At 52.4% G+C, this 139,649-nt stretch overlaps 3 protein-coding genes across 6 annotated transcripts in view; 2 read left to right on the forward strand and 1 right to left on the reverse strand.

The window, feature by feature from the left end:
- The first annotated feature begins 769 nt into the window (after nucleotides 1–769).
- On the forward strand, nucleotides 770–18,364 carry TTF1 (transcription termination factor 1). The gene is made up of 10 exons (XM_016196594.2): nucleotides 770–1,983; nucleotides 2,681–2,895; nucleotides 4,405–4,590; nucleotides 5,476–5,554; nucleotides 7,715–7,845; nucleotides 8,813–9,047; nucleotides 10,950–11,039; nucleotides 12,112–12,177; nucleotides 15,558–15,643; nucleotides 16,318–18,364. Exons 1-10 carry the CDS (start codon nucleotides 1,025–1,027, stop codon nucleotides 16,500–16,502), a joined length of 2,232 nt encoding a protein of 743 aa, XP_016052080.2. The 5' UTR covers nucleotides 770–1,024; the 3' UTR covers nucleotides 16,503–18,364.
- A 6,956-nt stretch (nucleotides 18,365–25,320) lies between these two features.
- Nucleotides 25,321–79,248, forward strand: SETX (senataxin). The gene is made up of 26 exons (XM_087822992.1): nucleotides 25,321–25,576; nucleotides 31,118–31,301; nucleotides 32,962–33,172; nucleotides 35,037–35,146; nucleotides 36,482–36,701; nucleotides 37,732–37,851; nucleotides 39,908–40,079; nucleotides 40,201–40,288; nucleotides 40,860–44,675; nucleotides 44,790–45,002; nucleotides 47,262–47,361; nucleotides 54,681–54,854; nucleotides 56,805–57,037; nucleotides 57,919–58,086; nucleotides 58,571–58,721; nucleotides 62,669–62,770; nucleotides 62,967–63,082; nucleotides 64,607–64,678; nucleotides 68,841–68,990; nucleotides 69,845–69,952; nucleotides 70,581–70,768; nucleotides 71,353–71,445; nucleotides 71,718–71,882; nucleotides 72,918–73,016; nucleotides 73,982–74,069; nucleotides 76,225–79,248. The coding sequence occupies exons 2-26, from the start codon at nucleotides 31,125–31,127 to the stop codon at nucleotides 76,957–76,959; spliced, it is 7,869 nt and encodes a 2,622-aa protein (XP_087679118.1). The 5' UTR covers nucleotides 25,321–25,576; nucleotides 31,118–31,124; the 3' UTR covers nucleotides 76,960–79,248.
- Nucleotides 79,249–87,026: 7,778 nt separating this feature from the next.
- Nucleotides 87,027–139,649, reverse strand: part of NTNG2 (netrin G2) — a 53,629-nt gene continuing 1,006 nt past the window's right edge. The window contains exons 2-11 of one of the 4 annotated variants that reach the window (XM_087823009.1): nucleotides 135,991–137,044; nucleotides 113,501–114,144; nucleotides 98,817–98,989; nucleotides 96,848–96,874; nucleotides 95,819–95,947; nucleotides 92,633–92,707; nucleotides 91,162–91,263; nucleotides 89,517–89,684; nucleotides 87,982–88,116; nucleotides 87,027–87,259 (exon numbers count right to left, since the gene is read on the reverse strand). In XM_087823009.1, coding sequence (XP_087679135.1) covers nucleotides 87,027–87,259; nucleotides 87,982–88,116; nucleotides 89,517–89,684; nucleotides 91,162–91,263; nucleotides 92,633–92,707; nucleotides 95,819–95,947; nucleotides 96,848–96,874; nucleotides 98,817–98,989; nucleotides 113,501–114,144; nucleotides 135,991–136,203 — 1,899 coding nt within the window. In that variant the 5' untranslated portion in view covers nucleotides 136,204–137,044. The remainder of the gene's footprint in view (nucleotides 87,260–87,981; nucleotides 88,117–89,516; nucleotides 89,685–91,161; nucleotides 91,264–92,632; nucleotides 92,708–95,818; nucleotides 95,948–96,847; nucleotides 96,875–98,816; nucleotides 98,990–113,500; nucleotides 114,145–135,990; nucleotides 137,045–139,649) is intronic. The other 3 variants (XM_087823008.1, XM_087823007.1, XM_087823006.1) reach the window with 3 other exon arrangements.

Here is a 139,649-nt window from a genome sequence, read left to right on the forward strand (position 1 = left end):
ATCGCCGCCTTCTTGGAATTTCCTTTTCTAGCAGAGGAGACAGACATTAAATGACTAATTAAGTAACCTTCTTATTTTTTAAAGCTACAGTTGGGCAAAATGTTACAAAAATTAAGTACAGTTTGCTATGAAATCAGCGTAGCATTTGGGGAATGGGCCAAGCCCAAGGGGTCATGGGAATCTTTCTTTTTATTGCTTTTTTTGGGTAAATACTTAGATATTTATATCCTTGAATTGATTGTTTTTAAACACAAACAAAAGCAACCTATACCCTTGTTCTGCCCCTTGCTTTTTATTTTGGACATTTAAGTAATATAGATAAAAATGTAGCACCCCATCCTCATTACCCCAATTAAGAAAGAAAAAAATCACAGCTATAGGAGAAACTGGCTCTGTACTTGTCCCTAATCCCTGAATTTGCCAATTTAATCCCCATACCTATGTTCATAGTTTTACTCATATGTATCCATTGAGAAAAGATACATAAAATTGTTTGTGGATTTTAGACTTAATATACGTGGTGTCATCATGTGTACATCCTTTTGTCTAGGGAAAGCTTTCTTGAAGCAGTGATGTTCCAGCCAAGCGCTGAAGGATGGAAGGAGGCGAGGAGGAGGGGAGGCAGCAGAGAGTGCTCTGAGACACAGGGACTTGGGTGCTGTCAGACCTTGAGCCAAGGGAGGGAGTGTGGCATGTTTGGGGGACCAGAAAAGGGCACATGTGGCTGGAGCACAGAGTTGGAGGAGAGGTAAAAGGTGACGCTGTGGGGAGCAGGACCTGGCGGTGCAGGGACGGTGGTTCCCCTTAGCTATTTTTTCTCTGTCGTGAAGGCGGTGGGAGCAGGCGGAGTGGGCAGCAGCGACCTCCTGAGCGTATGCTCTGGCCTAAAACGTGTAATCATGACTCCAGCCTGCCATTGTCATGAAGTTCCATTTTCTGTGATTTTTTTTTTCCTCCCAAGGCTAGTGTTTAAAATGCTTTGCAAAAATAAGCCGTTGTTGTCAAGTTTCCCTCTAGGAATAAAATGGAAGGCGAGTCGAGCAGATGGGAGATCCGCACTCCAGTTTTTGACAAGAAAAAGAAGAAGTATTCTGTAGATAAGGAGAGACACAGGACGCATGCCCAGGAAGGTTTCAGAGACGTCCCCCCAGCAAGCGAACAGTCTCACAAAACGAAAAAAAAGAGAAAGGACCGCCAGCATTTGGCCTCGTCTGCTTGGAAAGCACCAGAGCTCCTTGAGGAGCCCGAAAAGGCCGCTTCTGCAGCCAGAAGGCGGAGGAGCAGCGCCCCGGGGTTACAGGACGAGGCGGGCGTGTGCGTCCTGGTGGACAAGGCGAACATCGAGAACACGTCGAAGAGCCGTAGGAGGAATGTTGACATCGTTTATGTTGACATGAGCAAGGAACAGGAGGCAGCCAGAGCGCCCGGAGCCGCTGAGCCGCGTGCAGTTTCTAAGCGACATGAAGATGAGTCGGAAGAATCACGCAGAAAAGTGAGGGAGGAAAGGAAGAAGCGTAGGCGGGAAGCTGCGCCCTGCGATGCGGGGCTGGGAGACCTGGGCTCCGGTGCCAGGGCCCTGTCCCAGCCCGAGTCCCTGCTCTCTGTGGGCCTCGAAGGCGCGGTCACACAGCTGCCAGGGGCTGCTCAGAAAAAGCCTAAGAAAAGAAAGAGAAAGATTTCACGTAGCCAGGAATCTGAGGGTCCCGAGCCTGGGACCTCGGAGGGCTCGCAAGTGGTCCCAGGTGCGGGGCCTGCAGAGGGCTGGGAAGAGCCCTGCAGGTTAAAGAAAAGGGCTAAGAAAAAGAGGCGGAGGTCTTCTGCTGAAAGCGCCCCAGCTTCCGGCGGTGGGCTCTCGGGGTGCCCCACGAGCTTCAGGGACCCGCTCCTCGACTCACTGGAAGGCACCGGCTCCTCGATTGAGGAGAGCATGACACCCCGGCCGCGAGAGGAGCCAACCCAGGAGTGTCCGCAAGAGGTGCAGAGGTAACGCGGCCTGTCGTGCCTCCTGAGGGCGTCTGTCTTCTGTCCAGGTTCTGCCTGGGGCCTCTGTTCAGCACATCCCTGTAAATGGCAGGAATCCCAGAGATAGGCCAGGAAACGTACAGCGCCCTCTGAAAACTGTGGACCCTTTTCTTAGACAAATACACACAATTTCTTTTCCAGCTTCCTGTCTGAGTAGTTAGTTGATACAGTCAAACTTACGAAGAGGAAATTTGAACATTTGGCAGACAGTTTGGGGATGAATTAGTGATTGATACATAGAAAACCATGCAAAGGGGAAATGTGGCTATTACCACAGTAAAAATAACTGTAACCATGGAAACCCTGGCATTGATTTAACTAATTAGTAACCATTATTATAAAACTTAACTCATTGGAAGGGTCGGGGAGAGGTGTCTATGGCGGTAGCAGAGGGCTTAGCTTATTAGGAAGTCCGCATCTAAAACAAAATTCATTGAGAAATAGTAATGTAAGACATAATCTCTGGTGGAAGCAGTGTAGGGCTACACGTCTACCTTGTGGGCAGCCTCTGAAGTATGGATCCGAGTTAGCAGTTACACCCGAGTTCAGACATCCCCAGCTGAACCACCTCTCGTCAAAGTGAGAGTCATTTCAGGAAAAAAATTTAAAAGCTACTAGGGCAACTGATGTCTTAACACTAATCCAATTCCCCCTTTAGGTTAGGACCTGCAGATGAAGAAAACAGCGTGGAATGGGCTAGAGATTCTGAAGCTCGGCATTTGTCTGAAGACTCGGAGGGTGCAGACGTGGACCTGGCCTCTGCCGTGCGGCAGCTCCGAGAGTTCATCCCCGGCATCGGGGAGAGGGCGGCCACCACGATTAAGCGCATGTACCGGGATGACTTGGGACGGTTCAAGGAGTTCAAAGCGCAGGGTGAGCTTGGGAACCTCGGTGCTGTTGAACTTCCCTCCAAGCACAGCTGGCCCCTTTCTTCTGTGAACATTCAGTTTTATAGATTCACAAGAACCGTTCTTCAGCTACTTTCAGTTTTATTTCCATCCAGGATTGTGTTTTTTTAAAATTGAATTTATTGAGGTTAGCTTGGTAAATAAGATTATATAGGTTTCAAGTGTACGCTTCTATAGCACATCCCTCCAGAATTATTATCCGAGCTGTAAAACGAGCCCAGTGAAGTGCACTGGTTTCCCCTTTGCCTGGCTCTGCTGGGGGTCAAGGAGGTTGGCTGGTTGTGGCCTGGGAAGGATACGGAAGTGAAATAAAATTAAGTACATTAACTCATCAACTTCGATGAGGTGTGATTTCTTTCCCTGAGACTAATTTGAGGGTGAGCTGGTGGAGTGGGCATGGTGTCAAACGAGACCCAGCCTGGTTCCTCCTGGATTGCATTGTGTTGCAAGCACCTCCCAGGAAGCTGATTGGATTTGAGGATAAACTGCGAGCGTGAGGCCACGTGCTAACTGAGCAGTTTGCCGAGTGCTGCTGTAAGGTCCAAAACCTCTGGCCATCAAGAAAGAAAAGGGGCAGTCGTGGGAAAGATGAGCTTTGAAAACTAGACAGATTTATAGAGCAGGGTCTATAGAACGATCCCAGCTTTGTATATTCTGTGCTGAAATTTTTAGAGTATTTTATAAAAGATATTTTAGAAATAAGTCAAAGAATAGAAATACACTGTATAACGCAGTCAGCATGTAATGAAACGTGAGTGCTTTGAGTTTCTAAGAGGAATAGACTGTCAGGTGCAGTGACATTGTCCCCCCATACATGTGCGTGGTGAGCATACGTGTGACGTCCATACCAGCCAGTCCACAGGCAGCCATGGGGGGCAGCGTGGCAGAGGAGAGTGAAGGCGGCTTTTCTCAACTTTTATTTCTATACTCTCAATTTTTAATGAATATACATTCACTTTTTTTTTTAATATCTTTATTGATTTCAGAGAGAGGAAAGGAGAAGGGGAGAGAGAGAGAGAAACATCAATGATGAGAGAGTCGTCATTGATCAGCTGTCTCCTGCACCGCCCCCCACTGGGGATCAAGTCTGAAACCTGGGCATGTGCCTTGACCAGGAATCAAGCTGCGATCTCCTGGATCCTAGGTCGATGCTCAACCACTGAGCCACGCCCGGCCGGGCACATTCACTTTTTAATATAAAAGAACTATTTTAATAGATTGATGAGTAAGGAAGGTCCCTTGGAATGGGATGACCTTGGGAGAGGAGTGTGGCTTGAGCTGAATCGGAAGGACAGCTGAGTTCCACAGCGGGGACCAGAGACTAAGCTGTAGCGCGCGAGCCAGGCTGCTCCCGGTAGGGATGGGCAGGGACAGGCTGGCGGGCCCCTGCATTGTCACCGCTGAGGAGCTAGTGCTGGGTTCGCTTTCATTCATTATTGACAACACATACTTTCTTTCCCTCCCCAAATCCTAGGTGTCGCCATTAAATTTGGCAAGTTTTCTGCAAAGGAAAATAAGCAGTTAGAAAAAAACGTGCAAGAATTTCTGTCCCTGACTGGAATTGAGAATGCGGACAAGCTGCTGTACACGGATAGGTACCCAGAGGAGAAGGCCGCCATCACCGACCTCAAGAGAAAATACGCATTTAGACTGCACATTGGTGAGTCCAGAGTTGTCACTTGACCACCCTCGACCTCTCACCTCATATGGCACCCATGGTGGGTGCTCAGCATAGTGCCAGGCCCTCGGCGCATGGGGACCAGTGTTCTCATTGGCAGCCTGTGTTTGGGGGATCAGGAGTGTGTTCATGCCTCCCAGGTATAGTGCTTTACAGATGTGAGCAAGAATGAGATGATCAACTTCTAGCTGTCCGGCTTGGTAATAACTTTGCTTTTGGTTTCCCTTTCTGTTCTTTGTGGCCTATGTTTTGCACTTACCACACAGAGCACATCCTATAGGCACCAGGGTCTCCTGAGTGTTCTAAGTGTGGCTGTGTATGTGCCCGGTAGCTGGAACCCTTCCTGGAGGTGATGTTTGGAAGTCAGGGTCATGAAACGATACAGCATTGGCCTGGAAAAACCTCTCAGTTATAAGGAGGTTAATTTCTGAGGTGGTCTCTGGAGAGCTCCCAGGAAAACGGAAGAGCGAGCCGTGTGGGGGGCTTGTTTCATCTGCAGGGAGCGAGGAAAGCTTAATCGTTTGGAAAGTTTCCTATGCAGAGCGGGTGGCACGTGTCCCCACTTTAGCCCCCCTTTCTCCAATTCAAATTATGTGAATGTTACTCTGCCTTATGAGGGTCTTTTCCATGAGTTTCAGGAGGCCGGAGCTGGAGCCGCTGCATACACAGCATCTAGTTTTCAGACGTCTCCAAGAAATTGGGTTGATTATGTACATCCGCTTTCCTCGACAGCTCCCTGCAGGACATGGTGACCCAGCCTTGCCACGGGTCTAGGGTAGTTAGTGCTATTGAAAGGGCTGTTCTGGGCCCCTTTATAGCTGTGACCACTTCATGCCACATGCCCACTGATCACCTCTCTGACTTTAGGTAAGGGCATCGCCCGGCCCTGGAAACTCGTGTACTACCGAGCCAAGAAGATGTTCGATGTCAATAATTACAAAGGCAGGTAAGAGCTACGTCTTAGCAGCTGGACACAGAGTGTCTCTCTGGTCTGTGCTGACACTAAATCAAAATGTCCACACGCCAGGTTAGAGGTAAAGGCACGAAGATCCGTGTGAAACCAGGTGTGTCTCGGTGTCAGGTGGTGTCTTCTTGGCTCATTTCCATTTCCACTCTAACCTCGTGTGGTCTCCCCTGAGTCCTCACTTTTTCCTTATACTTTCATTTCCACACTCACTGTGCTCTACCTCTTTCTGTCACTCAGGAAGTCTGTCTGCTAACTCGTGAGTGCCTTGTGAACCCGGCGTTCCTTCTGGGGGCGACATGCCCCTGAGCACTTAGCCTGGTTCTCAGGTTGTCAGTAGATATTTGAAGGTGGAGGTTGGCACCAGTACGAGGTCACATGAATGTGATTCAGAGATTAGATTCTACGCAAGTGCTTATGTGGCGATAGTCATTCTTTCCTCCCTTTTTCCTAAATAAAATATCCACTTACAGTTTGTTTCCAACATTCCAAGTAAAACCAGTGTAGGTGAAGTGTGGGCTGTGGGGAAGCCCTCTGCTCCAGGACGAGGGGACGGGTGTGAGAGCGTCAGCTCCTCCTCTGAAGGCTTGAACAGCGGCCAGCGGCTCCCCAGCTGGACGCCCTCTGTGAGGCAGAGTTAGTGCTTCCAGCAGGGCCAACTGGGTTCTACCGAGCTACATGATTTGAAACCAACACGTGTGTTATCTGAACTACAAATATTGATATGACCTTGGTTTCTTTTAAAAAATTTTTTTACCAATATAGGCCCAACTGCTGTGGCTCAGTGGTTGAGCATTGACCCAGGGACCAAGAGGTCACCAGTTCGATTCCCAGTCAGGGCACATGCCCAGGTTGCGGGCTTGACCCCCAGTAGGGGAGTGTGCAGGAGGCAGCCGATCAGTGACGACTCTCTCATCATTGATGTTTCTCTCTCTCTGTCTCTCTCTTTCCCTTCCTCTCTCTGAAATCAATAAAAACATTAAAAAAAATTTTTTTTTTACCAAAAGAAAAAATTAGCCTTATGTAGAGGAAAGGTCCCCCACACAGGCTGACATCCATCCTACCCTTGGAGCCAAGCCCCAGTTTTAGACAACTGAGGACAGAACTTTAAGGGAAGTCCTAAAGATGACATTTGAAATCAGACTTAGAAGAATTCTTTTGGGAAATGAATGGTGATAGGTGAGGGAACATTTTCCTACCTGTGATGTAAGTGTGGGAATGAAATTTTTAGAATAATGAAAGTCTGTCATTCTAATAATAAAGTTCACTCAGTTATTTGTACCATATTTTTTGCGTTGTGGTCACTGTTTACCTTTAGAACATTTTTCCAACTTAAGGAATTCTTAATTTAAAAAAGTGTAGAAAGTCAAAAATAAAGAATTTTAATGTTTCCTTTTTTTTGTACATGCAGTCTGGCATTCTCTTTTTTGCTGCTTCAAGGGTGCCCTTAAGTTTTTTTTAATCTCAGAAAGATCCCAATTGCCTTGAGAAGGAAACTACTAGAAGGCACAGTTCTTAATAGCGAAGGGCTCAAGTCTGTTTACCGTACTCTGAATGCGGCGAGCGTTGTAGGCACATTAAGAAATTTGTGCAGTATTGTGGGTGAAGTGTGGGGCCTCTAGGGCTTAGATGGGGATGTCCTGATCCCATTTGGCTCTGGCCACTGTACTGAGCCTGGCCTCTGGCCTGGACTGTGGGGACAGATTGATACGGTGACCACAGTGGAGATGCCTGGATAGAAAGTGACAGCAGCACTGGTCATCGGACAGCCTTCCCCTTGGTCATCGGACAGCCCGCCTCTCCAGCTTTCCCAGGACTACAGGGGACTGTGATGACAACGGTCTTTAATCTTGTAGTTAGTGCAGAGTTGTTGCAGCCTCTGGGTGGTAGGCAAGCCATGGCCAGGGTATCTTTTTCTCCTGCAACAAGTCATTATTAACTGGGAGCGATTGCTTCATGGGTGCACGGTGCCCTTTGGGGGTGATTAAAGCCTAAAAGCGAGATAGAGGTGATTAAGGCACAACATTGTGAACCTGCTAAATGTCACTGAATCGTACTCTTTAGAATCATTAGTGTTGTGAATTTCGCCTAATTACAAAGTAAATTTTAAAACAGAATTATAACGTGTTCCTTTTGTCGTAGGTACAGCAAAGGAGATATGGAGAAGTTAAAAATATACCACTCCCTCCATGGCAATGACTGGAAAAAGATTGGGGACTTGGTGGCTCGAAGCAGCCTCTCCGTTGCCCTGAAGTTCTCCCAGATCAGCAGTGGTGAGTTGTGGTCTCTGGTGCCCACCTGGGTGAATGAACGAGCCCCACCAGCTGTCGGCCACCATGACCCAATGCCCAGGAATCGTTGCACCTGTCTATAGAGCAAGCTTTTGCTTTTTAAACCATCTTCTAACACTGATTTATTTCACTTCCTCCTGTGACATTATGAAACCGTGACCTTTAGTCACAAGACTGATGGCTACCACACCTCAGTTCTGTCGCTTTCAGCGCAACTGTGACTGCTGCCCAGTGGACCGATTCCAAGGAGGCTGGGCGGAAGAGGCCCTCCCCCAGCTGGCAGGGAAACTTGGGGAAGGAGGGGTGCAGCTCAGGGACTTTCCCCCAAACCAGTGTTGCTGATCTCCTGTCTCTTTCTCTTTCATCAAAAGCTTCCTCACTTATATTCTTCACATGAAAAAATCCTGTTGCTTTAAGGGGACAGTCTTTAGTGGCTGTCACTGTTAGCACAGGGCTCCCATGTCCGCCATGTGGGCAGGCGCTGATTCTAAAAATGGATCCACCACCACTGTAGTAGCTTCATTTTAGTTTGTGTGTAACTATCTGATAATCTTACCTTCTTAATTGAGATGTTTCCCATTGTCTTCTGAAAGTGTCTGACTTACCTCTTTTTTTCAGACTTTACTTTTTTAGAGCAGTTTTGGGTTCACAGTAAAATTGAGAGGAAGGTACAGAGAATTTCCACATGCCGCCTGCCCCCAGTGCACAGCCTCCCCCACCATCAGCCTCCCCCATCAGAGGGGTACGTTTGTTAGAGTCCACGAACCTACACAGACACGTCCTAATCCCCTGGAGTCCAGAGTTGGCATCAGGGGTCATCTTGATGTTGTACATTCTATGGGTTTGGACAAATGTGTAAAGACATGTATCTGTCATTATCATTTCGTTTGTAATATTTTGTTTGAAAGAAATAGATTAGCCACTCTCAGACCATCCTTTGTATCTACAGAAAGAAACCATGGCGCTTGGAGTAAGACGGAAACCCAGAAACTAATCAAGGCTGTTGAAGAAGTGATTCTAAAGAAAATGTCTCCCCAGGATTTAAAAGAGGTAGATTCTAAACTCCAAGAAAATCCTGAGGGCCGCCTGTCAATTGTTCGGGAAAAACTCTACAAGGGCATATCTTGGGTAGAAGTCGAAGCCAAAGTAGAAACCAGAAACTGGATGCAGTGTAAAAGTAAGTGGTAAGTTTTAAGGCTTCTTTTGTAAATTTCAGCAAGTCTCTGTCTCCCTCTCTGCACAGTTTTTGCAGAGTGGGCAGATGGGTGGGGTTATAAGAGTATCTGTGTCCCCCATGTGGAAAGCCTTCCATGCCAAGAACCGCACCCCTCGTTTGCTGCTTCAGCTCCTGAGTGTCAGCATCTGATTTAAGTTAGCACTTGACCAGCCCTGACTCGCTGTACGGCTTCCTCATAGGAACTTGAACCTTTTTAATCCTGAACACAGACTTCTGATTTCTTCAGTCTGTCCCCTTTTAAGTCTTTGATAACAAGGTGGTTTTCTGTTTGTAGCATTAAAAATAAAAAATCTAACATTCAGGGGAGAAATCACAAGCACAGTGATCAGGGGTAGCTCTGCCTTTTAAATATTGCTGTCACACCCGCGTCCATCTGCCTTTGCCTAAAGTGGGGAGCCCTGCTCTTCATCTTAGAATGTCAGGTGCATCCGTTGCCCCAGGCACCTTCAGTCCTGAGCGTTCTGCACATTCTTGGCCTCGTGTAGCTTTTCCCACCTGGAGGTTCTCTGAGCTGGCCCTGGAAGCAGGGCTCCCAGGGCTCAGGACCCACCCCTGCACAAAGGAAGCTCGGGCATCCTGACTGTCAAACAAGAAGGCGGTTCTGAGCACGCATACTTTATGCTAAAAGCAAACTCCTAGATTATACTGTTTCTTGTTTGTGCACCTTACATTCCACTGTAGAGTTGTTTATTTTAATAGAAGACTAGGCTCGGAAATACACTCCAAAGAACAGATAACGTTTGGGGAAAAGTGTGTAAGAAGGAGGAACCAGAGCCCTCCCCACCCCTACATTTTAGCCTAAGAAAAGGGTGGGTTGTGAGCCTTAGTCGGAGGGTTGATGGTCAGTGTTAAAGAAAGTAGACCACCTTCAGAGTCAACGAATTTAAACAATGTGTGAGACTTGAGTCTCAATTTGAAGAAAAAAGCAGGACACTTGCAGCCTGAACATACATTTACTTCATGTATCATTGAAATGACCTCAAGTGACAGTTCAAAGCAGTGAATGAGGATGGCTGTTAATAAGAACATGGGTGCCATCGCCACGTGTGTGCCACGTCTCTCCCATCAGGAAGGTGAATTGCCCTGGCTCAGTGGTTGAGCATCAACCTGGGATCCAGGAGATCACAGTTCGATTCCTGTCAGGGCACATGCCGGGGTTGCGGGCTTGATCCCCAGTGGGGGGCGTGCAGGAGGCAGCCGATCAGTGACTCATCATTAATGTTTCTCTCTCTCCCCCTCTCCCTCTCTGAAATCAATAAAGATATTTTTTTTTAAAAAGTGAGTGTGGTAGCTAATGACCTGGCCATCAGATTGTGACATTTTTCTGTGCAAGACAAGGACCTTTTTAAATAAGTTGGATTGCTCCTCTCTTTAGGACCTTAGGTCATCTTCCCGATAGCCGTTAGCTTTGCACCTTAGAGGAATCCTCCGATCTTCCAGGACTTCACTAAATTGTCCCATGTTCCAGCAGCTGGAACGGGAGTCAGAGTGACATCCTTGTGTGTATAAATAAGACTAAACCGAGTTTACAAAGAGTCCCTTAGCACCTGCTGATGGCTTATTCTTTTCGCCTTTTAAACTTGTTTATTGTGGAAGTTACCACACAAACGTAGGGCTCCTTGTATTCATCATCCAGGTTCAGTAACCACTGCTGTCTATCATTTGGTGTGCCCTGTCCCACTTTTTTTGGAAAACAGGTATATTGTGGGTGGTGGCAGATGTGGGCAGGGATGAGTTGCAGATCTGGAAAGTGGTTCTGAGGCAGGAGCTTAGATGAGAAAAAGATAGGGAACCGGAACAGAAGCTGTACCCTTGAAAGTGAGCTGTGCTTTTCTTTCTTTTGATGCAGGACGGAGATTCTCACCAAGAGGATGACAAATGGCCGGGACGTGTACCGCGGAGTGAACGCCCTGCAGGCCAAAATCAACCTGATCGAGAGGTGCGTGTGGGAGCGGCGCCGGCTCGCTGCCGCTCTGCCAGGGCGGTGTTCAGCCGCAGGCCGCGCGGGGGTGCGCGGTGCAGGCCCCTTCCAGCCCCTGCCCGTGTACGACGGTGTTTCCCTTGCGTAGGTGGTTCGTCCTAAACGAGCATGATGGTGATAGTGCCTGCCCCCGAGTGCTCCTGGGAGGAGTGAAAGGTGCATGGAAAACCTACCACATACGCAACAAATACAGTTATCTTAGCCTCGGGAGGTTTTCCCTCCGATGTTAGTTATTTCCCCCCGGCCGCGCCCTGCTGCTCTCCATCACGTGCAAGTCGGTGCCGCTGGGGCTGGGCCTTTGAGTTCTGGGCCTCGCAGAGCCCCCTGTCCTGAAGGAAGGGGGTCACGGGTCTGTTTCCAGAAGCCTGTGAGATGGACTGGGCTCCAGTTGAGTAAGAAACAGTAAAGAGCAGACAGAAGGAGGCTCTGGATTCTGTGCCCCCCCCAAGTCCAGCCGTGTTCCCCCTGCTCATCCTGAACCCGCTGTAATGTTGCTGGCGTGCCTCCCCGTGTTCCCACCAGAGAGACCCCATAGATGAGCGGAGCCGAGGAGACATCCCATGTTGGGCTGCCCAGGTTCCGGTGTCGGTACCGCCTGGCAGTTGTGAAACCTTGACCCAGGGACTCAGGCTCTCAGCCCCATCTCTGCGGCTATAGAGTGGAGGTAGCCCCCCCGAGCTCCTCAGGGGCGCTGAGGGTCAGTGAACTAGTGAGCGTCATGTGGTGTGTGCTGAGCACACAGGTCCTGCTTCTGTGTCTGCACTGGGGTGAAAGTGCGTTTTTACCGTGACAAGCACCATGGTGTGGGAGGATACCAGATAATGGGGAGGTGCAGAGGGCTCGGGAGGAGGAAGGGTGGCTTTCCAGGCCGTAGCCCACTAACTTAGTCACCTTGGGCTCACCTTGGGCTAGTGGTCTTACCTCGCTGGGCCTGTGCAACAAGGGAGCCGGCACCAGTGAATGTGCATCCCCGAAGATGGCCGTTGTGCTGATGTTTGCTTGAAAACTTCAATTTTATGATTTCTCATAGGTTGTATGAAATAAATGTGGAGGATGCTAATGAAATAGACTGGGAAGATCTGGCTGGTACCATAGGGTAAGACTGTCTGTTCATATTCATGCTGCATGTGGGCTTATCTGGAAGTTGTGTTTATGTGCGTGTGTATTTTGAACCCCCACTCTGCCCCCACAGAAGGCACCTTGGAGGAGTGAATGGAGTGAGTCCAGAGCCTCAGAAGCTTCAGAGAGCTGGCGCGTTGTGAGACTAGTAGAGAGCCCCACGGGCCCTTTGCCCCCTTTGCCGGTAACCAGCAATTTGCAACATTTGCGTTACCCACCCCTACTCCCTTCTCCAGGGTAATTAAATGCTTCCCTTAACCATTTGAGCGCTGGTGGTGGGCGGCGTGTCCTAAGGGTGTCATTCTACAGCTGTCATGCTGAGGAAAGTTGACTTTGACAGTGCTGCTCTATAAACACTGTCCACATTCAGACGTCACCACTTGTCCCAGTCCTGTCCTTTCTCCCAATCTGAGATGCAGTCCAGGATCACAGGCTGCGTGTCCTGTCTCCTCGTGTCCGTCAGTCTGTAGAGTTGAAATGTGGGGGGAACCTCCCTCCGCTGGAGTGTCTGATGGTTCCTCCCGGTTACGTTAGGGCTTTGGATTTCAGTCAGGAACGTGCTGAGTGCAGTTCATCACTCACATTGGGAGGCCCTGGGTCTGGTTTGGGCCAGTTTGGCTCTGCTGGCACCTGTCACGTTTCGCCGCTGTAGTTTTTATGCAGTTGCTTTTGGTGGCGGTTTCCTCCTGGTGATGAGAAGGCTGCTGGGAGAGATTTTGAGACGGGAGAGCCTGTTGCTCTCTCGCTTCCCTCGTGGTCTCGGCGCGGTGCTCATTTGCACCCGAGGAGAGAGTGCCCCCGTGTGCATGAGCTGCCTGCCTTTCCTGGAGCCCGCGGTGCTCCTTTGCACCCCAGGAGAGAGTGCCCCGTGTTCGTGAGCTGCCTGCCTTCCCTGGAGCCCGCGGTGCTCCTTTGCACCCCAGGAGAGAGTGCCCCCGTGTGCATGAGCTGCCTGCCTTCCCTGGAGCCCGCGGTGCTCCTTTGCACCCCAGGAGAGAGTGCCCCCTGTGCATGAGCTGCCTGCCTTCCCTGGAGCCCGCGGTGCTCCTTTGCACCCCAGGAGAGAGTGCCCTGTGTTCGTGAGCTGCCTGCCTTCCCTGGAGCCCGCGGTGCTCCTTTGCACCCGAGGAGAGAGTGCCCCGTGTTCGTGAGCTGCCTGCCTTCCCTGGAGCCCGCGGTGCTCCTTTGCACCCGAGGAGAGTGTGCCCCGTGTGCATGAGCTGCCTGCCTTCCCTGGAGCCCGCGGTGCTCCTTTGCACCCGAGGAGAGAGTGCCCCGTGTTCGTGAGCTGCCTGCCTTCCCTGGAGCCCGCGGTGCTCCTTTGCACCCGAGGAGAGTGTGCCCCGTGTGCATGAGCTGCCTGCCTTCCCTGGAGCCCGCGGTGCTGCTGCCCTTGCACTTGCGCCAGGCCCGCTCCTGAGGAGAGGCCACTGTGCTCAGTGTCCGGGTGGCTTGCTCAGTGACCGAGGGAGAGCTAGCCTGCTAAGCACAGTCCTCTGTGCAGATTGCTGAGGGTCACGGGGCACAGGTGTTGGTGGGCTTTGGGAAGTGGGTGTTGAGGGATTGTTTGGCGTTTAGTTTGGAAGGCGGACAGGAGCATGGCTGCTGGTGCAAAGTTGTCATTGACCCATCAGAAATGGTTTAAACTGGTTCGGTGGTCAGTTTATTATACTTTGGGAAGTGGCCAAAGAGCAGTACCTCTTTTTAACTTGGAGAACTGGAATCTTTTAGTGACAGGCCCTGCCAGGAATTACGGGCACATGCTAACCTATCAGTTAGAACCCTTTCCTTCCCTAGCTCCCCTGTGGGGTGGGTCCCTGAGGGGTGACAGTGTCAGGTGCTTAGAAGGAGGGGGACCTTGCTTTGTACCCCACCAACTTGCGTTCTGGGGGCTATGTCCAGAGAGCCCACCCTTTGTACTGTCAGCCTACTTTTTAAAATCTGACTTTTCCAATAAATTTTTGTGTATTTTGTGACATTTCAGATCACATGTCTTAAATGGGTTTTTAATGATTTTAAGTAAAAATTAGATGTATATTTTATAATTTTTTAAAAATTGATTTTTGAAAGAGAGAGACCTCAATTTGTTGTTTCACTTATTTATGCGTCAGTGGTTGATTCCTGTTTGTGCCCTGACTGGGGATCAAACCCACAACCTTGGCGTTTGGGGACGACGCTATAGCCAACTGAGCTACCTGGCTCATGTATATTTTTAAAATGGATTATTCTACTTGAGATTTATAAGTCTCAATGCTGTAACATGGAGATTATGGCATCTAGTCAAATACTGTTTGAAATAGTACACCCTCAAAGTTTTACTAGTGAATTAAAACAGTGAAAAATAATTGAAAGTTCATTATCTCTAGGTTTTTTAAAGCGTCCCTTGTGAATCATTTAGGCAGGATTTAAAGACAGCATTTTCACCTAATGAGACATAACACCTACTGAGTTTGGCAATGTCTAGACCAAGTATCGTCTGAGCCTGAGCTGGGTCGCAGAACATCACGCCAGCACGTGGCCTTGTGGGAAGCGGGTGGCGTGGTGCCCTGGAGTCAGAATGACCTGGAACTTATTTAGCCGTCCTCAGGCAGGTGGTTCCGGCCTTGTCTCGGTTTGCTCACCTACACACTGGCTTAATAGGACCCAATGGGGCCCTGAGGAGGTGACGCAGGGCAGACTCAGCCTGGTGCCTGGTGCTCTGTGTTCAGCTAGTGGTCGCTGTGATGAAGAGGTTGAAGGAGCCCGCCCATCTTTTGCCTCTATGTCGTTAACAGATAAAATTGTCTGTGGTCATCATTCTAACTGATAGATTAGCTAATTATTGAAACAAATACGTCACACTTTCATTGTTTAAGAAAAAGTGTCCAGGAGTGAAGTTAGTGGTTTTCACTTTAGAAACTGTAAGATGTGGATGTTTTGGTTTTACTTACTATAAAGTGAAAATGTATGTGAGTCACAAAACAGCATCAGCATCTGCTTTTTTAAGCTTCACAAAATAAAAAACTGGGGCCCTCTGCATTTGAGTGGTGACAAGTGTGTATTGATCCTAAGTGTACTGATTAAGAGTGTAGAATTTGGAGTCAAATCACCCGTGTCCAAACTTGCCCTGTATTAGCTTGCACAGCTTCTCTGCCTCAGTTTCCCCATCTCTCAAATGAGGGCAGAGAGTCGTGGCCCCCTGATAGAGGGGTCGTGAGGCTTGTGGTTGATTGTGTTTGTGGCCATGACGATTTCACGCTGAGGGTGAGGAAAGCTCCCGAGGTCTACAGACCTCACCTCCGTGTCCCGTTAGCACACGTGCTGGAGTGATCGGCTTTGAACTCACACTAACCTCTTTTAAACTTTTCCTTCCTAAAGGGATGTTCCTCCGTCTTATGTTCAAACTAAATTTTATAAGCTGAAAGCGACCTGTGTTCCCTTCTGGCAGAAGAAGACTTTCCCAGGTCAGTATTTTCAGTATCTGAACGGCTAAGGCCACGGTGTGCAGTGCCATGCGACGGTAGTGCCTTGGGCACATGATGGTCACACCACACACACACACTTCCAGGAAGAACGTAAGAGACCCGCTTCCTTTGCGGCCACTTGTGGGTGGTTTAGATGTGATTCTCAGACCTGGGTTATCAGAGTCATGTGGGCAGCTTGTTAAAAATGTACACAGCGGGGCCTCATCCCTGACATACCAAATGCTGGTCTCCAGGCCAGTTCAGAGGCGGGATTTTCCCTAACAAGCTCACAGGAGCCTCAAGTGGTCTGCCTGGCACCAGAGTTTGGCGACCACTGGTCTGGTGCCCCTCTGCCCTGGGGTGTGTGATGAAACACCTCCTGCATTCTGCAGACGTCACTCCCTGGGTTTGAATCTTGGCCCCTCCCCGACTAAGCCCATGACTTTGGGCAAGTTGCATAACGTCTCAGTGCCTTGGCTTCCTCACTTGAGAAACGGTTCAACAGCAGCGCCTGCCTCATAGGATTTCGAGAGGATTGAGCGAGCGCGTATAAGCAAACCAGTGAGAACAGCCTGGCACAGAAGAACCACACGAGACATCAGCAATGCCCCTGTCCCTTCACCCTGGGGAAAGGTTTTGCACAAGTGACTTCAGAGGTAAACCTTTCTCTTTAGAGATTATCGACTACCTTCATGAGACGAGCCTGCCTCTGCTCAGAGAGAAGCTGGAGAAGAAGATGGAGAGAGGCCGTGCGAGGCTGCAGACGCCTGCGGCGCCCAGGCGCGCCTTCCTGTTCAGGGACATCTTCTACTGCGACAGAGACAGCGAGGACGACGACGACGGGAGTGGGCCGAGTTAGGGGCAAGGTGCTGCGTGTCCATTCTCTGGCTTGGTTGTATTTCTATACATGTGTCGGTAAAGCTGTTTTTAGTGTTGTTGGCTAGTAAAGAAGATGCGGTGGCCAAAGGGCGGGCACAAAAGTGACGGCCTGTGCTGTGGAGCTGAGTCTGTCTGCATGTGAAGAGCAGGAGCAGGGTGTGATTTAACACCTGTCACGTTGGAGACAGTCGCATCGGACGGCTTCTGTGCGACCGCAGAACCCCAGGCCCCCGTGCAGCAGAGGGTTCATGTCCCGTAAACATTTCACTGCGTGGATTCAGCTCTGCATGGATTCAACTCTTCGTGCATTCAGCCATGCGTGGATCCGACTGTTCGTGCACCGGCAGAACGAGGGCATCACTGGCTCACTGTGCACACGGTTTGCTTCCTGCCGCTCACTTGTTTATGTGTCTGTCTAAGGAGATGAGTGTCAGTGGGAAGTCGTGGGCGTGCCATTTCCTCATGCAGGTTTCAGTTCCCGTGCACCTGTCACAGGGTGCTCAGCCTGCCTTCCTGAGTGTGTCCCAGTGTTTAAAGATGTGTATTTTCCGGACATGATGCCCCCTCAGAGCCAGTTACTGGATTCACCTGGTGTCCAGCTGCAGGGAAAAGCTCAGTACTCTTCCATTGCTTCCAGAAACACTGGCTCCATTGGACACGGAAAGATGCCGCGTGGGTGTCAGGCACACTCAAGCCTGCTGGAATTTCAGGGGCTACTCCAGCAGTCGGGAAGCAAAAGCACCTCAGACATTTCAGATAGGATTTCATATTGGGATCTAGGCTGCAAACTTGTTAAGCAGGATGGAGGAGTACACGGGGAGATGGAATCACCCAGTGATGGGCACCTGAGGGGAAGCCACTGCGGCCTAGTGTGCCCCGGCTCCTCCACAGCTCTGCCCCTCCCTGCCACTCAGCCTTAGCAGGAACCTGTCTCCCTGGCGCACATGGCTCCTGCCACCTCCTGCCTTTCAGTTTCTCACAAGTGTCCCGATGGGTAGCCCTGGGCAGGACCCAGCTGGTGGAGGAAGTAAAGTCTCCCGCCTTCTGGCCACATCTGTACCAGCGGCTCCCAGGCAGGAGCATGTGGTAAACAGTGTCCCATCACGGTGGTGGCGCCGTCTGTGCCGAGTGCTCTCTCTGACGTCACCTGTTACGTCATGATGTGATGTGGCTCGTTCATCTGCAGAGCTAGATGCTTCCCAAACCTGCCGTCGCCAGAGAAGGAAGAATGCAACAAGCCAGTTCCAGGTCCTGGGTCACCCGCGTGTCCCCAGCACCCACATAGTGCTGTGCATACAGTACACACTCAGTAAACGTTCAGCAGACAAACGAATATTTTTTTTAGAAAGCATTCAGCCTCGGTCACCTCCTCCCTCAAACAGCTTCCATGCTGGTGGGGATGTAAATTGTATGCTCCTTGTGGAGGACGGTGGGTAAGACAGCTGGTCCGTAAGAATGTACGTGTTTTACGGCCCCACAGTCCCACGGCCCCACGGGGCCTGAAGCGATGGTGGAAGCAGTGCACTGGAACAGCACACATCATGTACATAGGGAAACACGAGTGCTCCTTAGTAGGAAACTCGGTAAGCAACTGTCCTTCCTATAGTGGACTATCATGCGGTGTTAAATGCTGGCAGATTCAGTTAACATAAGAGTTTACATATTTTCTCAATTTTGTAAAAGTAAAAAGAATAAAGGAGATTGTGTATATATAGATACATTAAAACGTGTGGAAAGAATTAAACCCAGCATGCGATGGTCCTCTGGGTGGTGGGACTGCGAGCACATGGGTTAGAACTCTCGATCCGCACGGGCCGGAAAACCAGCCTGAGATCCGTGGGGTCTGGCACTGAAGGCCGACCATCCAGGAGGCACGTTTTACTTCAGGGCCAGACCCGCGGCTCGGTCACCAGGATGTGGCTTCTCCAGAGTCCGCTCACCTTCAGTCCCCCGGGCACAGCACCTGGTGCCCGTTCTGGGGAGAAGGGGCCCCCTCCTGCTCTTGCTCAGGTCCTGGTGTTGTTCCCAATGCCCAGGCTGAAGCTTGTGCCGAACCCCGAGCTCCCGCTATAGCCGGGAAAACAAGGTTGCTTCTGGAACTGGGGTTTAGCACACCCCCTGAATGGCTGAGGGTCAGCTCCCCAGCAGAGGATCGGGGTCCCACGCGCAGAAGCGTGAACAGATTGAGGTGAACCACGAAAGTAGACAACAGCCAGTCGACATTTACCTGTGTCGTGAATGTGACCCAGTACACGTGTGTACTTTGTAAAAGTGATTTTTGTAAGTCACCGATGTCTCCCATGCGCCTCCGGCCATACAGATGTCACCTCTGCCAAGTACCCCGTTTACATGAGAGCCCAGGAAGGTGGGGGGATGGGCTGGGGCAGGGGCAGGAGGGCGGCGGGCGCGAGGGGAACCCGTGGCTTTGGGTGGGGTGTGCAGGGTCCCCGGCACCCCCGAGTCTGCCTGAAGAGGAGGGACAGAGAAGAAAAGCGGCTGGAGGCATGGACTTGTTGGCTCCATGACGCGGACAAGCCCGCTCGGAGCGAGGAGAGGGCACAGGAGGCACCGGCACAGCGGGCGGGTCGGCCCGACGTGAGCGAGGGGAGGAGGGGGCAGGCCCGTGCCCGCAGTGTACACGAGGGGAGGGGAGGCGGGGGCAGGCCCGTGCCCGCAGTGTACACGAGGGGAGGGGGAGGAGGGGGCAGGCCCGTGCCCGCAGTGTACACGAGGGGAGGGGGAGGAGGGGCAGGCCCGTGCCCGCAGTGTACACGAGGGGAGGGGAGGCGGGGGCAGGCCCGTGCCCGCAGTGTACACGAGGGGAGGGGAGGCGGGGGCAGGCCCGTGCTCGCAGTGTACACGAGGGGAGGAGGGGCAGGCGGGGGCAGGCCCGTGCCCGCAGTGTACACGAGGGGAGGAGGGGCAGGCGGGGGCAGGCCCGTGCCCGCAGTGTACACGAGGGGAGGAGGGGCAGGCGGGGGCAGGCCCGCAGTGTACACGAGGGGAGGGGAGGCGGGGGCAGGCCCGTGCCCACAGTGTACACGAGGGGAGGAGGGGCAGGCGGGGGCAGGCCCGTGCCCGCAGTGTACACGAGGGGAGGAGGGGCAGGCGGGGGCAGGCCCGTGCCCGCAGTGTACACGAGGGGAGGGGAGGCGGGGGCAGGCCCGTGCCCGCAGTGTACACGAGGGGAGGAGGGGAGGCGGGGGCAGGCCCCTGCCCGCAGTGTACACGAGGGGAGGGGGAGGCGGGGGCAGGCCCCTGCCCGCAGTGTACACGAGGGGAGGGGGAGGCGGGGGCAGGCCCCTGCCCGCAGTGTACACGAGGGGAAGAGGCGGGGGCAGGCCCCTGCCCGCAGTGTACACGAGGGGAGGGGAGGCGGGGGCAGGCCCCTGCCCGCAGTGTACACGAGGGGAGGGGAGGCGGGGGCAGGCCCCTGCCCGCAGTCTTCACGCTGAGCTCCGCGCGCCGCGCTGCGCGTTCATAAGCAGCGCGCGGCTGTCCGTCGCGGCCCAAGGCTTCGCTGCACAGCCAGGGCCCAGGGCGGCCGCGGAGGCGGCGACGGGGAGCAGGCGAGTCCCTCGGGAGCCCGGGCTGCGCCTCCCAACCGGGGGTCCCCAGGGGGGCAGCGGGCAAGGGGCGCTCATCCCGGGCAACCCCCCTGAACCTGTCCCCAAGGCCCCCCTTTCTCTGCTTTCCAGGGAGTGACAGCAGCCCCGCCGGGTGTCCTGCTGCTGCTTCTGCCTTAAGCGCTCGTTTCACCCTGAAAAACCAACCAGTTTCCCACTCAGACCCAGACACCGACTGTGCCCGGTGCCCCTTCCGCCACACGGGACGCGCCCGGCCCTGCCCCGGCCCGCCAGCCGCCCTCCTGCTCCGGCCGCCATCCCGGGCCAGCGAGCGCGGCGCCGCCAGCTGAGTGTGTGCCGAGCCCTCGGCGCCGTCCGCGCCCTTCCGGGGCTCCCGCAGCGCCGCGGGAGGGGGAAGGGGGGCGGGGGGGGCGGGGCAGCCCCGGGGCGCGACGCGCGCCCCGCACGCGAGCGGCGCAGGCGGGGAGCCAGCGGGCGAAGGTGCCGGAGACGCGCCAGCAGAGAGGTGGGTCCCCGTCCGCATCAGGGGCAAACAGAATCCAAAAAAGTTTTTAAGTCCTCGCCCGAGGTTGCGTTTTCCTTGATTTTTAGGGAGGAGAGGGGGAGGGAGACACCGGTGAGGGAAGCGTGGGGCGGCTGCCCCGCGCCCCAGGCAGGTGCCCGGGGCGCCCCCACCCCTGAGCCCCGGCTGGGGCCACAAGGAAACATTTTTACTAAATCGACGTTAAATGTCTGCGGGCGCGACAGATGCCCGCAAGTTCGGTGGTTTAGGCCGCACGCAGTGGTCGCCTGGCCGCCCCGAAGGTCAGGGGTCCTGTGGAGTCCTTAGAAAGTGGCCAAAGGGGCCGCGGCAGCTGGCGACCCGCTCGCAGCAGGCGCGACGCGTGGCGCCCGACGAGCTGAGGCGCCCGACGAGCTGAGGCGCCCAGAAGCTGAGGCGCCCGACGAGCTGGGGCGCCGACGATTTGAGGCGCCCGAGAAGCTGAGGCACCCGACGAGCTGGGGCGCCCGACGAGCTGAGGCGCCCAGAAGCTGAGGCGCCCGACGAGCTGAGGCGCCCGACGAGCTGGGGCGCCCGACGAGCTGAGGCGCCCAGAAGCTGAGGCGCCCGACGAGCTGAGGCGCCCGACGAGCTGGGGCGCCCGACGAGCTGAGGCGCCCAGAAGCTGAGGCGCCCGACGAGCTGAGGCGCCCGACGAGCTGGGGCGCCCGACGAGCTGGGGCGCCAACGATTTGAGGCGCCCGAGAAGCTGAGGCACCCGACGAGCTGGGGCGCCCGACGAGCTGGGGCGCCAACGAGCTGAGGCGCCCGACTTGCTGAGGCGCCCCGGGCAGGCCGCCGGCGGGTCGGGAAGGCTCCCGGCGCGAAGGTGCGCGAGGCCGTCGATAGGGGGCGCCCCCCGCGCCGCCAGTGGGGACTCGGGGCGGCCAGGCCGCCGGGGCGCGGCCGGGGCGTCCTCACGTCGGGCACGAGGCCGAGGCTCGGGGCGACGCGGCGGCAGCGCCGCTCCTTCCCCAGCACGTTTCCGCTGACCTCAGCCGGCGGGACGGAGAGGGCGAGGGAGGGGTCGCCGAGGGGCCGCCTCCCGCGCGCCCCAGGCTGGGGTCCGCCAGCGACCCCCGCACGGGCCCTGGCCCCGACCCGCGGCCTCCCGGCTCCGGGGCGCGCGCTCGGTCACTGAGCCCCCGCCGGCCGGGCACAGCGTCTCCATCGCAGGACACTTGGAACCGCCGCATCCGCCAGGCGCGCGGCCTAACCCGGGGGCCCACCTGAGGGCGCCCCAGCCCGCGCTCCAGACGCGCCGAGGCCGGGCCCGCGACCTGGGCTCCCCAACAGCGCGGCGGCCCTACGGGGTCGGCCCCTGCTGGGAGTCGGCCCCGCGGCGGTGGGGGGGGGGCGGGGTCAGGGCGCAGCGGCCTCGGGGCACTTTCCGGGGGAAGAAAATGCCTCCTGTCTGGGTGGGAGGCGGTTACGGGAATGTGCGGGGCCGTTGCAGCTCCTGGAGCCCCACGCTTCCGATCTGCGTGTCCTACTGGGTGTCGTCGAGTGTAAGTTACAGCCGACGGGCTGCCGGAGCGAGGGCGGACGGGGTGAAAGCCGTAGGAACTACGACCGGAGCCCCGGGCCGCGGAACAGAGACCCCTTTGAACGCTCGGGGGCTGCCCGTCGGTCCGTCCGAGCGCGCGCTGGGAGGGAGGGGTCAGGCCCGGAAAGGAACGGAAGCGCTGACGTCATGCGTCAACCGCGGACACGCGAAGCTCGCACTGCGCACGTCAAAGCGGCTACGTCGGTGACGGCCTGGTAACAAGGTGTCCTCAGTTGCAACTGTTGCAGTTCGGTCACAGCGCCGGAAGCCTTACGGGCTCCAGTGGGAAAAAGCTGGGAAGGATCCGTCTGAGATTCGGGGTGCTAAACATTTCCGCGGCGCGGCCACGCACATCTGCTGAAGGGTACGGGGCCAAAACGTGTAACTTTTGTAGAGCTGTTTTCGCAGCTTATCTATGGGGGTCCCTACCCCACCTCCCCCCGACGTTTTAATATGGGTGGGCTTTTTTTCCCCATTTAAAATAGTGATTCGTGCCGTTCAAAATAAACATGAATGTTAGCCCCAGGTTGGTATTCATGAATTTTATCACCGCGTTTTCAAGAACACTGCTCCCCAACTGGTTTAAGTTTTGGGCTCCGCAGCTCCGGACTGTACCCCCGGATCAGCTTCGGGGCGTAACCCTGCGTGTAAGACAGCAACTGGCAGAAAAATGCATTCAGAACAATGTCATAAAGTTGAAAAGCAGGCAGAACTTCCTCTATTGCTTACGGATTAAAAACAAATGCGGCAAAATGATAAGGCCCACAGGGGATTCGGAAGCAGGACCAAACCACGGCTTTCGTGGGACCCGGGCACTTCTTGTCTTCATGGGCGCGTTCCGCCTTAAAAGTATCACAAGTCATCTTTTGTGACCAGATTGTTATAAGCACAAGTATATTGTTAAATATTAAGAGATTTTTTCAACCTAAAATTTCGCTTCTTTCCTGACTTACAGGACGTTGAAACGTTTTCACGCGTCCGGAGCCCGAGCTAGCGTGTCTGGCGCGGGCGCGCTGTTGGGCGCTCAGGGCAACGCCGGGCCGCGCGGCGCGAGCCGCCTGGCGCTTCACACCGCTCCTCGCGCAGCGCAGGCTGCAAGGACGCTCAGTGACATGGTTATCTCGGGGGAACAGAAACTCAGGTGATTTTTTTTTTGTCACCTTATCTTTTAAAAAAAAGTTTATTTTTCGTAGTCATCCAGGTCTGTATTTTTAAAAGTCTTACATAAAAATATTATTTAAAGAGGGACGCATGTACAATTTAAAATGCAGTATCGTTTGAAACAGTTTTGTAACTCTCTTAGTTGGACACTTCAACTGACTAGGGCGAAACTACCTCGCGCGGTAGAAAAATCCAGAAGCCGGGAGAATAACGGTTTTCCGCCCTGTGTTCCGACGTCAACTGCCAGATTGGCAAATTAGCATAACGGTCGGCCGCGGGGAGGGGCTTCCCGTCAGCCACGCCCCTCGCCGGAACCTTCCCTCGCCAGAGCCCTCCCGCGTTCCTGGCTTGCCGCCCCTCATTCTTCGGTTGAGGTTCTCGGCGAGACCGTCGCCCGCGGACGTACTGGACCCGGCCGGCCTCAGCCTCCTCTTTGCTTTTCAGCGTTGGTCAGCAGCAGTAATTATCTGGTCTTTCTGCCTTCTCTACGGTACTAGAGTAAAAGCTAGTGGTAGTTGCTCAGCATCGAAGTCGGTAGTTAGGTGTTAAAAAGAAATGGGCAGGCCTTCCGGTGGTGTTTTCACTATGATACTCTGTATTGTTTTCCTTTACAATACTTTAACGTATCCTTTTTATGAAATACAAAGTATATCTACTCCCCCAACCGCAATACTTAATGTATCCCTTCCCTTTAGTACGAAGTGTATCCATGCCTCCAATTACATGTTGATTACGTATCAGGTCTTTAAAAGGAACTCTAAGAAGGAAACAGAATTCCTTCGCAGGCCGTTACACGCCCTCCTGGAACATCTGAGGCGTAGAAAACGGCAAAGAACAGAGGCAGAAGCAGAGAGGTAGGCGCCCGAGTCAGCGGGCGGGTTAGGGGGTCGGGCTGCGCCCCCACGGGGAGGAAGTCCTGAGCAGGGCCGCGTTCACTCGGCGGCGGCAAACTCCGCCCCCACCGCGCGGACGCCCCCGATTGGTGGGTTCGGCAGCTCGGAAGTGACGCCAGAGCCAGGTGTCCGGGTCGCCCGCGGAGCTCGGGCGCGCCTTCCCACGCCCCGCCCCTCTGCGCACCAAAACAAGCGGCGGCGGAGGCGGGGCCTGCGGGCGGCGGACCGCGCCCGGGGGCGGGGCCTTCGCTCGCGGCGCCCGCGGGATTGGCGGCGGGAGAGGACCCACACTTCCGCCCTCGGCCGGCTGCGGGGTGGCGGCATGGAGGCGGGCTGGCGGCCGCCGCGAGGCCGGGCCGGGTGAGGAGAGCGGCGGGCTCGAGGTGGCACAGGTGGGCGCGTGCGCGGCTGGTGCGCGCGGGGCCCCGAGGAGTAACAGTCGCGGCGGCGGCGGCGGCGGCGGCGGCGGGCGGGGGAGGGGCGGCTCGGGAGCACCCCCATGGTGCCTGGTGGGTCGCGCCCTGCTGCCTCTTGCACCCCGGGGTCCGGGCGCTGGGGGCCCTTCTCCTCCCTCCGCGGTGTCTATGGCGCGGAATCGTGGGAGCTGTTTTGGTCTGGGCATCGCGTAGTGTCCTCGGGTGGATGGGGGGTCTCGCTGCAGAAAGTATGGTCCCCTCGACGCCCCTGCCTTTCTCCTGCTCCGGAGTCTCTCCCTTTGGAGAGAGCGCTTTTCCCGACCGGCCGCCTGAGCCCCCCTGGCACCTGAAGGTGATGGAGCGCCGACAGCCGGCAGAGGCGCGCTGTGTGCCCACCCCGCCTTCCTGCCGGCGGGCACCGGGCGCCCGGCGGGCACCAGGCGCGGGGCTCGACGGGAAAGAGCCTTGAAGTTAGGAGGGGGCGTGACCTTTGAAGGGACCGAGGTGAGTCCGTGGCCGACGGTCCTAGGGCGAGCAGGCCTGCATTTTCTCATGGGGCACTTTTGACAAGTGCCTAGGTTCCTGAGTGGGCCCAGCCCCAGGGCCCTGAGTGCCCCCTGTGGAGTCCGAACCGCAGCTGCACCATTTCTTCATTATTTGGGTCCTACAGAGGCAAGTTGTCTATAGTCTCTGTGAGCGGGAGCTTTTTCATCAAATGAAACATCTGGCTCTGCTTAATTGGATTTGTGTGAAACTCAGAGTATAAGTACTGCTTTATCAGTTTTTGTTTCTTGTTTTTCCTTATTTCAGAAATGTTCTTTTGGGAGCAGAGTCAGGGTATGTATGAATGCAAGTCCTCACCCCAGAATCTCGACTGAGAGGATCACATCTCTGTAAGCCATTAGCCCAGGTACTTATTTATTAAGCAAACATTTAAGACATTTTTTCAGTCACCTGATATGTGCCACGCTGGAGTAAAAGTGATTGTACAGAACAGATCTTTACCCTACAGATTCAGAATTGCTGAGAATAGCAGCTCAGCCCACTTGGAAGTGCAGTGATAGAAACAGAGTCCTGAGGCAATGGATAAGAAGGTCCTAGGAGACCGAAGGGAAGGGAGAGGGTGGGTCAGAGGAGCCCCAGACATGATGACACTCAGGGATGGGTTGGTTGCACAAGGGTAGTTCTCACATCTGGCTTTTTATGAGTCACTGGTGGAATTCTTTTAAACAATTGAATCTGAATTTTATCAGTAGTATCTCGCCATCTGCCTTTATTTATGTATTTTAATTTTTAAGCTTCTTTGGTGAGTTTGATGCACTTACCAGGGTTAAGAACCAGGCAGAGGTATGAAGGATGGGTGCTCAAGGGAGATGGATGAGCTTCCGTAAAGGCAGAGACTGCCAAACAGCATGAAGCATCTTCAGGAGAGCAGGTGAGGGTTCCGAATGGCAAGAGCTGATGTTGATGCCAAATGAGGCAGGGCCTTGTGTGCTGAGCTCAAAATTTGAAGTTGATCCCAAGACTGTGGAGGAGTCACTTGTGCTTTTTCTTTGCCCTTTTGCAGCATTTTGGAGGAGGAATTGGTGGTGGGTCAAAACAAGAGGCAGAAGAATCCGTAGATTGTAGAAGAGGCGTGTTCTATAATCCAGACAAATAATGAGAATGTGTTAAACTAAGGCCGTGGCAGTCTCACTGAGAGTAAAGTGCAGGTGTAAGTGAGGAGGTGGGCTCTTTGGAACTCCGAGCAGTGGGGCTGAGGGGGAGAGTATAGGGTGACTGCCAGGCTCCTGGTTTGAAAACTGAGGGGATCGTAATGCCGTGAATACAGAGTACCGTAGTGAAGGGAAGGCCTTTGTTCTTCTCTGGGTCTTTTTACTTGGAGGTGCCTGTCAGGTGAGTAGAGGTTCCCTGTGTAGTTGGATGTTGACTGTATCTTCGTGGACTTCTGGGCTAGGCTGTCACTTACTGAGCGTCTGAAACACAGCTAAGCACTGCATCGAGAGTTTAACACACGCTCTGAGTCTTTGGGAAGCTTCAGAATAGGTAGTAGTAGAAGCAGTGGTTTGAATTAGGTCACCCAGAAAGAGGATATTGAGGTTAGAATCCTGAGTTCAGCCTTTGGAAACTTGAATATCTACAGCGGCGAAAGGAAGAGGTTTCGGAGAATGGAAGACGGGGTGGCGTCTTAGCTACGGAGCGCGTGGCCAGCATCTCCTTTCTTGTTTCACAGTTTAAGATGCAACCTGCATTAGTAGCATTTTATGCATCACTTTTTAAAAAAATTTTTAAAATTGAAGTTTAGCAGGGAAAGATAGAAGAACGTGGTTATTTGAAGTTTCTGGCTAGCTGATATCAAGAAGTGATATCCCCAGGGTGAGTCTATGGAAGGTTCCAGCTACACGTCTGGTTAGCTACACGCCTGTGTTATTGACACATCATTGTCCAAGGTAGACAGTATAAATTGGCTCTTTTTGATGCTTGGGGAGTGGTTCTTATTTCTGTCCTACAGCTTGAGGATTCCCTGGAAACCCCCATCTGTGGTTCAGTAATGGTTCCAAGCAGTTAAAAATCTGATGAAATTAACAAAACCGACCTCCAGAAGAACTGAGTTGGGCAAAAACTTAACAGGATTCATGGTCATCTACTAGTAACTTTCCCTTAAAAGGAAAATTACAATATGTTCTTTTCAGAATTTGCTGGGCTTAGCTATCAGGCCAGTGGTGGTTTAGATTTGGGGACGTAACCATGCATATTATGGCAACTTGAGCGGAATCACCGAAGCATGTTCTCGTGATGTGTCCTATAGCACCATTCTCTGTGTATGTAGATTCCATGGTGCTTAGCTGTTGGTTATATGGGAGTAACTCCCATCTACTTGGACAAAATTTATTCCTGCTTTTGAGTGTGGGAGTAGCCTAGCACTCTTGAGTGAGTGAAATAAAAAGCGGACACTGGAATTTTGTTAATGGAAGGTTTGTTTTGCTAACTGCTCTGTTAACATGTTATAACAATTAAAGTTATTGTTTTACTTCAGTCCCGTAATTTTTTCGGTTTCAATAGACTGCAAATCTATTTTTCCTGTCAAATCATGCTTGAAGTAATTGATGTTTGATGAATCTTCAAGTTTCACTTTCTATTGTTAAGTCTGAGTTCACTCCCCATATTGAATTAGATCACCAGAAAAAAATGTCTTCTGCACACTTTAACTTCCTGGTGGTGTGATTGGCTTTTCGGGTACAAGAAACTGTGCTTTGAATAAAGTAATTTTATATTTTGCAAAACCTAATGATATTCAATATGTTTGGTAGTCCCTAGTTTGCAGCACCCTTGTGCAAGGTAGGCATTGGTAAAATGAACTCAGTTAGCATCGGTATCAGGAAGGGCAGGACTCCCCAGGAGCTAGCATGCAGTGACGACTGCTCCTCACAGTACCCTTTTGCTCTGCTCTTCAGGGAGCTCCTAACTTAGGACTTAGTGAAATTAAATTTCTTTCAAATAAGTTTGGATTGCTCGCTCTTTTTAAGTCTCCTTTTTAAATGTCCTTTTGTATATGTAGTATTTAAATGTTGAAAGCTGCCCTAAATTCTTTTTAGGAGCATGAAGAAAGTACACAATATTTAATAAATAAAAATCAATTCATAAGACAAATATGTATTTGATTATACTTATGCATTTATGTGTTAGTCTTTAATCATCGGTATAAGAAGAAAGTAAGGAAGCTTTAAAAAAGTCAGTTTATTTTAAAGAACCGGCATTATGCCACAAAAGCCTCAGCAGTAAAATATGATTTCTGTCAAGCTGGTATCTGGCCCTGGCCGGTTTGGCTCTGTGGTTAGAGCGTCGGCCTGCAGACCAAAGGGCCTGGGTTGGATTCCCGGTCAAGGGCAAGTACCTGGGTTGCAGGTTCCATCCCCAGTCTGGTCAGGGCGAGTACAGTAGGCAACCAATTGATGTCTCTTTCTCTAATCGATGTTTCTCTCTCCCTCTCCCCCTCCCTTTCACTCTTTCTAAAAATCAATGGGAAAAAAATAATCCTCCAGTGAGGATTAACAACAAAAAGATGTTGTCTGAATTTTAGGGTGATACGCATTCAAAACCTGCACACTGCCAAGTTTCTGTGCCCAAGTATTCATTTCATGTTTCTTAACCATTTTTTTGTCCTTTCTTCCCCTTCCTGAAAGGAAACATTTTAGGCATTTCTTTCCTATGAATTTCCCATGAATTTTAAAACTAGTAATGTGGTATATATGTCTGTATAGTTTATACATGTATGTGCTGTGTACAGAAAAAGAGTAGGACTAACCAGTTTCATCTCTGAGGAGGATATCACCCCTGAGGAGAATGCATGGGTCAGGTCCATCCGTTTAGGAAGTGAACTTAGTTGAGTTTATAACTTTTCTTTCCCATTAGGTGATACTTTACATTCACTGTATACTTAAGGTCAAGTTTCTCAAGACAAGGTTTGTTGGATAATTTCCAGGCCCAGTTCCCAGTCAGTCATTAGTTTCATATAAAAGAACTCTCGCTTTGCTTCCCTTTGAGTGTGGTTTGCTTCTTGTTTCAGACGGGCTGATAGCTGTTGAGGTGTTACTTTGGGTGTGGCTGATGTTTCTTCGTGCATAGACTGGGGCTCACGGGTTTGGGGCAAGCAGACTGCAGCACTGAAGTTGCTTCCTCCTCACACTGCGTCAGGGGTTATAAACATGGTCACACTGGTGATGTTAACCTTGAGCATTTGGTTAAGGTTGTGTTTGCCAGGTGTCTCCACTGTAAATTACTGTTTTCCCCTTTCCATACTCTCTTCTTTGGAGGTAATTTACCAAGTCTGGCCTGCACTCAAAATGGGGTGGGATTAAGTGCCGCCTCTCGGAATGGTGAGTGTCAATATATTATTTGGAATTCTTTATAAGAAAGATTTTTGTCCCTTCTCCCACATTTGTTTATTCAACCATTTATTTATACCAGTATGGATTCATGTATATTTACTTTATACTGTGGATTATAATCAAATATTACATTTATTTTGTTCAAAATGTTTGAGCTTTGGCCATTGAGAGCTCTTTCAGGTTGGCTCCTATGTCCCTTTGCCATGCCCCCCCATCCTTTTGTATTTTGAGCACTTTCTGGCACTAGAAGGTGCTCCGGGTTCGCCTTGTATTTTCCCTGCCCCAACCCCTCCCTCCCTCATGCCCTCCCTCTCTCACTTATTTACTTGTTTGTTTATGTTAATGCCAACATCTGCATTTGATTTAGCCACAATACCCTGCTTACTGGCAATGAGCATCCTGTTTGCTTTTATATGCATTTAGTTAGGGATAAAAATAATAGATCTTAGCTTATTTTTATTGCACCTCATTAGACTTGGGGATCTCTCTGGGTTTTGGCTTTCCTCGTATTTGCTAATCTCAGTTTCATGCCATCTGCAGTTCTGATAAACCTGCCTCATAGGTCTTTTTTCAAATCTTTGACTCATTTGGTTATCGGGATGTCCTGGTATACTCTTGCTCCTTTGCTCTCCTTGGCACTGCTAGGCTTTAGAAAAGTATTTAATCTTAACCTTTTCTCTTGATCTTGGATGGTAGAGGCTGATGGTATTATCAAAACAAAAAGTTGGAGACAGTCAAAAACTTAAGTATCAGACTCAGTAGCAATAGATTAACATTTGTAGCTGGTACAGTGCATTGATGAGCAGTGCATTGATGAGGCAGCAATTCACTCGGGCAAATTCATGTGCATATATTCTTTGTAGACAAGAGGAAATGCTCTCCGTGAGTTTTTGTTGTTGGTATGGATGAGTAAAAGGCTTCCTGAGTGTGTGTTTGAATCCTCACCCAAGGACATCTTTCCCATTGCTTTTCGGGGGGGTGGGGAAAGCGAAACATCGATGTGAGAGAGAGACAGAGAGAGACATCAAGTGATTGCCTCCTGCACACACCCTGACCAGGGCCAGGAATTGAGTCAGCAACAGAGGTATATGCCTTTGGCCAGAATCGAACCCAGGACCCTGCAGTCCACAGGAGACTCTCTAACCACTGAGCAAATCGGCCAGGGCGGTTTCCTGAGCTTTTGACTCAGCTTCAGTATGTCAGCAAGACACCCAGCGTCTGTACGTGGAAACACTGGCAGTTCTCTGTCTGAATATATTTCCTATCAGTATTACATAGTTCTGAGCCTTTTCTGTAGCACAGCTGTATTGCCTTATGATGTTTATAACTAACGAAGTGCTTTCATTTTATTATATTTTTCATGTGTCAAAGACAAGGTTTGAGGAGTGGGCTCAGATTTGAGTTTAGTTCGTGCTGGCAGCTGGCCAGCAGGTGGTTCTGGATGTGGTGGAGGTAGGTTTCCAGTTGAGGGTGACGGTCGTTAGAGGAAATGCACCCATCCTTTGCACAGAACAGACCTGAAGTGTCTTGTTTGCTTTAGTCGTTGGTTTTTCTGGATACAGGTACAGAATGAGCACGTGCTGTTGGTGTACGCCAGGTGGCGTGTCCACCGTTGAGTTCCTGCAGCGCTATGCGTCCAGGACCTCGTCCAGTGAGTTCCAGACCGCAGACGAGGACCTCTGCTACTGCTTAGAGTGTGTGACCGAGTACCACAGGGCGAGGGACGAGCTGCCGTTCTTGCATGAGGTAAGTTACATCACCTGGGGAGTGTTTTTCATGCTTGATAACTAGGAAGAAAATAAATTTGACCTCTTTTGGGAGCATTCAGGGAACTGCTCATTTAAACTTGAAAGGCAATACGTACCTCGAGTACCTAATTCATTGCCTGCTGTGCAATAGGTGCTGAGTCAGTGGTCACCGACTGAGGGAATTGAATTGAAACATAAAGCAGAATTTTATGACCTCTCACTTTTAGTCATTTTGATATAAAACAACTTTATGAAGTGATGTATGGGCGTATTTGGTTTATGTGTTTATGTCAGTATATTTGACAGTGTTATAAATTCATGTGTCTGAATGGCTTGGGTGGTTTTTTCCCCTCTTTATTTTTAAATGGGTAAATGGTATAAACCTCTAAGGGCAAGCATGTTTTCTAGTCATAGTAAACCAAAGTAAAACATACAGTTTTAAATATGTAGCCATGAATACTTGGTTTATTACATTTATGTGGTGGAAAATACAAGGTAGAGAGCAGGAGGGGGATGAGTTATGACTCTGTTGGGAAAATGTTTGCAATTACGAAGTTTCCCAGTTATGACGCAAACAGTGCCTTTATGCTGAAGCTGATGTCTTAAGGAAGATACATATTTGAAGGTTGGAGCCTAGACAGGGACAGAGAAGGCTTAGCTCTTGCCTTTGACAAAGAAGCTCCAGCTCCTCATTTCCTGTTTAGTGGGCTGATTGCACGTCGAGACTCTGATAGTGAAACTCTGTACGAGCAGTGTTTAAACCTCTCGTGCTCTGCGTACAGTAAAACCTCAAGATATGGAACTGATTCAGGTGAGGGGGTGTTCGTTAAAGCCAAAAGTCTGTTATATAATAAAGTAGGTTTTCCAAATGTGCATGTTAAACAAATTGACCTTTTACTTAATGTAGACACGTTTGTATAATTAAGAATGTATGAAAAGTTTAATTTCACAGAAAAGTTTTCTATATGTATTACTATGATTTTAAAGTTATACTGAATGGGTCTAGTAAATGTGTGCATTCGCCAGTCACTGCCAGTAAACACATGCACATGGCTGGGGAGTGGCTTAGCGCACGTGGCAAAATCCACCTGCAGGAGTTAAAACTGCTGCAGAAAGTCACGACACCAGTCAACAGCACTAATTACCCTGTGCGGCAGTGTGATCCACGTGCAACATTGTTTATGAGTGGTGACTCTTGGATTTAAATATGTGGACTATAGTTGTACGTATGTAATTCAAAATTACTACAGTGTTTTTTCCAACATATGGCCTATTCGCTAACATTTGTTTAAAATAACTGAATTAATAACAAAAAAATAACTTGTTAATTTAATTGTAAGCAAATCTTGGTTAAAAGCATTTTAAAATTAACAGGGTGTTAATTTTCACATACAACATGCGGGCCAGAAATGTTATCTGTTAAATCTGAAGTCTGTTAAACCGAAGCCTGCAAAATCAAGGGTCTACTGCACTCATGTTCATGTATCATAATGCGGCCATAATTAGTGACCGTCTTCTTCCAACAAATCTAATATGTGATCTGTAGGACTTTAAGTTTCTGAATCCTATGCTTAGGAAAGACTTTCAGGCCCTCACATCTGGAATATTCTGCTGACAACCAGAAATAAAGCACGGTGCCCGTTGTTCTTTTCCTGTAGGCTTTATGGGAATTAGAAACCTTCCGTCTCATAAACCACTTTGAAAAGTCCATGAGGGCGGAAATCGAAGATGATGATGAGTTGTATATAGTTGACAACAATGGGGAGGCACAGCTGTTTGACTTCACTGGCCAGGACTTTGAAAATAAGCTTCGCGTTCCTCTTCTTGAAGTCCTGAAATATCCGTATCTGCTTTTACATGAGCATGTTAGTGAGTATCAAGTGTTCTGCAAGTTACATCAGTTTTATCATCTCAGGAATTGTAAGGATTTAGGTTTATCTGTATGAAAACCTGTTTGCTAAACATGTAATTAGGATATTTACTAGTATTTTCCCCAACATTTTGTTGTCAAAGTGTCCAAACATAAAGTAAATTGTGTTGTGAACCCCACATACACACCATGTAGAGTCCACCATTGCTAACGTCTTGCTGTATTTGCTTTATTATATATTTTATTCACCCATTCAGTACGTGTTCGTTCTTGTGCCTTTCTCAGCCTTGGCGCTATTGACATTTTAGACTGGATTAGTCTTTGTTGTGGGGACTGTTCTGTGCACTATTCTGTGTACCAGTGTCCTTGGCCTCTATCCACTAGATGTTATAGTACCCTACTCGCCCCCACCCCAGTTGTGAAAACCAAATAAAAAATGTCTCCAGAAAGTACCAGATGCCCCCTTGGAAGTTGGGCAGGGCTGGGGAGAGGCAGAGTCATCCCTGTCTGGGAACCACTGGGCTGCAGTGATTTTCATGAATCACTAGAGCATGTTATGGCTGCCTAGATTTAGGTCATTTATGTTTGCATATCTTAGTGTGAATCTCTTAGAAATAAAGACATTTTCTTGATCTGTCAAATCTAACAAAACAACACCTTTAAGGCATTTCATATCTAGTCCATATTTACATTGCCCCGTAGTCACAAATGTGTTTTGGCTGGTGTGTTAGAGTCCAGGCAGGGGTCATATGTGACATTTGGTTTCCCTTTCTTCATCTTCTTAACCCAGAAGTGTATTCGTGCATGCCCTGTGCACACACCTTTTTTGCTGGTGTGGTGGTGTTTTGGTGTTTTTCTTTTTGTTTTGTTTTCCTTAATTGACTTGTTGAGACCATATAGTTTCCCTGTAGAATAATGCACATTCTGGATTTTTCTCATTGTTTTTTGGTGATGTTATTTAATTTATGTGTCTATCCCTCTGTATTTTCAGTAAACTGGAAAGTTGATCTAAAGATTTGGTTAAGTACATTTAAAAATAGATTTTAAAATTCTAACAAGTTATTTTTTCAAATGTTTATTAAAGAATACTATGTGCAGAAAAATATATAAACTTGATATTTTTTCACAACTAAACACAACTTTTGTGGCCACCACACAGACACAGAAACGATGACATACCCCAGGAGCTCCCCTCATGCTTTTCAGGTTATTATTCCCTCCTCCCCAGGGCCAGCCACTGTCACTAACCATAGTCTTTGAAGCTTAACAAAGTAAAGTCAGTTCAGCTGATAGGGTGAATATATGAGTCTGTTGAGGACACTTTAGAGAGTGAAGAAGAAAGTTTCATAAAGCAGCAGGAGTTAGAGCAGTGCTTGCATGGTAGAGCAGTGTAGTGTTCAGACATAAAGCAGCCATGTTTGGGGAATTTAGTGTTTGATGATGGGAGCATTTCAAACCAGTGGGGAAAAGGGATTCTTCAGTAAATGAGAGCAGGACAAAATAGCCATTGTGGGGTGGGAGGTGGGGGGAAGCTGACTTTCTTTATTGCTCCATTACCAAATAAAGTCCGCACGAATCAAAATGTAAAATGCTGATGGAATTGGACCTATAACCATACTTCTAGGGAGACACCCTATGGAGATAATTATGCCAAGAAAAAGATGTATATACCAGTAAAGTCAGAATGACTCATAGGAACCACACTGGGATCAGTTAGTCTTTGGGATAGGTACATAGTGTTCCTACGTTTACAAGGGACATGTTTTCATTTCCTTACAAAACAACTGAAGGAGTGAGATTTAGGGACTCCGGATAAGTAGGTAAAATGTATATCAGATTTACTGCCTTATTTTTTCTGTTTAGATGAGTTATGTGTTGAAGCGCTTTGTCGGATGGAACAAGCGAATTGCTCCTTTCAGGTTTTTGAGAAACAGCCTGGGATCTATTTGTTTTTGGTTCATCCCAATGAAATGGTGAGTATGAGTGTTAGGCAACAGAAGGACATACGGTTATTTTTTTGCATATATAGCTGTATTAGAGGTTTGGATGTGCATTTTTAAAATGTCTGTCAGAGTATTCTGACAGCTGCTGCTTCAGCTCGGAAGACAGAGGGAACACTTGGGACTGCCAGTGCGCTGACCTGAGCCAGCGAGGGACGGTTCTCACGCGCCCCTTGTCTGCCTGTGCCCCTCCAAAAGTACCAGCTGCAATGTGTGGAAAAGTTATTTTACTCATAGATGAGATTTTTAAAAGTGTGGCTGGGTAGAGGGGAAGGGAAAGAAGGTCAGTTCCTAGATGTGAAGAGGAGTGTGAGAGGCGGCAGCGCAGCAGGGAGCAGCGCCTGGGTGTGGGGCGTGACGCTGCGCTCGCTGCGTGGGCTTTCTGTTGAGGCCCCCTGTGCATTTTCCTTCTCTTTTTAAAATGTTCTTTCATTGAAAATTACAAACATGTAAAAGTAGAATGGTATAGTGAACCCTGTATACTCATCACTGAGCTTCGTCAGTTATTAATATGTGGTCAATATTATACTCCCCTTTGGGATTCGTTAGAGCAAACCTGAGGCGCCAGAGCATTTCATCCATAGAACACTTCAGAAAGTCTCTAAAAGATAAGGACTTTTTATTTATGTATTTTTACAGTCTCCACATGGCTTCGTCTTTATATCCCTAGCTATAGGGACTTGTTCAACTAGTGTCCAGATGGTTCTCAAGGGTAGTAGTGCTACAATTTAGTTGTAATTTTGATGTGGTCATGGGAGGAGGCGAGCACGGCATTTATCTACTCTGACATCTTGACCAGAGTTTGATACTGGCTTTGGGGAAAAACAAAACAATACCATCCCCACACCTAAAATAATAATTTTTAATGCCATTTCTAGCTTTTAAATGAATGGAAGTGATGATCTCCTAAATGCTTTATTAGGGTTAGTTTATTCAAATCAGGATCAAATAAGGTTCACACATTGCATTAATTAGTACCTTGTGTCTTTTAAAAATTTCTTTTGGTCTTTGTCTTATATTTTTATAAATTGATTTTAGAGAGAGAGGAATGGGGGGGGAGAAAGAAACATCGATTTGTGCTCTGCTTATTTATGCATCACTGGTTGCTTCTTGTATGTGCCCTGACTGGGGATTGAACCCGAATCCTTGGTGCATCAGGATGACTCTCTAATCCACTGAGCTGCGTGGCCAGGACCTAGTATCTTGTGTCTTTTAAAATCTATAGGAAACCCTATATTCTTAACTAGGTTTTTGCTGAGTATAGACAGTTGTTTGTTGAATGAAGTAACGACTGTGTTATGCTTTTAGGTTCGGCGTTGGGCTATCCTGACTGCGAAAGGCTTGGGGAAAGTGGACAGAGATGATTATTATGACTTACAGGAGGTTTTGACTTGCCTTTTTAAAGTCATTGAGTTGGGCCTGTTAGAACATCCAGACATTTATACTACTTCTGTCCTTGAGAAGGGTAAACTGATCATCCTGCCCTCCCACATGTATGACACTTCCAACTACAAAAATTATTGGTTAGGTAAGTATTGTCACTGCACAAATGTTAGTATTTTCCTGTAGTTCTTATGAGTATCCTGCAAAAGGAAGTTGTCTCTTTTGGTAATCTTACCAAAATTGCTAAATACAGGATTTCTTAATTTCCAATCCTTTTGTCATTAAATTGACATAACCATTACACATCTTGTTCTTACACATTTATTCTAGAAACCATCTGTGTGAGAGGTGCATTTTCAAATATAGCAAATAGATCTTTTATTTGAAGCAATATTAGATGTAAAAAAATACTGGTAGAGCAGTTGACTTTAATAGTGTTTGATCTGCTTTAAAAACAGGCTTAATGCCTCTTTTTCCATCTGTAAAATATTCCCCCATAGAAAGAGATATTAGTTTTGGTTTTCAACAAGTTCTACACTGACTCAAAATAGTTCCACCCTACTTCATTGATTGGAAGTCTTACAGTCCTGGGTTGTATTTGGCAGTGGTTGGTACTTGAAATGTGGCGATCTTAAGATTGAGGCCATCTTAGATTTGATGAAATACAGATTGTGTGGTATTCATCTTAGAAACTGTTTTCTGACCAAGTTTGTGCCGTGTTCTCTTTATTCTCAAATCACTCTCAAGTCCTGTTACTCAGGAGCAGTTGTATATGAAAATATCAAGGGTTAAATATCTGAGGAACTGGATTCTGTTTTGCTTCATCTTTATGCCATGTTGTTGTTCTTGTTGTTGTTTTGTTAATCCTTAACAGAGGATATTTTTTCCATTGATTTTTAGAGAGAAGGGGGGTGGGGGGAGGGAGGGAGAAACATTGATTGGTTGCCTCCTGCACACCCCCCCCCAGTGGGGCTGGGGATTGAACCTGCAACCCAGGTACTTGCCTTGACTGGGAGAGAATCGAACCTGTGACCCTTTGGTTCATAGGCTGACGCTCTAACCACCAAGCAACACAGGCGAGGGCCTGCCTTGTTGGTTTTTTGCCAGCTAAACCAGAGGAGGTGTGAGGGTAGTAGTATTTAATCAGCCTGAGGAGACTGTAAATGATCTTGCAGGCATCTGCATGCTGCTGTCCATTCTGGAGGAGCAAGCCATGGATTCACTGCTGTTGGGCTCAGACAAGCAGAACGACTTCATGCAGGCAATACTTCACACCATGGAGAGGCAGTCAGAGGGTAACGCACTGTGTTTGCTAAATGCTTTTCCATACAGTAATGATATACTGGTGTCACTGCAAGAATTGGGTGAACGATGTGGAGAAAAGAAACTTTTGTGGTTTAGGTCACAGGTTCAGAATTCTAAATCGGAAGGGACCTTTAGAGTTTAATTCAACGCCTTTCTTTCATCAAAGAAGACATGGAAGTCCAAGTCAACTTAATTTTTCATGTTGAAACACCCAGTTAGTGGTAGAATTAAGACTAGAATGTATAGGAGATAAATTTTTAATGGCAATTTAGTTAAAATTGTGGAGAAATTCTTCCCTGTCCCACTGTTTCTTTTTCCTGGTTCTTCATTTCATTTTGGTTCTCTATTGTTTCACTGTCCAGCCTGGTGACTGCTAGTCAACTGTGGCTCTGCAAATTAAAATAAAAATAGAAGACTTGGTTTTTCAGGTCTACTAGTTTATTTCTGGTGCCTACTGTGTTGAACAGAACTGAAGTGGAACATTTGCATCACCACAGAAAACTCTGGGATGGCACCGCTCAGAGAGTCAAGAAAACAGGGTCTAAAACTTGTAGTCATGTTTCCTATTAGACCCAACCTTCTTTTGCTTGTGATTGTATCAGGCCGATTGGGGAGAATTTGTGCTTAAATAAGTGTCTCTACTCTTGTCTTCTTTATGAAGGAGTGAATCAATAGAGACCAAGCGTGTCAGATTCTATGAAAAGATAATAGATGTCATTTTCCCACTTTGAGCCCTCTTTAGGCAACTTGAGTGTGGCTATGAACTCGTTTGTGGGAGATTCTGAAATATGTAAATGTTATTCTTTTTGTTAATCCTCACCCCAGGATATTTCCCATTGCTTTTCAGAGAGAGTTGGGGGGCTGAGGAGAGAGAGAGAGAAACATTGATTTGAGAGAGACACATTGATTGGTTGCCTCCTGCACGAGCCCAGGGGCCGGGGATCAAACCCCCAACCAAGGTCCATGCCCTTGGCCAGAATCGAACCTGGGATCCTTCAGTCCAAGGCCAACGCTCTCACCACTGAGCAACCCAGCAGGGCCCTGTTGTTATGTTTTGATCACACATTTTCTTGCTCAAGTATTCCTGATTAAGACTCTTACTAATTTGTTTGCCAGCATTTACTACATAAGTTGCTCATGTCTCTGCATGCCTTGCACGTAGAAGTTTGTTCTCTCTGTCACTTCAGCTCCCTAACCTTCAGAATGTCACACCTCTCTGAAGCCTTTCTTAATTGTCTTCACCGAACTGTTGACACCCTTCCTTAATTTGACAGCTTACGACACGTAAGACAGTGTGTCGGCCGCAGTAGCGGATAAGAAAGTACATGACAAGGTCTGCATGACTGGCTGTATGATAAAAAGTGGAGCCTAAGGGCCCTGAAGGCGGTAAAACTGGAATTTCTAGGGAGACTGGAGAACAGGACGGCACAGCGAGTTAGAGCGCGTGCCTCGGAGGGAGGGCGCTTGCCATAGACGGCCGCCTGGCTGGGCACGGGTGCCGGGGAGGAAGCTTTGGAGCTGCACGGGGTCCGAGGGCTTTGAGAGGTGGTGGATGTGAAGGCTTTCTGCTTGTTTGGGGAGAGGCCAGCTACCTGTCTGTGCTGCAGGCAGGGAATGATTACGGGAGTGTGATAAAGCTAGGGAGAAACCATAGAGGACAGCCTTGTAAGTGCTTGACTGGGGACTTTGACTATTCTTAGCAGACATTAAGGAGCAACGGAGTTCTTGAAGGAAGGGAGTTCCGGGAGAAGTTGGGCTGAGTAGGAAAGACCGTTTCAGGTGTGGCAAACGGTGGGAAAGTTGTTTACCTAGACTATTTCAATTTGTTCCCCATTTAAAAATTTCTTTTGCTCGAAAAAAATGCAAAAACAATTAAAAAATTTGCCAGTTTTTTAAAACCTGTAATTGGCAGTACTTTACTTTTCGTTTCTTGCTGCTTTGTTTTTAGCTTTGTTGCTACCCAGATCAAAACTGCTTAATTCTCAATATGGTTTAGTATTGTTTCTGACTGTTTTGTAATTTGGCAATAACTCCATTGTATTTCAGATGATAGCGAAGATCCTTTCTGGCCGGCCCTGCACTGTTTCATGGTCATTCTGGATCGCCTGCGATCTAAGGTCTGGGGCCAACTTATTGACCCTATTGAGGCCTTTCAGATCATTATCAACAATGTGAGCTACAATAGAGAGATCCAGAACATACGCAACAGCTCTGTGAGGTTAGTTCGTGATGTGCCAGGATCTCGGTTATTTGCAAGGAACTCTGTTGTGTCTTAACAAGAGGGGTTTTCTCTCTTTCCTCATCATTTCTGTAATTTCTCCCTATTCCTGATGTTCCAGGGCCAAGACAGAACCGGAGTCTTGTGTGGATGGTATGGTGACTTGCAGCCAGATTGTGTATAATTATAACCCTGAAAAGACCAAAAAGGTATACAACAGTTTGAGCATTTAGGTGACATTGTATTGCCTTTAATCTATAAGGCCATGTTTTACATAATTAGTTGAATTGCAGATTTTATGATATGTGGCTATCCTGAACCAGCTGCTGCATAAAGGCTTTATGGTTGAACCAGACGTGTTGTGCATGCGGCAGTAATGGACTTAACTACAACGTGCATACTTTAGTTTTTAAGTGCATTAGGAAGGGTGGAAGTTTATGGGATGGGGAGATAAGTGCCAGGACTAGAAATCAAAACCAGTTAATGGAAGGAGGGTTAGAGTAGCATGGAGGTGGTGTAAGTTTACCATTACATGAAACCTGCACCTCAGAATTGAACTACAGTTTCATTTTCTTGAGGGTATGTGTAAACCAAAATAGGAAAATGCAGTGACAGAGATGTTATCATTACTGCTCCTTTGGAGCCACTGCCAGATGACTTCTCAGAGCTCTGTGCAAATGCAGTGGTAGGAAGCTTGGCACATTCTTGTTTACAATTTGTGTGCTAACCCTGTCACAAATGGTGTTTGTTTGACTGAATGTCAGTATTTCTTTGTTTTAGGATTCAGGATGGAGATCAGCCATTTGCCCAGATTATTGTCCTAACATGTATGAAGAAATGGAAACATTAGCCAACGTGCTTCAGTCAGATATTGGTCAAGACATGCGTGTTCACAACAGCACGTTTCTGTGGTTCATCCCTTTTGTTCAGTCCCTCATGGATCTTAAGGATTTGGGTGTGGCTTATATAGCAAAGGTCATTCACCATCTGCACTCCCAAGTCAAAGATGTTCTCAACCAAACAGCTGTTGTGTGTGACAAAGTCACTGAGTTTTTTTTTCTTATTTTGGTGTCAGTGGTTGAACTCCACAGAAGTAAAAAATGTTTGCATCTGCTCTGGGTTAGCGCCGAGCAGTGGGTGGAAGCCATTGTGAAATGTGCCAAGCTTCCCACCACTGCATTTGCCCGGAGCTCTGAGAAGTCATCTGGCAGTGGCTCCAAAGGAGCAGCAATGATAACGTCTCTGTCACTGCATCCAATGCCGTCAAACTCTGTACAACTCGCTTGTGTGCAACTGATTAGAAGTCTCCTTAAAGAAGGTTATCAGCCTGGGCAGCAGAGTCCTTGTAAGCCATTCTGGGATAAGCTCAACTTATTCTTGCGAGGAAATTTATCTCTAGGTTGGCAGTTGACTAGTCAGGAAACCCACAAGTTACAAATTTGTTTAAAGCAAATTATTAGAAACATAAGACTCAAAGTGCCTTTGGTGGAGCCGGCTCCTCCATGTAAAATCCCTCCTGCCTCTTATAATAAAGAGGAAAGTGAACAAACAGGGAAGATGTGTGAAAAAGATGTGCACTGTCTGGAAAATTACAGCCCAACATCTAAAGAACCAGTAAAAGCTGCTGTATATCCAGTGCAAGAGTGTAACATATTAAGCAAAGCAAGTAACACTGTGGAAGAGGGTAAGGAGCAAAATTACATAAAAGATTTGAAACTAGAGGACCATCTCTCAGCTGAGTCATACTTAAAGCAGAGTAGTCACCACCTGGCCACTGAAAGAGCCCAAGATCAAGTTAAAATGCACACAAGGAAGCAGAAGTCTGTAAAAGGTAATTCCTCATGTGCACCACAGAACTGTGCTTCAAGAAGTGATGCTGAAAGGGGATGTGACAGAGGGGTAATGTCAGCACGCTTGTTGACTGATTCTAATGCTGAGTCTCTGGAAAAGGTGTCCACGTCAAAAGAGGATTTCTCTCTAAAGGATGGTGTTCTTGGCAAAACTTCAAAAGCAAAAAGTAAGGCACAGAAAAGTGAAATGTGCGTGAAGTTATCTCATGTAATGAAGAAGCAGCACAGGAAATGTGCCTTGGTCGGTAATACTGTGGACTTGGGAGGAGACCTATTTGTGTCTGACACTGAGAACTTTTGTTCAAGGACAGATACCGCAGGTCAGAAAAGGGATAGCTGCAGACACAGCCTCTCTCTAGAGCCTACTGATGGTCTGGGTCAGAAGGATGGAGGACAGGAATCGCATAATGGCTTATTGCTGAAAAATAAGCAGTTGAAGAATGAGTTAGATGTTCCTCCTTCCCGTGAAAAGTGTCGTCAGGTTCAGGAATGTCAAGTTGATAAAGAGCTCTCATTTACAGAAATCAATACTTTGATGCATAGAACATCTCTTTCTAAAGATCCTGTGACTTTTCTTGGATCAAGAGATAAGGGAATTAGCAAGAGCATTGATCAGGTTTTTTCTGACCAGAGAGAACAGGCCCCTAGCATCAGTCCTCAGTGTGACACCCTAACAGATTCTCAGGTAGACAGAGACCTCCACAAATTATCTTTAATAGCTCAAGCCAGTGTCATTAAGTTTCCATCAGATTCAACTCAAAAAATCTCATCCCAGCTACAAAGAAAAGTAAAAGATAAAAGAAGTTTCAGAGCCAGCCAAAACGATGTCAAGGAAACCTGCCATGAACCAGTTATCATCATTTCAGATGATGACGGTGATGGTGATGGACGAATTCCAGATTCTGAGAGAAACAGTAAACAAGGTGAAACGTGCATTGAGAAGGAGTGTCCTGGGCAGGGTGCTTCAGCAGCTACTCCACATGTGAGCAGGAAGCTAGCAAAGGAAGAAAAGGCAGATTTCCTCGTGCCGTTCGAGGACTGCGATTCGCAGGTTTTTGAGTTTGAAAGCCAAAAGAAAGTGTTTTCGGTTTGGCAAGATCAGAAACCAGACAGCAGGGATTCAGTTCAAGAGGATGAAAAAAGCTGCTGTGTGAGTCACACAGCTGATATCACAAACGACTGGGGTTATGATACAGACTATCCCATGTTGGAAGAAGTTACCAGCAAGGGAGCAGAGGGCATCGAGCGTGCAGAGCCACAGAACAGCAGTACTCTTGAGGAATTATGTGAAATTCGAGTAAAAAAACCCAAGAGAAAGCAGTGTAAAAAACTGATGGCTGAAGACACTTTAAGGCCTTCATCTTCTCTCAAAAAGGAGGACCAGTCTGATGGTCTTAATGAGAGAGATCTAACTGAAAATGATTTAAAAATTATAGACATGAGGACATCTCCCAATTCAAGTGTTGAGAGAGCCACTTCGGTTTCCCTAAAGAAGTCTCCAAAGCTTCGTACTTATTCCAAACCTGTCAGGAGAGTCTCAGTTTCTAAAACGCCCAAAAAAACATATTCAGATACCAAAAAAGGGCAGAATAAGAGTTCAGATTACATAAGTTGTAGGACAACTCCTGCTATAGTGCCACCAAAGAAATTTCGCCAGTGTCCTGAACCAACTTCAAGGGCTGAGAAACTTGGTCTGATAAAGGCTCGTCGTCAGGCGTTTGAGTTGTCTCAGCGATCTTTAGACATCATAGATCAGTTGCGTGACCATGGCAAAACTGTTGGAGTAATTGATAACCAAAAAAAGACTAAACTGATTTCTCCTCAGACTCTTCCTGTGAAAGATAAGAAATTGCTTGTGAGTCAAGATCTTCAGTTTCAAAGGCAGACGAGACCCAGATCTCGACGGAGCAGACGAGGACTTTACGAAAGCGCGGGCACTGCAAGAGCAGGACCACGTGCAGCCCGGAATTCCAACCCGGTCGCCCCAGAGTTAGGTAGGTCAGGTGACGGTAACAGAGGAGGAGCCGAGGCAACAGCTAACAGCAGTGGACATCAGTCGACGTGTGTGTCTCCTGAACGCGAACCTGTGACAGCAAAATACGTTTCTCCGGCGGCTAGCGACACTAGTGTCCCGAAGCCGTGCGATCCCCCAGTGTTAAATGGGAGAATACCAGCACGTGAGGCGGCGCCCTCCGCTCCCGAGGGCCCGGCGGGTGGGCAGCATTTAGAGCCGGCAACTTTGAAAAAGGGGCAGCCTGACTCCGACAGCGACGTGGAGGGAGATGATATCTTCTTAACACAGCATGATCCCGAAGATATGGACTTGTGTTCACAGATGCAGAATGATCCTGATAATAGACTCATCGAAGAGGTCCATTGGAAAGATAGGGCTCAGGTAGAGGATTCTGTACACTGGCCTCAGTTGGAATCTCTGAGTAGCGCAAGATGCAAGTACAAAGATTGTGCTGAGACTGTGAAAAGCCAGGGCGACTACTGCTCGAAACACTCAGAAGCTAAAGCCGCCGATGAAGATGTCTTCCGTAGACCGGGCCTGCCTCTCTCCGCTCCGAGGCCTCTGCGGCCTTCCACCGCGAAGGTCTTTAGCTCCAGCAGCACTTCACGAACTGCTCATCTCTCCAAGTCTTTGGAAAGCGCCTCGGCGCTCCCGGGCCTAAAGAATAAGTTAGATGGGGGACAGTCTGTTCCGAAAGGAGCACAGCTGGCCCCTCTGGCGTCTCCGAAGCTGGTGGGTGACCTGAAGATCCCGTGCAGCGTTCTTCATTCCCCGACCCCGAGTGGCCCCAGCAGGCAGGCGTTCACACTCCCGTTTGCCGAGAGCAAACCTTTTCCGTCTGCTCAGGTCAGCGCGTTCTCGTCGTCACAGTCCACCTCCGACGCCTTCGTCAGAGAGGTCTTGAAATGGAATTACGAGATGTTTGTGAAGTTTGACCAGTGTGGGCCCCCGCTGAGTCTTTGTCAGGCCATCTCAAGACCCGTGCCTGTCAGGTTTCAAGACTCTGGAGATTATTTCAAGGTTTTCTTCCCTCTGGTGATACTGAATACTTTTGAAGCAGTAAGTATGGATTTTAATTATAACATAATTCAGGTTTTGAAGTTGCTTCTTTCCTTAACCCTGCTGAGTGATGGGCTGCAGTTAAGACTACTGGGCTCATGATGCTGCAGCTTCTAGGCTTCATGTGGAGCAGACATCTGTGCCTGACACTGCTCGAGATGCTGGTGGCCCTTCACCTCTGCCCTCTGGAGCTACAGGCACAATTCAGTGCCGATGCACTGAGTCCCCAGCTAGCCCAGGGGGACACGTTTGTCAGCGCAAAGGGAAGGGAAGGTTTCTCAGAGGAGATAGTCTCCCATCTGATTTTTTTTTGGAAAAGTAACGTAGGCCTTTATTCAGCTTTTCTTGAAGATGTGGCAAAGGATAAGTTACATTGAGCAACAACACCCAGTAAATCCTAAATTTCTCTTAGCACATCCGTCTTCCCAGGTTCTTGCCCATCCTAGCAGCTGCTCTCTGACTTCAGCTGCCTCCCTTTCCCTCCCCCAGCACAGCCTGTTCTGGTTCTTCTCTTTCCCTCACCTGCCCGAGGACCGCCCCGTGAGATACCCGATTCCCAGTTAGGTTTGAACCTCGGGCAAGCAGGACAGTTCTCTAGTGTTAGCACCTAGCAGCGTTGTTAAGCCTAGGTTTCGTTGTTTTGACGTACATTCCGCTTGGTGCTTTTGGAGCTCCCTGGATTTGTGATTTGGTTTCCGACATTAATGTGGGGAAACTCAGGCCTTATTGCTTCAAATGCTGCTCTGTTCTTCCTCTTCGGCCTGGTGTTCCAGTATCTGTCTTTGCCCCTTTTGTAGTTGTGACAGTTCTTGGATATCCTGTTCTTTTTTCCCCAGCTGGTTTTCCTCTTTGGTTTTCAGCTTTGGTAGTTTCTGTGGCTATAGCCTCAGCTCAGATTCTTTCCTCAGCCAAGTCTACCAACGAGCCCATCAGACGCCTTCCCAGCCTTCCTCTCTGTTCCAGTGCTTTCGATCACTAGCATTTCTTTTTATTCTTTCCTGTCACTCATATCTCTGCTTACATTGCTCACCTATTCTTACATGGTCTTCTTTTTCCAGTATCCTCTTAGCATATTAACTGCAGTTTTTTCTATTCCCTGGTTTGCTGGTTCCAGCACCCATGCCGTACCTGACTCTGCCTCAGATGCTTGTTCTTCAAATTGTGGTGGCTTTTCACTATTTTAATTGATTTATTATTATTTTTTTTTTAGAGAGATAGGAAGGGAGAGAGGGGAGGGAGAGAGAGAAAGAACATTGATATGAGAGTGAAAACTGATTAGCTGCCTCCTGCAATCCCCCTGCTGGGGATTGAGCCCGTAACCCAGGCTGTCCGGAATCGAACGGGCATGGGACAGCACCCAGCCAACTGAGCCACATTGGCCAGGGTCATACTGTGTTTTTTGCCTTTGAGGATGCCTTGTAGTTTTTGTTGAAAGGTGGACATGATATACTGGGTAAAAGGAGCAGCAGTAAATAGTCCTTCAGTGATGTGGGGCGTTGTCGGGGAGGTGGAAGTGTCGTGTAGTCCAGACTGAGCGCCTTACGCACGTTTGTCCCTCACCTCTTTAGTTGGGACAAGAAGGCTAGAGTGGGCTGGACTTGGACTCGGTTACTTCTCTTCCCTCAAGTACATGAGGTTCTGATAAAACCCCAGCGGGTTAGGCTCTGGTAAAGTGTTCCCCCACAGAGGCCTTGTTAAGAAGATCTGAGTGCTGTGGTGTGTTTCAAAGTGTTTCCTCTTCCCCTCCCCCTGCTGGAAGCAAAGGGGTTTTCTCCAGTCTTCACTGTGAGGATCTGATAGAGCTCTCAGAGATAAAACTCACCACATGTGGGCCCCTAGAATTTTTAACGTTAGAGTTGTCCATACTGAGCCTTCAACAGTTTGTCCAAGTTCGGGTTCTTCTGCCTGACGCAGGTTTCTGTGTAAGGGTTCTGCTCTGTGAGTTGTGCTTATCTGTATCCACCTGTCTGTCTCCCGGTTCTGGGGGGCAGCAGCGTCACTTCTCTGGAATATAAGAGGAGTTGTTGATTTTTTCACTTTGTTCAACTTTTTACTTGTTAGGATGGAGTGGCGACTCCTAAGATCCTTACATGCCAAACAGAAACCTGGAAGTCGCCAATTAACTTTCAGTGTTTCTGTCACCTGGGATTCTGGGTTCTGGATTTTACTGTGGCTTCCTTTGGGAATTTTTGCTGTTTGAGAATTGGCTTTCCAGAATGTTCTTGCTTTCTTAATTTTTTTGTTTTTTGCTTTGTACAGGTAGCACAGGAATGGATCAACTCTCCCAGTAAAGGAAAATTCTATGAGTTGCAGTTACGAAAATTTCCTGCAGAATATAAAAAATACTGGGAGTTTGTGGGTAAGTTCTTTTTTATGTTACTTGGAATGTATCATATCATAATTGGACATTTCTGTTTGAGGAAATGTCATTTTCTGGAACATAGATTTCTTAAACTGAATTTTTAACCTCTTACAAAGAATATGTTAAAGTCTTAATCAGGATAATTACTGGGACAGTTATGAATATAAAATTTATGCTTTTAATCATTCTGTAAATAGAATACCACAGGCCAAAGTGTCCATGGAAGCTGGGCATGGGAGAGAGGGTGAGTGAAGGGGCAAGATGTGGTGAGGGGCGTGTTGTGATAATAGTGTTTATAGATTCTGAATAAATCTTCCTGCTGTCTGTCCGCTCATTTCATGATCAGTGTGAAATACATAATCACATTTACGTATTAGTTATAAACAAGCCACGTATTCAGAACTCTTTAAAATAAGTGTAAGACCTACCCATCCCCCAAACCCATCCTATTCCATGGATTCACCTACGAAAAAAGCACGTGTCTGTTTGGGGTAGGTGCTCTATGTTCATTGTAGCACATTCAGATAATAGTAGCCAGCAGTGAAAGAGACATTGCCCAGTGCTCCTGTCATTCAGAAGTACTGTGGACACACTAGTGTGTGTTTTACTGCCAGACTTGCCACTCACCTGTGTGAACTGTGTGTGTGTGGGGGGGGGGAGGTGTGGAGGGGGAGTCATTTTACCTATTTTGTGACCAGTTATTCAGCAAATATTTATTGGCTTTATACAGAGTGGGGCAAAAGAAGGTTTGCAACTGTGAGTACGCAAAACAGTTCATTCTTGTATTATTATTTATTAATTATTGTATTATTTTCCATAGGATCAACTATAAACCTACTTTTGCCCTACCCTGTATATACTATCTGATCGTATATGATTCTAGATGCTGGGTATGTAGCTATTAAGAAAACATAAAGTTCCTGCCTTCGTGAAGCTTCCATTTGGCGTATTTTCACTTACTGTGTTGTGGATGTCTTCAGAGCTGTGGAGAATGGCAGTGCGCTGAGTATTTGTAGTCGGCCCTTATAAGCATGTTCCATAGTCCCAGGCCACCGCTTGTTGCTGGGTCGGTGTGGGCGCCGCTTGCTGTTTACACTGCTGTAAACACCGAGTGAGCCTTTGTGCTGGTCAGACCGGATGCAGCGCATTCTGAGGCTTGAGTCATGCCGCCTCTGCCTACCGAAAGAAATGCCGTTTCACTTCTGATGCAGGATTAAGGATGTACATCCCCTCATTTGCTGGTTTAAACTTTTTAATTTTACATATGAAGATGTATCTCATTTGAGATGGTGGTTTTTATCCCCAGAGCTTCACTCGTCATTTGTATTACTGGGAGTCGGGGGCAGGGGTAATTTGCTGTTTGTGCCTTTTGCCTTTTTTCTATTAGGGAGGTTTTCTTCTTAATTTGGATGCTTTGTTGTAAATATTTATACCACTGGCATTCTTCCTTCCCCCTCCTTCCCTCCCTCCTTACCTGAGGATATTTTTTCCATTAATTTTTAGAGAGAGTCGGGGGGGTGGGAATAGAGAGACATCGATTGGTTGCCTCCTGCACATTCCCCGACCAGGGCTGGGGATCAAACCTGAAACCCAGGTACATGCCCTTGATCGGAACTCGAACCCACAACCCTTTGGTATGCGGGCCAAGGCTCCAACCACTGAGCCACACCAGCCAGGGCTGGCATTTATCTTGATCATATGATAGATTCACATAGTATTTACTCTAGTGTCTGGCTTCTTTTATTTAACATGTCTGTATAGTTCTTCAATTTTATGTGTATATTTGTTACTTTTTCCGTCACTGTGCTGTTATACCATTGTATGACTATATCACAGTTTTGCTGTTGGTAGATGGTTTTTCCCAACAGCTTTGACCTATGTGTCAGAGCTCTCCAAGACACCCCCAGGTTCAGTGATTCCATCAGGGGACTCAACATATTCTCCTGGCTATGACTTAATTATGGCGAAAGGATACAAAGCAAAATCAGCAAAGGGGAAAAGCACATGGAGTGAGGCCTGGAGGGAACCAGGAGCAAGCTTCCCGAGTCCTCTCCCAGTGGAGTCACACAGGACACACTTAACTTTCCCAGTCATGAGTCCTGACAGCACAGGTGAAATGTCACCCACCTGGGAAGCTCCTTAGAGACTCAGTGCCCGCAACACCTGCTGCCCAGCCTGAATTCCCTACTTCCAGAAGGAAAGTGGGTGCTTGGCACAAACCACATTCTTTCTGCAGGCTGTGTAGGCCCAGTGAGCTGTTCTCATCAGTGAACGATGAGAACTGTCCCGAAATACAAGTTCCCTGAGGCCAATGGCCAGCCACGTAAGCAGGCCTGTCACAGGGTCGCAGCCTTGGGCCTGCGGTGTTCACCTTCCCACATGACGTTTTATGAACGGCGATCACTCTCATGTCCTTTAGTCGTCTTGTGAGGGCATTTTGTGGAGCACATCCAGAAGTGGGTTGCAGAGTGTCAGGGCAGACTCATACCTAAGTTCAGGTTGGGCAGGTAATGCCAAGCCTGCTGTACAGATTAGATTGTACGCCAGCAGCAGGGTCTGAGAAGTCACTCTCTGCGTCCTCACCAACACGTCTGTGTTGTGTTAGTTTCAGCCAGTGTGGTGTGTGTATTGGCAGCCTGCTGTGGTTTTATTCTGTGACAGCCTTTGTAATGGTGAGATTCAGCCCCTTTCATGGAGTTAGTAGGTGTCTCATAACCTCTTTGGGGAAGTGCCTGTCAAAGGCTCTGGTTCACTTTCTGTTAGTTGCCTTTTTCTTACTGATTTGTAGGGATTCTTTATATAATCGGCATGCAAGCCATTCTGCCATGTTAGCTTGCGTTTTGACTCTCTTAGCGATGTCCTAAGAATTCTTATTTTATACTTCATGAGAATTTCTTATTTTTAACATAAATGCATTTGTGTGTGTGTGTGGTTAGTGCCCTGTGCCTCATTTAAGAACCCTTTCCTGCTGCATCTCATACCGATACTATCTTACCATCTAGAAGAGGTGTCGGCAGGCTACGGTTTGCAGATCCACCACATATCCTGTTTTTGCATTGCCCTAGATTAAGGTTTACATTTTAAAGGACTTTGAAATGAAACGATGGTGAATGTGCAGCAGATACCATATGTGGCCTGCGAAGAAAAGGGTTGGCTCTTTACAGAAAAAGTTTGCCAACCTTTTTCTGGAGGATTTGTTGTTTCATCAACCTAGAATTGATTTTAGTACGTGAGTGATGTGTGGGGTCATGTTTCATTTTTTTCCCTAGTGAAGATGGAGTTATCATGGTGCTGTTTATTGAAAAGACCATTCTTTCTTGCTCCACTGAGCCTCATTTGTCACAAGTCTGGTGTCTGTTGACTGTGCAGGTCTTTTTCTGGGATCATTTTTCTTTTTATTGGATCATTTGTGCCCATATCACATTGCCTAGTTCCTTAGCTTTGCTTTATAATAAGTTGGGTTGTTTTTTTAAAAATATGTTTTTGTTGATTTTAGAGAGAAGGGAAAAGGGCGGGGAGAGAGAGAGAGAAACATCGAGAAACATCGATTGATTGCCTCCTGCATGACCCCTGCCTGGGATCAAGCCCGCAACCTGGGCATGTTCCCTGACTGGGAATTGAACCGGTGACCTCTTGGTGCATGGATGATGCCCAACCAACTGAGCCACACCAGCCGAGCTGTAATAAGTTTTAATGCCCAATGTGTAAGGCCTTCTACCTGTTTTGCCTTCAGAATGCCTTGGCTATTAGTATCCCTTTGCATTCCCAATATGAATTTTAGAGAGAAAAAGTGTGAAAACTTGTTAGGAATTGACATCTTTTAATACTGATTTTCATGTCATCAGTTATTTAGGTTTATTTTCAGTAATGTTTTGTAGTTCTATATGGAGAGGTTTTAACTCATCACCTTTGGTTAGTTTTTTGGGTTGCTTTTGGTCATTTGTAACTTTATTTCAGTGAATATCTCTAAGAGATATGGACCTTAAAAATCATAGTAAAATAATATTTTGTTGCTAAAATATTAACAGTTTCTTAATATCAAGATAGCCGGTCAGTGTTCAAATTTCCAGTTTCCTCAAAAATAACAATTTTTTTCAGCTGATTTGAATTAAAATCCAAGTTAAGTTCACTCATTGACATTGGTTGATTTTTTTTTTAACTATAATTATATCATTCATTTTTTTCCCCTCTGTGATTTATTTGTTGAAGAATTTGGGTCATTGATCCTGTAGAGTTACTCACTGTCTGTATTTTACTGATTGCAACCCCCTAGTGGTGGTCATTATGTTTTTATATCCTCTGCAGTTCCTGTAAATTGATAATTGGATAATGGGGTTTATTATTTTTTAAAAAATATATCTTTATTGATCTCAGAGAGAGGAAAGGAGAGGGAGAGAGACAGAAACATCAATGATGAGAAAGTCATTGATTGAGCCCGCAACCTGGGCATGTGCCCTGACCGGGAACAGAACCCTGATCCCCTGGTTCCTAGGTTGACACTCAACTGCTGAGCCACGCTCAGCCAGGCTGATGATTTATTTTTGGCAAAACTGTCATCGATGATGGTATTTTCCTTTATCAGGAGATGCCTGATACCCAGTTTCTCCTCTTTTTGTAATAGTTACAGCTGTTATACTTAAGGCCTTGATTAATTTATTCAAGGACACATTTTGTAATGGTGATATTTTTATTGGATCATTTCTTCATTTATTAGCTAGAATGGTTCTATAAAGAGAAATTTATATTATTTTGTTACTCAGCGTTATATTTTACAAAGAAAGGAAGAATGAGTACTTGACTCTTGGCCAGTTTTCAGAATAATGAATTAATTCCCTGCAGGCACTGGTGTTGACTGATGAGCTTTTCAAAAGTCATTTCATGCCCGGCAGGCGTGACTCAGTGGTTGAGCATCGACCTAGGATCCAGGAGATGGAAGTTTGATTCACGGTCAGGGCACATGCCCGGGTTGCGGGCTCGATCCTCAGTGGGGGTCTTGCAGGATGCAGCTGATCAATGACTCTCTCTCATCACTGATGTTTCTCTCTCTCTCTCCCTCTTCGTTCCTCTTTCTGAGATAAATAAAATATATATGTGTATGTATATAGATATATATATCTATCTATGTACACATACACACACATACATATTTTAAAGTCATTTCCTTGTAAACGCACTGACCTAAACACACTGTGTTCCTGTCCATTATAATTGACTGGCTCCTTCACATTAGCTTCGGCGCTGCTTTGACAGGACCCTGCTAGTTTTTAGTGCTTTCTCCCTCTCTCTCAGACCTTTGAGTCATTAAATCAACAGAGGCGAATAAAAACGAGCCAACTGTAAAATGAAAAACAGTAGAAACAATTGAACCTAATTATTAAATTTATTACCTTTTTTTGTTCTGATTGAATGCTGCTTTAATTTTTTTCCATTTTTAAACAACGTTTCAGTTTTTCTTTTCTATTAAAAATTATTCCTCTTTTACTTTTTTAGTAGTTGGGTTAAAACTTACAGCATGCATCCCTGATTTATCAGCGTCTGTGGTTTTGATAGGTATTTTAAATGTCTTCATAGGTAAGGCAAAATCTTTAAAAGACTGCCTTGGATCCCCATCCCAGTTGTATGCTGTCGTCATGTATTTTACCTGTCTGTTTTCAGCTGAGAGCCCTGACTTGTAGCGCCTTGTGCAGTCCTTTTTACTGATTCTATCAGTTTGTGTATTTCTTCTCTCCTTGGGCTTGCTTATCTCAGATGGGTGTTGGTCTTGTTTTGGAAAGTTGCTTATAAAAATCATTTGAGGCCTAGGATGATACTGTCTTCTTCCAGAGGGGATTGGCCTCGGCTTCCACCATGCTCCTGGGGGCACTGGCAATGGAGTCATTGTAATCTGGCTTAAGGGACCGAGTCTTTCTAAAGTACCCAGGTGACTTGAAGCTGGGCTGCTGCCCACAAAAAGGCTAGTTTACTTCTGCTTCACCCTTGGGTGTGGTCCTTCATGGTCCCAACCGAAAGCAGGAAGGTTACCAGGGACCCAGCTCTGTGCAGGCCCAGGACTCCAGCTGTTGTTTTTTTATTTATTTTTTGAGAGTATGTTTATTAAAACTGGGGACAGTGAAATAAACGAAGGGCTTAGGGTAGAAGAAGCAACAGGAGAGTCTAGACAGGGCTGCTTTGGCTCCCTAGAAACATAGGAAAGAAGTGAGCCAAAGCGGGGCTGCTCTCAGCTCACTGGAAAGTCAGAGAAAGGGAGGGGCCTTGGAGACAGGTTTGGGGATTAGCTCAGGACGAGCTGCTGCTGCCCACTGCTCCCTTGGTTGCAAGTCTCATGAGGACCCGTAGTACTTTGGGAGAAAAGGTAAAGATACACGCCTGGGGAAGAAAGGCTTGGGCATGCTCCAGAGAGAGCCGGCCCAGCTGTTGTCTTTTTAGTCCAAGGTCATCCCAGGTGCTGCTTGGCCTCTTGGCTGTCACTCCCTGAACAGTTCAAAGTTGTAAGGGACATACTGGCCTGAAACCTTGTGGATCTCAACAGAGTAATTCTTCACTGTTCTATGTGCTCTCTGATGCCTTCAAGTAGATATTTCTTATGTGCCACATTTAAAAATCTTTTTGGGTTAGTGGTTCAGTCTGCTTCATGCCAGGACTTCATGCTTGAGTTCAGTGTCTGTTGCTGGATTTGACGGTTGGCACTGAACAGTTTTATTCTGGTGCTTGCTGTTTTCCCAGCCGCATTTAGTTTACAACTATCCTTTCCCCTTGTTTGAAATGTCACCAATAGGCTCAAAATCCTTAGGTGTACTTGGATCTGTTTCTGGGTTTTCCCCTGGGATTTTGAAAGTGGGGAACAAAAGAGAAAATTTTTTGATTAAAAACTAAAATAAACGTCAAGGAAAGTAAATGTGTCAGCTACTTCTGAATATTATGTTTTTATCTGTTTTAGCTTTTCAGCAGTTTTTAAGAAACATTTGATGATGCGATGTAATTGATATTTGTAGACTACCGTGTTGAAGTATGTGCGAATCACTGGTGCTGTCTACGTGCTGGGAGTTTGTACAGGGCTTAGGGTCCTTTAACTTAACTGTATTTAAAATAATTCTGGGCGCCTTCCCTCTCCCCTTTTCCCCGTGGGGCATTACCTTTGCCTTTCCCTCCCCTAAGGGCCCTTCTTTCGCCTCTGTAACGCGTTTCCTGAGCGTAGGCGGCCCAGCTGGCTCACTTCTACTACCTCTGTAACGTTCTAAATAAACTTTCTCTTATAGTTTGAAAAATAAACTAAAGTAGTTCCGTTAGGATAAACCTGACTTACTCTTGTTCTATAGTGTTTCTTGAGGAATGTGAACTGTCTAAACAGCTTCATCCAAAGGAGAATGACTTGGTGTTTCTGGTTCCTGAGAGACCGAGTGGAGAGAAGAGAGATGCCGAGGGGAGTTTCGCCCACGCCTCCCGTGAATACCACTGTGCTTATGTCCACAAGTTTCGCCGCACTCCCGTCAGTAAGTACCCGACGGGACACTGAAGAGCAGGCGCCAGCTGTAAGCTCAGCTCAGCTTCCCTCTGAGTCCTTTACTGGCTGTGTGTTCGCTCTACAGGCGACCCTTGAACAACATGGGTTTCAACTGCGTGGATCCACTTAGATGCCAATTTCGTTCAAAAATACTGTAAATGGATTTTCACAATAACATCATCTTTTTCCAGTATAAACACGTGACATTCAAAGTGCCTACTGTGTTATTGGTGAGGCTCTGGTCAACAGTAGGCTATTTAGGAGTTAAGTTTTTGGGGAGTCAGAAGCCATACATGGGTTTTCAACTACATGAGGAGGGGGTTGGGCACCCCTAACCCCTGTGTTGTTCTAGGGTCACCTGTACATTTATTGGACCTCTAGATTGATCATATGCCATTCAAGTCCCTTTTTAGTTTTTCTAGACTCATCTGGAAAAGGTCCAGTATTTATTGCTTTAGACTTATAATTTAAAAGCTCCCTTTTGTAGTGTCCTCTACTGTGGTATATCCCTTCATCTGTCATTGTGTTTGTTATGAAACAGACAGCCTGTAAGCCACCTGTTCGTTATATCTTAAATCACATTTCAGCCTTGGCTTTGTGACTCATTATTAGTGCGAAGACTAAACATATCACTAACTGTGAGGGACACCTAGAGGGGCTTACTGTTTCCATCACCTTGTCCATTGGGTCATGGGGACTTCTCTCCCTAGGGTAGAATAACAAAAATAATGTTAGCTGAATTTAATGAGCACCTACTGGGTGCCTTATCCTGCCTGTCACATTTATCACCCTCCCCCAAAGCCCTGCAAAGTAGTGAGAATTAGTTGTCCCCGCCTGGCAGGAGGCCAGGGCTCAGGGATGTGAGGTCCCGCAGCCGAGGCCATCCTCCCAGTAAATGTAATCCAGTGTTGCGACCTCCTTTTGTTTGGCCACAAAGTGCCCTCTTTTTATTCTAGGCCAAGGCCAAGCTGCCTTCTGACGTTGATGCTTGCTTAGTCCCAGTGATGTGAGGGAAACATAATTTCGTTATTCCTTTTCCTTTTTGCATCACATTTTTAAAACAGCGACAAGGCTCCTCAAAGCCCAGCGTCGGGCTGCACTATGACTGGTGTGTCGTGCTTACTGTCAGTGCGACCAGAGCTCAGGTCTCTGTGTAAATGCACAGAGAAGAGCAGAAGCAGGTATATACGTGCTTTTGACTCTTACAAATGATTACATTTGCCAAATTTATATTTCTAAGGTAGTTTCCTCCCTTAATTAATGTGTCCAACCGTCAGACATCTCCACATTTCAAACCTCGTCCAAAGAGAAATGCTTGATTGCCTGCCTGCCGCCTGCTCTTCCTTTGGTTCATCCCATCTCAGTGAGCGGGGCAGAGTCATCCTTGGTCTCCCTCTTCCTTTTCCACCCACATCTAGCCCATCAGCAAGTCATTTCCACTCGCCCCACCTCTGCCACTCCGTCCTGGGCCATCCTGCCATTACTTTTACGTGCATGACTGCAGTAGCCTCCTGAGTGGCCTTTTTGCAAGTCCCCACTCAGATACCGCCTGATCAGGAAGATCATGGTGAAATGTGCTGCGATCAGTTCCCTGGTCACTACACAAAGGTAGCTGAAAGCTGCCCCAACTCTTATCTACAGTGACCCCTGCCTCACACCCGTTGGCACTTCCTCATTCCCTGTCTCCCTTCTTTAGAGCACTTGCTGTCACCACCTGTTTATTGGGTTGTCTGTCTCTCTCTGCAAAAAAGAAGCCTCTTGAGAATAGGAACATTGCCTTGTTCTCAGGACGCAGTCAAGAAGTGTTATTCAGTGAATTGTTCCTGTAATGTGTCCTACAAGAACACACATTATAAAATACCCAATTCTGAATAACCTCCTAACTGGACATTGCTCTTCACTGGTTGCTGAAGTTGCTGTTTCTCTGTCTTGACACTAGTGCGGAATGGGAAGTATGAGTGTTCCCTCTCCATCCAGACTCAAGATAACTTTGCAGTCAACTTAAATGACGTGGTGAAATGTTCTGTGATCAGTTCCCTGGTAACTACACAAAGGAAGCTGAAAGCCATGTCTCTGTTGAGTAGTCGAAACCAACTGGCCAGAGCGATTCTGAACCCAAACCCCATGGACTTCTGTACAAAAGATCTGCTAACTACAACGTCTGAGAGAATTGTGAGTGATGATCATATGGTAACAGGGAAGGTCAGGAAGTTTCACGTCGGGATGTGAGAGAATGTGTTATGCGTATCTGCTGCACATTCCCGCATCGACAGCAGGCTGCGCACCGTGCACGGGGGTGCTGTTTGGGGCGTAGTTGTCTTGAATGCTGCAGAGTATGAGGGTGGTTCGCTGGCCTCGGGAGAAGGGTGTGGTGCTGGAAAGATTGGGGAGTGAGCTGGAGGAGCAGCATTGACGGGCTGGGGGAGCACCCCACCTAATATCTGTCAGGTGATGAGGTTCAGGCACAGGGGAGTTGGCTGGTATCATTACAAGTATGAGGATGAAGCTGCCGTTTTGGGTGTATACAGATATCACCAGAAGAGCTTCATATAAGTTGCTGGAAATTAACACAGAGAAAAGCAAAAGGAAAGGAATATTTTTGAGCCCCTGCTGTGTGCTGGGGCTTTCGTGTGTATCATCTCAGTCAGTTCTCACCTTCAAGGAATCCCAGACTTAATGGATGACAGAGGCTGGGGCTAAGAGAGGTTAGGAGTTTAAGAGACCTGGCTGGTGAGTGAACCTGAGGTTTAGACTCAGATCCACCCCTAGATCCTGCTCTTTCCACTGTGTCACTGTTTTTATTGTCTGAGGAGAGAACTGACTAGAGTGGGAAGAACCAAAGAAGAAAGAGCAGAGAAGGACAGAACAGCTTATTGTCACCATCTTTATAAAAATCCCAAATAAAAAAAAGCATACTTGTATTTGTCAGTGGGTGAAGCCTGCAGACACTAAGTATCTCTTTCCTGTAGTGAAGTGGTTTCAGGTGAAGGGTGGGTCCCCTTGGGGTCTTGCGCTGCCACCGCTGCCGTTCTCACTCCCGTCTTTTTGTGTAGACTGCCTACTTAAAAGATTTCAACGACGACCAGAAGAAGGCCATAGAAACTGCATACGCCATGGTGAAACACTCCCCAGCAGTTGCCAAGATCTGTCTGATTCATGGGCCACCTGGAACTGGGAAATCAAAAACCATCGTTGGCCTCCTGTACCGCCTGCTGACTGAGGTAGAGATGGTGGGGTCAGTGCTGGGGCTGAGGACACGGTGCCACTGACCTTGAATTAACCAGCGTGCGCTGTCTTCTCTGTCGATACTGTGTGGAACTTTGTCAGAAATGGGGGAACAGAGGGAGAGAAGGTTCTAAGAAGTAAAAAGGGCAGAAAATGCTGTCTTGGGTGAAACTAATCCTAAGGGCCAGGGGGTAGTCTTCTGGCTTTATTATAGGTCACATCGGCCAGGGCACCGTCTTTCATTTCTTCCTGGGCTGCCTTTGGGTTGGAGTGAGTACTGAGTGAAAGCGGCTGGGATAAGATTCTGTGACTGAGTACTTTCACTGTCAGTGTAAGATGCAGGTGCTTTTATATAGTAAAGTTCCCTCCTACAAGGGAACTTTCAGACTTGCCTGGAAGTAGAGAGCAGGATAAAACAACTTAATAGAGCTCATTGGTATTTTTTGTCTGTCTGGTGCGTGTGTTGAATTGTCGACCCAGAGGAGGGGACACTTCGATGAAAACTCCAACGCCAAGATCAAGCAGAACCGCGTGCTTGTGTGTGCACCTTCCAACGCGGCTGTGGATGAGTTGATGAAAAAAATCATCCTCGAATTCAAAGAGAGGTGTAAAGACAAGAAGAACCCTTTGGGTATGCTACTTGTGGCTGTTCATTTGTTTTGGGTTCAGTGGGGGCAGCTCTGAATGACAGGAGCAGGCCAACTCTTGTGATGACTTGTCGTGGGCTGTGGGCCCTGTGTCCTTAATGATTCTGTCAGCAAATATTTACTGGCGTTTTCTCTGTGCCAGGCCCTGTGCTGAGTGCTAAGATTTCAGCTGTGAAACCCCCAGAAGACAGTCTCAGGAGGAAGTGGGTGGAGGTGTGGGTAGAGAGAGGACAAGCTGTGAGCTCTCTAGTAGGAGAGAAATGCGGCTGCTTCGGGCACCTTCCTTCCAGTGGCCCTGACTCAATCATGTGAGGGCTGGGGAGGGCTGCTAGAGGAGGTGGTGTCTAAGGTAAAACCTGAGGAGTGCAGGAGTTAGCCAGGGAGGTGTGTGTGCGGGGAGGGGATGCCAGAGGCTGGAGAACCCAGCTCATTCAGGACGCCTGGAACGGAGTATGCTCCCCGAAGGTGAGGGTGATTCCTTCCCTGTGGCTTCCCAGGGCCTGGTGCAGACTGGAAAGCTAGAGCAGTGCTCACTGTGGCAAAAATTCTCAGAGCGCTCCAGTGAGCAAGTATTGAAACCCTCTGTCTCCATGCTGGGGGGGAAGCTGAAGAGCAGGTTGTGGAGTGTGCCAGGGTAACTCTTCAGCACAGTCTACGTTGGTGAAGAGCTCAGCACACGTAGTTGGGGGACGCTGAGTGCAGATGTCAGGTAACTCCTGTCTGCATGACCCTCATTCTGACAGCACACGCCTTGAGTGGTAGGGTTACAGTTCGACTGTTTTCTCAAGCTCATAGTCTTGTCTTTCCTGACCAAGTTTTGTTTTTCTTGAGGTTACCTGACAGTACCTTTTATCAGTTAGGATTAGATGTGGCTGCAAATAAGAGTGACTCCAAATACAGTGGCTTAAGTATGATAGAAGTTTCTTTCTTACTCAGAAGGCCAGAGATTGGCAGCTTAGGACTCGCACTGGTGTCTCAGAGACCTGGGCTCTCTCTGTCCTGCTGCTCTGCTGTGTGTGGCCTCCTTCCTTAGTGTGCCTCATGGTCATAGATGGCTGCTCCAACTCTAGCAGTCACATCCAGCAGCAAGTGTCTGGGGTAAAGATGAAGGAGGGACACAAGGAACATCCTAGCCTTGTTTTCAGGAAAGTTCCTAGACACTGCCAGGAGCACCTCTGCTCACTTCCTTTGGGCCAGAACCTACTCACATACATGGCTGTACCCAACTATGAGAGAAGCTGGGACACGCCACTTTATTCTAGAGGATCACACAAGTTTTGCTTTTTACCGCATATGTGTTACCTACAAATAGAATTCATTGGCTTGTAAACTTACAATACATTAAGTCTGCCACTTTCCAGCTATCATATGTTTGTGCGGTTTATGATTTTATATTATATCGCTGTCTGTCCACACAGTCGTTCATATCAACTGCTGAGGGGTATTTCATTGTAAGGTGCACAGTGCACTCATTACCTGTTGATAGACATTCAGGTTATCTTCCATTTTTTTTATTTCAAACTTTATTGCAGTGAACATTCCTGTAAGCAGGTGTTTTTCTCCAGCGCAGGCATAGGAATGTTTACTGTAGCCAGTGGGTGGGGCTGTGCTGTCACACAGGCGCCGCTAGGGGGAGCGCGCTGAAGTAACGCGGCTCTGGGGCCTTACTTTCACCCCCCCCCCCCCCGGTGCTTCCACGCAGCTTTCTAGGGGTTGTGGAATCAATTTAGGGAGACCAGAACCAGCGTTCTTAACCCAGGTACCCAGGTAAAACAGAGCAGAAAACATCAGAGGACAGGCAGCGGGGTGAGTTGTCTCGTAAAACGTCTTTCATCGCTGACGGGTGAGGAATACTCCATACGAGAGGACAAGGTCACTGGTGCGCTGCATGTGTACCTAGAAGTGGAAATCTTGAGTCTAAGGATTTGTGCGTCTTCAGTTTTCTAGACAGGGCCAAGTTCTTCTTGAAAGTGATTGTGTCAGTGTATCTGGCTGCTCCAACTCCGACAGTCAAATCCAGCAGCTGTACCTGGCCGTGCGCAGGGCTCAGTGCTAACTGACCTTCCCTGCCGGGTGGGTGAGCAGCGCCCCAATGTGCGCTGGCCGGCAGCAGGGCTGGGCAGCAGCCGGGGGGCCAGGCAGTGAGGGTGGCTTTTTCATTCTTTTTCTTAGAGAGAAAGTAGCTCCTTCAGTAAGGAGAGCCTTTTTCTCCTCTCTCGCTATTTCATTCTCACTTCTTTTCACTGCTTCCTATGGCCCTGGGTGTCCTTTAAGGAAATGACACCTTGCCATTAAGTATGAGTTTGTTGCTGGGTTTCAGTTTGTGTACCCTTTATCAGAGTAAAGAAGTTCCCTTCTCAGCAGCGTTTTTATCATGAGTGGGTGTTGAGTTTGACCACACGCATTTTTGTTTTTGTTTTTTTTGCATTTGCTGAAATGTCAGTGAAGTTTTTCTTCCTTAGTCTGTTAATGTGGAAAATTACAATGTCTCTCTAATGATAAAATAGCTCTGATTCCTGGAATAATGCCAACTTGGCCACGTATTACTATTTTTAACACATACCTGGAGTGCTAATGCTTTATTTAGGATTTAAGAAGTTATCCATAAATGAGGCCAGCCTCTAATTCTTCTTTGTCGTGTTTTTCTGGTTTGGGCATTGATGTTACACAGACTTTAAAAAGGGAACTGGGAGGTTCTGTTATTCTTTGAAGTGTTTTCCAGAAGACCATCTCGTCCTTGCAGGCTAATGTGTTTTTAGTGGTTTTTGTTTTTAGCTACTGTCTAAATGTCTTTAATTGTTACAGATCTATTCAGATCCTCTAGATTTGGGTTTTGCTAATTAACATTTTTAAGAAAAATTTGACTTCGTCTTAGGTTTTCAAATATATTGGTATAAAGTCGTTCCTTGTGTTCTCATTTTTTAAGTCTCAGCCGTATGTCTGAGGGTCACCTTTGTTATTCCCTGTGCTGTGTATTGAGCCTCTAAATTCACACGTGGCACGGGCCTTACTGGCAAGTCCCAAAAGAGAATTTTGCCAGCCGAGCCAGGACAGGGTGCGTTCACTCCTTTATCCTGCCACGTCTGTCAGGCCCATTGGCTTTCTATGCGGCCGTAACTCCAAGCTGCATTGCAAGACTTCTGTGTCTTGATTGGAATGGGAGTTTTGCCATTGTAGATGTTTGTCAGACTCTGTAGAACTAAAGATTTTTAATCTCTGCAGTTTATTGAATGTAAATTAAAAAACACCTAAGCACTGAGGCATTGAGCAGCCCTCACCCTTCACCCTCTGTGACCCATAGGAACTCAGGGCTTTCAACTCTGCTTTTCAGCTTTCTCTTTGTTTTTGGCCCTAGGGCTTGTCCAACCTTCTTACGAACGCACCTACAGTTTAAAGGATGTCTGTCATAATCTGTGGGGCACCTCTCGGTGTTTCTGGTGGAGTGGAATGCGAGGTGGACCAGTTTCAAAGCTTTATTCTGAGGATTCTGCAGAAAGGGGTTGACGGTCAAATAAGATTCTGTTTAGAAGTTCACATGTGTAGTAATGTAGAAAAGTCCTTTTGAAACATCCTGTGGTTTAGATACATGTTTTAATTCACCATTTCCAAATATATTTTACCATGGAATGTTTTAAAAAACATAATTTGAGAAACAGTATAATGGGTTCTCAGCTCTGCAGTGTAGTGTTTATGTACGACCTTGTTAGCTTTTATTGGGTAGAAATGGTTAAGTTCCTACTGTATAGGGTTGTTACAGAGAATCTCTGGAATAACATGTATGAAGCTCTAGTGGAGTTCCAGGTATCTAAATTGATAGTTCACGTTAGCTCCCTTCTCTGATTGTTAATATATTTGCTTAAAAATACATATTATAATGGACAGAGGTTGGCAGTGTCCTCATCAGTCTCTTAAGTGTGATTTTTATCAACAGGAAACTGTGGAGATATCAATTTAGTACGACTGGGTCCAGAAAAGTCTATTAATAATGAGGTCCTAAAATTCAGTTTGGACAGCCAAGTTAACCACAGAATGAGTAAGTACTGGACACGGCCCATGCTAACGTTAGCTGGTTCCTTTTGGACAGCAGACAGTGGTTTGGGTATTTAAGGCCACAGGTAGACCCTAGAGATGGTCTGGCTTTGAGAACTGGTTTGTTTCTTATTGTTATACGTATGTGTGTGTGTCAGAAGTGGCATATAATTCTTTCTTTTTTTTTTTTTCTTTTTTAGAAAAAGACTTACCTTCTTATGTTCAGGAGATGCATAGAAGAAAGGAATATCTAGACCATCAGCTAGATGAACTTTCCCGCCAGCGTGCTTTATGCCGCGGTGGGCGGGAAATACAGGTATCTGAGTATTTCTTCACTAATGGTTTTTAATAACTCACAGACACACAGACCAAATGATGAGTATTCAATGCCGTTTTTCCCTGTGGAATAGCATAATTTGTTGACGAAAATGTATACAAAAGTGGTAAGCCACCCCAGCTCGGAAAACCCACAGGCACAGAAGTCCTCCCTGCCGTTATCCGTGCATCAGTTCCAAGGAGGAACTCGGATTAGGCCCTGGGAGTACAGACAGGTCTATTCCCTGTGGTTAAGGCAATGGCTGCCATGGTTAACCAAACCTGTGGCCACAGGTGATGGAAGTGTGACTGATTGCCACATTTGAACCATTTGGAAACAAGTGAAGGAATGACGACCCAAGGGTTGGGATACTCAAAAGTAGCACACATGTCCTGTACTGGGCCCAGTGGAATCTCATGTAGTGTGAAGAATTTATCAGATTAACAGTTGCTGCTAAGTGGAGTGCAGGATGCTGAGTGGTGAGCACTGCTCAACAGCAGACGATGAGAGAAATTGAAATAGAGAAATTTATTACTCACAGGTCCTGGAGGAAGCACACAGCATGCCCCGAGAGGCCACACGGAGGTCAAGGCAGAGTGCAGACAGGCAGGGCCTGGGGCACATGCCTTTATTTATTTATTTATTTTAAGTATATCTTTATTGACTTCAGAGAAAGGGAGAGAGAGAAATATCAATGATGAGAGAGTCATTGATCGGCTGCCTTCTGCACACCCCACACTGGGGTGCAACCTGGGCATGTGCCCTGACTGGGAATCGAACCTCGATCTCCTGGATCCTAGGTTGATGCTCAACCACTGAGCCATGCCCAGCCGGGCATATTTTTTAATTTTTTAAAAATATGTTTTTATTGATTTCAGAGAGAGGAAGGAAGAGAGAGAGAAACATCAATGATGAGAGTCATTGATTGGCTGCCTCCTGCTCGCCCTCTACTGGGGATCAAGCCCTCAACCCAGGCATGTGCCTTGACCAGGAAAGGAACCATGATCGCCTGGTTCATGGGTTGACAGCCACTGAGCCACGCCAGAGGGCCACATTCCATTTATTAGGGCCTGTGGTTGGAGTGCTTTAGGGTTCCTGGGCTAAGGCTGGGTTGGTCAGTTCAAACCAAAAGACCTTATCTAAGAAGTGCTTAAGGGGAATGTGTTGGGGGCAGGGGAGACTTGGTCCCAAGGGCTGCTGGAGAAGTCGTATCAGGAGCTTACATTTGCTATGACTGGGCTGCTGCCTGGGGCATGCGCTTGTGTGAAGGGGCTGGTGTCAGTTTAAGGTGTGCAGGCTGCTTGGCCAAACAGAATGGAGGTGGAGGCAGCAATACTGTGGAGTAGCTGAGCCAAACTCCGGACACCTAGTGACTCAGAGTGTCAGGACTTCACTGGCAAAGAGAAAACAAACTGTGTGAGTGTCCTCATAAAGTGCAGGCTCTCCCTTTTGAAGTGAAGCAGCCATTGGAAAGCATTTTAAATGCTTATGTAATTTTCATGATGACATTCTAATTTTTTCCAGAGGCAAGAATTAGATGAAAAAATTGCCCGGGTATCAAAAGAAAGGCAGGAACTTGCTTCTAAAATCAAAGAGGTAAGTCGTTTACTTACAACATTTTCCTGTTGTTTTTTTTTTTTCTTTTCTTTTTTTTTTGAATTTGCTTTTTTTGTTTTTTTAATCTTTATTGTTGAGAGTATTACAGGTGTCCCATTTTTCCCCCCCATTGACCCCCTCCACTTCGCTCCCACCCCCTCCCCAGGCTTTCACCCCGTTATTGACTGTGTCCATGGGTTATGCATATATGCATATAACTTCTTTGGTTAATCTCTTCCCACCCTCCACTCCCTTCCCTCTTTCCTCTGAAATATATCGTCTGTTGCCTGTGTCAGTGTCTCTGGATCTATTTAGTTCGTCAGATTCTTTTGTTCATTAGCTTCTTCTTAAATAAGACCCTTCAACTTTTCCTGTAGTTCTGGTCTGGTGGTGATGAACTCCTTTAGCTTTTCCTTGTCTGAGAAGCTCTTTATCTGACCTTCAATTCTAAATGATAGCTTTGCTGGGTAGAGCAATCTTGGTTGTAGTTCCATGTTTTTCATCACTTTGAATATTTCTTGCCATTCCCTTCTGGCCTGCGAGGTTTCTCTTGAGAAATCAGCTGAGAGTCGTGTGGGTGCTCCCTTGTAGGTAACTAATTGCTTTTCTCTTGCTGCTTTTAAGATTCTCTCTTTGTCTTTAACCTTTGGCATTTTAATTATGATGTGTCTTGCTGTGGGCCTCTTTGGGTTCCTCTTGTTTGGGACCCTCTGTGCTTCCTGGACTTGTAAGTCGATTTCCTTCCCCAGGTAGGGGAAGTTTTCTGTAATTATTTCTTAAAATAGGTTTTCGATTTCTTGCTCTCTTTCTTCCCCTTCTGGCACCCCAGTAATACGAATGGTGGGCCTCTTGCAGTTGTCCCAGAGACTCCTTATACTATCTTCATATTTCTGGATTCTTTTTCCTTTTTGCTGTTCTAGTTGAGTGTTTTTTGTTTCTTCATGTTCCAAATTGCTGATTTGATTCTCAGCGTCCTCTGCTCTACTGTTGATTCCCTGTAAATTATTCTTCCTTTCAGTTCATGTAGCCTTCATTTCAAATTGATACTTGATTATATTATCAATTTTCTCAGTTGTTTCCCTAATAGTATGCTTAAACATCCTTATAAACAAAATTCTGAACTCTATATCTGTTAGCTTGCTTGGATCTATTTCATTTAGTTCCTCTTCTGGAGATTTCTTCTGTTCTTTCCTTTGTGACTTGTTTCTTGGCCTCCACATTTTGGCTGCTTCCAGGTGTTTTGTTTCTATGTATTAGGTAGAGCTGCTATGTCTCCTGGAATTTGTAGAGTGGCTTTGTGTAGTAGGTGTCCTGTAGGGTCCAGTGGCTCAGCCTCCCCAGTCCCCTGAGCTGGGCCTTCTAGGTGCTCCCCTGTGTGGGCTGTGTGCACTGTGTTGTAGGTGAGCCTTGGTTGCTATTGGTGTCACTGGGAGGAATTGACCCCCAAGCCAATCAGCTGTGAGGACCAGCTGCAGCTACAGCCAAGGAGCTGCTGTGTTGGAGACACCCCTATGGAGCAGGATTTACTTCAGTGGGGCTTCAGTGTTCACCAAGTGTGCCCCTTGAATGTCACTCGTGGATGTGGTAGGGTTGTAATCCAGCATGGTGGAGTCTCTGAGGTGCACTGTCTTTGAAGCCTCTCTGGAGGTGCTAAGTCAGCCTCTGCCTGTGCCTTGCCCAGGGCCACCCAGCATGAGCTACATAGCAAACCGTAGTTGGCTGCTACTTGCGCTGGGCTTAGAGGTGTCCAGGAGAGGCCCAGCTATGAGCCAATGCAGGCTGTCGCTAGTGCCAGGCCTAGGCCACTTATCAAGCCATATGGGGCCCGCTGCTGCGTCCTAAGCACGAGGTTTTAGAGGCCACTTGCACAGAAAAGCCCCTGAAAATTGCCTGGATGAGCTTGCAGGTGGGGAGGGGAGGGGCCAAAGGTGTGAGTCAGGTGCTGGAGATTCAGATATGGTGCCTGCCTGCTGGCTGTGTACGGGGAGGGCTGTCCACAGGAGCAATGGCCTCTGCCAGCCCTTCTGCCTGGGAGGAAGCCACCCCTCCACCTCTCGCCCGGATTCCAAGCAGGTTAGTTCTTCCCCGAGTGTCCCAGGTCCTTTCAAGCTGCTGCCCAGCGCTGGGCTCAGAGGGAGTGCGTCCGAGTGAGTCTGCGCGCGGGCCCTTTACGAGGAGCTGCTGGGGCTCCCGCAGCCTCCAAGACCCTTAGCGACAGTCCCCGCTGGTTTTCACAGCCTGGAGTTGTGGGGACGTCTCTTCTCAGCCCTGGAGCTCTGGGCTGGGGGCTTTTGTGGGCCTGGGACCCCTCCCTCCTCCGGGAAACCTCTGCCGCCGAGATTCCCTCCCGGGTTTAACCCGCGGCACCGGTTGTGGGCCCACCGTGATCCAGTCCTGATCTGCCTGCGTTTCCACCCCTCCTACCACTCTTGATGCTCCTTAAGTTCCCTGGTTGTGGGGCTTCTGTTCAGATGGATTTCAGGAGGCTCTGAGTGAGGGCAGCTCTTTATTTTAGCTGTAATTTTGATGTGGTTGCGGGAGGCGGCGGGTGCAGCTGTTACCTGCACTGCCATCTTGATATGTCCTCTTTTTCTTTTTTTAATTATGATAGCTTAGACAATCTCTGGGCTTTTATCAATTGCGTTTAAAAATGTTTTTATTATGAGAAATTTCGAACAAATACAGAAGTGGAAATGGTGTAATTACATGTATATTTACATTTGTTTCTGTAGCCTAATAATGAGTTCTTATCACCACCTGAGATTTCTAAGGAAGAAGTGATTATAGAATAGCTTTCCTATTCTAGGTCTGGGTAAGTATCAAAAGCCTCTTGTCAGATGCTCTACTCCACCTCCCCGAACTGCGCGATCAACTGGGATATCTGTAGCCAGATGAATTGTTAATAAAATAAGTTCGTGGGTGTTTCGCTATTAAAAGGAAGAAATAACATGCATCTGGATTCAAGCAGTGACAGTGGCAGTTCCCTATGCATTTCCTCAGACAACACAGCGTTTCCATTGGGGTCAAGGATGTTCTCAGTATTTTTGAGATTTTTCTTTTGAATCTCCTTGTTAGCCTTCCCTGTGTGGCTTTATAAATACAATTGCGTTTAATGTGTATTTGCATTAGCAATTTATTTCAATTAAAAATTAGGTGGAAACTTTTCAATTTTAAACTGAGCCAAACTCAGTCTTCCAGAATTGAGGGAGGAAGTCCGTGTTTGCAGGCAGCGTGGCTTCCGCTACTGGTCATGTTGCTCTGTAGCTGTGGCAGTTGACTGTTTCCTCACTTGGCTGAGAAGAGATGGGCGATAGCGCTTCGGCACGTATACTTTGCAGGGCCACCATCGCCACCCTCTGCCCGAGCTCACACGAGAGCCTCGTAGTCCATGCTGACTGTCTGTCCTGCACAGGGCTGAGTCACTGCTGCTTTTCGGGACTGGGACCAGGCTAACTCTGCTGAGATACTAGTTTGCGACTGAACCCTGCATGGTGTGCAGTGAGAGGTGTCATTCACTGTGCCTGGTTCCACCACAGTACAGTTGTATCTTTGGTCTGAGGTGGTGAATTCACGTATGTGGAGGGCTGACTTAAGTCACACTAGGATTTTCAATTGTGCAGGTGGTTGGTGCCCTGAGCGCCCGCGTTGTTCCTGGGTGAGCTGTATGTTGCCTTATAGAGGGAGACCAGGGTTGTGTTCTAACTGGAAGTAGAATGCTCATCAATTTTGCAGGTTTTTTTGTTGGTAGTAGCCTTTATAAAAGGAAGAATAGCTTTATGAACTTAAAAACAAACAGAAAAACACATGTTCCAGCCCAGTTCTGACCCGGCTTTGCTCAGACAGTTGCTTCCCAAATTGGGAGGGTGGTTCACTCCCTGCATAGTCTGACCCGCCCACATACATCTGGCCAAATCAAACGCTGGATGAGCTTTTCTCTGTGCCTGAAGTTGTTCTAAGCTTAGACTGTACTGCAAATAGTATTCTTTCCCATGGTTTCCAATCATCTTGGATGTTTCTGCTGTTTTTCCAGATTGAGGTTCTCCCTTTATGTTTACTAAATTTTACTCTCACATAATAAAGGTGGGTGTTTTATAGTAAAATAGGCTCCCGTGGTCTAAGATTTACATACAGCTGAATGGTAGTGAGCCTCTGCTTGTCGCAGGTCCAAGGCCGCCCCCAGAAGACCCAGAGCATCATCATCCTGGAGTCGCACGTCATCTGTTGCACCCTGAGCACAAGTGGCGGTTTGCTGCTCGAGTCTGCTTTCCGGGGCCAAGGAGGTGTCCCCTTCAGTTGTGTCATCGTCGACGAGGTCAGTGAGCAGTCGGCCATTCGTCTTTGACTAGTGCTATGGGGAGTCTTCTGTGAACGGGGGGCCGGGGGTGCTGAGGTGTTAACACGGTGGTCTTCGCGCCTGACTTTCCCCGCCATTGCGCGTGTGCATTCGTGTTGAATGTGCTGCCGGGGACTCCTCACGCCCAAACCGCTCTTGCAGGGCGGATTCTCCCTCGAGGGTGCTAGATTGTTCCTCCCAGAGCCCCTCCAAGGACTGCCTGAGCTGCTCGGAATCGCTCAGTTTACCTTTTGCTGCATTTTTAACCTAACTTTGGACAGCTCTGGGCCACACTATTTTCCCAGTATGTTTATTGAGCAGACAGTTTTTAGGTACCTACTGTTTGCCAGACGTAGAGCCAGAAGACAACAGGGATGGAAATGAGATAGAGAATTGGTCCAGGAGGTCCAAGGTCCGTAGTTGCCAGTGAGAGCGGGCAGAGGGGGCCGTGGTGAAGCGGCGGCCAGTGCCAGCCAGCCGGGTCTTGCAGCAGAGAGCCGCTGAGGAACAAGGAAGACAGCGGGACGGGGCGGGGCGGGGCACAGCCAGCAGCTCCAGCAGACCTTCCAGCTTGTGGCTGGCTCCCAAGTGTCAGTGGCACCTGAGTGGTGACTGACTTCAAAATACATGTGTGATATTTTTTTTGAGTGTTTTTGTTTTGTTTTGTTTGTTTCTCTAAAGAAAGTTTTTGCTTTTGATATTTGGTGCAGAAGGAGAAAGTGTTCTCTTTTCTGAATGGTTAGGGTTAGAGCTTTTGTGCGTTAGGTAAACGGCACATGGGTAAACAAAAAGATAATTAAGCTGATTTCTCCATTCTGTACTTTGTCATTCAGGCTGGGCAGGCTTGTGAAGTTGAGACCCTCACCCCCCTCATCCACCGCTGCAACAAGCTCATCCTTGTAGGGGACCCGAAGCAGCTCCCCCCCACAGTCATCTCCTTGGTGAGTCCCTCGCATTCTGATCAATTTAAAGTGGAAGAGGCTTTTTTTGGAATTGTTTGGGGGGCAGTCTTTGTTGGATCATCGTTTTTTATTTGCAGGGAAAAGTGTTGGAAAGTCTGGGAAAAGAGATCCACTATTTGAGTCTTAATAGTCGAAGTCTTTGAAAATGCCCCTTTGTTGGTAATTGTGCTTGTGTATGTGACAGGAGCCATGTCGGAGACCAGAGACTAGGAAGACCCTGCTCCATGTGCTCTGGGCTTTTCCTTTTGGGACAGGCATTGTGCAGCAAGTAGTCTTTAAGAGGGCTTATTTACAATAACATTGTTTCTGTTTGAGAGCATAATCCAGAAATAATTGTTAAAATCTGTGTTACTTTTTTTTTTTGCTTTCGTAATGGAGTCAGGTGACTTCTGTTAGCATCAGAATAGCTTCAGTGTGGTCATTTACAAGATCACCAAACTCCATGGCTTTTCAAGGGCCAAGTTCAGAAACATCTTTCTCTGACTCTGGTGGTTGGTAATGGGTCCAAACCTTGCTGTGCACATACTAGAGCACAGTAATTGTTTTTATAACAATGGGACAGGTACAGGCAGCTTCTCCGAGATGACTGCTTTCTTCCCCCTTCCAGAAGGCACAGGAGTATGGCTACGAGCAGTCGATGATGGCCCGCTTCTGCAGGCTGCTGGAGGAAAGCGTGGAGCACAACCTGAGCGGCAGGCTGCCTGTCCTGCAGCTGACTGTCCAGTACAGGATGCACCCGGACATCTGTCTCTTCCCCTCCAATTACATTTACAACAGGAGCCTGAAGACCAACAGGTGGGCTTCGCTCATCACTTGGTGGCTGATTTTGTTTGTAGGGTTAGCTGCTTAGGAAGCAGAGCGAGTTTACTCTGTTCTTAAATCTTGTCATAAAAGCATAAGTCAAAGGTTTCATAATTTTCTCTAATTATAAAAGTCATGTTGATTGCAGCAAATGTTGATAAGAAAAAAGAAGGGGGAAAACGCCCCTATTTGTACTGCCCAGAAGTAGTTACTAGTGACATTTTGGTGTATCATCTTCTAGTCCTTTTACTATGTATACCTTTTTAATTTTTTTTAACTCAAAAAAATCATACCATGCTCTACATAGTAGTAAATGGCTTGCTTTTCTTACTTCCTGTATTATGAGTAGCTTTCCAGTTATAATTGTTATGCTCTAATTACAGAGCTCATTCTCTTAGCACCAGAGTAGAAATAAAGTTGGATTTCTACCTTCCACTAAGGCATGTTTCAGTAAAAGAAGGTTCTTCTTGTGCCCTCATTTGCCCCAGCTTCCTCCTTACAAGGACAATGGTGATACTAATTTAAGAATTGTCTATATGACTTGTCTTGTGTCCTGAGTGGTGGCTGCTTTCTTGTAGGGGGACTGAGACCACGCGGTGCTCCTCAGACTGGCCGTTTCAGCCCTACCTCGTGTTTGATGTCGGGGACGGCTCCGAGCGGCGGGAGAATGAGTACGCTCCCCCCCCCACTCCCAGGGAGGCCCCAGAGCCTCAGAGGGCTTGGTCCGTATTCGTGTTCAAAATGCTGTCCATACACATCTCTGTCTAATGTCAGAGCCTGGTTGCTGTTATCTAGCAGGGTGCTAAAATAAATTGCTAGCATCTTTCTCTCTACATTTCAGCCTTTTAATCCTTAAGTGTGTAACGAGGATCATATTACCTAATATGTGGTTGGCACTTGAGTGAATCCATGCCAAGCATGTGTCTTTTTCCATCTTTTTTAGCTCATATGTAAATGTTCAAGAAATAAAAGTGGTCATAGAATTGATTAAACTTCTTAAAGACAAAAGAAGGGACATCACTTTCCGAAACATTGGCATAATAACCCATTACAAGGCTCAGAAGATGATGATTCAGAAGGAGCTGGACAAAGAATTTGAAGGAAAAGGGTGAGGCAAATGTGTCTTTACAGATATTTCCAGTTTCTCTGTTGAATTAAAGAGAAGAAAGAGGGACTAGAAGGGAAGGAGGAAAGGAAACATTGTGGGGAGTGATTTTATACCAGGTGGTCAGGAGTCGGGGTCGGGGTGGGCACGCTTGCAGCCCTGTGGACAGAGCCTCCTGCCTTGGGTGCTGATCACAGGAGACCTGACAGTGAAACTCACCGAGCAGCTTCCCAGACCTTTCCCTTTAGGTCCATGACTGTTGGTCTGAATTCTGATTCTGAGGAGATGCAGGGAGTCACATTGTCACTTAGAATAAATGGTTTACCCTTTTTAGTGTCTTTATGTATAGGGAGAGGATCATGTTTTTGTCTCCTTTTTACCTCAACAGTAAAATTAAAGATTAAATATTGGAAATCCATTGACTCAAAAGTGTCTTAACCTAGAAACACACAAACTACCAAAATTGACTCTAGAAAAAATAGAAAATGTGAACAGACCTCTAAAAAGTAAAGCGATGGAGTTAATAATCAAGTACTTTCCAACAAAGAACTCAGGACCCAGTTTTGTAAATGGGTAAATACATTTTGAGCCATGTGTACAATCAAATCTACAGTCATGAAAGGAAGCACTGGCCCGTGCTACAACGTAGATGAGCCTTGAAAACACTGAGCGAGAGAAGCTAGGCTCAAGGGCCACGAGCTCTGATCCCACTGACATGAAATGTCCAGTGCGGAAGAGTCTGTAGCAATAGAAAGTAGATTCCTGGTGACCAGGGGCTGTGGGGGAGGGAAAATTGTGACAGGGTTTCTCTTTTGGGTGATGGAAATGCTGTGAAATTAGTGATGCCTGCACAACATAGCAAATGTACTTAAAAACCACTGAAAGGTGTACTTTACAATGGGGAGTTTATGTTATGTGAATTATATTTCCATAAGTACAGATACCATGAAAAAGGTTTCTGAGAAAGACTACTTTATGAATATGTATGTTTAATAGTTATCTTACCTTTTCCAGTAAACACTTCTCTTTTGTAAACAGGCCAGCAGAAGTGGATACTGTGGATGCATTTCAGGGTCGTCAGAAAGACTGTATTATTGTCACATGTGTCAGAGCAAACGCCATGCAAGGCTCAATCGGGTGAGTAACTGTCATCATTGAGGTTTTAAGTTGTGAAATTGATCCACTGTTGGGTCTGCTTCTCCTGAGAGCTTTTATATTAACCCATGACATGGCGTGAATCTGTTCTGTCATTTAATAAGAGTGAAATAAGTCATTGGATCAAGTGTGTTTTGCAGGGGCCTGCTGGTCTCCCACGGGATGTGTCATCTGTGGCTTTTTCTCATCTCTCTGTGTTTTCTGCTTTGGCCGAGTTAATCTTAACTACAGTCAGTTTACTTACCAGAGATGCTCTGGGCACTGTAGTGGGTGACAGAAAACTCCCCTGAGCCTCAGGGTCTTAGATTTTTTTCTTCCCATGAGTAGCAGATGAAATTTACAGATTGTAAGTATGTTTAATTGTTCTTAAAATAGTAACTCAAGTTCTCTCTGCCCCTGCCTGGAAATAGTCTGCATGTACAAATGGAGGCCAGTTATCTCAGGACCACTTTGTAAACAGCGCATTCTTTTCCAGCTCACCTGAAATTTCAGCTTTACTGTGTAGCAGTTCTGTTATTTCTGAGCTCTTTCTGACCTGTTGTTAACATTTGTCTGAGGTTTGTGTGTTTCTGCACTAGTTCCACAGTATTTTAGTAATCTCAAATAATTTAAATTCAAGAATAATCGATCTAGTATCATATTTTTAGGATGTCTTGAAGGCTTAGAAATCATACTGTTAAAATTGCCAATATTTTATTCGAGTCAAAATAGGAGATTGACAGACAGATGCATCCCTTTGAAGGAAAGCACTGGGTATTTTGTTTGCTGTTTTTAAGGGGAATTGCTTCTGTGCCAGGTACCCTGTGTTGGGAAGATGAGTGAGGAAGCACTGTGCCTTTACGTGCCGGAGCCCACGGAAAACTGTCTAGAATACTACCTGTGTCTCACCCACACTGGTGCACTACGTCCCTCTGTAGAAAGAAGTAACTCTTTTTTTCTTTGCCTAGATTTCTGGCGAGTTTGCAGAGGTTGAATGTCACCATCACACGAGCCAAGTACAGCCTCTTCATCCTTGGTCACCTGCGGACCCTGATGGTAGGTCATTCTTGGTGGCCAGAGAACTCGGAAGCTTGCCCATTGTTACTGATAGGGGCTGAAGGTTAGCTTTTATTTTCCAACATGACAGTGGTCTCGAGGGTCCATGGAGACATGAGACAATGAGCCTCTTCCCTGAGTTCTGTGTTCCCCAGCAGCTTCTCCCTGGAGCTGTCATACACAGAGACTACTCAGCCTCAGCCTGAGCCCAGGCATCCAGTGTCCTGTCAAGGTGGCCTTTAAGGAAATCGTATCTGCATCCTAGGATGTTAGATGATGGGGGAGTCATACACGTGAAGTGTTAGCACCCGCCGAGTGCAGCCGCCGTCTCCTGTCTCGGCCCTGAGAGCAGAGCAGCGGTGTGGGGCTGGACGCAGGACGGGGTGCAGCTGCGGCTCCAGGGGGGCTGCCGGCAGGTTGTTTGGGAAACAGATGTCCGGCTTCACTTGGTGACAGCACAGCCAGCTGAAGCTAAAATGTGCTGCTGGCCTGGCGGCGGGGCTTGCTTTTGGTTTCCCTCGTTTCTCTCACAGTCGCCAGCTGGCTGAGGAGAGGTTTCCGCTCTTTGGTTGGTGCCACCAGAGGGCGCTCAGTCTCATTGAACTCTTACCCGCTCTGTCTTCACCTTGTGTTGTGTACCCCCTTGAAAGAATTTTTAAAACTGTGTACCTCCTATTCTAAGCTTAAGTATTGCTAAAGGCTTTGCTTCTAGTGTATTATAAAATGCTGACATTTTAAAATGAAGCTTTTAAAAACAAATCGAATGCATCGCTCTTTAGTGCCTGCAGTGGACGGGAGCTCAGCATTATCTCCGCTTTTTGAAACTGAAGTTCCTTCTGTTCATTCTCGTTGGGGCTAAAGTTGGGGAATAGGTTTTTGTAATCAGAAATCTTTCTGTTAATGTCACTGTGTTGCTTCTCTGCCACACAAATTTATATATAAATTGAACATTTAAAAACTTATCTTTCATAACTATTTGTGTAAACTGTGAAGGCTGTACAGAACTGCTCTGTGCCTTTTTTTTTTTGCAAATTCCTGTGAATCTATAGTTTCCTCGAAAGCCTTTTTTTTTCTTCTTAATCCTCACACGAGGGTATGTTTCCATTGATTTTAGAGAGAGAGGAAAGGGAAAGGGGAGAAGGAGAGAGAGAGAGAGAAGGAAAGCTAGATGTGAGAAAGAAATATCAATTTGTTGCCTCCCATATGCTCCTCAACTGGGGATTGAACCCAAAACCTGGCAATCAAACCCGTCACCATTTGGGGCATGGGATGACGCTCCAGCCACGTAAGCCACATCGGCCAGGGCTCCTTGATGGCCTCACGGGCCCAGGGCAGCAGTGCCTCCTCTCCCCTCAGCCTTTGTTCTCATGCTCCCTCTTCCTACCAAGCCTGAGTTCTGAAGGTCATGCAAGAGCAGTTTACTGCCGAGGGAATGATCAGAGGGAGGGAGGAAAGGGGCGCGCAGCCGGGGCTTTCCTTTCCTTAGATGTGCTTTTCTAACCTCAGCTCCTCTGGAAGAGACAGAAAGTGGCGCAACGCATAGCCTTGGGTGAAGATGATTTTAGCCCTTTGCAGTTTGGGTGGCCTTCGGGAATTTGATGAAAGCTATGGTGTTTTTTCTAAAACAGTCACAAGCACTCAGAAGTTAGGGCTTCCTAAAGCCAAGCCTTCCTGCTCCCATTGTCATCCCTGCAAGAGGCAGGCAGGACCAGATCAGCAGCCAGGGCACTTCCTGAGGGGATGACAGAGTGCGCTGTCCACAATGTCCAGTGCACTGATCACTGGTCACACGTGGCCACCGAGCTTGTGAAACGTGGCTGGTGCACCTCAAGTTTTCACTTTATTTGATTTTAATTAGTTGATATATAAATAGCTCCCTGAGGCTGCTGTTCAGGTGCAGCCCTGTCCTTGCTGTTGTGCAGCAGGCGCCACCATGGGGAGCGGTGGGTGTTCTGCTCACAGTGGTCGACTCGGACAGGCTGTCGGGCTGTATGCTGACCTTTTTTCCCCCCACCCTGTCTAACAGGTAACAGGTCCTGGAGAATCTGTTCATGAAAGCCTGTTTCCTTTGTTCAGAAATGAAGCGGGGCCCTCCCGCTCCCCAGGCATGCGAGTGTTTGTTGGTGTGTAACTTTTCTTCCCTCTTGGTTTCAAGGACAATCAGCATTGGAACCACCTGATTCAGGACGCACAGAGGCGTGGTGCCATCATCAAGACCTGTGACAAGAACTACAAACACGACGCCATGAAGATCCTGAAGCTCAAGCCTGTACTGCAGCGGAGCCTCACCCACCCTTCTTCCGCAGCCCTGGAGGGCTCCAGCCCCCAGGGCGGCTCGCCCAGCAGCAGGCTAGACAGAGAGCGGGTCAGGACATTGCTGCCTGCTTCTCTGTACCACACACCCTTGGATGGTAAGGAAGCTGCTGGTACTGTTGCTGCAAAGGACCCTGAGAAGCCTCCTGTTAAAGACCAGCTTCGGGACCCACGACTGTTCAGAAGGATAAGCATGAACCCTAAAGCCAAAGGGAACTGCCTAAGGGACCCAGAGCCCTTGAGCACCCAGCTTCCTGGAGCAACCCCTCCCTCGGGAGAGACCAGCTTCCCTGCGAGTCCCCTGGCTCTGGGCAGCACTGGGGAGCTGTCTACGGCCACAGGGAGCAACCAGAGACCTCACGTGCCATGTGAACCTCCTGTTGCCAGCGCTGACTCCACAAATAAAAGAACCTGTGGCCAGGGAGGGGAGCACAGGCGCCAGAGACAGACCAGGGCGTACAGTGACGGGGACCAGGGGATGCTTAGCTCTGTGAGCCTTCACGCCAAGAGGACCTGTGGCTGGGACGACAGGAGACCGAAGGAGGAGGGCAGCAGTGTGAAGAGAAGAAAGCGATAGTAAAGCCAGGTGACGTGCCTGTCGGCCACGGCGTTACTGCAGACAGGTGGCTGGCTACTAGGACGACCCAGATAGTTTTTTTCTTGAAAGGAGTCTGTGTGGTGGTGGTGAACATGGAAAATGTATCCGAACCCCTGAGCCTGTAGCTCATCTTCAGTACTTTTTTGTCAGTTGCAGAAACTCTCAGAGGGCTTGTGTGTAATAATGCCCGTGAGGCCACAGGCTTGAAATGTTGGTCTGTGGTTCTTCTATAAAAAGTTAGGTCAGACTGGAGTGAGTGTTGTAAAAATTGAAATTATATTTGTATAGCAAATAGCAAATTCCTTTTAAAATTTAACCTAGTTGATAGCTTTTCTTCCCCCTGCTTAAAATGTTAATCATTTTCACCAGAACAAACTTTATATTAAAAAAAGAGAGAAAAGGAGGTGGAGGGCGGACCCTCTCAGCTCTTGTTGCAGGCAGACTGGGACAGGCCAGGGGTCCAGGACATGCGGGTACCACTGCTGGTCAGTGTCTAGTTCTTCACAGAGGCACCGGGAGCCTCCTGGAGGAGACTCTGGGGAGCGGAGTTCTGTTAGGTCAAGTTCTGCTGATGCACATTTTTAGACGAGGCCCCTTGGCACAGACATGATGTTTGTGACAAGTTCAGCTACCTCTTTTAGTAAGCACCTAGCTCTCCAGCTAAAATTCTTATCCTTCCTGAAATAGATGACTGAAATGAAATATCTCTTGAATTAACATTCAGACGCCCAGCATATTGAGCTTCCTGTAACTGGTGGGTCCCCCCCCAGAGGTGGCCCAGGGCTGGGTTACTGCGGGCTGCTCTACGACCACCTCGGCTTGCTGTGAAAGCCTGCAGGTTGCCAGGGGAACCCAACCGAAACATTCGTTTTAGGTAGAGCCTGGAAAGCTCCATGTTAAATACCTTCCCAGGGGTTCTGGTCACCAGGCAGCTTAGGAACCATGAGGGCAGGCTGGGCATAATACATAGTGTCCCCCCAAAAATGTATACACAGTTTAGCAGCTGATATCTCAATCGATGTATGTTTCTTTTCAAAGATTTACCCCATTGGAATTAATAATTATTCAAAGTGTGTACAATTTTGGGGAACCCTGTATTTTAGGCATGAATGAAACACCCTTTTCAAAGAGAAGGCTAGAAGAGGGATGGATGTAAGTACTTTCAGTTCAGGACCAGGAAGAGTTGGCGTTTCCTGGGATCTCGGAGGCCATCCTAACCTGTGAAAATACACCGGGGCTGAGAGCAGCTGGTGGTAGGGCACCGTGCTTTTGTGGCAGAAAGTGGCCGTAGTGAGTGGAGGTTTGAGAGACTTGGAGAAGGAAGGGGTGTGAATCTCAGAGCCCACTTTTCCAAACACATACAAAATGAACTGGGAATATTGCAGGTGTGAGCATGCGTGTTAGTGGCAGCTGACAGTTGTTGAAATCGGGTTTGGGGGACTTCACTGCAGCCCACTAGCTACTTGGGGAAGGAAAACAAACCCCAAAGACGAGTGTGCGCCAGTTGAACTTTGCCATCTGATTTTTAAGCAAAAAAGGCTTTGTGTTAGTCAGAAATTCTACTGAAGCACGTTACTAAGAGTTCTTTAAAAAGCAATGTTTGGTGGCCAGAGTTTAAACATTCTACTCTCTCATTGCCTGTGTTCTCACTGGTGTCCAGACAGCACCCCTGTCCCTTGGTAGCACATTTTCTCTGGGGGGGCAGAGTCCATCCTTGGCTGTGCCACCAAAGAAAGTGTAGGGTGGGGGCAGGGGCTCCATGAGCTCCCCACAGGTGCCTTGGGCAAGAAATCTCATTGTTACTCTAAGTTTACTTTCCTGCTGTCCTGGTGAAATGCTCAATTTAGCAGATATTCGGAGTGATGACAACAATGTAGTCTGACAACTGTAACCTTGTAAAGGAGGCATGGCAGAACTGCTGGGGTGAGGCGGTCACCGACTGCTTCTCCAGCAGGCAGCTCAGGAAACAGGTGTTCCTGGGATCGTGCTTTGTTGCCGTGCCCGACGGCCCGACGGCGTTCTTTCCGGTTCAGTTGGATGCCTGTCCTCACGCGCTCTGTTCACCTGTGGCTCCCCGGCCCGATTGTGCCTGGTGTAGCTGGAGACCCGCGTAATCCTTCCAAGGAACAAGCCTGTTTCCTGACAGCCTGTCCCAGCAGAACACGGTCATACCTGACCTTGCCTTTGAAACCATTTGTTGTTCAGTTGGTAAAGGTATTTGCATAAAGCGGTCCATATGCATTGTGTGGCCTCTCTTGAAGCGGCTGTCCCAGCAGCGTTGCTCACGCGCAGTCAAGCTAACGGGCAAGGTGGAAAGGGCTCCTGCTTCATCCTGGCCGAGGCGTCACACCTCTAAGTGCCCTGCCTTCTCTCAGTGTCAGTTCCCACATGAATATATTCTACCAACTTTGCTTTTCCTATGTAATCTGTCCTGGGTTTATTGTGCACAGTTTATTGAGTTGTAGTTCTCATGTATTATCAGAATTTTGATAAGTACATGTGAATAATCTGTGAGTTTTATAACCAAAATGTACCTAAACTGTTTTCTAAAGTTAGTTGTGCACATTATAGTTTTTTGCTGAAGCTTTGACTTTTTCTATGCTCTGAATTCCTAGCTGGGATTTGGAAAACATTAGGTCTATTGTCTTTGTTAAAACTTAAATTTTAAGAGAAAATAGCAGAATTAAAAAGTGGAAACACAACTGACACGGGTTAGGAATTCTCTGTGTTTGAACTAAGGCACAACATACTCCCTAGGTGATCTGCCGGGGCTGCCATGCTGAAGTTACTTGGTGGGGACCTGTTTTCTCCAAACCTGTTGTCCAGCCCCATTCCACTCCCTGGCTCCCCACCCTCTCTGGGGCCTTGTTCGTAAGGTGATGAGGGGCAGCGTGGGCAGCGTGGTGGTGCCTCAGAGAGTGCAGCTTGGTCCGGCAGGAGCGTGTGCTCCCCCTAGGCTGCGATTGGGGGGCACATGAACAGCAGCCTATGAAAGGAGCTCCCAGGGCCCCGTCCGTGGCGGGGCAAGTGTAGATGTCCCTGTCAGAGCTGCATGCTGATGGACGCATCAGAAGTGGAATGCGTTCTGTGAAAGCTGTAACTGCAGGGAGTTGCACCTTGTAGCCTGTGCTCGTTAGAAGGCACGTGCCCTCAGCCTCGGTGAGTGTCCCCAGGGTGAGTGAGCAGACAGCCTCACCAGCTGCTTGCTTATTCCAGATGCCTGTCCACATTCCCAGGAGGGTCAAGTGACGTATTTGGGGGTTATGGGCCTAAAAAATTCACCCAATGGCCTGATGAGAGCTGTGCACCCTGCAAGGGCCGTGTTGGAGGAATTTGCTACAGTGGGAGCCATGATTTCTAAAGTCACTCCCGCCCAGCTCAGGCGCAGTCACTGCCACCTCGTGGGTTTCCCACTCATTGAGGGATAAATAATTCAGGAAAGAAACTGGAATTTAGCTCCAGCTTAAATAGAATTTATAGTGGTGTGTGGCACCATGAGGCAGGTTCTTCGCACACGGGGCTCCTCCATCACTCTAAAAGAGTTGAGTTATTGTCGCTCTTCCTGCACAGAAGGCACCGGCCAAGTCAGATGGCATAAACGGTGCCCATGGGTGGGGTGCTGGGCACCGCCGCGACGGCCATGTGCCGCTGGTCCTTGCAGCCCGAGCTCCAGGCAGCAAGGCTGCAAACAGAATCGTTAGTTTTCTACCCACAGGTGCACTTTGGAGTCACCGGGGAGCTTTTGCAAACCTCCTGCTCCTGGGCTCTACCCTAGAACTTCTGATTTAGTGAGCCTTGGGCCAAGTGAATTAAGGTTAGCAAGCTGGGGCTAAGTTTGTGACCCGGGGACTGCATATGTCCATGGTGATTCTCAGGCCACCGATCAGCACACACTGGCAGCTCTTACCACGTTTTGTGGAATAAATCCCCTCCCCCAGTGTGTGAGATGGAGGGAAAGCGAAAGGCCGATGATGAAGTACACGGCGTCGAAGTGCCCACCCAGCATAGGAGTAGGACGCCACTGATAGGGGGGCCTCTCCACGCCCCCCTGGTGGGGACCGCCGCCCTGCATTGCATGGAGAGCGTGGGGCTCCTGCAGGCACTTGGGGAGTGGGGAGAGGAAGTGGGCACAGCTGGCATGTTGACAGAATGCGCCAGCAGTGTAGCGAGCACCAGGGCACCGACTTGTTTAACCCTCACCGTCACCCTATGCTGTCGGTGGGACTTTAACATCTCCGTTTCACAGATGAGGAGACTGAGGTGCTGAGACGGAGTCACTTGCCCATGGTTACCCAGGTGGCCCTTCGCCACCATCCCTTCTGCTTTTGGGACCACCTTCCCTTTCAGGGGAAAATGGGCACTGGGTCAGCTGTGAACTGTGCCACCAGGAACACAGCCACGGAGACTCGGGGGCCTGGCCAGACCCCGTCATGCCCGAGGGGAGCATGGGCCAGGCAGTGGGAAATCTCTGCCAGGAGCCAGGGTCCTGTGGCCAGCAGACCCCTGGCTCTGGGTGGGGAAGAGGACACTGGGGGAGGGGGAGGGGCACAAAACCCAAGGGTGGAGTGCTGCCTTTCTTATTTTAAAAGGTCTTTTATATTCAGGATACATTGCTTAATGTTATAAAGTAGGTTTAAGAAGGGTGTATATAAGGGTGATTATTGTTAAAATATAATAATAAGCCCTGGCCGGTGTGGCTCAGTTGGTTGGGCATCATCACATGCACCAGGAGGTTGTCAGTTTGATTCCCGTTCAGGGCACATGCCCTGGTGTGGGCTCGGTCCCTGGTGGGGGGCATGCAGGAGGCAGCCGATCGATGTTGTGCGCTCACATTGTTTTTCTCTCCCTCTCTCAAGAAAATCAATAAACTATTCTTTTGAAAAATAAAGTAAATAAAATAGAGGGCAAAGGGGGCAGCTGTGCAGCTCAGTGTTATAAGCTTGAGCTTCTGTGCAGTGAGACTGGATTTGCATCTGGACTCTGCTTCTTTTGGGCTGTGTGACCTTGGGCAACTTGCCTACCCTCTCTGTGCTTTCATAGTTTCTTTGTGCCCTTTCTCTGGTTGGGGAAAGACACCCCACCTCCCTTGATAGAGTGGGGAATGCTAGATAGGAAGGGGTGGGCACAGGGGTGCGTGGGTGGGGGGATAGGGAGAGTGGCAGGCAGGGTTGCTAGCTGGAGGCAGGCCTGGGAACGAGGGCAGTGCTGAGGCAGCACCTAGGCCAAAGGGACAGCAGGGGGCGCTCTGGCCACTGTGGGCAGGATGCTGGGTGTTGCTCTGGCTTCCTGGGGCCCTCCCTATGCCTCTAGTTTCCCTGACATGTGTCTGAGCATCCTGAGAGCCTTCAAATAATGTCCTTTTCTGCCTAAGTCACCGGAGTTGTCTTTGGGTGCGGTGCCTCTGCTCCGCAGCCGGGACACTGTGGGAGCCCCAGGATTCTCAGCCGGGTGATGGCCATGTGAATGGAGCCCGCTCTCAGCTCACTGCTCTCAGCTCACACTCTTGAAACAGAGATGTCAGCCCTCAGCCCAAAGCTTAGGGGGCTCAACAAATGCAGGAGACTGTCGGCGTGCGGGTGTGTTTTATGGAAAAGTATTTGAGACATATTATCAGGATCAGTAACAGTTATTAGCTCTGGATGGAGGATTGTGGGTGATTTTAGTTTAAAAATCATCACCTCGCTTTTCTGAATCTAACTCCCCTACAGCCGGGATTTGTGTTTCAAAAGAAGAAATTAGCAAGTAAAGCTTTTCTCCCCTGGGCTTTTCACCAACTCTTGTGGCCTGAGATGTGCTGGGATGGGATGGGAGTCCCATGGGGATGGGGTGGGGGAGATTGGCCCAGCCCGAAGTGCTGAGACCGGGGCAAGGTGCACGCATGGGGTGAGCCCCCCTCACCCCTGCCTGCTCCAGCCTGGCCCGGCCGGCCTCCTGCCCGGGTGCCATAAACCGCCTCTCAGCTGGATGGTGGCAGAAGAGGCAGAATCTGCCGACCCAGCGGTCTGCTCTTGTAGAGGGGAGGTGGGGGCGGGGCCAGGCTGCCTTGGCGGGGCGGGTAGGCAGGCATTTCCCCTGGCAGCAAAACCATTCCAAAGAAGCCTGGCTCCCCAGGGCCCCTCACTGCAGGGGAGGAGGGGACAGGAGCAGTTGGGGGCCAGCCCTGGGGGGATGCCCCTTGCCTGGGGCACTGGTCTGGGTTAAACTCTCGGCTCTGGTGTCAGGCTGTCCTGAGTCGTCAACTGCCTCTCCCTCTTAGGACTTCAGGCAAGTTCTGTCCCCTCTCCTAGCCTCCACTTCACCTCCTGTAAAATGGGTATGCCCCTCCCTTCTGCCTGGCTCAGTGGTTCTCAGCCTGGGGCAACTTTGCTCCCAGTTTGCAAAGTGTGGACGCACTTTTGGTTATCACATGGGAGGAAGGTATGGCTGGCAGCTAGTGGCTGGAGGCCAGGGATGCTACAAACATCCTACTGTGCACAAGACAGGCCCGTCCCCCAAGCATTACCAGCCCCAGATGTCAGTGGCTCTGAGGCTGAGAAAGCTGCCTGGGGTGAAGGTGAAGGGAATCTGTATCCATGTGTGCACAGCGCTGCGGACAGTGGCTGTATTGTCCAAGCTGTGAAATGGGAGCCTTCTCTTTACCTCTCAAGAACCAGAAGTCAAAACAGCTCTGGGGATGAGCACACACCGTCTAGGCAGAGGCCGGACTATGGCTCTGGGCTCCACTAACCTTGTTTTCTCCTCTCAGCTGCTGGAAGATGTCAGAGTTTTCCAAATGGCCACTGGCAACCTTCCCTCCAGCCTGCGCTGAGGTCAGGGCTGAGCCTCGTCCTCGGGGACCGGGGCTGCCACTCTGATTTATGACACACTCTACCTCCCTGGCCCTTCCTCGCACAAAGACTAGTCCCAGGGAAGCTGACACAGCGCTGCTCCAGCTGGGAGAGGTCGGGGAGGGCAGAGTGCGGCCACCGAGGACCCTCTCCTCCCATAACCCTCTGGAGACTTATGGCAACACAGCCAGGGTGACACAAAGGGGTGTGTGTGTGTGTGTGTGTGTGCGCGCGCGCGCTTGTGTGAAGTGGAAGCTGTTGGTTTCTGCCCAGAGCTCCTCTCTGGGAGCCCCCTTCCCACTGCTGTGTGGCCTGTGAACAGCTTACACCCTTTCTCTATCAGGGATTGCACTGTGGCCCCTACACCAGCAGGAAGCCAAAGACTGACTGACAGGAGGCTGCCCCCTGCCTCAATCTGGGATTTATGCTCCAGAGCCCCATGTGGGGGCCATCCCCCCTCAATTCAGCAAACCCACGAGCCCAATCCCTGTCAAAGTTCTGCTACTAGCGAGGGAGCTGGACCCAAGACGGGGGGGGGGTGGGGGGGTGGGGGTGGCGGTGGGGGTGCATCACTGTGATTCCTTTGTATTTTGAAAATTATTTACTGATTGATTGGAGAGAGAGGAAGTGGGGGAGAAAGATTTGTTGCTCCACTTCTGCATTCATTGGTGGATTCTTGTATGTGCCCCGACCGAGGATGGATCGAGGGTCTCGCCTACAATCTAGTCTTGGTGTATGGGGATGGCACTATCCACCTGAGCCCCAAGCCAGGCCCTTCCTTTGTGTTTAACGCCGTGATCGTTAGGAGGAGGGCAGCTTGTTCACAGATCACAGCCTGTGTTGGTGGCTGGCTGAGGTGGGTTTGGGTCAGCTGCCTCGCCTGTGCTCATTTACAGGTGGAGGGTGCAGGCAGGTGCTGTTCCTGAAAGAGATGGCTCGAGGCAGCAAGGCCTCGACGCCTTGGCCTCAGGCTGCGGGGCTCCCGAGTTTCTGTCGAGGGCACTGGGCGGCGTGGGCCGAGGCCCAGGGATGAAGGGTTAAGCCTCTCTAGCTTCGGTGGACTCAGGGCCCCGGACGCTGGGTGTGCACGGCCTATAACTTAGGAATTGGTAAGTCTGCAGGTGACAGAAAACCCAAATTCCAGTTTGAATCACATCAAGGTTTATTTTTTCTCACATATTAAGAAGTGCGGAGGTCGGTGAGCTGGGCTGGTCCCGGCTTGGCTGGGTCCTCAGAGAGGAGCTTTCCCTTCCTGGCTCCCAGTGGCTCTCACCCAAGGTCGCCAGGCAGGCCCTCCCCACAGCCCTGCTGACTGAGCAGTGGGGGTGGGGGTGGGGGAAAGCCAGGGCCCCAAACTGGGCCTACTGAGGCTTGGTGTGGCAATGGGGGACGGGAGGTTTCTAAGGAACTTTCTGGAAGCCCCACTCATCACTCCTGCTTACATCTCATTGGCCAGAACTGTGTCCCTTGGCCACTCTTATGCACGAGGAGCCCCAGACCTGTTTAATTTCAGCTGTGCTGAGTGGGTTCAGTCAGTAGGAAGGAGGTGCAGCCACAGGGACCTTACAGAAGGCACTTCCTTTGGGGGCTGGGAGCTGACCCCTGCAACCTGGTGGTGGGGGTAGGAGCTGGGGGCGGGGGGGGGGTGACTTTGAAATGCAGCTAGTCATATCTAATAGCAGTTGTAGCTCCCCCTCCTTTGCTGTGTTGTAATCTCACCATTCTCAGGTCAGGCTTTGTTAAACTTGGTTTAAGCATTGCCTTGGGGACTTGAGGGAGTGTGGCAGATCCCCTGCTGGCTGCTGCTGGCAGAGTGACTGCCGGCAGGGGCTGTAGGAGCAACAAGGAGCCAGACCCGGATCCTTGGCCCTGGGAGACTTCCAGGCTGCGAGAAAGTAAGTAGGTGGGAGGGAAATCTGGGTGCAACCCCTAAGCGCTGGGAACACGAGGCACCCTCCCTAGCAAAGAGGCTCCGTTGATGGGCCCCATCCTTCAGAGCTTCCTCTCACAACTGCGCTGCTCCTGGGTCCCCTTGGCCATCCCTCCTGTGCCCACCCAGGACTGTGCCCACCTTGGTACTCTCCAGCCAACAGTGGGCTCTGGAAGGAGGCAGCAGCTGCTGACACTGGGCCTGAGGCTCGGGGTCGGGGTCGGCCGGTTGAGACCACACAACCATCCCGATTTCTAAATTGGAGCCTGGAAGTCGCTCTATTAGAGAAGGCTGGGCCAGTCCCTTTCCTTGGACTTCTCAGCAACGATATCAACGCGTCCACCGTGTGCTTTTAAATTTGAGGACAGCTGAGAAAAAGTGCAATAAACTGGTTTTTGTTTTGTTTCTAGTGAAGGGAGGGAGGCAACCTCCCAAGTTTGGGCAACATGGGTCACAGGCCCGCCTCGCCCGGCCCAGGTGAGAGCTCTGCTGGCCAGCCTGCGGAGGGCGGGGCTGCTTGTTCTCCTTAGCAGAAGGGCTTGGGGATGTGGCCTGAAAGCGAGATAGTTTAAGGCTATCTTGTGGGTTCCTCTTTAAATCCCAAGTGAACACAGAAAGAAAACAGGCCCTGGGGGCAGCAGTGAGCAGATTCTTTACTCCGATTACACACCATCACCCACCCCGCGGGGACCGGCGGCCGCTCGCGTCCCTCCTTACAGGGAGTGGTAAGTACAAACAAAAATAGTTCTCTACAAAACAGTTTCCAGCCCTCGCAGCCCTCCTTCCTAACTCCCTCCCCCAGACGGCGAGTTCCTCGTCACTCCGGCCTGGGGTCTGGTGGGTTGCAAAGAAAACCGAGAAGATACAAAAGAATCACGTCAGCGACTGGAGCTGTAGGCAACTGGAGTTGAGGGCCCGCTGGCCGGTGGAAAGCCAGGGACAGACGCAGGGGGTGTCCGCAACAGTCGAGTGTGTGTGTGCCTGGGGGTGCTGGGCGAGCAGCGTTTCTCCCCACCCCCCGTCTCACCACCAGCCAAAAAAAGAGAAAGAAACGGGCGGCCGGAAATAGAAAAACAAAGACCAAAATCGCAGCCGCTGGGCCAGGACCCCCAGCGCCCCCTGCCGCGGGGCCGGGGCCCCGGAGGTGGTCTGGAGGGCGGAGGGCTGCTGAGTAGCACCTGGGCGCAGCTCGAGCCGCACCCTTCTCGCCCCGACCCCCAGGCGCAGGGCTCAGGACGCAGCGCCCGCGGCGCGCGGGCCCCTCTCCCGCCGGTGCGCCCGCGCGCGGCTCAGCAGCCCAGGCGGGCGGCCAGCCCCAGCAGCAGCAGGCAGCCGAGCAGGGTGGCGGGGCGCGGCGCGGCGCCGGGCGCGCGGTCGCAGTCCAGGCCCCCGGCGTCGGCGGGGTCGCAGCGGGGCTGCTCGCAGCGCACGCCGGTGTAGCCGCGCGGGCAGGCGCAGCGCTGGTTCTGCACGCAGGTGCCGCCGTTCTGGCAGAGCAGCTGGTCGTCGTCGCACACGTTGGCTGCGGGGCGGAGGGGCCGTTATCTCGGGCGGTGGCCCGGTTGCCGCCCCCCGCCCCAACCATCCCCACCTGGGAGCTTCTGGGATGTGCGAGGCCCTGGGGACGCGGCCTGGACGCACTTGGTGCGAAACGTCCCTGCGTGGATGGTAACCAGGGCTGGGAGACCTGGCCCCTGCCTCCCTCCCGCCGCTGCTCCTGGCTCTCCCGCTCCTGGGCACTGGCCTGGGTGCGGTGCCACGGTCCCGGAGGGCCCTCCCACCCTCTTACCTGGGCTCACACCGGGTCTCCGCCAGGCCGCTTCCCAGGACAGCGCCGCTCCCTCCCTCCTCCAGCTCCCTTCCCAAGGAACCCCAGCTCGACCTCTCATGATTCCCACCTGACACCGACCCTGTCCCCAGACCACAGCCCCGCCACCCGGCTGGGCCTTTGCCCTGGCGACATCAGCTCCCTGGCGCCCTGCCCCACAGCGCCAGGCCCCGCCCCATGGCCCGCCCCCGGCGCCAGGCCCCACCCCCACGGCTCCCTGCCCTGCCCCCGCGCCAGGCCCCGCCCCCACGGCTCCCTGCCCTACAGCGCAGGCCCCGCCCCTACAAGGCCCCGCCCCCGCCAGGCCCAGGCCCCGCCCCCACGGCTCCCTGCCCTGCCCTACAGCGCAGGCCCCGCCCCTACAGCAAGGCCCCGCCCCTACAGCGCAGGCCCCGCCCCCCAGCGGGCACACTCACGGTAGCAGCCCTGGCGCCAGTAGTGCGTGGGGAGGCAGTCGTCGCACTTGGGCCCCGCCGCGCCCTCGCGGCACTCGCAGAAGCCGGTCTCGTTGCACCGATCGTGCACGGAGCCGATTTGGTTGCAGTTACACTCTGGACGGACAGGTGCACCGTGTGCGGTGCTGTCAGGGCGACTTGTGGGCACGGACACCACCCCGCCCGCCCCGTATTCCTTGCAGCCCGGGCTCCGCACTGCCATGTCCGCGTGAGCCCGCGGGCGCATGGCAGGTGGGAGCGGATGGGGGTGTCCGAATCTCGAGGGAAGACCGGCTCCGTTCCCGGGCATTCTTGCCGCCCCCCCCCCGCCCCCCGGTCTGGGAGGGACCCTGTCCCGCTCCAGGCCTCAGTCTCCCTCCACACCTGGGACTGGAGCAGGGGCTGATCCTTCCCAGCTCCAAAGACCTGTGATCTGACAGGTGGGAGGAGCCTCATCAGAGGCAGTGGGGCCTCTGTCCCTGGGGGCTGTGGTAGGTGTGGGTTGGGGGGTGGCCCTCACCTATAGCTCCTTTCCAGGGCGCTTGGAGGAGCAGCCCAGCCCCAGAGGCCTCCAGGCTCCCTACTGGTGACCTGGGGCCTCTGCTGTGCACAAGGGGGCAAATGCTTCCCCTCTGGGAACCCTTGAAGCCCAGTGCTGGGTCTAGGGGTTAAGGCACACAGACACTGAGGAGGGGGCGCCGGGGGAGCAGGGGAGCCTCTAATCGGATCCAGGGGCCTAGCCATGTCCCTGCAGCTGGCCCACATGACATTGGCAGCACAGTTCCGTTTGGATCACTTTAGAGTTGATAGAATTATCGGAAGGCCTGAGCTGTAATTCAGACCGACAGTTCCAGCTGTGGGCAGCCCTTCCCCTTCCCAGCCAGAGCTGGCCTGGGGGATGGGCACTGGGGTCCCCAGGGCGTTGGGCACCAGGGCTGACTTGGCCTCTGCTGGAGACAGGGACAGGGGTGGTGGGCAGTCTGTCCAGGCTGCTGGCTGTTGGTTGGGGGCCATGGCTTTGGCCTTGTGGGATGGCCTGTCTCTGCCCAGGCCCAGGTCCCCAAAGGCAGTTCTGGAGCAGAATTTGAAAAAGCAGACCAGGTGGAGGGCAGCTCTGTAAGCTGGGCTCTGCTTATAAAGCATTCAAGAATTTCACTGGAGGATTTTGTGGCATTAGCCACAGATAAAAGGTTGGAAACCTTTGATCTGACCCACCTCCTGATTTTACAAACAGAGAAACTGAGACCCAGAGAAGGGAAGGAAATTGTCCAAATGCACACAGCAAGGCAAGCACGAGAACCAGTGCCCCTGAAACTCCAGTGCCCTGGGGGAGGACCCAACGGGAGGTGATTAACAGAGCAGATTCTTTAAAGAGGCCTGAAGTGGGAATTTCCACAGCCTCCAGAGGGATTCAGACACAGGCCTTCAGACCCCACCTAACGCTGCTCGGCCGTCAGGCGCCCTGCACCCGGGGCCAGCAGGGTCCCAGGGCCGCCCTGCCCGCCCGCCCCGCTCACCGATGCAGACATCTTCATCGTCCAGCTCGGCGGAGCCGTTGCGGTAGAAGCCCAGGCGGCAGTGCTGGCAGTGCTGGCCCCGCGTGTTGTGTTTGCAGCTCACGCAGGTCACCACGTTGAGGAAGTCGATGTAGCTGCAGCGGTTGGAGTGGCCATAGCACTCGCAGTCTGGGCCGGCCGAGCGTGAGAAACACCAAGGGTCAGTGAGTCCGAGGAGACTGTGCCTTCCTGCCGCCCCCTCCCCTTGCACTCGGGAAAACTGAGGCCCAGGGAGAGGAAAGGCCGCCCCAAGACAAGCAGGGTGCAGGACCTGGCACAGGACCTGGGCCTCCAGCCCCTCTGTACCATTTGAGGAGACAGGCCCACAAGCTTGGGCCTCAGCCCAGAGAGTCCCACCTGGCCCTGTGGCCAGGCCCCAGGGAGGGCCGGTGGGCAGCACCTGCTGGGTGCCAGGGCAAGGTGCTCTTAGCGGGGATGCCCGAGAGATGCCAGGGTGATGAGGGATGATTCATGCAGGGAGGATGGTTCATGCCACCAGCCTGGGAGCTCGGGGAGGGCAGTGCCTGGGTTCACGGTATTCACTGCGTGTCCCCAGTGACTCGATGAAGGACAGGTACACGCAGGAAGGTTGGGCATGATGGAAATGGCCAGAAGCTTCCTCCCCGTGCTGCTTTGGAAGACGGTTGGAAGGAAAGGCGCCACCTGCAGGGTCCTTCCTTATTAGCCTGAGCTCTTCTGCAAATTTGATCGACACCAGAGGGCCCCCTCCCTTTGCCTTCCCCTAGTCTTGGCCCAGCTTCTGACTCTAACACGGAAGGGGGGTTGGGGGGGATGGGCAGCCATCTCCACACCACCCCGCTGTCTCCTCCAGCCCTACATCTGCTCCAGGGGCTGAGCGAGTCCTGTGACCTTCTGGGGCAAGTGTCCACCATTGGAGGTGGATCCCACGACCCCACGAAGGGGTGGGGTTTGGTGAGGAGGGTTGCCTTCCCTGACACAAGAAGGGGGGCCATTTCCAGGTGTCCCTCCTTTGGGACTCAACACCCCCTTGAATAAGAAAGCCAATGTGGCTACCCCCAAGCAAGGAAGGATGCTGGCCACCCTTTGAAACACCACCGGTGTCTCCAGAGGACCCAACCTCCCTTCTGTGATGAGAAAGGGAGGGATGACCAGGTGTTAGGGGTCAAGGGCATGGGAAGCCTTGGAGAAATGAGCCTCTGAGAGGTGCCCAGGAGGAGATGAGTCTCCTGGATGTGCTTCCTTCACACAGTTTCTCCAGGGACAAGAAGGCAAGGTGTCCTTCAAGTGTCCCGAAGAGCAGTGTTGGTGACTCCCGTGTGCCAGATCTTGCTTCAACTAAGACGAGCCCCTGGGCCACCTCCCAGGGGAGCTGGGATGTGCTATTTCTGGCGGCTGCTCTGCCTGCCCTGTGCTGCCCACTGTGCCTCTGACTCACTCCAGCTCCCAACTCCCTTGGGGCGGGAGGGCTAGAAGGAAGCGAGGCTCAGTTTCACCTTGACCCAGCTACTCCGGGAGGGTTTTCTGAGCCTGGTGTGGGCCCTCCATCCTGCATCAGTGTTTTCTAGTGGAGGGGGGCGGTAAGGTGTTGGAGGAGGGCTGACCCGGCCCTGGGGCCTTCCCTTACCTTGGAATTCTTCAATAGGCATCACTTGAGGAGATTTAGGCCTGATCTGGAAAGGTTTGGAGGCCTTGGCAGGGGCAGGGTTAGTGGTGAGGGTGCCCGCAGCTTGGAGAGATGACAAAGAAACTCCTCCATCAGCCCTAGTTAAGCTGCCCAGGCCGGGCTGTTGGGGCCCAGGAAAAGCCCAGCAAAGGCTCCCAAGGAGCCCTGCAAGCTCTGGGCAGCTCTAGCACCTGCTCAGATTTGAGGTGACAGAGCCTATCTGGGATCATGTGGAACGAGCCCTGCCTCTGGTCCCCCTTTGGAGACCAGCTACACACCCAGCCAGATTCATTTTCCCAAACTACTCCTGCATCCCCGCAGCGCGCAGGCCCGCTGCTGAAGCTGGACAGCTTCTGTGATGGATCGAAAGCACACTCCCGCACTCCCGTGAGCCTCACACCCACTCTGAACCTGGCCTGTGGCCTCTGGCACCTCTCTTCCTTCATGAAGCAACCTCCCTGCCCCAGGCAAAGTGAGTCCTTTACTGTCCACGATTCCCACGAGCCCTGACTGTCCAGAATCCACCCCACGTTTGTGGGTGAGCCTGCCGGGGGCATCACCCGCTCAGCATCCCCTTCCCCCTGGAAGTCTTTGGTGCCCCCGCCAGTCCAGGGCAGGGAAGTGAAGGCTCCAGCCGGCTCTGTCTGCATCGCCCGGGAGGATGCCGGCTCAGGGGCCTCCAGGTTGCTGGGGACTAACTGCAGCCCCTCCCTGACGGGTGGTGGTTCCAGCTCCAGAACATCCTGCCAGCAGAGGGCGCGCAAAGCCCTGCTCACTGCTCAGAGCTGGTGCGGGCAGGGCATTGAGTTGGAGGGCTGGGGTGGGGGGCAGGGTTGCTGCCTAAGGGGGCATTAGTCTAATGACAAGGGAACAGGTGGGCTGGGACTTGGATGGCTTCCCTTCTCGGAGACTCGGGCAGGTCCCATGTGCCTCCTGTGTGTTCCATCTATGGCTACAAACAGGCCTACGCCTGTCTCTTGCCCCTGCAGTCAGAGAATGAAGCTCTCCGCCTGGTATCAGGACCTTCCACCCCTCTCCCCACAGCCCTCCTTGCTCAGGTGGGCCACTCACTGCCACCCGACCACCAAGCCTTTGTCCCGCTCGCTGGCACTGCTGCGTGGAGCCTGCCTCCCCCTCCTCCTGGCCACCCCTTCCCCCTCAGGAAGCCCTCTCTGACACTGAGCTCCATCAATGCCCAGACAGAGGGTTCTCCACTTGGCTCTGGAGCCCTTGGGGGGGGGGTGTTAAGCGGGGTTGGTGATGCCACACTGACCCTAAGTAGGTGAGAGTTAGGTGTGGGGCAGGTAGAGCTCCAAGGCTCCTCCCCTCTGCTCCCTGGGGCACCCTCCCACCTCAGGTCCCCACCATGCACACCTGCTACCTCCACTAAGGGGGAGGGGCCTAGGGGTCTGAGAAGGAGATCCCCCCATACCTTCTGCACTGGAGGAAACCTGGGGCCAGGGGGGGCTCTCCCCTGGGGGGGCTGCTGTCCATGGTCTGTTCCACTCTTGGGGGGAAAGAAGAGAAGGAAGTCATGCAAGGGGCTGGGGCTGGGGGTATCCTGGGGACATACTGAGGCATCACGCCCCCCAGGCCTGTTATCAGAAGCAGCACTATAAGAGGCAGCTCTGTCTACACTCGCCAAATAGAACTAGGCCCAAATCTATGGGAGAGGCAGTGTCTACACTACTGCAGCCTGCAGCGGGCAGGGCATGGACTGGAAGCCAGATGGGAGGCCGTCTCCATGCCTGAGAATCTGCAGACTTTGGGCAGGCCTTTCTTCAGGGGGACACCGATTTGGGGACTCTTCTACCCTCCCTATGTGGTCCTGTTCCCACTGACGGGCAGAGTCAATGACAGGCAGAGTCGGGTCGAGTCCGTGTCTGGGCCCAGAGCTCTCTGCTGAAGTCTCCGGCTAATGGTTATAAAGGGGGCGTATGTTCTGGCCAAGACATCAAACATGGTCCAGAGAGTCCAACCCAACGCAGGAACGGCACGCCCTCTTGCGTCTGGCCTGCCCCCCAGCCACCACCTTTCCCTCCAACCCCTGGGTTGAGCCCATTTTTACCAGGGACCCCAGTGTAAGTCAACCCCCAAATGCCACAGCACCCCCTCCAAGACCAACAGGACACACAGCCGGGAAGCAGCGGCTGGCAAAATGAGGGTGCTGCTCTGAGCCGAATTTCAAAGGACAGGCCCAGAGGGGCCTGGGAGAAACTGGATTCTTTCTGCTTCTAAAGGGATTACTCGGGGTGCTGGCTGGTGGGGAAAGAAGAAAATCTACCAGCTAAAAAGTGCGGGAGACTTTCCAGCTGGGAGCCAGGGGCCTTTGGACGTGGAATTGACATGACTCCGGTGCTCAAAGATGAGCCCAGCCCGCAGGCCCCAATCGCAAGGGCTTAATTAGGGCCGAGCTAAAACCTGCCCGAGGCTCTGGCTTTGGAGCCTCCCTCCCACCGCACTCCTGGGGGAGAGGATTGGCGGTGGGAGCGGCCTCTCCACCGGCAGCCCCTGCCCTGCAGACAGCTAGACCCGGCGGGGGGAGGAACACCGGGCCTGCGGTTCACGGGCCCAGCCCGACTCAGGCCAGGGTCCGAAGCACCTGTGGGGAGGCACCTGGGGAGACTCAGCACCTTTCGGGGACTGGGATGGGGGGGAGGGGAGGGCGGGAAAGGCCCCCGCTGGCCTCTCCAGGGACAGGCTCAGGTGTGCGGGAAGGAGGTTCTCACAGGGGCCTCTGTCCTGTGCCAAGACCAGATGGAGGCCCGTCTGTTCCTTCGGAGTCGGGACCTGGGAGCTGTGCAAGCCAGGTCTTAATGACAGCACCGCCTCACAGCCCCCGAGGTCACAGGGTGATAGTGCGGGGCGGCTGAGTGCACAGGGAGGGCCTGGAGTCACCGAGCCCCGAGTTCGAGTCCTCCCCAAGTGCCTTGGTAATCCTGTTACCTTGAGCCTTGCTTTTTTCATTTCTTCTATCTTTTCAAACAACTTTCTGGTACATCTGTGCACCATGGAACCCAGCCGCCTCTCCCTAAGCCTTAACACCCCCTCCTGTGCGACTAGGGAGAGCAGCCGCCCCGTCTCAGAGCTGTGACCCAGGGGCCCGGTCTCCTCCAGCTGCGGCCACTGTCATTCTTAGCGGGGGTCCAGGCACAATGGGGGCTCAGGCATGGGCTTCGGTTGCTAAAGAGGAGTGAGGACCCCGAAACGTGGGCACCTCAGGTCACTGGCTGTCGCCCGGGAACGGCTTTTGCCCTTAACACCCTGCTGCCCTACTGTGCTCAGGATGCAAAGCTGACCACGCCCCCACTGAACAGTCGGGCGGCTGGGGGGGGTCTCCTCCTCACGATGCAAGTGTCACCTCGGCTCCGCTCGCTGCCCTGGCCTCTGACCCTCTCCTAGCTCCCAGCTTCGCGGTTTGCCCTGCACCCCTTGCACCAAACCAGAAGCAGCTGAGGTGGAGTGACGGTTCCTCAGTGTGCGTGTGCGTGTGCGTGTGCCAGAACGTCCTGCTCGCACCCAGACAGGCCACTGTGAACAGGCAGACACAGCACCCACCATGACTGTTTTTGTTCCCATCTACCCATCACAGGCTCAGCAAAAAAAGCAGAAGTCTCAGGTGGCCGGGCCAAGTTCTGTCTGAATTCCAGAGTAACCCCTGCTCTCCACCCCAAAGACGCTTCCTGGGCCAAGAGGCTCCCCTGAAACCCTCGGCCCCCCTGGCTCGCCCCTGCCTCCTGCAGACGCCTCCCGGGGTGGCGGGAAAGAGGAGAGAGCTGCCCCCAGGCGGGGGCGCCGCGCCCGGGTCCCTGGGCCCTCTGGGAAGGACGAGCCCTTTAGGACGTGTGGCACCTGCAGTAGGCAGAGTCTGGCGAGACCCCAGGGGAGACCAGAGGGCCACCCAGCACCCCGAGCCTCGGCGCAGACAGGTGCCGCCTTTGAGGGAAATAAGACCCAGGTGTGGCCAAGCCCGCGGGGGAGTTCAGGGCCGGAGGGGAGGCCGCTCTGCCCAGCGGGGCGGAGCCGGGCCCCGCCTGGCCCTGGCACCCCTGCTCGGCAATGCCCAGCCGGGGCTCTGAGAGCGGGCCCAGCGGCTCCCTTCGGCCCCGCCTTCTTGGCTCCCCCCGAGTGTCCATTCCCGGGCCGGGCTGCTGAGGGGCTGGGGCCCAGCAGGGTGAGGGTGGCCAGTGGGGCGGGCGCTGAAGCAGGAGGCCCGCTGGAGACAGCCCTGTCTCTGGGGGAACTTTGGGGGCCTTGCTGCCACTGGGCCCCTCCTTCTAGGTCACTCCGTCCTTTTGGCACCCTCCTGAGCAGTGCCGGGGAGTGGGGTGTAGGAGGAAGAAGAGTCCAGCAGCTTAAAGGGAGCCCTGAACCCCCCGGCTGGGTCTCGGCGACAGGTGAGTCCAGACGGCCTGGAGGCCCCTCGGTCCACACTCTTGTGGCTACGGGGTTCCAGCGTCCACACTCCTGTGGCTACGGGGTTCCAGCGTCCTCTAAGAGCCAAGCCCCGGCCTCCCCAGGGCTGATGCCCCCAGAACATCATCACAGGTCAGAGAGAGGTGGGGGCTGGGCAAGAAGTGGGGAAGGCGGGGCACCTGGGCTGCACCTGGGCACCCACCTGTGGGCTGTGGGGTGCTGGGGGCCACAGGGGCCCGAGCAGTGAATGTGGAGGGCGCAGGAGTGTTTGGGTCCCCCCTCAAGGCCACAGGGGCTTTCGGGACAGGGTCTTTCTGGGACCTTCTGCCTTCTGAGAGAGGAGAGAAGCAAGAGGGTTGGGGAGGTGGTGGGTGGGGGCAATGCAGAGAAGCAGCTTAGGGCCCCCGGGTGGGCCTGAGTCCCCTCCAGACCCAGCTTCCTCTGGCGCCCTCTCCACCCACTGGTGTCCCAGCAGGGGGCAGCCCAGGCCAGGTATGGCCCCAAGGGGCCCTGGTGGAGGGAGGCAGTGCCCCCAAAAGCATTTCTGAGGTTTGGGATCTCCCACCGCCGGCTGCTCGACACTGGCACCTCTCTCTAGCAGGTGGCAATGCCCACCTCAGTGCAAGGGTTAGATGGGATGCTACGCCCATCCTGCCTACAGTGCCAGGCACAGCGATGCGATGATGCCTTCAGGACAGCGGCTGGCACCTGTGCCCACCCTCCCTCGCTCCCTCCAGGTGATCTGACTGCTCCGTGTGAGCTGACCTGGCCGCCTTAGGCCCCGGGCTTACCTCCCCCAGCCTCACCAGAGCTGATGACTGCAGGCTGCCCGGAGGGAGGCCGACCCCACGGCCTCCCACTGGAGACTGGGGGGAGTGGATTCTGCAGCTGGCCGGGGAAGAAGGTGACCGACCCCCGCTGTTGCCTGGCTAAAGAGGGCAGGGCCAGGCTTCACCCAGGGGTCCTGCGGACCTTTCCAAAGCAGCACTAACCGAGAAGCTAGAGGGGGGAGTTGTGAGGGTGGGACTGTAGGCCCCAGCGGAGGGGACAGGAAGCAGCTGTGAGAGGTGACGATGCACACGGGTGATGACGGGGGAGTGGGGCGCCCCATGGCCCAGTGGGGCAGGAGATCCCTGCTTTTCTCTCCTGCTCTTCCCAGCACATGCAAGAGGCTTGGGCATTGCAGGCCCCGGTCACTATCCCCAGGGTGGGGACCCAGGTGTGTACTTACTGCCAACAGTGGAGCCTGCAGCAGCACCTGTGGGGAGAGAAGGGTCACAGCCTGGTGGCCAGGGAAGCAAGGGCCCAGGCTGCCACTTTCTTGAGGCCGAGGTGGGGGAGCAGGGCCAGGGGAAGGAAACTTCCAGCCATGGGCGATTCTGAGCACGGGGGAAGCATCCATGAGCACCCAGGTGAGGAAAGGCCTTTGTGTGAGGGAGGCGGGAGGGGTGGGGCTGTGGTCCAGGGTGACCCTCACACTTGCAGCTTGGCCCCCTGGGTGTTAGTGACACTTGCTGAGAGGGGAGAAGGGGGGAGGGCATAAGGACCCTGGGCTTGTTTCAATCTGTGCTTCTCGGGGCTCTTCCCCTGGTTGTCCCAGAGAAGGTGGGGCCTCGGGTGAGGAAGCTTCAGGCCGAGGACACGTGTCACTGCCAGTCTCACCCCTGCTCTTGGACTTGGGGGCCTCAGACAATCCCTGCAGACCCCGAGGGAGAGGGGAGCGGGGGCAGCGCCCCAAACCAGCAGTGTCAGCTGCCCCTCAAGATTGCCCAGCCAGCCTGTCTGTCCATTGCTGGGGAGACAGGGGGTGTGACCTGCAGGGCAGGGTCTCTGGCTGTGGGGGCCTGGAGACCTTGGAGGATCTTTCTGGAAGGAGAACCTGGCACAGAGAGGAGGAGAGGCGGCAGGGAGGAGAGAGGGAAGGGGGAGGCCAGCAGGACAGGCGATGCCAGTGAGGCTGCCAGAGAGGGAGTGGCAGGGACTAAAGGGGGTTCGGGGAACAGTGACCTGGGGATGGGCACCTGGGAGGAGGGGCCAGCTGTCAGTGCTCTGTGCCTCTGAAGTGGGAATGTGAGACGCAGCCCTTCAAAGGCCTGTCACACAGCCACCCGCACACGCCTGTTGTGACCTTGCTGCAAGGCTTTCCGCTTTGATCAGTCACATAGATCTTTCCCGGGTGGGTCCTGGGGCGCTGACGGAGGGGCCCCTGCCAGGTAGTCAGGTGGGCGGGATGGCCCTCCAGGTGCCAGAGGCCACCACCCAGCCCTGGCTCTGGAGTCAGTGTGGTGACGGCCTTAAGTCCCAGCGCTGGCCCATGCCATGAAGTTAAATCCCGGAGGGCGCTGAGGGCCCCGGGCCTCAGTCTGATAGTCTGGAGAGTGGGGCGATCGTAATAACACCGCCAGCGGGTCTGCTGCCAGGGTCTACGTGAAAAGCTGTGCTGAGTGCGGGCTCTGTCAACGCGCCTGACATGTCAGACATCAGTGAAACCACTTGGGTGGGTCCAGAAGAGCCCCCGACCCCCAGGGCCAGCTTTCCCTTCCCCCCTGCATTTCGGGCGCCCTGGGAGTCACGGTGGACCGTGCTGGGCCCCCGGTGAGTGGGCGTGTCAGATGCAGGCTCATATGGCTGCACCCAAGGATGGCTTCCCTGAAACAGAGGGGACTCAGGTCATCAGGGGACTCGGTGCCGGCCTCAAAGGACCCCTCTGTGCACAGGGTACCAGGAGACCTGCTTCCAGGGGCGGCTCTGAGGGTGGAGGGAGGCCGACCAGGCAGCATGTGGCTGTGAATGCCCGTGAACACTGGTTATGAGAGACGGTGCTGACCAGCCAGCTGGTGAGGGGTCCCCACGCCCCTCTGCCCTGACACCCCTCAGGCCTTCTCATCTCCAGGGTCACGAAGGGGAAGGACAGCAGGGGAGATGCTGAGCTGAGCAGCTCACCCCAGGTTCCCCGCGCCCAGGGCCAGAGCAGCAGGTTAGGTGTGGGGAGCACACAGGGCTGATCACAAGGCCGGGTGCTCGGGAACCAGTAACAAGGCGTGTGAGTGTGTGCGCACGTTTGTGCACGTCCACATGCATGTGCACGCATGCTTGTGCGCACACGTGTTTGTGCGTGGTAGCGTGTGCACATATGCACGCGTGTGCGACCCAGGACCCCGGGGCTGAGGGCGGGAGGCCGCGGCCCCGCCCGTACGTACACGCGTTGGGCGAGCCGTGGGGCAGCGGCAGGTAGGAGCCGGCGCGCCAGGCCCGGGTGCGGAAGTTCTTGCGGCACCGGCCGCAGTCGGGGCCCGTGGTGTTGTGCTCGCACTCGCACTGCAGGCTGCCCTCGCGCACGGAGCACAGGTTGGCGTGCAGGTTACACTTGCACCTGCGGGGACACAGGGACAGAGAGTCAGCGGGCTCACGGCAAGCCGGCTGGTCCCAGGGACGGGGCCGGGGTGGTGCCCGGGCCGGGAGGGACCCGAGAGGCCCCCAGTCCAACCTGCCAGGATTCTTCTTTGGGACAAACACTCCCGACCCCCCTCCCGTCGAGGGGGCCATCTCAGTCCTCGCCCGGGAGGAAGGCTGCCCCCCGACTTGTGCTGCTGGTGTACCTTCTGGATCATGGTTTCCAGGGTTTCCCAAGTCTCTGTTGGGGCAGAGCGACAAGGTACACTTGTCCCAGATGCTATGTTTTTAGCAACCAGCTTCTGATCACCGTTGCTCTAGACTAAGGTGGGCTGACAGGTAGCAGGAGCTGCTCCCCAGCCCCTGAGCTCATGTACACCCCCCGCCTCAGGAGAGGGTCCCTCAGGCCTGGGGAGAGGGAGCTCCCTGGAAACCATGACACACACCAGCCACTGTTGGTGACTCTCAAGTCCCAGGTCCAAGGATGGACCCAGCTTTCCCTGCAGCCTGGACACAGCTCCACCACAACACAGAGCTGAAGTAAGAGGCCTGTGGAAAAACCAGTTCACTGTTTCTCTGGAGTCCTAATCCGTGGCCACGTACACAGGGCCTCTGTGTGCCCAGCTCTGGGAAAGGCACAGAGGGGGATGGGCGGGCACCTGTTGGCACTGGGGACTCTTCCTACTGGGGACCCCAGAGATGATCCTGTGCTCAAACCACAAGCCGACATATATGAGGCTCTCCTAATGCCCTCTTACCCTGCCGCCTGCCCCCAACACACAGCAACACGTGCGTACTAGCAGATTAAAGGCTCTGACAAGCCCTGCGGGAATGAAACCCTTCTGACTTTGTCTAACGAAAGTTTGTTTGCAAAAGGTATTTGACCTCGGAAGGTTTTAGGTTATTTTTTTTTTTCTTCCCAAGTCTATTTAATATCCCACGGAGCTAGCTGGAGAGGAACCAGCTGTGTGGAACCAGGAATGTATTCCGCGCCTCTGGCCTGAGGACAAGATATTTTTAGATATCAGCTACATAAAAAAGAGATTGCCATCTCAACTTTGGGTGGTAACATTGACCTTGGATTGTTAAAAATGTGCAAAAGACCAGCTGAATCTGAGAAGCGCACTGTAATGACGATGGCAGGGAGTCTCAGGGTGTCAGAGCCGGACAGGCCACATGGCGCAGGTTGGGGGGAAGCCCGCCCAAGGTCATATGGTTGGTTACTCCTGGCCCAAACCCAGGTGTCCCTCCCTGATCCCAGCACGAACCATAAAACAGCTCAACGGTGACTGTGTATTTTTGAATACACGGTGTTTCTTTTAAGTGACAAATTCATTAAACCTGGGACATTGTTACCTAGGTGAGGCCAAAATTTAAAAGTATATTAATTTGGAGCTGCAAGTGGCTTCAGGGGTGGCTTTAAGAGTCAGCAACATGGCAGAAGACATCAAGACCAAAATCAAGAACTACAGGACTGCTCCCTGTGACGGCGCTTCCCCAGCCAGAGCCAGCCCAGGAGCTGCTGGCAGGACCACCTGGGCCTCCGCCCCGTGAGAGGGCAACGGCTGCTCCAGGGGGTGATGCCTCCGTGCGAATGGTCCCGGCGTGTGTGCAAGTCCCTCTGCCCACATCCTGGGTGTCGGCCTGGGGTGGCTGCCGGGCGCAGGCGCATTTCCTGGGGGGACCTGAGCTGGCTGCAGCCCCCCGCCCGCTGCCGTCCATCCTCCCAGGGAGGTGAGGGCCCGGGTACATCTCGCCCTAGGATCTTGAATCATGGCTCAACTAACAATAAATAGTTGTCGGAAAAGTGTAAAATAAATAAAGTATGTTAATTTAATTATTAAGTAAGTAAATAATATGAGAGAGCCTCGTACAAGCGAATGAAGTTAGAGCCCTGCCTCACAGCAGAAACAAAAATGAACTCAGAACAGAGCAAAGGCCTATCTGTAAGAGCTAAAAGGAGGAAACCCTGGAAAGGAAACGTAGGGGTGATCATGACCTTGGATTAAGCAGTGTCTCTTACACACGACGCCCAAAACACAAGCAACAGAGGAAAAAGATCAATTGAACTTCATCAAACTTAAGTACCTTTGTGTTTCAGAGGACACCATCAAGGGAGTAAAAAGACAGCCCACAGAATGGGAAGGAGTTTTGCAAACTGTGCCTCTGAAAAGAGATTTCTATCATATGAAGATACGATGAACTCTTACAACTCAGTAATAAAAAGACAACTCAATTTTTAAATAGGGAAAGAAGCTGAATAGACATTTCTCCAAAGAAGGAACACGAACAGCCAACAAGCACATGGAAAGATGCTCCTCACCCTCGGCCATCCGGGAATGGAAATCAAAACCACCGAGTTCCCACCTCCCGCCCGTAGGGCGGCTGTTGCCAAGAACGCAGGTGGTAACCAGTGTGGGGAGCGTGCGGAGAAAGAGCAGATAAAATAGTGCAGACGCTGTGCGAAGCAATCTGACGGTTCCTCAGAGGGTGAAACCAAACTTTCATGGACCCAGCAATTCCGCTCCTAGGTATGTACGCAAGAGAAATGAAAACATATTTCCACACGAAAACTTGTATGTGGGTATTTATAGCCGAGTTATGCGTAATAGCCAAAAGGTAGAAGCAACCTGTCCATCAACAGGAAAACAAAATGTGGTACATTAGTGCAATGGAATATTACCCAGCCATGAAAAGAAATGAGAACTGACACGAGCTACACATGGATCAACCTTGACAACACCACGCTGAGTGACAGGAGCCAGATGCGAAAGCCCACATTATGTGTGATTCCATTTGTGTAAAATGTCCAGAAGAGGCGAATCCACAGGAGCTGGGGGAGGGGATGAGGGTGACGGCCCAGGGGAGCGAGTTTCTTTTTCGGGTGATGGAAACGTTCTATGTTGACTGTGGGGGGTACACTGAAAGCACAGCGAATCATGCACTTAAAGTATGTGAATTCCGTGGTGTGTGAATGATATCTCAGGGAAGTTGTTGAATAAACAAACACACACAAATAGAGGTGGCGGAAACAGTGACCTCATGGCCACTCTTCTACCCCTAGCGCTCGCCTTAGGTGGATTCCACGCAGGCGACCAAGACTAGGGGGGCGGGCACTGCTTACCAGCCCTGAGGCCCGGCCTCGGCCAAGGAACTGCAGCCACAAAGGAAGGAGGCCCCCTTCCCACCTCCCTCCCAGCACCAGCTTCCCCCCTGCCCAGACCTGGGGGAGGGTCCAGACTCCCGGCTGCACCTCCAGCCCAGACTTTCCCCTGCATCCATAGGATCAATTTTCCCAAGGAATTACTTTCTGAATTTGACCTTCGAGAGCCATCAATCTCACCAGAAAGCCATCACCTGAGCCGCCTGACCCTGCGACACAGCACTTTCTGGCTCATCCATCAGGAAGCATTATCTAGTAAAGAGCAGAGGGACAGTGCAAGGCAGCCAGCCCACGAGCTGCCACTGGCCAGCAGCCCACCAGGGCCTTACTGTCCCCTCCCCAACCCCCCCCATCTCAGAATCCCATGCCTTTAACTCTTTAATGGCAGCAGTCTCTCCATGGGGGGGGAGGTGGATGCTGAGTCAGTGGTCAGACGCTTGCCAGGCCCTGCGACAGATTTGCTGGGTGACCTTGAGCGAGTCATTTCTCTGGGCTTCGGCCTTTCGTTTGCAACTGGAAGGGTTGAATCGTATCTTAGATCTCGTTCCTAAGTGCCCACCACGCTGTCTGGCACACAGTGGGCTCTCGGTGTCCACGACCATGAGACACAGAGCTTTCTGCCAGCATCTGGCACAGAGCAGCGGCTCAGTTAAAGGCGGGGCAGTGTCAGGGCTGGGCTGGAGCAGCATGTGGTGGCTGGTGGCCAGGCTCTGGGGCTTTGTCTTCTGGTCTGTAAAATGGGAATGGGCTGTTCCCGAGGGACAGGGCTGTCGGGAGGACCAGCTGAGCCGTTCCGTGCTTGCCACAGCGTCTGGCACGTAATAACGCCAGCTGTTATTATTGTTAACAGCCAGCGAGTGACACAGGTGGGAGTGTGGGGGTTCCTAAGAAGAAGGCTGGCCTTACCTGCAGCCCCCAGGCGCTCAGACCCAAGGACATGTGCCCTCATCCCCAGACCTCTCAGCAGCCAGCAGCACCCAAAGCAGACACAATCGACATGTTCTCCAGGCCGCTGGGGACCCCACAAGGGGGACACACTCACATCCCCATCTTAGGGTCACTCCTCCTGTCACTACGGCTGCCAGATTTAGCAAATAAAATATAGGGCCCTGGCCGGGTAGCTCAGTTGGTTAGAACATTGTCCTGATTGACCAAGGTTGCAGGTTTGAGCCCGTCAGGGCACAAACAAGAATCAACCGATGATGCGTGAATATGTGGGACAGCAAATCAGCGTGTCTCTCTCTCTCTCTCTAAAATCAATCAATAAAAAATAAACAGGTAGGATGCCGGCTGAATTTGAATTTCAGGTAAACAAGCAGTAAGTTTTTTGTGTAAGTACATCCCATAAGACATACTTATATTTTACAAAATTATTTGTTCTTTAGTTAAAATACAATATTAAATGCATCCTGCATTTTATCTGGCAGCCCCACCTGCCACCCCTGCTCACCCACATGGTGAATGATGGTTCTCTGACCTGACCCCTGACCTCTCTCGAGGCCTGGCATGGGGGGCACCTACTCCCCACAGGACACAGTTGGGAGGCAGCGCCAGGACTCACCCCCAGACACCCCAAGTTCACGGGAAACTCGCTCTGTCTCTGCCGGGGGGCAACCAGCATGCTGACTCCACCCCATCCTGTCCATCCGCAGGGCCCTGGGGAGCCCGACAGACACACGAAGTGGTCGTCAGGACGGCAGGGGCACCGGCAGGTGCCAGGCGGGACTGTGCCAGGCCCTGCGGGGAGGGGCAGGCGGTGCCCGGGAGCTGCCGGCAGGAGCGCCATCTGGACACGGGCCTGGCACCATCGCTCCGTGAAAATCGTGAGCCGGGCCCTTCCCTCCTCGTGGGGAGAGGAGCGGGTGCTTGGAGAGCCTCCCAGACCTGAGGGTGAGCGGAATGTAGGTCAGCTCGGGCTGCTGGAGGGAGTGATGTCATCCGCTCCTCTCCTGGGGGGAAACCAAGGAAGCGGGCAGTTTGGGTGTGCGGGAGATGGGGCCAGGGCTGGCTCCCCTCAAAGGTCCAACCCCGCCAAGATTTCAGGGCACTGACAGTGAGCCCCCAGACATGGGGTGCACAGGTGGGCACAGGGAGAGCCTAGGACCTGGGGGTTCTGGTGATGCATCAGCTCTGCCCGGTGTCTTCCAGAACCTCCGTGAAGAGGTGGGGCTGGGGTGTTAGAGGAAAGAGGGCGTAGGGGTGATGGGGAACTTGAACCCTCAAGGCCTGGGACGCCCAGGCCCGGGGATGAGAGCAGGGCGCGGGGCGTGGGTCGGGGCCTCGGCACCTGGCGCGCCCTGGCGCTCCGGGTAATGTGGATAAATGCCGGCTGCCGCTCCTCCTGGAATGTAATTAGGCCGGCAATTGAGTTCATTGGCCAAATCAAATTTCGGCGGCTGTGCGAAGTCCTTTTATATTAAGTGCTTTAACATACATCACCTCCTCCAGTCTATCGCTAAATCCGATTACCCATTACAGAGCCAGAGGCAGCTTCCAGCCAACGGGAGACAGGCCGAAGGAGGGGGACTGGTGGCTTCCGGCGAGCGGCTTGGGGGTGACATGGTGGGTGTGACCAGGTTGGCTGACTGAAGCAAAATCACTTCTTCCCCTGTGGGAGGTCCCACCCCCTGGAGGGAAGGGCTGGGCCCAGGTGATGGGCGCAGGTGCGGGGCCGGGAAAACGCGAGCAGCTTGGCGTGGGCGTTACGAGCCCAGCTGGCCTCTCCCTGCCTCCCGCTCCCGTCTTCCAGTCCCCTTCTCCTCGGGAGCCACCGCCAGGGAGGCTCATTTGTTCACGTAAGTAAGTTCATTTGTTCACGAGTGAATGAGAGAAGGGGTCCAACAAGTATACACCTGCCACCTGGCTGTCGTGGTGAAAGGGCCAGACCTGATCCCGTTCGCTCAGAGCCTGGGGCAGGGGACTGGGTGGCCGCGCGTGTGCGTGTGTGTGTGTGTGTGTGTGTGGTCTGCCGTGGCCAGGACAGTGCAGCTGGAGGGCTGCTCTCCTTGAAGGCCAGAGAAGGGGGACAGGGGGTGGTGCCCAGGTCTGCGGCCTTCGGGAGCCCAGAGAGCTGCTGTCTCAGCCGAGCCCTGGGGAACAAGGAGTTTGCCAGGCAGGAGGGCTGGGGAGGGCTGGGCTGCGTTCCAGGCAGAAGGAACAGCCCAGAGGCAAGTCAGAGGGCCCAACACCGGGTGGCTGGTCTGCGAGGACACAGCCCAGGCAGCCGAGGGAGGTGGAGGGGAGCCTGTGGTCCACAGGAGCCGAGTTACAGGGTGTAGACTTGATTCTGAGATCAGTGCAAAGCCACGGAAGGTCGTTGGTGGCAAAGTGACACGACTGGCATTGTGTTTGGGAGAAAAATCTGCTTGGACGGGGCCCAGCCGTCTCCCCCAGCAAACTCCTGATGCCTGTGGGCCTCTCCCCGAGGGTAGTGTGGTGATGGGGGTCCAGCTTAGAAACCCACTCAGGCCGAGAGATGGGGTGGGAGGGATGGGAAGGAACCAGAGGTGGGGCATTTCCCCACAGGTGGAACCAGGCCTCCGGGGTCCCAGGCACTGAATGGGCAACTCCAATGGCAGAGAAACAGCGAGATTCCCCAAGGTCAAGGCCCTGGCTGACCCGGGCTCCTGTGGAGGCCTCTGCATCCTGTGGGCTGGATCTGGGGGCAGGGTGCACAGTGGCACAGTGTGTGACCTGTCCATGACTGATGCTCGTGGAAGTGGAGTCGTGCACGTGGGTAGGGCAGGTACATGTGTGTGGCCTGAAGGGGGCACATATAAGGGAGCATCTGTGAATCTAAAACAGGTCAGAGCAAGGCCTGCAAAGTTGTCTGGGATTGATTTGCCTCTGCCCCTCTCTGCTGGCCCCTCTCCAGCCCTGACTGTCCTGCCTCCGTCTCATTAGCCCCAATTAGAGTTAATGAAGTCCTGCAAGTCTCAGAGCTGGGAGGTGGGTCCCAGACCCAGGAGGTGGGTCCCGGAGCCTGTTCCAGGCCCAGCAGCCAGAGGCCCAGTGCCGGATCCTCCCGGCTCACCCTCACGGCGCAGGGCTGTGGAGTCTCTGCCCCGATATGCGTGGGCAGTAACCCTCTTCCGAAGTCACTCTGGCTACATCTAACACTAAAACGAGCTTCTCTTTCCTGCACACCCGCCGACTGATGAAGGGGGCAGAGGGGCTGCAAGCCAGTCAGGAGATGAGATGTAGAGACTTGACTGGGCCGGAGAGGGCCCTCCGAGGGGGTGATGCACCCTGGAAATGAGGTTGTGTTCGGGTGACTCGGTATTGATTCTCCACAAATAATGGGAGCTCCCAAGCCCTGAGCGCCAGCCTCGCATCGGGCCTTGAGCTAACCTGCAAGTTCTCAGACAGTCCTCACAGAGGTAGGGTGCCATTCACAGGTGGGGAAGCTGAGGCTGGGAACGTGAAGGGACTTGCCCTGGGCCATCAACTGGCCAATGAAAGAACCTGAATTCAGACGCAGCTTCCCTCGGACACGGACACCTGGGGCTGCCGGCTCATTAGAGAGACCCTGGAGCCAGGACTGGCATGGGGCCCTCAGAAGTGTGAGAAGCCCAGTTTCTGCCCTAAATGTCGAGTCTTAGCCTGTGTACACCCTGCGCTTGGCATGGCGAGGGTGCCCCGTCCCCTCGGCTAGCTCCAGCGCCGCCCTGCTGCTCCTCTCTGCTCTCTCCGCCCCATCAGCTCCGGGTTATTCCGTCACAACCCAGCGTGCTGAGGTGTCCCCCGCTTTCCAGCAGGAGCCCTCTCCTCCCCACACTCCCCACCAGCTCCGCCCCATTTCCCTGCTCCCTTTTAGGTAACGTCTCCAGTCACCCCATCGGCTCCTGTCCACCACCAGAACCCAGTGCAGGCTTAGGTCTTGGAAGAACCTGCCGGGTCACCCTGCTGCCCTCTGGGTCCCCTCCCAACTCACACTTCCAAGCATCAGAAATCAGATCATGCTGCTTCCCTGCCTAAAACCCCACCACGCTGTCCCTGGACTTAGGACGAGAGCGGCACCCTCCCCGGCCAGCAGTCCTTAGAAAGCACGTCCGCGCTGAAGGCTGAACCCGGAGCCTTCCCGCCTGCTGCCCCCAGCTGCTCTCTCGCCCCTCAGGGCTCACCTTCACCCTGCGTCCTCCCAGGGCCTTCCCGGACCACCGGGGTCCTGGTGGCAGGTTGGTTCCCCTAGCCCCCCACAAACCCCTTCGGGGGCTGCCTTCCCAGCACCCTCACTCATCTGTTTACTCCTACCGGCGTGTTCATTCCCATTTCCCTACTGGACGGTAACCAGGTGGCTTTTGGATCTGCAGCACCTGGCTGCACTGGGCACGTAGTAGGTGCCTGTTAGAGGTTGAACTGTGTCCCCCCAAAAGATATACTGAAGTTCTAACTCCTGGTGCCTGTGATCATGACCTTACATGGAAGTAGGGTCTTAGCAGATGTGATTAAGATATAAATTAAGGTGAGGTGATACTGCGGTAGGAGGGCCCTGATCCAACATGACTGACTGCTGTGCTTCTGAGAAGGGCCCAGGGCGAGCCCCACACAGAGGCGGAGCGTGAGAGAGGCAGCCGGGAAGGCAAGCAGGGCTGGCTGGCCCGGCATCTGCCCTGCTTCTGTGAGTGTAATTACTCCTAGGGACCATTCATACAGCGGAAACGTGCGGCATGTCCTTCTGTGACTGGCTGATTTTACTGAGCGTCCTGTCCTCGGGGTTCACTGTGCTGTAGTAGCAGGTGTCAGAATGTCCTTCCTCTTCAAGGCTGAGTAATATTCCACCAGGTGGGTGGACCACGTGTTGTTTACCTGCCATGTGTCGGCGGACACACGGGCTGTTTCCACCTTTGGTTGTCGTGAATGATGCTGCTATGAACATGCCTGTACACATACCTGTTCGTATCCCTGCTTTCAATTCTTCTGCAACTGCTGGATCCTAAAAACTAAAAGCCATTTAGTTTTTTAGGAACCACCAACTTTCTCCCACAGCGCTGCACCACGGTGCATTCCCACCACAGTACACAGGCTTCCCATTGCCCCACGCCCTCCCCGTCCTAATGGGCACATTCACCTATTTCTCAACCTCCAAGCCTCAGTTTCCTCACCTGTGTACTGGGGACAGTGTCACAGGGAGGACCCTAAGAATTGCTCAGCAGATGACAGTTAATATCACTGAAGGAGGAAGCCCTGCCCTCCCCAGCTCAACAGGGGTCACAGCTGAATCGGTGCAGGGGAACAGCACCCACACTTCCCTTCCTGCGCCCACTTCCCCCCCTCCCGTGCGCGCAACGAGGCCAGGTCCTCCCTCTGCGGTTTCTGTTCTGGTCCTAAGTTCCGTCCATCTCCAGCTACCGGTGATCAATAGGAACAGGGTGTTTAGGAAGAAGTTAAGGAGGCAAGAAAGTGGGGTGTCGAGGGAGAAGCAAGCCAGGCTGTGTCAGCGGCGCAGGGACTCGGACGAGCGCCCGGCCCAGCAGATTCTGGGGAAGCCGCGGGGCTCCGCCAGCCCGGGCCGGATGCGTGAGGAGTGCCTGGCCATCTGGGGTCCAGCAGGTCCCGTCTCTCTCCGAGGACCTCAGCCTCCTCCTGAGTAAAGGGGGCTGGGGCTGCAATGCCTGGCACCCGACGCCCACCACATTTTAAACAGGTATCTATACTTTCTGTTTACTTAAGCAATGTTTGTTATTGTTGCACAGAATAGGGGCACAGGACCTCTCCCCATTGTCCCCACAAACACCACCCTGCTCAGCTTGTATACCTCCAGGAATGGGGAACTCACTCTTTCTTTCCTTTCCCTGGCTGGCCAAGGCCCAGCTGGACTGGTTCCCTGGAACCTCCAAGAATATTCTGGGCAAAAGAATTTGCCCCTGGGCGGGGCCTGGGGGTAAGGACAGGATGACCAATATCCCTACTCTCTGTCCCAGACCCGGAGTTGACGAACTCGCCGAGGCTGTTTTGCGCATGCCCCAGATCCCAGGGTGCCTGCCCCGCTGGTGCCTGCTGAATATTATCAGTCTAGTGGCTGTAATCACAGCTGCTTGTGAACTACAGGCAGCTTGTGAACTACAGGTGTGTTTTGTTTGACCTGCACAAGGTTTTCCAAGAATTTTGAAGTACGTTTCATGTATGTATCTGCTATGTGCCTTCTCTTACAACATCAAAAGATCTGGCAATATTTGGTTGTTGTCCTGTGAGGGGCCTGCTCTCTCCACTTCTCCACAGACCACACCCTTCCCTATTGCCGCTATGGGTCCATGTTACCCACATATGTTGTCTTCCAGGCCCCTTTGGGTGTTTGGGTGTATAATCCCCACTAATCAAAAAAAATCATGCTCCCCTACTCCTTTCCAGCTGCGGTTTCTGGGGGTCAGTGTGGTCATGCCCTCCTTCCCACGCCGCTCTCCCTCACCTCTCCTGACACATCACCACAGGAATGGGACACTGAGACACACTCTTCTAAGGCCTTTCACCACAAGCTGGCGAGGTCATTACTGTATCTCCACTTTGCCGATGAGGCTCAGTCAGGTTAAGGCCATGGGGGCAGTGAGCTCTAGTGGCTGGAGATTGTTCGCGCCCCCGCCTTATGGGGCTGCAACTCGTCGGCTCCTCTTCTCACCCGCGATTGTACTAGTTCCTCATTCCCTAGGTCCCGGGCTTTTCCCCCTCGTCCGCCCCCCACCCCCTGGAACCAGGTGCCTCTGCCCTCTGTCTCTGGCCCCCTCCTCACAGCTGGGACCCCCTTGAAGTTGGAAATAGATGACATTAGTGACAGGGCAGGGGATAACCACAGTATCAGAGATCTTTGGACTTGGGAACGAGGCCGGTGACATGGTCCCACATAGAGATGGACTTGAGCTTCGACATGTTTGAGCTGGATCTTGGCTTTCTGGTGTCTAGCTTAGCTGTGTAATCTCCTCACACTCCCTGACCTCAGTCTCATTTGCGGGGAAAGCTGCATGGAGTGGGAATCAGGTTCGGCCTGCTCAATGCCATACCCTCAGCTTGTGGGCTTGGGGATGCGATAACCATGGGGGAGGCTAATGGCTCTGGATTAAATGAGAAAATGCATGTGAAGGCCTTAGCTCTGCTCAGCAGAAAATGATGCAGTAGCCAGTGCTCAGTAGATTCCAGCTGCTGTTGTTGGCAGGCCACAGAGGACAGAGGACGCGCCTGTCTCTCTGGCTCGTGAAATTCTCAAGGAGCCAGAACAGGCTCAGTCTGGGATCCCAGAACCTGAAAGCCCCTGGGGGTCATCAGGTGCCCACTCAGGACAGGCCCCACGCCCACCTTTGCCACCCCATCCTGTCTCTCTGGCCCAGCTGGGCTCTCCCACCAGGAATTTGAAAAGGAAAAGCAGAGGCAGTCACAGCCCTGTGCCGAACCGTCTAACCAGACCCATTAATCGACAAGCCGAGCTGCTGCTTTCCTGCCAACCAGCCGCCTGAAGAGTACTTACTCTACCTGTGAATTGATGGCCCTACTTTCAGCACCACTAGGGCTGATGCTTGCCACCCACAGAGGCTGGGTGCCAAGGGGATCCGGGAGCACTGGGCAGGGACCGCCCTGCCACCTTGCAGGCTCCAGGTGGCCCTGGTTCTCATGTTACAGACAGGAAACTGAGGCACACAAAGGGGCGCAGTGGGCAGGGCTGGCACCCAGCTCACAGCCCCCGGGTCCCCGGGCACCAGTAGGTACTCTTAATTTGAACAGGGCTGAATTACCTGAGGCTCTTTCTTGCCCCTCCAGCCTCTGGCCCTTCCCGGGTATGCTCTGTCCCACGTCAGCATCTCAGAGTCCCTCCTAGGAGTTTAGGGGCACTACAGGCCCTGACTGTCACCAACCAGCCTGGGCCCCACAGCCTGCACAGACCTCAGGACCCCGCCTGAGCCACCTAATGAAGTGGCAGGCGCCCCTTGATCAGACTCCTGAAGATGAGGGTCCCCCTGTAGCAGCCCAAAGCAAGTAAAAAAGGGGCCGAAGCCCCGAGAAGGCGTGAGGATCTGGCTCCCACCTCCGAGCTGCTAAGCCTAGTGGGGCGGAGAGAGGGCCTCAAGCCAGCAACACCACTGCATCCAGGGGCAGGCAGAGGTCACCGAGATGACCAGACCCAGACCCTGGACATACACTTGAGAAACGGGCGCAGGAGCTTAATCCTTGACCCCGGGCGTCCACAGCAGTGGCCATGTATCCAGTTTCCAGAAACTTCCTGACTTAAACTCTCCTGCCTGAGGTTGGGGGGGGTTAGAAGTCAAGGTGTCAGAACTGCAGGCCCTACACATGCACCTGCCTCGTGCTCACCCGCTGGCCTTGAACCTGGCCCCGCCTCGTGGGCTGCTTGCCTTTGCCTGGCCCACCTGGACTCCACACGCAGAGTCCAAGTGAAATGAAATGCAAACACAGCTGAAAACGGAAGCCCCACGCAGCCTCCGCCCGCCCCACTCGGCAGCAGCCACAGCAATCGACTGCTTAGCGCACAAGCTTCTAGCCCTTCCCGTCTCCGAGGCCTCCCTGTGCCAGAGCAGACGGCGCTCCAGTGTCTGCTCAAGTCATACAAGGGATGCGCAAAGGCACGCTATGCATTTCACAAAAACAGGCTTTACTATGCCCACCATGTGGCAAACTGCCCGTCCCACTCGTCGGAAGTTACCCACAGGCAGTGTTTAGAGCCTGCTGTGACCGATGCCCAGGCGTGCTGTCCCCGCTGGGCTCTGGGGCAGCCCTGCCCGGCCTAAGTCACACTCCTGCCCTGATTGCCCCAACACCCCTGGGTGTCAACTCGGGCCTTCCTCTGCCTGCCCCAGCTCTCTGACGCTATTACTCTGACCTCTATTATTTTATCCAACAACTAAAATTTTCAAAATTTGAGACCGTGCTATGTGCCAGGCACATAACTGTTCAGAATGTTCCACCAACTTTAACTTGTTTAACTCTCACCACGATCCAGTAAGAAAAGCAGGATTGTTATCTCCATTCTATGGGTGGGGAAACTGAGGCACAGAGCGGGCCTGTCCTCACAGTCAGCGGATAGGAGAGCTGGGGATCCAACCCAGGCTGTCTGGCTCCAGGGTCCATACTCCCAACCGTCACAGCAGGGTTTCCCAGCCTTGAATGTGCAGCATGGACTGCCAGGCCCACCCGAGTTCAGATGCAGCCAGGTGTGGCGTGGGCCCGGGAATGTGCATTTCTAGCAAGTTTCCCAGTGATGCTGCCGGTCCAGGAACTACACTTAGAGAAGCATGGCATTGCATGCGCTGCCCCGGGCATTACACCTGCTGCCCCTGGGCTCCCAGCGGGGTGGCCTCCAAGCCTCTCGCCCGAGTGCAGGGCAGGGCAGCTCGGGGTGAAGTCCTGGCCCCTACAGACCAGCGCGTTATCTGGAACCACTGACTCGTCCACAGTCTAAACAGTTCCCGGGAATGAAAGACTGCTCTTACCTCCCACAAAGCTCTGTCACCTCCCCACAAAGTGTCCTCAAAACATACCCTTCTCCAAAGCTGTGAGTTAGGATTAACTCGGCGAGTCTGGGTTGTCCACACCCTATAGTTTTTAAAGGAAAGTTTGGCCCTGGACTGGCTCCTGTGAGGGAACCCTGAGCCCTTGGAACTGAGGAGTGTGTTTGTTTACCTGGGGCCTGTGGCCAGGCCAGACAGTTTATGCTAATAATGTGATTTATGGTGGGGGCCTCGGGCCACCAGTATCAGCTTGACCTCGCGCTCAGGGGACTGGTGACCACGGTCGGGGGGGGGGGGGGGGCCAGGCAGCCATGCCTACGTGATCGAGTCCCAGTGAAAACCCTGGATGTCAGGCTGGGGCGGGCTCCCCTGGTGGGCACCGGTCCGCGTGTGTTCTCACGCATCACTGCTGGGGAACCAAGCGCCATCTGCACTGGGAGGAGACAACGGGGGACCCCCCGCGGGTGTCCCCTGGACCTGCCCTATGGACCTGTTCTGTTGCCGGTTTTCATCTGTATCTCGTCCTTGTTGTAAACTAACTGTGACTGTCACAGTGGGCCCTTCGAGCAAATCATGGAGCCTGAGGGTGGTCTCGGGGACGCACAACACAAGCGCCCGGCCAGTGCCTTGGTGGACGGTCCCGGAGCACCCCGAGCACCGGCTTCAGCCCGAGCCCTGCCCACAGTGCCCAGCTCACTCATCCTCTCCAGGCCTCCAGGCCCGTGGCTCACAGCAGCCTGGGCCCTACAGAGGGAGGACGTTTATCATCCACCAGCCACCCCCTCCATGGAGAAACCCAGGCAACGTCAGGACACATCCCAGGTACCAGATACTATCCCAGGAACCAGGTAACATCCTGGCCCCCGGCGCGTCTTACCTGCCAGTGACCTCGATGTTGGAGATGGCATAGAAGTACTTGTAGAGGTTCTCCCGCTGCACGTAGGTGCCGCCCAGCGCGGGGCGCAGCAGCCGCACGCGCAGGTCGGTGAGCGTGAAGAAGTCCTTGAGGCCCTTGGCGCTCTCCAGGCGCGTGTAGAGGTTGTCCATGTTGCGCAGGTCAGGGCCAGCGAAGATGGCGAAGCGGTCCCGCACCTCGAAGCGCACGTGCTTCTCCTTCTTGGAGCCCGCCCAGCGCGAGTACTCCTCGGTGCAGAGCACGCGGTGCGCGCCCGACGCGGGCAGGTCGCGGGCGCGGCGCGCGGGCATCCCGAAGGCCTCGGCGCAGTCCTCGGCGTAGAACTGGTAGGGCTGCCACGTGCGCCCGTTGTCCAGCGACTTCTCGAGGACCATGACGGTGGGCCGGCCGTACTCGAAGGTCATCACCACGTCGTCCGTCAGCTCCACGCTCTTGTTCCACGAAAGGGTGATGTTGGCCTCCAGCGGGCTGGGGTAGCGGCTCCACGTGACGCTCTGCCAGTACGTGGCCAGCCCCTCGTCTTCCTCGTCGAACATGAGCTGGGGCGGGTGGGCCAGGTCCGGGTTGGAGGCATCACACTCGTTGCTGCACAGGTAGGGGTTCTCCTGCAGGGGGAGAGGGGGAGGCCGGGGTGGGCGCTGCCGCTCGCAGGGCCTGGGGAGCGTCGGCCCGAGGTTGCAGAGCCTGTGTTCTGTGCCATGTCTGGGCACCAAGAAGCACCTCCTGGGTAGGTCGCTTGTACCCCTTTCCCCAAAGCCTGTAAAGGCATGTGACATTATGGCTGCCCAGGAAAACACACACTGGTTCCTACTCTAAATACAGACCATCAAGAGAGGCGGGTGTGAGCCCCCTGCTCCAGTGTCCCCCATGGCTCCCCATTGCCTGGGGGGTAAAGTTCCAACTCTAATACCTTGAGGCTGACAGCTGGAGCCACTGTTCCTAACCTCCCGGGGCTCAGCCCACCTGAGCATGCCTGTCCTCCGAACCCCACCTGTCTGGGCCTCTGAGCCTTTGCGGATGGCATTCCCTCTCCTTGACATGCCCTTCTACTGTCAAGTCTCGAAAATTCCTACCCACATCCTCAACTCTGTAAACATTTCCTGCACTAAGATGTCTTCCTGACCCTCTAAACTACATCATCAGTAGTTGCGACAGGTGCAGCTGTGAGAAAAGTCACACGCGTTTGTTTGCAGGTGTTTGTTGAACTGCCCCTCGGCGCCAGGCGCACGATCTCATGTACAGGCTCATTTCTCTCCGATCCACTATCCCACCTCCACACTCAGGATGTTACCTCTGTGCTCTGGATGAAGGAGCCTGGCCTCAGGAAGGCGGTGGCCCTTGCCCAAGGCCCCCACTCTGGAAAGAGCTGGGAGCCACGCCCGGGCCTGTCCCTGCAGAGCGTGACAGTCACGCCTGTCCCTGGCACAGCACATGTGCCTGCCTCGTGCAGAACCTAGGCACACTGGCGGGTGCTGAGTGTCCACGGTTCCTCTCAAGGGGGTGCATCTTTGTGGTGAGTCATTTCTAGGTCCTTGGCATGTGCCGGGCAGGCCCCGGGGGGGGGGCTGGTGAGCAATGCAGGGCATGGCCCCCACTCGCTTACTGTCCTCCCTCCCACCTCTGGGAGGCGGGGAGCAGCGGGGGCTCCCTTCCATGGCAGTTCAAATCCATCCCTGTGTCTGTCCACGGTGTGAACTCACCAGAGCCTGGAAATGCCACTAGCACAGCGGCTGCCCAAGGTCGGTGGGCTGAGCAGGTGGAGCACAGGGGAGTTTGAGGGCAGTGGGGCGATTCTGTGTGACCTGTCGTGGTGGATACACGACATCAGGCATTTGTCCAAACCCAAAGAGCTGCGACGCCAAGAGTGAAGCCTGCTGCGCACGGCGGACTTCAGTTCATAATAACGTATCAGTGTAGGTTCATCAACTGTAACAAACATACCAGCTAACGCCAGATGCTAATGAGAGGGGAGGCCTGTGGGGGCCACAGCACATGAGGAGCTCTCTACACTGTCTGCTCAATTTTGTGCACCGAAAACTGCTCTAAAAGTTAAAGTCTAGTAATTAAAAAATAAACCCTGTCACTAAGGCCCTCGCAGCGCCCAGACCACTTGCGGCTTTTTTGATGAATATTTCAGGTCTCCTGTTTGCTCGGTGACAAACGGCTTGGATCTGAGTTAAAGCTGCTCACTCTAAAATGAGCCGTTCAGCTCTGGGGGGGCCGTGGGGGGCACATCGCCTCCAGAGGGGCTGAGCCGCTGCAGCTGCCTCGGGACATCACCTTTGATCCTTCTAAAGGCAGGCAGGTTCCCAGGCCACCCAGGGCTCCTCGGTGGGCAGGCTGGCCCTGTGCTTACTGAGGCAGGTTCCACAGAGCCATCCTTGATCAAAATAGCTCTGTCCTTGGCCCCGGTGTCGCCACTGTCTACCCCACCTCGCCAGCCCCGTGACTCACGGGACCCACAGATCTCGGGGTTCACTACTGAGTCCACCCCCTCATTGAGCACATGGGGAAACTGAGGCCCAGGGCAGGGTGGGGCTGGCCCAGGCCTCCTTGCGAGTGGGCTGTTTTCTAAGGATGCACCTGCTCCTGTCCTGGACCTCAGGGGTGTCCCGAAATGCTGGTGACCTCACATGCAATACGGCAAGAAGAGGGGCCCGCTTTAGCCCCTGGAGGTCTGAGCTTCCTCATGCTCCAGCCGGGGGACCCTGAATGGGGGGGATGGGGCTGAGAGGCCCCATAGGGATGGCTCCATGGCCTGCAGGGACAAGGCTTCCAGCTGGGGCTCGGGGAGGGGACAGGCCTGCCTGTGGAGTACAGTCCCCTCCCCAGCCACTTGGCCAGCTCACGGCGGACGGGCACTTTGAGCCCAGAGGCAGGGTGGGCTCTGCTGTGTCACTGAGGGCGGAGAGCGGTGAGCAGCTTCTAGAGTTCACGCTGGACACTGGGGGCAGGAGGACAGTTTGCAACCAAGTCAGTGTCCTCCCCTCCCCTCCCCTCCGCCAGCAACTGTCTTCTTTCCTCAGCCCCAAGTCACCGTCTTCTACTGCCCCTGGCACCTTGCTAGGGGCTAAACTGTGTCCCCTCCAAATCCACTTGTTGAAGCCCCAACCCCGGCACCTCGTGGTGTGGCTGTACTCGGAGATGGGGGCCTTTAAATCAGGGATTAAGCTAAAAGGAGGTCCTTAGGGTGGGCCCAGTCTGACTGGCGTCCTTGTAAGAAGGGGAGACTTGGACACCGAGACACCAGGCTGCGTATGCACAGAGGAAGGACCACACGGAAAGGCGAAAGAGGGGGCTCCCTCAGCGTCTGCAAGCCAAGAAGAGAGACCTCAGAGGAAACCAACCCTGTCTGGGTCTTCGAGAGTCAAACCAACCTTGACCTTGGACTTGAAGCCACCAGAACCAGAGAAAATAAATCTGTTGTTGAAGCCGCCCAGGCCCTAGCAAGCTAAAACACGCCTTATCCCAGGTTGGCAAAGGGGGTCAGAGTGGGAGGCATGGCTCGGGGGGCGCGACTGAATTGCGAGTTTGGTAATTTCCCAGGAGTTCTCTCCGGGGCCTCCTCCGCCGGCCCAGTGTCTCGGCACGCGGTCCCCAGGTGCCGCCGTTCCCTTGTCCACCCGGAAAGCTCTCGTCGACACAGCACTGAAGGCTGTGCCTTCTGCCTGGCGGCACTGTCCCCCCTCACCTCTGAGCTTGTGTTCCCACAGCGACTCTCCCTCCTCCCGGAGCTCAGAGTCCTCCTCCAGGAAGCCCTCCTTGCTTGACTCAATCTTTATAGCCAGTTCCCTCGTCACCTATCATGAGGTTGTTAGAGTGCGTATCTGGGGCAGCTTAGTGAGGGCTCCATATACAGCCTGGACCTCAGTAACTACTCGCTAAATTATAGTTATGATTGTCATATTAATTAATATAATAAGTAGATTGATATTACTATATCGCATATTGAGTGTTGATATCTTTCCTGTCAACCTCCAACTGCTGTGAGTCACCCCACCTCATCTTTTTCCCCTGGTCTTTCTTTGTCCCCCTGCCCTACCTTCCCTCACCCGGCTCAGCCTCCCGGTGGTCCCCACTGGGGGACATGGGATCCCTCGCAGACCCCCGCCTCACCAGCCTGTCTGTCACCAAGAAGACTGACACAGGCAGTTCTGCCAGGGCACAGGGGCTCCGACCCGGCTGCCCGCCTCGCTCCCTAACCTGCGGGCCGCTGGCCCCACCCCGCCCCCACCCGGGAAGCAGATGGTCAGAACTAATGAATCAGCCTGTGTGTTCGCAGCCCGCGCCGGCTGCGGGGCGGCCTCCCGACAGCGAGCACGATAAATAAACCCGAAGCCGAGCCGTGGCCAGCACAGCTCTCTCCTGTCTTCCCTCCGCCACCCTCCTGCCTGCTCAAGATCTCGGGAGTCACTTAACCGGTTAGGAGCCTGGGGCACGCGGCTCCTGCTGGGGGCGGTCAGGGCTGAGCCGGAGGACTCCAGGAGCCAGCCTGGCCTTTGAAGTGGGTTTCACCCCGACCCCACCGCATCTGACAGCTGATGGCAGCGCCTGTGAGGCCAGGCGGGAGGGCTGGCCTCTGCCATCCTCTTGGTCTGTGAGTTTCCACTTGCCTGTGAGATCAGACTTTACAGTGAAACGCACAGTCCAAAGAAGTGGCCTAATCCCAGGGAGGCTGTTCAGGATGTTCGAGCTCACCTCTAACCTGTTAGAATGAATGACACCAAAGACAACCTTTGATATTATCGAAAGCAGTGACTGTTTCTTTAGACATTTCATGAATATTATTTTAAAAAATATACCCCTGATGAAAAGCCTCAGGACTTTCTCCAAAAAAATGTAACAGCCCACATTTTGCATGCAAATTCAGGGGGTCTCATGGAGTCCCATCTCCCCAGTTGGGAACTCCTTTTCTGGAGTCTGGAGCAGTTAAGGAAACTAGATTTTGGATCAGAAAGCCCTGGGTTCGTTCTCAGCTCTGCCCCTTGAAGCTGTGTGACTGTGAGAAAGTGGCTTTACCTCTCTGAGCCTTTACTCTCTCATCCAATATCCTGCGAGATAATGTGTATGAAATGCCTAGAAAATGTCCCCAGTTGGTAGCAATGATTGTTTCACAGCAGCTTCACATACCAGAACTTCACACTTGGGACTGCTGGCTGGGAAGATGCAATGACCATGACATTCACTGAGTGGCAGCCATGTGCCGGGGCTGGCCTGGGCCCTTCACGCTCCCCATGCCCTCTCCCAGGAGCGCCCTACAGCCACCTCTATTTCAAGGACCAGAAGCCAAGCATTACTGGCCCCTCCTCCCTCCCTCTGCATGCTGGGGGACCCCGCCAAGGAAATCGGGGAAGCCAAGCCCATCGTATCTGCGGTCTCCTGTCTCTGCAGAGACGCAAAGGCAGGCCAGCCGGAAGGTCGGACAGCCTCGCTGGAGGGGTGAGGAACTGTGCCAGGCGGGGCAGCCAGCCGGGCCAGGGCACCAGGGAAGGGGCGGGAACCAATCTCCATGGACACGAAGCAGGAGACGCCTGACATGAGCAGCTCTACGGAGAAACCATTTCATACCAAACCTCGCAACGCTCTTTAAATGCTTTTGCTTTTCTGTTATTTTCTGTGCAAAGGGTGCCGTTGGAGTCGGAGGCCAGGTTGTAAACACGGCAGACAAGCTGCGGGCAAAAAATGTAATTGAGTGGGAAAGCCAGTGTTAGCGGGGACAGAGGTGACCGCTCCCCGGGGAGATCTGGCTATTTGGGCCTCCAGGCTCCTAACCAAGGAGCCCGTGGAGGGGGAGTCACCGGAACCGTGGCAAAGTCTCGGAAGAGGGATAAACGCCTTCACGCAGACCAGACGGGCCGGACCAGCCAAGCCCGTGCAGGGACCAAGTCTCACAGGTGCTGGCTGCGACAAGCAGGCTCTGGCAACTGGCGCAGCAGCCCGGGGAGGGCCTGCAAGCTGCAGCCCGGAGCAGGTGGAGCCCTCGCTCAGCCCAGCTGTCACCGGCCGCACAGTGCGGGCGCCACTCCCCTCCCTTCAGTCTCAGCTCTTCCCCTGGAGGGGAAGCACCATGAGGGCAGTGGCCTCATCGCCTCCCCGGCTGCCACCTGACCCCGGGACTCCCCGGACTCAGTCTGGAAACCTTGCCCATGGAATGGACGTCCGGGAAGCTGGGAACACTGACTTCATAGGGCTGTTGTGGGACTTACTCTAGATGCCATGTGCCCCCGCTCACATGTGACGGACGCAGGGAGAGAGCATCGTGGCCATCACCGGCCCCGGCCTGAGCAGACGCAGGGTCCACAGCCATGCTCAGCGCCGCACAGGATCATCCTGGATATTGGGGTCCTTCTATTTACAGCCTACAAGTGAGGAGAGGCTGAGAAGTGCTCAAGGCCACACAGCTCCTCCGTGGCAGAGGCGGGACAAGAAGCCAGGCAGCGGGCTCTGAGACAAGTCAGGAAACGGTGCCCTTCACCCTGAAGGGAGAGGACGCTGCGCCCCCGCCCCTGTGCCCTGCCCCTGAGACTTGGTTTCCCCGAGGCAGACAGCCTGCTGTGCTGTCCCCAGACGTGTGGGCAGGCCCAGGGAACAGGTTAGCAGCTGACGGGTTTTTTTTGAAGCTGTCATGGCTCATCTTCAGCCCTGACAACCACAGCCTGGGCTGGAGGCATCTGCGGGGGGAGGCAGGACCCTGGGGAGGGGTGCCAAGGGGGAGGGACGGGGCGAATGGCTATTACTGGGAGGGGGGACAGAGGGAAAGGGCTAGGTGCACCAGCTCCCTGTACAGAACTGGACTTAGCAGGAGCCAAGCGGGGAGGGAGGGAGGGGGGGAGGGAGACACAAGGCAGGTGCTCCGCCCACCCTCCACCTGGCACGATGCTCGGGATCTTTGGGGAAACTCCTGGGCAGGCTTGCAGATCAGTAACGAGTACCCTGACCCACGGGGGCATGCGGTCAGGACGTGGGAGACTGTCCCCAACCCCATGTGTGACCCCGGGCTGGGCCTTGCCCTCTCCGTGCCTCAGTTTCCCCATTCATGAACCAACAGAGCTCTGACACGGACATCCCCCCCCAAAGTCTAAATGCCTCAGTCCCCCAGGCCGCTCGGGAGGGAGGGAGCGAGGACACATCCCCTCCTCCCGTACTCCAGCGAGAAAGCCGGGGTGCCAGGGGAATTCTCCCTGACAAATGATTTCCTATTTATTGGTAAGAAAAGTTGCAGTGGGGATAAATTATTAACAAAGCGGAAACGGAGATTCTGGTGGGAGGGGACTCTAATTCTAGCTGCCTGACCGTGCCTGCTTCTAACTCTCTCCTCCCTCCCTTCTCCTTGTCTCCCCCCCTCCACCCCCTGGTCTCTCTCCCTCTCCCAGGTTTCATTGATTCTCGCCGAGGCCTCTCACTCCCTCCCCGCCCCGGGCTTCTCTTCCCTTCCCTCTCTGAGCAGGAGCCCCGACTGTAGCAAGGTCACCCCTCCCATCTCGTGAATCAGCGGAAACTGACCCGCCGGGCATTTGGGGCGGGAGCTGCAGCTGCCCAGGGAGCTTCTCTTATTTTTTCGGATTTTGTTTCTCATTGGAGCTGTGTCTTCCCAGCTCAGCCATTACTCAGGCGGGGAAGGGCCAGAAGCCAGGGCTAGGCATCTTCCTGGGACTCATCCATCCTGGTGGAGAGCCTCCAGAAGCCATGGCGACGGCCCCCCACCCACTCCCAGACCCTCCCCCTGAACCAGCCACCATGGACATCCCTGGGCAAAGGTCCACTCAGACCCAGTCTCAGGTGGCCCGAGAGCTCGCCCGACCCGGCCGTAACAGGAGGAAATGCATCTCAGCTGCCCAGAGCAGCTCTCCGCTCTGCTCCAGTTCCCCACATTGTTTGGGAAGACGGGGAGAGCTCCTTCCAGAACATTCTGTCTGAGACTGGACTCTAGGACAGCAGGAGCCAGGCCTGGCCCACCCTTGCCCTGCACCCGCAGCTGTTGGCACACTGTGGGTATTAAGGGAGGGCCCAACAATGGGGTCTAGGGGAAGCGCTGGCTGAGGGCCTACTCAGCGTGATCTCCTGAGCTCCCTCACTCAGTCCCCTGCTCTGCTGCAGCTCAGAGAGGGCAGGGGGCCTGCCTGGCACTGCCCAGGGAGGACTGTGCAGTCACTGAGGGGAGCTGGAAGCAGCCGGCTGAGATGCTGTTCTAGCAGCCGGGCAGGGACCCCTCTCCTCACCCCAACTCTGGCTTCCCCAACAGTGCCAGCCAGCAAGCCTTTCCCATGACCTTGGTGTGCGGGGTGGGGGTGAGGTGCTGGGGAGAGCTGAGCTGTCCAGGGCAGGGTCAGCTGGGAAGCCAAGGTCAGAGGGGCAGGATGAGATGCCAAGCACTGCCTGCCCTGGCTCATTTCCTCCATCAGCCCAACAGCTGGAGGGGGCAGGCTGGGGTCTTGCCAAGGCTCTGGCTAGACAAGGGTTACTCTCTCCAGGAACCTACATTTTATTCTTAAAAAAACCCACAAAACATTCTGTTTTGCACTGGGCATATGTGGATTTTTCCCATAGCCAGATTTTTAGGAATGTTTGGGTGGGAAATTCTATCCTGGCTGACCCCTATGCCCCTCCCCCAAAGGTGACTTTCACACCCCAGCCCCTCACCTGGTACCACTTAACTGACCAGGCCCTTGTCAGCATCTGTCTCAGAGAAGGAAAGACTCCCTCTCCATCTGCATACCCCCAGTGTCAGGGAACTCATTACCACAAAAAACAGGCCATACTGAACTGCTCACTCCTTAGAGAGTTTGGTCATATATTCTGGCTCACACTCCACATACTTTCTTTGCTCTAGGCCCCTTTCTTCCACACATTGGCCCTGTTTTCTCTGGTTATACTGTAAACATTTTCTAATTAATTAGAAAAAGGGGAGCAAGAGGCTGAGTGAGTCCAAGCCCTCTGCTCCCCCAGGCCAGGAGCTCCAGAGCTCCCAACCGGGGCCAGAGGGAAGGCAGCCGCCCCTCCTGGCCGCCTCCCCTGGCACAGACCAACCTGTTGACCCAAGAGCTGGCCTGCCTGGCAGCTGCCCCAGCCTCTCCCTGCCCCCGGGTTCTGCCCACCCTACCCGCCTCTGCCCCTGGAGGCTCCCCACCCAAACAGCTCAACACCTCTATTTAATGTTTTTTAAAAAAGTAAATAAAAGTAAATTAAGAGGGATGGAAGGATGAAAGAAGAAAGGAAGGAGTGAAAGAAAGAGAAGAAAAAAAGAGAAACTGGGGCAGGGTGGGGAGGTCCAGAGAGGCCCAGTAAAGTGCATTATCGATTTGGGACTTAGAAATGCTTAGAGAATAGGAAGGCGGCCTGCTCTTTAAAAGCTTGTGCAGAGCGCAAGCTAGACACACGCGGCCTTCCCAAAGAGGGCCGCTCTGCTGGCATAAATATTTCATCGCGGAGGGAAAAAGCGCCTGCAGGATTGAAATGGGGGGGGGGGGCAGCCAGCGGCCCCGCCCCCAGGGGTCTGGCTAGAGCACTCGCGGCAACCACCTGTTCCCAGATCCCCGGGGCCTGTGCAGAGCCCCCTCCTTTCCTGGGAGCTGCCCTTGGCTTTCGTACTGAAGAGCAGAACAATGGGCCCTCACAGGGCCCTGAAAGAGGCCCAGGCTGGGAGGGTGACACCCCTGAAATGGGAGGGTCCAAGAGGGAGTGAGGTTGAAGCTTGATCCCCTTTGCCTCCGCCCACCTCCTGCCCTGCCACCCCCACCTGCCACCAGGCACCCTTTATAAGACACCTGTGTGTTTCCAGCTCCCCTGCTGGGCCCCAGAGCCACCCCCCTCTGGCTAAAGTCCAGACCCAAACTGGCCCTGGCTCTGCCCGCCTCACCCACCATCTCACGCCCCTTCCAGCCCAGTCTCTTTTTTTTTTTTTCAAACATCCACGTGGAGAACTGGATTGGCCTCAGACCTTGAGGCGATGGTTTTGCCTGTGAAATTTCATTTTCTCCATTAGTGACAGTCCTATGAGGAATGGCCAACTCCTAATCTTGTTTTTGAAATGGAGACACAGGCCCAGGTTAGGCCACTTGTTCAACACCAGGGCGAGGTGGTGCCCACAGCTCGGGCATGCTCTGGGAAAAGCCCACTCTGCCGATCGCCTCTTGCACGGCCAGGCCTGGTTCAGGGACAATGCAATGAATGCTTGTGCCACAGATGTCTCTGTCCACAAACCATATACGAAATTCTTACAGATTATTTTATGATCCTATTGAAGCCATTTTCCCCCCTTGTGGGGCAGAGGACAAGCAGGAAGTCCCTGGCCCTGCCCCACACCTGGGCACACCTGGACAGGGGCATCGCTCTTTGATGAAGCCCTTGGTGGAGGCGAGAGTGGCAATGCTGAACTAATACGTTTTCATTCATTCATTCGTTCATGTATTCATCAACAATTTCTGAGTGTCCTCTGTGTGCAAAACAGCCCTGGAGAAGCAGCGATCAGGCCTGGTTGCCCATCAAAATCCCTGGGAAGGGGAGGCAGACAAAAATATTCCTGGCCCTGAGGCCAGAAATTCTGCTCCAGATAGAAAGCAAACCAACCATCCAACCAAGCAACCAAAAAAACCCTCTGTATAACTCAGACACCTGGCCAGGTTTGGGAGCAGGGTACAGTTGATCCAAGGAAGGGCACCTGTGCCGTGATGTCAGCCCTGCTATCACCACCATCCCCGCTTTATAGGTGAGGAAACTGAGGCCCCTAGAGCCAGGCCCACCTCTGGTAACCCAGGCATTTTGACCCCTATGGGAGTGTTTACCACTGTGCTGTAACCACCAGAAAAGTCACTCATGCTTGGTCCTGTGAATGGCATGGATGACAAACCTGGAGGGAAATTGGCTGGGACGTTTAGGAGGGCTTCCGGGGGGAGGCGAGATTTCAGAAGGACAGGCTCAGGAGGATGGGTGGGCTGGAGGTGGACAGGTGGAGGGAGATGGACCATGCTGTGAGGGGGATTCCCTATGTCGAGTGACCAAGCAAAGGGCCGGGCCAGACAGGCAGGAAGCTGCAGGGAGAGAGGGGTTAATGCGTTTGGCTGGGCGAGCAAAAGCCTGGTGGAGTGCACAGGAGACCAGGCCAAGGGAGAGGCCTGGAGCCAGGGGCAGACTTGACATTTAGCAGCTGCAGGAAGGCCCTGACTGGCTGGCCAGCCTCCTTCCAGGAAGAGAGGTTAAGAACCTGGGAACAAAGGGCGAGTGGGGAGCCAGCCCCCTCAGCCCCCAGGAAGCCAGAGCAGGGATGGAGTGCCTACAGCTCAGACAGGAGGAAGGATTCTGAGGGCAAACTCTCCCCCTCTGGTCTTTCAATTATAAAGCGACAGCATGCTCACGGCCAGATGGGGCCCAGTGAATCCAAGGAAAGACTGCACGGTGGCTCTCAAACCTGGCTCCACCTGCACCGCCTGGGAGCTTAATAAATGCCGATGCCGATGCCGATGCCCAGGCCCACCGAGATGGCCCGGCAGCCATGGGAGCTGCAGCCTGCGAGGGAGTGAGAGGAGCTCCGGGGACTCCACTACACAGCCTGCTAAGAGCCCCACACGTGAGACGGGGGCCTGAAGAGCCAAAAGTGCACAGCCACAGCCCTGCCTTCTCCACCCCTGGAGTCCCAGCTGCCATCTGGGTTTGGGGCCTTCAAGAAGGCTGCCCCAAGGTTAGGAGAGGAGAGAGCCACAAAACCTGAACCTCCTTTCCTACTGTAGAGACACCCCTTCAGCGTTCTCATGTGAGACTCACCTGGGGGGATCCGGGGCCAGTGACACAGACCCTAAGGGACAGGTGTCATTCTGAGCATCGAGTTACTCTGGCTTCCCAGGAGACTCCAAGGTGCAGCCCAGGCTGAGGTCGCTGCCTCTAGGACCCTGTGACGGGACAGTTCTCCATCTTGGGATGGCATCTGGTCCCCCAGTCCCCTTTCCTACCCCTCCTCTTTCCTATGCCTCTCCCCTAGGCCCAGGGGCAGCCAGACCCTTGGGGACTCCGAGTGGGAGGAGCGGCTGCCCAGCGACAGGCGGGCAGGCCCAGTGGAAGGCAGACGCCACCTGCCCCTCCCTGCAGCTCCCTCCACCTCTATTTTTAGGTCCATTATTGTCCATCGTTGGGTGTATTTTTTCCCTACTCCTTCCCCAGAAAAACAGATCAGGTTCCCCCAGGCAAAGCCGTCTCGTCTTCCCCAGAGCTGGTACGTGGGAGCAAACGTGCGGCGAGATAGACATGAAATAAGTGGATTAGCAGACTGCCGTGTCCCCAAGGGCAGAGGGGGTGGGTAAAGCCAGCGGCACCCCGCCCCACCTTCTCCCCCAGAACGTGCGGGGGGAGGACAGGCTGACGGGTCAGTATGCTCACCCGGCACACACGGCCACATGCACACGTGACAAAAGCCTCGGTCTGCCAGGCATTTTCTGAGACGCTCAGAGCATCACATCAGCTATGAGGCCTGGTAGGAGGTGGGTGCTGGGTCTGGGAAGCCCGGGAGGGAGGTGCCAGGCTCCTCTACTTAGAAGCTGTGTGACTCTGGGCAAGTGGCTTAACCTCTCTGGACCTCCGGTTCCTCAGATTCATGTTCCATGAGGGTTCGATGAGCTAGTCAGTCACGTGCTTGGTAAACAGCAGGCACTCGGTAAGCGTGAGCTGTGCTGCTGAGGAGGGACAGGGAGATGCGAGTCAAGAACTCCCCAGACAGCAATGGGCCGCCCGTTAGGGGAAGACAAAGGGCGATTTTCCTGAGCTTAAGGGCTCCCAGAGGGCCGTGGGGGCCACAGGTGAGCTCAGGGTGATCTGGGAAGCCCGGTGAGTGTGTGCAGCTCCGTGCTGTACGTGTGTATATGTATGTGTGTTTACGTGCATGTGCATGCCTGTGTGTGCATGTGTTTACGTGCATGTGCATGTATGTAGGCATGTGTGTGTGTGTACACGTGTGTGTGCGCTCATTGCTCTAGGAAGAGCACACGGGTTCTCAAAAGGGCCGTGACCCCGCACAGGCGAGCCCTGCTGCGGTCGTCTGCGGGGGGGGGGGGGGGGGGGTTGGTCTCCTGCCGGTTCCTCCCAGCCTCCGGGTGGGGTGCCAGGGAGGCCGCTGCCCTTCTCCAGCCTCTGGTCTCCCTCTGAGGGTAAAAGCCCAACGGCAGAAGCAGCATCCGGAACAGTGGGGCTGAAGGTTGAATGCACAGACCCCGTGTCACAGGCAGGAAATCTGAATTCCAAAGGGGGGGGATGCTTCCTGCGGCCACCCAGCTCCTGGCAGCCAATCCAGTGGGGAGCCTGGCCCCCGGAGCCAGGTGCCTGCCCCAGAGCTGTTGGCAAGGGTTTGGGGTGGCACCTGGGGTGGGGACAGGGACGGAGACAGCATCCCTTTGGAAAGCTGGCTTTTCCTTCTGCTATCACCTGCCCTTGGCTACCTCTTGATTCCCCAGAGGGAGGGGGCACCGCCGGCTCCCTGTGGCGGAGGCGCCGGGAGCTGGGGAGCTGGGCTCCCCTGCAGGCTCCGCTCCCACCGGCCTCCTCCTCACCTGCGCCCAACACCACACTGGTCTTGTTTCATTTCCTTTTATTTCCCTGGTCGATGCTTGGAGTCAAGCGGACAAATGACTAGGGCAGCAGGAGGGAGCTGGAAGGAGGGACCGAGAGGGTCCGAATGGTCCCCAAGCACCCGGGACAAACTGCCGGGGTAGAAGGGTGCAGAGCCTTGGAGATGGGGTCCGGGTCCCTGTAACAGGAGGGGAGCCCCCGGGCTGAGATCAGGACGGACCCATAACCATGGATCCACTTAATTCCTTTCCACCACCGAGACCCGGAGAGGTGAGGTGGCCCCCCTGCAGCTGAGCCTGGAGATCCGGGGTCCCACCTACCTGCCAATCTCAGGACAGCCGTGGTACTTTTGTTTTACAGAACAAGGAGGATGGACAGTGGTCAAGGCCCTGGAGACAGATTCTGCCTTTATCACTGGCTGTGCAAACTCAGGTAAGTCTCTCCACCCCCCGAACCCCCCTCGCCTGTACTATGACCTGTCTTGATGTTGTGGAGACAGAAAGCACTTTGCAGGGTGCGGGGCACACAGGGAGGCCGCGGGGGACCGCAGCTGAGTCCCACGCCACAGGCATGTTAAGAAGCCCAGCCCCGGGCAATGCGCGAGGTGTGCTCCCCTGGCTCCGCGTCCCTAAGCCCCCAGCCCTGGGCCGGCACCCCCCCCACCGCCCACATCGGAGGGCATCTCGTACGCCGACGTGGCGGGGACCCTTAACGTTCTGCCCACCAACCTGCCTCACCCTGGGCCGTGCCCACCTGCCACAAAAATCCCCTTCCTGTCCACCTTTCACGGCACTGCCACAGCAGGGAGAACCACGGCTTGCGGGTGGGCTGGCCGGGGGTCCAGGCACCCTCAGGGCCAGCTCTGAGCGCTGCCCAGTCAAGGGGGTACACACAGGTGTGAGAGCCCAGCCAAGCAGACCAGACACCATTAACCTTGTGGCCACACCTCCTCTGAAGGTGGCTTTCAGGCATGCGTCCCACTTCCCCACCGATGCCACCATGTGGGGGCACATCCTGTGAGTCTCAGTTCCTCATCTGTGAAATGGGGACAACAGATAAAACTAGTTTCTGCCATGCGGGATATTTGGGAGGGCTGGATGAAACACTGCACTTAGAATGCTCAGTGCCTCAATGGAATAATTCTGAGAGTCCAGAAATAAACCCTTATGACTATGGTCAATTGATTTTCAAGAAAGGTACCAAGAACATTTAATGAAAAGAACAGTTTCTTCAACAAAGGATGCCGGGAGAACTGGATATCCACGTGCAAAAGAATGAAGTTGGACGCTTATTTTATACCATGTACAAAAATTAGCTAAAAATGGGTCAAAGCCTAAACATAGGAGCTAAAACTATAGAAGTCTTAGAAGAAAACAGAGGAGTAAACATTTATAACCTTGGATTTTGCAGTGGTTTCCTCGATCTGGCAACAAAAGGAAGGAATAGGTAAATTAGATATGACCAAACTAAAACTTTTTTGTGTATAAAAGGACACAGAGAGTAAAATATTCTGTAGAATGAGGGAAATGCTTTCAAATCATATGTCTGACAAGGTTCTAGAATCCAGAATATATAAAGAATATGTACAACTCAACAACAAAAAAAACAATTTAAAAATGGGCAAAGGACTTGAATAAACATTTCTTCAAAGATATACGAATGGCCAATAAGCACACGATGCCCAGCCATTAACCGTCAGGGAGACGCAAATGGAAACCAGGATGAGATATCACTTCACACCCACTAGGTTGACCAAAAGGAAAAACAAAAATGGAAAGTAACAAGTGTTGGCAAGGATGTGGAGCAATTGGAGCCCTTGGGTAGTGCTGGTGAGAATGTAAAACAGTGCAGCCGCCATGGAAAACAGCCTGTCAGATCCTCAGAAACTTAACTATAAAAGTTACCACATGACCCAGCAACTCCACTGCTCGCTATACACCCAAGAGAAATAAGAACATATGTCCATGAAAAAACTTGTACACAAATGTTCATAACATTATTTATAATGGCCCCAAAGTGGAAACAACCACCTGTCCACCAACTGATGAAAGGGTAAACAAAATTCGGTAGATAATACAATGGAATATTACTCAGCCATAAAAAAGGAGTGGGTGCTGACACCTGCTACAACATGGATGAACCTTGAAAACAATACGCTGAGTGAAAGGAGCCAGACACAAAAGACACACACTGTGCGATTCCATTTATATGAAACGCCTAGAAGAGGCAAGTCCATGGACAGAAAGCAGACAAGTGGTTGCCAGGGCTGGAGGAAGGAGGAGTGAGGACTGACTGCTAACGGGGACTGGATTTCCTTTTGGGGTGATGGAATGTTCTGGAACTGGACAGAGGCGGTGGTCACACAGCATTATGAACGTGCTAAATGCCACCGCACTGTTCACTTACAAATGGATAAAAAGGCAAATTTTACGTTATATATATTCTACAGCAATACAATTTGTAAGTGGTTAATTTCATGTTACGTAAATTTCACCTCAATTTTAAAATTAAAGAAAAATTTTAAAATGCCTTCATCATAAAAAAATCTTTTCAACTATGCACACTGATGGATCCTAACTAAACTTAATATGGTCCTTTTGCAATATATACATTTATCAAATCATTACATTTAGCACTTAAAACTAATACAATGTTATATGTGAATTATATCAATTAAAATAAAAAAATAATATAGTTTATTCGTGATGTAGCATTATATTGTTAGCACTCGGCTTTGTTTTTCTATGTTTTGATTTTCATTTATGAGAATACTATGATAAAGGAATTTGAACTTGAAAAAAAAGCCTAGTGCTGTGCTGGGCCCAGAATAGACCCAGCACGCCTCGCTCTGCACTGGAGTCCCCTGCGTGGCCTGTTGTGAGCGAGGCTAAGCCCAGCCTAAGTTTCTCCAAACCCCAAAATGTATCTGGCAATCCCCCAGGGTCTGGTTAATCTAGCCAAACCCCAGCGTTGCACAGTTGGGGAAACTGAGGCTAGGGCATGGCCTGGTGTCCCAGCAGCAAGGAGACTGCGGGGCCTGGAGCCGCCGGCTCCCAGCCAGCGCTCACTCTGCTCTGCCGCGCCGCCCCCCGCCAGCAGTTGGCGTGTGCTCGGGGAGTTAGAAACACATTTTCATATATTTCAGCAAATCTGCTGCTGATGAAAAACAAATCAGAGCCCACAAACCAAGCTGAGTGGTTTCTGCCTCATCTGCCGTTTCCCACTTTCTGGGCCCCTCCAGGGAGAAGCCTGGCGCCCTTGTGGGCCATACAGTGCCCGGGGGGGCCCCCCCGGCCAGGTCCCAGGCAGGAGAGCCTGGGGCAGGGGCTGTGTGACTGGGACAGAGCTTTGCAGCCCCGGCCCATTCCTGGGGGCGAGGGTGAGGAGTGCAGCTTGGAGCCGACCCTTTGGGCCGGCCAAGCTCTGTTCCAGCCTCAGGGTTTGGGCCCTCCATGCCCTCGGCCTGCCCACTGTTCCCTCCTCCCCTCCCTCCTGCCACACCCTTGGCCTAATCCCCCAGACCCTAGAGACTGGCTTCGAGGAGCCAGACAGGGAAAGGCTGACCCATCTAGGGGGCCTTGGGAAGCCTCAGTCTATTCCTCCATCAAATGGCACAGCAACATCCCGCCCCCTCAGGCCTACTGGGACTGGGGTGGGGGTGGGGCAGCTTCGAGGAACTGAGTAGGTGGCGTGGCCTGTCCCCATCGTCCACCCTCACTCCTCTGAATCCTTCCAGCCCTTCAAGGCCACAGACTACCCGGACCACCCCGGCGCCCAGCCCCCTGCAGCGCCACAGCCTGCGCGACTATCCCCCGAGTCACACGCTTGGCCGACAGGATAGTCTCCAGCCTGTATTTTCTGCTTTCACTCTTCCTTTTGTCTCTCAAGCTAAATTCTAGGATGGAAAAAAAACCCTCCTGTTTTGAAACATTCATTTGCTGCCAGGCCCCCAGCTGAGGCCTTTTACACGCCTGTCTCGTCTCATTCGCACAAGCTTCCTTCGAGGCTGTGTCTAGTGTCATCCCCATTTTCAGATGAGAAAACCGAGGCTCGGAGCCGCAAGGGACTTATCCAAACTGCCACAACCCAGAGGGGCGGGGGGAGGATGAGCCCCTTCTGCCCCACCCCAAATCCCAAGTTCTGGCCCACCGCCTGCCTGCCTGACGTCACTCCCCCCTTATCACCTGTGGGATTCGAGGCAGCCGGTGACAGTGCCATAGAGGGGAAGCCTAAAGACACACTAAAGGGAGGGTGGGGGACGTAGAGACAGGAAGACGGGCCTGGGGAAGGTGGGGCTATGTTACCTGGGAAGTTCCAGAACCTCTAAGACTCTGGCTCTCTTGGGAAAGATGTCCCTCCAGGCCCTTTCCCTTCCCCACCCTGCACTCCCGCTGCACTGCCCCCTACCCTCCGTGCGGTGTCTGGACCCAAACCTACTGTCTTAAGAAAAGTAAGGGACAAAGATCTCGCTCACGTGGCCCTGGGCCTCGCAGGCAGTGCTGCCCCGTCCTGTCACCTGTCTGCTCCTCAGGAAGGAGACTTTGCTGTGCAACAAGATGTCACGCGTGGACTATTCTAGTCCTAGGCTGTGCCTGCCTAGGCGTTTCCAGAGACTGAGCAGCTCTAACTAAGGGTTGGGTGAAGCTCAGGTTCCAAAGTCATTTCCTGCTTAGGGACAGAGCTGTACAGGCCTCCTGCTGTCATCCGATCCCAACTTCCCCGGAACAGGGACTCTAATACAGAGAAGCGGAGGCTTTGGGGTGCCTCCCGTCCTATCAAAACCCTAGTTCTTCCTGCAAGGCTCAGCTCTGGTCTCTCCTCCTCTGAGAAGCCCTCCTGGATCACGCTGTCCTTCTACCCACCCATCCACTCGTTCAGTAAACGCTTACTGAGCACTGACTGAGCCGAGAGAAGGGAATGCAGAGCTCAACAAGACAACCTTGCCTTTGAGGAGCTTACAATCCGAGAAGGGAGCAAACATCAGAAACATAATAACTGGCATGAATTGAGCACCTACTATGTGCCAAGCCCTGTGCTCATGACAGTCCTGCAGGCTCAGGTTTTCAGATTCCAGGCCTGTGGCTCTTGCTGGGATATCATGCCTCCTCTCTCTGGAACCTTCCACCGGGTCTGCAGCATTCAGGGACTTCAGCTCCCAGCTCCGTCCCCTCACTCCCGGGACCCCTGCACTCTTCCTGCGCTGTCTTTCTCCCTCAGCAGCGACTCTCCCCTTAACCTGCCAAGATCCCAGGGGAACATCAACAATCAGCAGCACTGACAGATTAAGGGGAGGCAGGGTTTCTGGGACCACACCCTGCCCTCGTGGGGCTCCCCCGGTCAGCAGCTCCTGCTCAGCAGGTGGGGCGGGACCTGGCGCTCTGCATTTCTAACAAGGAGAGGCCATGCTCCTGGCCCTAGGACTACACTTTGGGTGGCAAGTGGGCAGTTGCAGGGTCATTTGGAACATCCCCTGCCTGGTCTGTGGCTGGTGCAGGCGCCTCTCTCTCTCTCCTCACCATCTCTCTCCTGAAACTTGCTTTTGTCTCAAAGGCACAGGGAAAGGGTTTCCTCCTTCCTTTCACGGCAGCTGTCGCCTCTCTTTGGGAGCGGGCTCCTCATGCCCACTGGCACCCCCCATCCCAAAGGGGTCTGGGAGCGGCAGCCCTCAGGGCCGGGAGCCTTCTGGGCACGGCCCCTCCCTCCTCGCCTTGGCCCCGCAGCCTCCGCAGGCGGCCCTCTCCGCCAGGCCCTGGGAATCGGGGGTGCAGGGTGCCTCTCCCCCTGCAGCCCTCGCAGAAATTTTGCCCTTGCCCAAGAATCCTTGGGTGACGGCTCATCCCTATTAATTCTCATTGCGCACTTAGAGCCAATAGGTTTTTATTTATTCATTTATCTTGGTCTTCCTTCTCCCTCCCCTTCCTTACCAGGCTGGAATTTACAATTCAGTTCTCAGGTGGCTTTGCTGAAGGACGCCAGCCTGGGGGGAGAGGGGGTCTGCACCCCGAACCCTGAAAAGGGCACGTGCGCCTTGGCCCCTCTTGCACCCTCAGGGTGCTCTGGGGCTCACACTCCAGTTGCTTGGAGGTTGGGACAGCCCGGCACCCGCTGCAGGAGGGTGGCCTGGGAATAGGGACCTACTGGGTGGCTGCTGCGTTAAGGGGGCAGGGGGCTGCCTGGCTGCCATTAGGGCGCCCCCTGGTGGCCTTAGCAACACCGGCTGTGGCTGGAGGCCCTGAAGCTGCCTGAGCGTTCAAGGCCTGCTTGCTGCCCTGAGACTGGGGATACAGGGCGTGGCATCCTCCAGGCAGAAGGGAGGCAAAGAAGCAAAGGCGGGGACCCCACCAAGGGTGCAATAACAATAAGAAGCAAGTAACCGCGACCACACATTGAGCACCTACTACGTACCAGCACTGTACCCAGGACACACACAGTGGGGCTGCATCCTTCCCCCAGCTCGGGGACAGAGCAAGAACATGAGCTTGGAGAGGGGAGACCAAGCTGCCTGGAGGGTAACTTCCCAGCCTGTCTTCTACACTGAGTGACCTTGGCAGGACTTAAGCACCACCTCCTAATCCCTAAACTGGGATTAGGGCAGTGCCCGCCTCAGAGCATCCTAGAGACAATTAAATGAGACAGGCACAGGACCTGCTCAGGAGAAGCCGCAGTCAACGATGGTGTGGGGGCTTGAACCCACGTGGATGGGGCCCCTCCTCCCTGCAGAAGCCAGCCCCCCACCCAAAGAAGGCTGCCCGCCACCTAGCGGGGCAGCTCCCCAACCTCATCGGCTGCACATTTATAATCAGACAGAGCCGGATGGCAGCCTGCAATGAAATATTTAAGTCCATCAGACAGGTGTCGAGACGTTGAGGACCCATCTCCGAGGGGGATGTTGGAGATCTTTTGTTCCTCCCCTGCCTCCTCACCTGTCTTCCCCGGAGAAAAGCAGGAGGGATCAAAAGCCTCTTCCCAAACCCAGGGCTAAAGGGCACCTGCCTGGGCTCAGGCCCGTCAGCACCGGCACCGTGGGGTGGCCGCCCCACCCTGGCAGCTGCACCGGGCTCTCTGTGAGGGCGGAGGTCCAGCGCCGAGGGCACCCAAGTCAGCTTTGGCCAGAAGAGGGCCCAGGACTTGCATGTGCTGGTCATCTCCATTCCTCCAGGCCTTGACCAGAAGCTGGCCCAGTGAATTATGATTTAGCTGCCCTGCCCCCGCCCCTCCCTCAGCACATCAAGGAAATGATTAATATTTAAGAGAAGAGATATAGTCAAGACTAATATGAGAGGCAGAGGCTGACTGCCCAGGGAGTGAGTGCAGAAGTCCTCCCGTGAGCTGGGTGGGCAGCCAGCCTGAGATGCGGACTCAGAGCCGGGCTCGCCCCTGGCCTTGCCCCTGACCTTCAGGGGTCAGCCTCCTTGCCTGTCCCCGAGCCAGTGAAGCTCCGGGGTCCCCAGTGCAGTGATCCCCATGGACTATCCAGCCCTAGATCCCAGCCTTCCCTCTGTCCCCCTGTCCCCAGCCAGCCACTACTCACAGTGACAGCTCAGGACTGCTGCACCACCAAGCGGGAAACTACCTTCCTGGGCTGACTGCCCTGTGACAGGACTGAAGCATCCCATGGGATTGAGGCCTCTTCAGGAGCCTGGTAGGGAACCAGCTCAGTCCAGCCATAAACCCAGAGACCAGGAGACTCCCCCAAAGACACGGAGGCAGCAGACACCCCAAGGATGACACTGAGCCCCTCCGGTAAGCTCTTGCAACCTGGCTGCCGTGCCCGGCCTCCTGCCAGGCACTGGGCCTCCAGAGCAATGCCCAATGGGGAAGGCACCTCTCAGCAGGCAGTTGAGCTCAGTGACTTTGGGGCCAGACACCTGAATCACAGTTTCACCACTTCTTGGTGTGACTGTGGGCCTCAGTTTCTCCATCCGTATGATGAGAATAGGGGGCACTTGCTCTGTGCCAGACCCTATGCTGAGCATTTTACACATATAAATGAGTTCACGTACTCCTTACAGCGACCTATGAGAGTGTGCTTTAGTGTGCCCATTTTACAGATGATGAGACAGAGGCCCAGAGATGCCACTGGTCCAGAACCATCCCCTACAACTCCTACTTTAGACAACACAGAATCTGCCTGGCTGAGCTGAGGGGAGGACTCCACAGAATGACACATGTCAAGCTCTTAGCCCACACACTCGAGGAGCTGCATAAATGACCCCTGCTATTATTATTGCTGTTGCTATTACCTGGGTACTGAAGTACCTGTGGCTCACAGGGATGGAACTGGAAAGGGCACTGGCCACACTGTCCATCCGGGTCTGAACCCTCCTTCCTCTCTCCAAGTACCCTCTTCACTTCCTTCACACCTCCCCCTGCAAGTGCCAGCTTGGTGCTTGGCATGCCCTGGCCTGGCAAAACTGTTTGCTGGGTTGGATAGGGTGGGATAGGAGGTTGAGGCAGAAGGGATGACCAGAGGGAGGTCAGAGTGTAGTGTTGCGAACAGCACCTTGCTCACTGGCCCAGAATGCGGGCTTCCTACAAGGGAGGCGGGGCTTACCTGGGAGGAGGGGCTTACTTGGGAGGCGGGGCTTACCTGGGAGGCAGGGCTTATCTCCTAGGCTGGGACTGTGACAACTATGGTCTTCCCAAGAGAAATGGACTAGTTGTCCTCTGGCCAAGAATTTCCCCACCCCAGGGAATAATGTCACATGACCAGCCCCAGCATCCTCAGGGTGGCCTTTGCTTTGGCACATTTCCAAGGTGGCACAGAGACCTGGTCCCACTCCAAAATCCAGCAGAGTCAACCTTGCACCCTGGTCCTCCCACTCTGCTCGCCCATCCCAAGGGTCCGTCCCAGACCCCCTCCCACTGGCCTGCGCAAACAGAACAGCAGTGGGCTGACTTACGTGGGAGCAGAATCTCTCAGGGGGGTCTCCGCATGTGATGCCCGAGGGCTCCACCTTCACCTTGACATAGTCCTTCAGGCGCATCACCTTGGGCTGGCAGGCGTAGAACTCCCAGGTGGGGCCCTCGTCTGAGGTCACCCAGGATTTGCAGATGTCATAGTCCCCGGAGGCCAGCGGGAGGCAGTGCAGGAGGAGAGCCAGCAGGCCGAGCATGGCTGTGCAGTCCAAGGGGTGTAGCCCAGAGAGGCCCTGGAGAGGCAGCGGCTGGGTCAGGCGGGACTCGAGGCCTCAGCATGGAAACGCCACATCTGCCAGGGAGTGGAGGCCGGATGTCCCAGGGCCTTGAGCACTGCCGAGGAACAGCGAGGAACTTGTTTTCCCAAAAGGCCGATACGGAAACCTCAGAGCCAGCGTTTCTCAGACTGCTGATGGGCAGATCAAAAAGTTGCCCATAACTCGGTGTCCTTCTGACCTTGGCATTACACCTCTCCCAGAGGTGAACCTGATCAACTCGGGCAGACTCTCAAATTGTGACAGCGGGTGGAAATGGGATAGGGTGGAAACCTGCAGGGATCTGGCATGGGGCCGGATCAGATTGCCTTTAATTCCTGTCCTTCCAATCAATCCTGGTCTTTAAAGGGCCCTCCATGTGTGATGTGCTCGACACCACTGCAAAACAGCCCTCTGGCCTGTGTTGTAAAGATAAAATAAAATCAGGAGGTGGACCTGTGAGCTGGAAGCATGTTCCCTCTATGGGACTGGACTTGGCATCTCAGACCCATAAAAGAGATTTCTTTTCATATGGGTTGAAAGTGACAACAATTGTGTGGCTGGACTGGAACATAAAAAAGCTACTGCGGTGGATAACTGGGGAGAAGCTTATTTGGCTCTGTCTTGGTGGGGACAGGCACTAATGGGGGCCGGCTGACCTTGGCTGGTAGCCATTGGCAACTTATTATGAAGTTTCTGGGACTTCAGCTCAATCCATGCAGGTACCCAGGGCCTGGCTTGTCTTTCATTGTAAGAGGGGAGGAGAGCTCATTAGCAACAACACCTGCAACAAATTAAAAAGAGAAGAGGGATAAGGACGCATAAGAACAAAGGCTCCCTGGCAAAATGTGCAAAAAACGAGGCTGCATTAGCAAGGTCTCCTGAGGAAACTGGGTTATTTTTATTAATATCGGAGATGCGCATTTGGAGACGGGGAGCGTTATTAAAAAGGTGCCGCGTTCTCTCCTCACTCAGTGGGGCTGCTAGGCCTGCAGAAGTGCCCCTGCTTGGGGTTGGCGACTCCCTAAAACATCCCCAGGAGCCAAGATTGAGTGGTTGCTTTAAAATACCACGACCAACGAGTCAAAAGGTCAAAGCACAGATGAGATTGTAACCATAAGCGCCGGTGGGACTGTGTGCACAGGCAAGCAGAGTGGTCCACGGGTGGGCCAATGGTTAGGAACCGGGTGCTGACAAACACCTCTCCAAACTCGGAAGCGGTGAGTTTCATGTTTAAGAAACCAGGCATGTTGGAGACTTCAACAGAAGTGACGATAATTTGTCATTCAGATTTTTCTGATCAAGGCCAGCATGTTGCAATCATCCTTAGAGGGCATGTTTATAAACGGATCGCTATTATTATTATTACTGCTTTCTTATTCTAAGCTACCGGTAATTATTTAAAAGCCCAAATAGATGTGACTAATACGAATGTTATATTGAGAAAAACATGAGCCCGGTAATGTGCTGTGTTCCCAGACACTTGATCCATCAGCAGGAGAATCTGAGTCCAGCCAGTGTGGGATCCTGACCAAAAACAAAGCCAACAGGGCAAAGGTCACCGCAGTGAGTCACAGCAGGAGCGCCTGCGCTATTAATTATGCTGGTTAGCATGCCTACAATTATTGCATCTATATTCCCCAACCGCTGCAGCATGGGTGCTAACCAGCCCGACGCTCCCCTGGCACCCCCTCCAGCCCCTGTACATACAGGGTCCCTGAAGAGTCAGCTGTTTCCAGGAAACCCCATTGTCCACCCAGACACAAACGCACTCCTGCCCACAGTGACAAACTGGGAGGGGCGGTCGCTGTTCCAAGGGGGCTGGGGACTCAGCACCTCCCCGGGAGAAGCCAGGGCCCCCGGCTCCAGGCCCAGATCGTAAATCTGAATTAAGGCGGCCCCTGCCCTTCTGTCTGGCTGAAGCGCTCTTGATGGAGATGGATGGGGGGCACGGGAACCACATTTTCGTGCCTCCCCTCTGGCTGTTTAAAAGAGAAACCTGTTCTAGAGCCTGCCCGGCCTTGAATGCGCTCCTGGCTAGAAAACTCTCAGAAAGAGCCCGCCTGGCGACTATTTTTACAACCCGAGAAAATGTAGTAAAAATAAAATAGAGCGGCCTGCAAAGGTTTGGATGCTTCTGCCCAAGCGAGCTTTGTGCCGCCCAGAAAACAGCAGGTCCCTAATTAATTCTTCCAGCCGCTCGGGAGCCCCAACTGTTCGCTAACAGGTAGGGCGCTCCCGAGACGGCGGGGGAGGGGGGGCTCCGGCGGGCCGGCTGCGGGGGGGGCCCCCCTTCACCCGCAGGACCCGCGGCTGCTGCGCCGCGTGGGGCCGGGAGGCAGCGAGGCCCGGAGGCCGGGAGGCCCGGGCAGCGGCGCGCGGGGCCGCTGGCAAATCGAATAACCGCATTGTTGTCTTAAATGCCACGCATCCCCCGGAAAATGCGGCGGACAACAGCCAAATCTGCCGGGGGCGGCGGTAACGAACGTGTTTACAACCAGTCAGTCCATCAACCGGGCGTCGCTGCGCCGCGGGGGGAGCGAACTGTGCACTCGGCGCGCGGATATTACGGGCGGCTTCTGCCGAAGAGAAAAGCAGGCAGGGGGCGGAGGGGCGCCCCGGCCCCCGGGATCCCCGGCGCAGAGCCGGAGGGAGACGCCCGCCGGGAAATCGAGGGAGACGTGGTCTCCCGGTGGACCGTTTGCTCCTCGGAAAAGAAATCTTCACCTGGTATTATTAAGAAACTGCGGCTCCCGAAACAAATGGAATCGATGCGCTTTATTTTCTTTTAAGAGTCCTCGGGAGCCGAGGGGGAGGGGGGGTTGATAGCAAGGGTATTAAAACCCGAAAATTAGATTTTACCAGGATTTCTGAACTCCGATTTCTCAGTCTTATTGAATTAGCGCCTCTCCGAGCTGGCTCCTCCCGGACTTGCCGGCTGCGCCCTCGCCTCGTGGGAAACTTGCCGCCGTGGGCGCGGAGCCCCTGGGGTCGCTGGAGAGGGGGGGGCGCGCTGGGGGCTTCTCCAGGGACCCAGCCCACCCCACCCCGAGGCGCGCTCTCTCCCTTCCCAGCAGGGCAGCCGACGAGGGTGAAACCGCCTTAAGGGGGTGGTGCCGGGAAGAAAGGGGGAGCCCGCCGCCAGGGTTACCTTCCGGACCCCCGACCCCTCCCCGCCCGGGGTTGGGTCCAGCAGGTGCCCCGCTCACCGCCGGCTTAGGGAGCATCGGGGCTCCGGAGGCCCCAGTGCCCCAGCCCGGGAACAGGAGCCTTCTCCGGCTCCCCACAACCCCCCATGCTCTCTCTGCTACCCCGGAGCCCCGAAAAGTTGAGCGCGGGGGTGGGGCGCGCGGCAGAGGCCTCGACCCGCCGCTGGGGCCGCGCGCTCA

Source organism: Miniopterus natalensis, chromosome 12 (genome assembly GCF_054644295.1).
Source record: "Miniopterus natalensis isolate mMinNat1 chromosome 12, mMinNat1.hap1, whole genome shotgun sequence".
Taxonomy (NCBI): Eukaryota; Metazoa; Chordata; class Mammalia; order Chiroptera; family Miniopteridae; genus Miniopterus; species Miniopterus natalensis.

Bases quoted from the DNA above. Each gene is read 5' to 3' on its own strand.
- TTF1 (XM_016196594.2), top strand. From the start codon at position 1,025: ATGGAAGGCGAGTCGAGCAGATGGGAGATCCGCACTCCAGTTTTTGAC. The intron at 2,896-4,404 runs GTGAGCTTGGGA...CCCAAATCCTAG, and splicing joins CAAGGAGTTCAAAGCGCAGG to GTGTCGCCATTAAATTTGGC. The intron at 4,591-5,475 runs GTGAGTCCAGAG...CTCTGACTTTAG, and splicing joins CGCATTTAGACTGCACATTG to GTAAGGGCATCGCCCGGCCC.
- SETX (XM_087822992.1), top strand. From the start codon at position 31,125: ATGAGCACGTGCTGTTGGTGTACGCCAGGTGGCGTGTCCACCGTTGAG. The intron at 45,003-47,261 runs GTAAGTATGGAT...TGCTTTGTACAG, and splicing joins TACTGAATACTTTTGAAGCA to GTAGCACAGGAATGGATCAA. The intron at 71,883-72,917 runs GTGAGGCAAATG...TTTTGTAAACAG, and splicing joins AAAGAATTTGAAGGAAAAGG to GCCAGCAGAAGTGGATACTG.